Below are 144,179 nucleotides of genomic sequence, written 5' to 3' on the forward strand. Positions count from 1 at the left end.
CTCAGAAATTACTTAGGGACACAAGTGAAATTTAGGATTTCTAAACTGTAATGCCTCAACTATTATGCTGTTTCCAAGCTTTCATATAGGAAACAGGGATTGTATTGCTCTTCATCCTTTGCAGTTTTTGTTGGAAACTTGTCAAACTGCAAAATGCCATGACACACTCTTCCGCTGGTATTTGCTCTATTCAGAAGCCTCTGTAACTGTGATGAGTTAGTTTTGTAATTTTAAACACCATTTTGAGGTCCTGACCTCCCTCTTTTTTCCAAATCCCCAAATTGTGTTGTAGTATGAGTTTGTGTACATGCAGCCACTTCAGATCAGAGACACTCTTTGTCCCCTTGAACACTGCCTTGAACATAGTTGAAATGGGCAAAGTATATAGTTTTCTTAGTTATAAGAGCTTCCCTGGGACTTTAATGCTGGGGGTTTTTTAAGTTCTCTCTTATTCTCCCTCTCTTGAGTGGTTTGTTCTTTAAGCACTACAGTCTGAACAACTGCTGCTCGTCCACTCTTATTTTTTCTTAAAATGAATCTTGAGGCAAAGCAGGAGCAATAAAAATCTGCAAAAGCCTCTGGGCTTGCCTTCCTGAATAAGACTTTAGTTTTGCCTTGCTGTTCTATTGTGCCTTGCCACATAGACAGGTTCTGTCTCTGGCATCTCTTGGGAATGCTGGACTGAAAAGACGAGGTTTCCTTCCTTCAAGTCACCTCCCAGTGTGCGGATGCCTCTGCCGTGGATGTGGCTTCACTGGCTTGTGTTAATAGAAAATAGACTTTGTCTAACTGGAGGCCCCTGGGGCTGGTGTGGGGCTGGAGTTCCTGCCCTGTGGGAGAGGCCAAGGAAGCTGGGCTTGTTAAGCCTGTGAATGTTGGGAGGATCCCCTGTAACCAGCAAGGAGTCCAGTAAAAAGATAAAAATGAGCTCTTTGTTGTGTATGATGAGAGGACAAAAACCCGAATGGTTATAAACTGAAACTCAGACCAGGTGAAAAAGGCAGTGGAAAAGGTTAAAAACTGCTGGAACGGGTTCCCTGTGCAGGTTCTGTCCTAGGAGTTTTTAAGACAGGACTAGGTGTGAACTACTCACAGCTGGCTGCCTTTGAGCAGGGTGTACATCTACTGGACCTTCCTGATGTCCTTTTTTGCTGGACTTACCCTGTGATCCTTTCAGGCCAGAAACCTGAGCAGCAACTCAGGTTGGCACTGAATTTCCAGCCCCTCTGGACACATTGCCTGCCCAACTCCCTGTAAAGGGAAAGGTTTTCTCTGTAATACAGAATGTGATGTGTTCTTGTAAGATTACCTTTCCAGGAGGTGGCTGCATAATTGCAGGGTGGGACAATCAGATGTGTGCTGTCTGTCAAAGTTCACTATTACTGATAATCAATTTTTCAATGTATGCAGCTGACTTCCTCAGAAAGTCACATGGTAGCAAGAACACATCCAAAGGTGACAAGGAGCCAAGCCTGGAATTATCCTTGCAGTGAAAAAAATCTTTGCTTGATATGCATTAGTCTTTCTAGCTAAAATAATGCTGGTTTTTACTTTAATTTTATGTGTTGGAAGTACCTAACTTCCTGGCTGCTTAATTGAGGAATAAAATATGAATCCCTGAAATATTTTATTTAAAAACAGCCTCTTTGTTGCTCTGGACCAATTACTGTGTGTCCTTCCTCTTTTTGCTGGCTGAACACCAGTGTCAAACATGAACTAGACCTCGACTTGATTGCCTGTTAAATAATGGTGGAATAGCAGTGGTCACTCATCAAACTTAGAGATCCCGCGTTTATTCCCACACTAGTTTTTGTTTCTTAAAACCAATGTTGGGATTCTTGTTTGTGTATTCAGTCTCTTCAGCCTATGCACTTAAAACAGCTTCTCTTGAGAAGAGGCCCTTTGGCCAGTTGTTCTCCAGGCTGAAGGACAGCAGGGGCTGGTGAACTTGGGTTATGCCTGAAAACTCTCGAGTCAGCAGCCAACTAAAATTCAAAGGAATAATAATAATAATAACAATAATAATAATAAATAGTTGTTAACAAAAAGCAGGCTTCTGCTTGGTGCTAAGGGAGACATGTCCAAACCAGTGAGGTTCTGGTATTTACGGGGTCTTTGAAATCAGAATATCCATGTGGCATCTCCTTCCACGGGCACACAAACAATTCCAGCTGCATTGGCTCCAGTGCTTGAAAGACTCCTATGTCCTGCCTGACTCCTGGTGCTTTGGTGGGCTTCCACTGAAGTCAACTCCAGTTCCTCTCCCCTGGGAAGTTTAATTCTCCTTTTGGCTTTCTTCCCCCACAGAATCCACGGGCACGTAACAGTTGAGATACATAAAGACCTTTTAAATAGCTCAAACCATGATGAATGTTTATTCTTTTAATCACATTCTGCACTTTTAATAATGTCCAATGTGTCAGTGACTCAGTACCCTCTTGGGATCTTGTGACACCAGAATTCATAACAATCTCTGTTTCAGTTACTGGATTGCACCTGCAAACCAACAAACCCCTGTAAAGAGGAAGTGCATCTTCAGTTTTGTAAGGTGAATCCTTAAAACCTTTGTTTTATAAAATACAGTGTCTTCCAAGGAAATTTCCTTCTGGAAAATTAATTCTTGTCAAGTAAAGGACAGACAACTCATCATGAATTAAGAAACCTCTACTCTAGCTACTGAATGTATGACTCCAGAAAAGAGAAGTATATTATATGGTTTTATTCTAACACTTTTGTTATAGCTCTATTAATAATAAAGTTTTGATGAATGAAATACATGAACCTTGCTAAGATCATTAAAGCATGGAATGTCTACAATGTAGTCAGCTACAACCATTTACTACTTCTTTGAGTAGAGATAAAATTTTGATTTTACATTGAATTTCCAAAGTACACGGAAAAAAAATGAAATAGGAAGAGCATTTACATCCATTTTAATTGGTGGCAGGCATAAATTCATAAAACAAATGGGGAGGAAAGACCATTTAGCAGAAACCTCAAAAAGTGCAGATACAGATTTGTTGAATGACAATCTTTCACGAGATTCTCCAGCAGGCTTGGTCTTTCTTTTAGACATTAGGGTCATTAAACACTGTCACACAGAAGTCCTCAAGGTAAGTGAAGATGAAAGCATAGTGCAGAAACAAACTGGTGCTTCCACACATTTCAATCCGTTGGTGAAGGAGATCTCCTCAGATAATTTACCTTTGTACTGCTTTGCTTCGAGGTAGTCGGTCTCCACCTGTTACAGATTGGTTTGAATTATTACCATAAATCTTTACATGGTGACCTATGCCACAAATTACATAATATATTAACTTTCGTGCACAAAAATAAAATTGGGAAACCATAGTTAAAGAACATAGAAAAATCACAATACTATTAAAGGGGAACATCTGATTCTGATATAAATTTGTACTGCAAGAATTTCATGATGGTCAGATGTGAAACTTCATATTTAGAAAAGAAAAAGTACATCAAACTGAATAATGCTAGTAGTATATAAAGCCAAATCACACAAGATCATTTCAAGATCAATGTAATAAATGCTTATTATTTAGCAGAAAAAAAAAGTCAGGAACAATGTACAAAATAATAGTGCAAGAACAGCTGCAATCTATTTGTTCTCATCAGTTTTGAGATTTTGGTTAAAAACTTTACAGCTGGCGAGAGATGCTGCTGAAAAACTCAGATTCCACTCAGTGGGCTGATTAAGGCACATCTTTATGGACTTCAAATGTTCATTTTCTGTGTTCATGTCTATTGAACTCTGCGGCTCCGAGACTTTCACTTGTAGCGTGCTGTGAGAAAAGAAGTGGGGGGTAGGAGAGGGAAAAAATGAGAAAAAGTTTAGTACACTTTCCTCTTGCCCTGCAACAAGCTGATAAGAGGCAAGATGAGGTGGTGGCAGATCCTGTATTCTGTTGGGGATTTTTGTTGTTGTTTTAATGCACTGTGTTCCAGAACCACAGAGACTAGAAGCTGACTGTGCTGTGCTGTAAAGTGGATTGGGCTTGTCTGTGTGGGGATGGCTGAGGCCTGTCCATGGCAGTGCCCGGCCCAGGTCAGTCTCCTGCTCCCGCTGTTCCTTTGCAGGAGGTGCAGTATCAGCTGGCCTCCAGCTGACTACTGTAAAGCCACAGGGCAGGAACTGGGCAAGAGGTTGGGGCTTGTTTTTATTGCTGACAACATTAATTTAGTGCAGCCATGGAAGGACTCTCATTAGACAGTATTTTGTTTTAAGTCTAAGGAAAAATAATACAAGAAGTTCTTTGTGGGGGTCACTAAGCAGACTAGGACAGATGTGTGGACTGAATCATCAAACAGTTTGGGATGGAAGACACTTACAAAGGTCATCTGCTCCAATCCCCTGCAATAAGCAGGGACATCTTCAACTAGATCAGGTTGCTCAGAGCCCCATCCATCCCTATCCTGAATGTTTCCAGGGATAGGACATCCAGCATCTGTCTGGACAACCTCCTTCCGTGTTTCACCATCCTCATCACCAAAAATGTCTTTCTTAATATATAAAGCACTCAGAAGTGCTTTAAGATACAGAACACACTCAGAAGACAATTTCAATCCTCATTTCAAACCTCTTCATCCCTTTTATTTTACTGCCTACCTCTTGCAGTGATTTGCCCCGGGTGTGATACATTGTTTCTCACCATCCATTTCCTAGTTTTCGAGAAGTTTAAGAATGATACAAAGTTGAAAATATTTCTGAGGTACTAAAAATATTGTACTAAGTACTGTAATTAAGGGTAGGAGGTAATCACCATGATAAAACCTATCTGAACACAGTTGTCTATCAAAGGGGTATTTAAGCAGCAAAAATGGCTTTTACTTGCTGCATTTGAGGAGGAGAGGTTCATCACAGAACTCAGGTGCACATTCTGAAGGACTGGATGTGCTGTAGTGTAGTGCTCACAGGGGTGAGTGGAGTAGCTGAGGACAGTCAGTCAGTGTAGGACTATACCCTAAAACCTTGGCTTGTGTTACTCAAATACCAATGACTGACTTCGATGGAAACATTTCCTAGGTCACAGCAAAAGGGAAAGAGCTTAGGCAACAGCTAAAATGACAATTCACTGTTGTTTGTCACAGAGATCAGAAACAGTTTTAATTCTTTCACATTTTAATATAAGCTCCCCTCAAGGCTGTGTGCCTTTCTGCCATGGCAGTGAAACAGAAATTTCTCATTTACTAACACTAGTTCCCAGCCCTCCAAACTGGTGCACTGCTCCCATGCCCTGCATTTCCTTGTGTCATTATTCAGCCTCTATCTTTTGCCTTGTTTTGCCTTGTACCCTTTCCCTCTGGTTGCTCTGATCTTTTCCTTCCTGCGGGAAAAGGAGTGCAGGTGTAGATGATGGACAGGACTTCAGTTAGCAAAGTTACTTTCTTGAGTTTACAACCTCTTCAGAGTTGGATCTTGGCCCTCAGAAAGTCAAAAGCTTTATGACCATGGGATTAAGTGATGGTGTTAAGGATGACTTCTGCAATGAGCAGATTTCCTCACCCCTACTGATTTTGTGCTTTTCAGGCATGGCCAGGCAGCAAAACATAACTTCCAATAACTACCCAACAGCTAAATGAAGGATAGGGCAGGAATGGTTTGGTTTGGTTTTTTCAAGGGTTGGGGTGGCTTTGGGTTTTGGTTTCAGGTTTTTTTGGTGGCAGTGGTTGCTATCTGAAAGGAACATAAATGCCTTGGGAATCAAGAAATTGCAAACTATGAAATAGTATATCCATGCAAAGTGCTTTAAAATAGTGTATTTAAATATTTTTAAATCAGAGAATGTAATTAAAGGGATGAAGTTAAACTGAAGCACCTGAATTTTTCCAGTCAAATCCATCAATAGATTCTACTTTAAATTTTATTCCACTCTACTTGCACAAGCTCCACAGCATTCCTAGCTAAAGATGTTACACAAAATTCCGATTACAGCCTCATGGGCCCAGAAACCACGAAGCCTGTTTCAGGAGAGCCTGGAAGAATATCCCCACTTTACAGCCCCCTGGAGCTCTGCACTACCAACACTCACACCAGTAAGAAGATGGAGTTCCCTTCAATTTCCTAGACAACAGGTATATACTGACCTTAAATAATGGTCTAAAAAGGTTAAAATTTTCAATTCTGATGCCATGTGTTTACCATTCCAGCAATTATCATCTGTTTTGTTTTTATTCACTTGGGGCTGACTCAGTTAATCAGCTTCCGTGCATGTGATTTGTGGAAGTCAGCTACAGGTGCTTCTGTGACATGGAACATAAACTCCAGCCACGGCATATCCAATAGCTCTGTTTTCACTAGGACATTTGAAGACAGGACAACAGTGCGAAAATTACAGAGGAAAAAAATGAAAATCATCTTCATTTTTTTCACAATTTGCATGAAAAATTAGTGAGATTTCTTGAAAATTCGGTATTTTTTCTTAATCTTTAATTACACTGCCCTCTCCTAGCCCTTTTCTCTAGGTCTTGAAGTGCTGGTAACGTATTTACTGCTTAATTGAAAAAAATTTCTATTTCACCATGTATATATTTCACCATTTCACTGATCCATGTAATTGTTGTCTCTTCTCAGAAAGTAAAGGGCACAAAAGGGGATATGGAAATGTGACTATACATTTTGATCTGAAAAAAGAGCAATTTGAAAAAATGCCTCGGGGAGCCAAATTCAGCATGCCCTGAGCAGGTGCTCAGCCATGGCTCTGTGCAAAGGGCCTGTCCAGTCTCGGAGAGGTTTGACTCTTCCCCAGAGCCATGAGGGGACACAGAGGGGTGGCACTGAGGACACGGGCACAGCTCACTGCGCATGGTGCCTGGACACACTGCTGGGTCAGTGCAAGCTGGGAATGCCCTCACATGCTCTGGGCTTTCCTTGGAAGCTGCCGCATGCCAAACCAGCAGGTCTGGAACAGTCAGTGAGGACATCAGGTTGGTTTTGTGTGTGTTGTTAACTTCCAGTTGCCCTGTCAACATCACTGAACCACCTCTGAATTTACCATCTTTCAACAGTGCTGCAGAAAGGATGGATTGTCTGTGGTTTTCTAACAAATCACCCCAGTGTTATTCCAACTCATCCCAGCAGCCAGATCAGAGTAACATCGATGAACTCTCAGGTCCTCTCTGGTCTCCTTGGCTAAGCAGAGAACCCTGTGTGCAGTTAAGTTTCCAGACCTGCTGAGACCTAAAGGGATCATCTCATCCCCAAAAATCTTCCTCTTATAATTGAATAAAAAGGAATAAATAGAAAGGTTTGAATTCTTACTTCTACTAAAGTAAGCAATGAGTGGCCTCCCCATGTTCCTAAGTGTTAAAGAAAACCTTGTTCTTTTCCACACTTCCTGTTAAAACTGCCTGAATACAACTATTTTTTTTTAAATTCACATCTTTCTCTTTAGTTTTACCCAAATCATCATTTTACTCTTAGAAATACTGATTTTTAATAACAGGATGGGAGAGCAACACCAGAAAAGTTGAGGCTGCCAAGCACAAAAGGAAAATATTCGTTGAGCTGCTTATTTTCTCTGCAGTTTGGAGCCACATTCTCCTGGAAAAACAGGATATTTGACACCTGTTGTTGTATGAAAATGATAAAGTTTAAAAAAATCTGGCTAGCTCAAGTCCATACATTTGCTGAGTTAATCTGTCACAACATGTTGAAAAAAAGTAGGAAAAAGAAAAAGTTGGAATGGGTAAAAATGTCTCTTATCTGTTAGGTCGGTCTTCAGCATTTCCCATCAGAGATTGCCATCAACACTGTGCTCGTGTGCTGTAAAACAGCTATGAGTGTATCACTGCAGAGCTATGTTTCTCTAAGTCCTCTGCAACACCTACAGGTAAAAACACCTCCTTCCCCACTATTTGGGACCAAGGTCAAACTGGCTCTTACCCTCCTGCCTGACAGAAATTCTGCAAACTGCACTTGTTAAACACTGCCAGCAGTGATTGCAGACTGGTAGCTTGGAAAGCATAAGAGCATCTGTGACACACAGCACTGACTCAAGGCTTTTACAGAAAGGTTTCAAAAACACTGAGTATAAATGGTAAAACTTAAGCAGAATTTTAAAAAAAAATGTTCTCTGTACAAATTCCACTCAAACACTTTCTCAAAAAGGGAACCAGTAGAATACACTAGGTTAAAATCGACAATGACTACAGCAGCCTCAGTATGATTTCCAACAGAGACTGATTCGTTAATGTAACATATATTGAAAAGACAGTAAACCAAGCATGTGTAGTCTGACTGACTGTCTCTAAAATTTAAACTCGTTTTTTTTCCACAATGCCAAAACCCAGCAGCAAAGAAATCTACAAAGAAAAAATTTAATGTCTCATTTCCATTTACCAACTGGATTCTCATTGTAATATGAAATAACATATTTCAGCAGTGTGGATGGAATCTCATTTGGGAATCAGAGAGAGAAAGAAATGCCCTGGAAATCAATCAAAGCGAGATGGGGAGATAAACAATATTCAGGGTGTCTTAAAAGTCAGATATAAGAGTCGAGTTTAACACAGCTGGAGTGCTAAGACAAATAAAACAGTACAGAATATCAAGACAGGAGTTGAACTGAATGGAGACAAAAAGACAAGGGGAGAAGTCAGAACCAGCCATAATCCCAGACTGGAATTATGGTGGAAAGTTTATTTTGCTCTTCAGACTAACTCAGAGCTGTTTTCTCGGTTTGAGGGGAAAAAAAAAGGAAATATGAATGAAATACATAAACAATGTATGAGAAAGATAGCTAGAGGAGGCAACTAGGGATTTATCAGCACTCTTGGCCTGTCAGTGAAAGAGCATTACTTACTGGTAGCTTTTTTCTGAATCTTTATATTGAGATACCCACACACTGTTCAAGCCTTCAGTCTAACTTGCACAGAGACAAAATTATGTAGCAGTACTAATCATTAGTACTCCATCTGCAAAGGCCACAGCACAACAGTAACACCGAACAGCAGGTGGTTACATTTTCAGGTAAACATTTGGCAAGTGGAATGGATGGCAACAGATTCAGAGTGAGGTTGGATAAATAATGTAACTTTCTCCCCAAAACCAGTCAGCCTCAGAAAATTACACACAGGAGATCATAGGGAATATAAAAGGTTTAAATTGTAATTTCATTGAAGAATTCAGGAACTAAAATTCTTTTTAAAAATAAATTAATCAGGCTTGCATAGCCATGGAAGTACAGAGCTCCATTCTAATGGCTCCCCAAAATACAGGGCAGACTTGAATATCTGTTGACAAGTTTAAATAGCAACAACATTCCTTCCCCTTTTAAAGTTTTAAATATTTAAAGCAGCCTGACAGAAAGTTATGTAGAACAGTGATCTTTTTGACAAGAATCACCATGTTTTGTGGCATTACAGACTCTTTAGCAGTCCACAGAAGGCACCCGGTTTTCAAGAACGAGGAAATAGAATATTAATGTAAGCTGTCACTGAAGTGGGCATGAAGCAGCCATAAAATTTTAGAGTGTAATTTACTCGTGATCATAGTACATAACCTGTTAAAAAGAAAATCCTATGATCTCAAATTTTTTATAGCATACTGTCTTAAAAGATCTTGGGAACAAAAAGCAGCTAAGATTGTAACAGTTGAAAGGCAGCATCATTAATTTGATGATGAACAATGAATTCTTGGCTTCTAGGCACCACCATGACACAAGCCTTCCTCTGATCATCAGTTCCCTGAAAGAAAACTAGTTATTACTAGAAGTTAGCAGCATGCAAATAAATAAAACCCCTAAACGCCTGTTGTGCAGATGAGCACTGTTGTATTTGACTGACAAACATACTATAATAGAAGAAAAGATTTTGCTTCTTTTTTTTCTACCTAACCATAATTAAAAATGGTTTTGAATGAGGCACAATAAGGTTGGAGGTTCAGAACAATGTGTGCTGCTGGTTCAGGCTGCTCTGAGGAAGCACAGTGCCTCCATCTCAGTGCTGTGATGAATGCAGCTATGGAAGTCCTGTCATTTGAGCTCAAATCTTTAATCCATAATTGTTTTTTGACATTATAAACGCAATTATGTTTCAGAGAGAGATCATCTCAAAAATACGATGAGACAGTCCCTGGGTGGTTTAAAACCCACCAGGCTTCTGAATTAAGGAAGGTCAAACAGCAATTTGCAAATAAGTAATTTCCTTTTCTGAGATTTCTACTACTTAAATGTAATTTAAAACCAGCTGTAAGTAGTAAACTGATAAATAGGAAATGTCAGCAACAAATATGATACACAAGAGAATTTATTCAAATACACATCTCAAGAACTCTAAAGTAGAAAGACAGGTAACAACAACTACCAAATTTTAAGAATTGATACCTTAAGTATAGATCTTAAGTATTTTATTGCATTGTATATAAATTTCTTAAATTTCAAAAATAAACTATTGTTATTGAATGTTTTGAAAATTATGCTATGTGCCCCAAAAAGAACACTGAAGCCTAAATTTAAAGTAGTTTTTTCCCCCCTTAAAATTCACCCTGCATTCAAAATTAAAGTCTGTACACATAGGCAAGAGAGCACCATTCAAGTGAGAATAAGAATTTATTTTTAAAGAAAAATATTTTGAGTTCTTACAGCTTCTAGACAAGATTTTTTTCAGCTAGAGTTCCATTTCATGTACAGGGAAATAATCCATTGTTTGGACCAAGGTTTCAATAGTTTCAAATAAGATAGCTTTGAGGGCAGGCCTGTGTCAGTCATACATCAAGTATAATACCTGAGCGTTTCTGAAATCCACACCTTAGGTAACAGGAACTTGTGACAAGATCCATCTGAAAAGACAGACTTCCCTGAATATCTTAATTTTCATGTATGCATGTATTTTAATATGAAATGTGAAAGCCTCATCATTCAAATACCTAGCAGAATCCTAATTTTGAGATATTCTACCCTGAGATAGAAAATGAAAACAAAGAGTAGGAATACCTAAGACCTGCTTGGAAAAACTTGATTGTAGTCACATTGCCCACTGATGGCTTGACAACTGATATAAAATATCCCAAACCAAGCAGAAATTCAGACTTATGCTGTTGAAAGTATTTTAAGTCCTAAGTTAATTTTAAGGCCATTTCTACTGGTATGCATGAAGTAAGAAAAGTAGGTCGAAAGTTGATCTTAACTGAAGAAAGAGCTGCAGTCAAGTTAAGATACCTGCCCCACTTACAGATCAACCATGATAAAAGACAGAAGCAGATTCCTCTTATGGATGCCCAGAAGTGCAGACAGAACGGAGGATGCAGCAGTAAGTGGAGGATGGAGAGTAGGTGAGAGGCATAGCCACTGAAAGAAAGTGTGAAACTCCTGCCTAAATTTAATTTGTGGTAAGAAACCAATAAAGCTGAAAGCAGACATAAGTCAGGTGAGATTCTGCTGCTGAAAAGACAAATCAAATAGTAACTTCCAGTCAGACTGATGAAATCAAAGAAAAGAATAAAGAAAAGGGCACATTGCCTCCATAAATCATGAAGTTTCTCACTAAAGGTTTACATCCTCTTGACACAGCAAGAGATATTATTATTTGTACTCCAAAGAAATTGAAGAATAATCTAAACAGCCTTTACAGATGTCTGGAACACGAGAGGAATCAGCATCAGAAAATGGTTCCCTTTCAGTTATGAAAAAATGCAGAGAAACAAAACTTGTTTAACCTGTCCCACAAGAACAGTATGTGTAATTTGCCATGAAAACGACAGCAGAAACTGTAACTTGTCCAGAGTTATGAAGCATGCAGAGCTGTTGGCCCAAAAACATGGAGGTAGAAAGATGAAATCTGTTTAAATATCTTGACCTTGGAAAAGACGTATCTTTACATTGTAGGAAAAAAAATTTAATTACCTGGTCTTCAATATGAAAAGAAAAAGGATTAAAAATCTAAAAATGGCTTTTTACAAAAGATTTTCCATAACTGGATTTGAAGAAATCTGTGACAAAAGCTGACTGACATTTTGCTCATGGTATCAAAAATCTCTTGGCAGGTGTATGGACCAGATAGGATGGACCAGCCAAAGTACACAAGAGGAGACATGCAGTAAAAAATCAAAACAGGAATAAAACTGGGCTGCACTTGTCTTCTGCAGAATATCCTTTACCGCTCACAAACACACAGACTGGAATAAAAGGAAAGCTGATGCATGATCTGAGAATCAGTTAGAGTTTGGTACTATAGGAGAGCAAAGTATGAAGGCAGAATGCAGAGAAGTGTGGAATAACCAGAGTGTAATGGCCTGGCTGGTCTGAACTGTGGCTCAGACACGGGTCTGAATAAACAAAATGAGTAACAGTAATGTTGTGAAATGAACAAGAGCTCCGCAGGACCCCAGTGCTGCACCAGTGCAGGACAGGCACCTCTGGGACAAAAGCACAGGCAGCTATCGTGGAGCACAGAGGAAGCACAAGTCAACACTGTGCTGGTGCAACACTACAAATGAGTGTCATAAGATACAAAAAGCAGCAGGACAGCCAACAAAGAAAGAGACTACCAATGGCAAAGGTGCCATTTTCACTACAGGAGCAGAGCTGATATGCAATGACTTGACATCCCAATTGGGCTCATCACCCTCCTTGAAAAAGTGTGTATGAAATGAGAATGAAAAATAAAGTGAGCATTTAGATGAGAAAACAAGTCAGTCTGCTGAAAGCTGGCAATCCAACAATGGGAAAAAAAGAAATAACTGATGGAGGAGATATGAAAACTGTGATTTTCATAGATGTTTTTCAAGATGATACCTCATGCATTGAAAGGAGATGATGGACAGAGATGTATCTCTAGAACAGCACTATTTTGTCAAGTTACACTGCAACCCATCAAAACATTGAGCCCTAACCTGGTTAGGACTGTGGAGTACACATTAATTATTACTCAGTTACAATAATTTCAATCTTTTATTTAACTAGCAGTGAAATAAGATTAACTCTTCTAGCTTTTTATAAAGCACTATTAAAAAACCCCTTGTGAGCAACAAAGTAAAAAATTCCAAATAACTTCCCAATTGGCATCTCAATCAAGGTTCTACTTGCAGTTGTTCAAAGAAATGCTTTTCACTTAAAATCATCCCTTAGAAAGGTTCACAGGTGGCACATATCCCTATATAAATATATTCAGGTACAGGTCGACAGATCACACATTTCTATATAACTGTATTGTGTTAATTAACGGGTTAATTAATTAACCTGTAATTCTGATTTCCAAAATTTTAATCTGATTTCCTTCAAAATAACTTTCTTTAAATAACTACGAAGTAAACACGGGTAATGAAGACTCCATGAACTTGCTTTATCCAGATCACACGCCCAAAACCACCATCATGTTTGACACGACCTTGAACACAGGAAGCCCAACACTCCTCTGACTGCCACCAAGGGCAAACCCGCCAAGCTGTGATGCTGCTCTGGGGTGTGCATGGGAATATTGGCAAAACTCTGCTCTGAAAATATCAGGCTTCTCTTATACAGCAATTTCCTTTCAGATACATCCACCTAATTAGTTGTTGATCACTGCAAAAATATCTGTCTTAATTAGAACCTGAAGGTTCTCAACAGCTTTCAGAAACACACAGCATTCTCAGTGACACCCAAGATTCAAGGACATTTTAGAGAGCCTTTCTTTTCCATGTTTACCACAGGAAACATTGGAGAGAAAAAGACTTTTGATAAGGAAATACTGTCCTTAAAATATGGCTAAAATACAATTTGTATTAAATTAATATCCAGTTACCAAATAAGAAAAAAATATTTCTATTAGTCTCAAAGGTTGTTTAAACAATATCTTCAAGGCACAAAAGTGCAATTACAGCAAAATCAAAGGACACTGCAAGCAAAACTATGACCACTGAATAAATGTGGAATTATACTTAGCTTAAAAAGCTGAAAGATTTCAAACCATCAAGGGTCAGACTAAAACTATCCTTTGATGAGTGAAAGATAAATTAGGAAAGGAAAATCTACTCAACAATATATGCAAACAACAACCCAGTCATCTCACACCATTTTAAATTTCCCCCCTCAATTCTGAAACCAGATCCTGCACTTTTTGAATGTAATTAAATGAAGATTCCAGTATAAGACACTTTACAAAGATGTGGTGAAAGTAAAAAAGCAGCACTAGCTTTAGCATATAAACAATAGAGAAATGCAAAGTATGACACAGTACATGGGACTCTTATGAATTAAAGCATCTCTCTTGAACTATTTTCAACACCAAAATGTGGAACTGTCTCAGCAAAATTAATCTGATCTGGTCATGGTCAGACTACATAAATACTTTACTTACAGGTTACTTTACTTCACAGGTTCTGCTGATTGACTTTCCTCCTTTTCTATCTAACAGCAACAGCCGCTCTGCTTTAAGGCAAGAAACTCTCAACAGAAGAGGGGATTTAAAAAAAGATACGTATTTGTCAGATTTTCAAAAGCACTGTGCAGGCCTCAGGAAACTGCTCTTTTCTCTTCTAGAAAAAGGCTTACAAAGGAAGACAGAAGATTGTCTATATTTATTTAGTATTATAAAGGAGTAGTATTATTTAGTAGTAATATTTAGTTCCCTAAAGAAAGCTGAATAATCTAGCCATTTCCTCAGGACTGAGGACAAATAGGAGAACATGACTATGAGTGTCTCAGTTTTTGCAGAGGTAAAATTAAAAACAGACAGCAAAACAATACTGAATAAAATGATGAAAAAAGCATCCCAGCTTAGGTATAAAACTGGGTACATAAATCCTACACAAAGGTTTAATGACCATGGGACTAAACTAAAGAAAACTACATATCCTAGCACGTAAAGAAATTTTAAGACCTTAGAGACAAGTTCTTTTAAAAAGTCCGTTATTCAAAGAAGCAAGAGTAAAAATCCTTAGCTCAGAACCCTCAAAAGAAGATGAGTAAAGCATACTCTAAGGCAACATGCAAATAACTGCAGTTTAAAACTTAACAGCACCCAAAAGCTACACACCCCACACTAGATCCCATGATGTGAGAAAAACAAAAGGAGAGTATGTAATTTGGCAAGTAGAATTCCAGAGTGTAAAACAAAATGGAGCGTTAGACTGTGGCACGGGAGCTGCTGTTGTTGCATCACGGGGAATGAGGCAGAGACCATTAAGTTCATTAAATGAGTAAGGATTTATTACACATGTACAGTCAACTATATATCAAGTGTACCTTTCTGCTTTTACACTTCTGCATTAAAAATGGCCCACTTACTGAGAACAGTCATTCATTTCACATTCTTCTTATATTTATATTAATGCTCTTACTTCAGTTTATGTCTGCCTGTGAAAAGGTATCTTGTCTAGCAACTTCACGTATGAAAATTTCTACTTACTCTGCATCACAGGTAAAACTTATTTTTGAGCCAAGTAATCCTCTGATAAAAAGCCTTTCTGAAAAGAACCTTCTTAAAATTAACAGATTTAACGACTGTCACACTATGTTTCCTCTGTACTTTTCCTAACCTAATATTTTAAACTTGTCACTCATTATAGGGATATAGAATGTTCAGCTTCATGAAAGCTGAACAACCTGCTAAAACCAATCTTGTTTGTCAGTAGGTCATTCACAGTAGTAGGGAAGGGATCCCCATTTGTAGCTTTATCATTACTGGATTACACTACCACGGGACAAATAAGCAAAAAATTCTGAAATACTAAAGCCATGCTAACACAGACATGTAAAAAAGAATTCACAAAATTTTCCCTTCCAATTTTTAGCAAACTCATAGTAATGGAAGTTTAAGAAAATGTTTGTCTGTAGTATTAATACAGATGTTCTTTTATGTGCACAATGAACAGACCAATTAGACTTGCAACACTAAAGTTTTCATAGTTATAATTCTTCACTCTTGCAGCCAACTTTGAAATGACCACAAAAATCTCAAAATAGCAAATTCTCTTTTCAAGTACTGCACTAACTTGATTTCATTAAGGTAGAATTTAAAAACCACATTCAAATATAATAAAAAATTAAAATTGAAAAGTCATATTCTCTGCTGACAAATCCAATAGATCTGTCCTAAAATTCCAGGCTACTTGAAGAAAAGCCAAAATGTAAGTGTGAAAATTAAGTAGTTCATGTTTGGTGAAAACATGCTAACTTTAAGTGATAGAAATTGATTTTTAAAAGCTTGTGTATGCCAACTCCCATCCTGATATGAAAGGCAAGTGCACAGGTTTGTGATTTCAGCTCTGCCTGCTACTGTAGAAGCTTCACAGTCTCTTTTCCATCTGTATGAAGTCCACACCCTTTGAAGCAGATTTTTAAAATATTCAGTACATGGTAAGATTGTAAAATGGAGTATTTTACATGTCCCAGTTTTATCATTGGATTAGCAGTTTTTTGTATTTTAACTTGGCTTTCTTGAAACCTTTTGCCCAAGTCCAAAGCATGTGAATGAGACCTTCAGTGTTACAAGAGATCTAGTCTTGTGAAAGGGAAACAAATGCTTTCCTAAAAACATGTTTATGTAATTTTCTTTGCACAACAGAGAATAATAGTGCTTCAGTGTTGCTAAAGAAATTAAAGTTGCCAGAAGATGGATTTAGAGTAAAAGGGAACTGGTCCTCAACATATCAAATGCATTGTAGAAGCAACAGTTCAGAAGTAGCAACAAACATCAAATGGACCCATGTATCTACCAGCCACCTTATCTTGAATAGAAGAGGCAATGAGAAAAAAGCAATTAACTCTTTTCTGTTGCTGCAATGAGTGCATGGCTAGTCCTGGTTGCTGGACACTACCTTGTGCTGTAAGAGTTCCATCGTTTATTCCTGCTTGCACATGCAAGTGTACATAGAAATTTGGTAAGAAAACCAAGTACACATAAAAATTTGGGAAGAACATTCTGCCCACCTGCCGCAATGTTTCACAATAAAACAGCATCACAACATCTCCCTCTTTGAATAACATTTGGTACAGACCCCAACATTCATAAAAGTTGAAGAAAAACTTCAAATACTGACCATAGATATGTATATAGCAACATTTCAAGCATGACAAGAACAATGATATAGTTTATGATACCACATAAACAAAAATACAATCCAAAGAACATATGAACGAAACATGATGTTTTCATGTGCATTAAACTTCCAGATGCAGGAATTATGTTTGAAGTCACATGCATGCACAGCTAGAAATCATGTTGCTTCTTTTTAGGGAGTAGCCATATTACACTAAAAATGTTTGTATGATTTCCTTGGCTGGTGCAGAGAGTACACAATGTAGAATCAACACAGCAAAACAAGACATCCTTCCAATATCAGACAATGCTCTGATAGTGCAATAGTACCCCTAAGAAAGATCTGGGGTTACAAGTGTGGAGACAATTCCAGAATAATCACTCTTTGTCTTTTAACATTTCCTGTATCAATGAACTTCCTATCATAGCCTTTCTAAAGACAATGACTGATATGAGAAACCATGAGTAAAAGGGAAAATAACAAAAACTGTAAATGAAGTAATGTAAAATATCAAAATAGTTATCAGATTTCCTGAAGATCCAAAACTAAAGGATGAAAGTTTTCAGGTAGATAAAATTGAGTCCCAATTAAAACTAACATGAGACCATATCACAGTAATAGGTCTTGCATTACCATAGAAACAAAACATTTACAGATAAATATAATTGGAATGTAACATTTTTTCAATGAGTTATGAGAGAGCTCTTTCTTCATTTGCAATATAGAAATGGATATGTGATATCCTTTCTTTTTCTAGTTTTTTTTTTAACAGCAATTTTGTGTCAAAGTTTGAACTTCTTAGAAACAAGTTATGTATGTTGAGCTTGGCCCCAGATCAGTGAATTAAAATACAAAAGAGTAGTAGTCTACAGATAAAAAAAAAATGCTGTACTTTGGAAAAAGTAGGGTTATACTGAATAAGCTTAATATGAAGAATTCTATATATCACATGAAGTACAAAAGAAATACAGCATACAAGAGTCATTATATTGTTTATATTACAACTTAAATTAACTTTTCCATTTATTATCAAAGATCCTTTTCTACAAGATAGAATACAAAGGAGGACCTAAGATTTTGTTCTGATATTTTGAATAAAGTTTTTTTTATTTGAGCAATATATCAGATTAGCTAATACAATATTGTTTCTACAAAGGCAGTCATTTAAATCACATTGCAGGAGTTTTGTTTTACTTGGTGAGGATTTCACACCTTAGTAATTTTGTTGAAATGAGTTGAGGCTTGTGTTTAAGGAGATCTCTTCACCCAACAGAAGAAAAAAATTATACAAATGTGCCATCTCTCTAAGCAGTATAATGGCCTTCTGAGATCACAGTTGTAGTACAATACATTTATAAATGTCTATCTTTAAAAAAATTATTTAATTTCACACTAGCCTAAAAAGATTCTGAGCCAAAGTATTTAGCATAGTAACTGTATATTGTACTTGTCAAAAATAACTTTGCATTTTAAATTGTTGTGTAAGGATTCAATGTGCAAACCCCTTAGAGTCAGCAGATTTCATCTGGCATGGAGAGGATACTAAAATGGGTCTCTGACTGAATAATTTTCAGAAGTACAAAATACTATCTTTTACTGTAAAATTACAAAACTATAGCAGATTTGTAACAGAAATCATTCAATAAGAATTTTTTAAAACCAGCTATGTGTTAACGCACTCAATTTAAGCTTCATTTTATAGCTTACCCCTCCTCACACTATGAGAAACTACACAATGGGATGAAATTCTGTTCCTTTTGAAGTCAATAGCCAGTCAATAGTCAATAGTGACTGACTTCAGAATGACAGAACTTCTTGTCTGTCTGAACTATATTGGTTAGCTTATCAGAGCTGAAAGAATGGTGCAAAACATTATACACATTTTAAAATTGCACTTTCTGAATTATTCTGATGTTATGCAATGTTTAATTAATGACTTTTCTGAAATTAAAATGAGTAACATGCAATAAAAAAAAAAAAGTGCTTAGTTGTTTGACTTCTCCAATTCTTTAGGATTTCAATTTTAAGATGAAGTGGGGAACAGGAACTTACCTACTTGGTACTTTGGGTAATAAGGTGCCATTTGTCCACTACTGCATGATTGTCTCTTATGCCTTTTTCTTAAATTTGTATCAGTGGTCTCCCATTGTGGACTTTTTCTTTTGTTTATTCTAGTAAGACCTTCAGAACTACCAGCAGGATTATCATCCTGGTTTACACCACTACTTAATTTTCTGCTGTGAAACTGGCCATCCAGCTTTTCAGTCACTTTAGAAGAATTAGATTCTCTAGATGTTTCCACTTCATTTTCTTGTTTCTTTAATGTATTTTGTTTAGTAGAATGGGACCTCAAAAGAGGATGTCTTTTTTCTTCCATATAGGCCTGAGTGCTTCTACTGTCAACAGCTTCAGGAGAATAAATGACATTATTTAACTTAAATGAATTGTGCTGCTCAATATGGTTGATTTTCCTCAGAAATATCCTACAGTCTTTAAAGGTTTTGGCTTTCCAAGTATTTTGAAACAGTTTATCTTGGCTTTGTTCTTTTCGAACATTTTGCTGGCAATGAATTGTTCCATTTGCCTCTGAATGTGACTTAAGTATATTTGCTAAACCAGGATGTGGGTTAAAGTCAGAAGATCCCATCATCTGTTGAACAAATGCATCTCTGGCTTCATTTTCAGTTGGCAAGAGGCTATCCTGAGACTCTACCAAAGTCTGAGTGGGCTGGATTTCTACTTTATTTTTCTCCTGGAGCTTGGGTGTTTTAACACTGGTTTCCCCACTTGCACTTTTAAACAACTGGCTTTGACAAAATAACTGCAGATTTTTCTTTTTTGATTTCCAGCCTCCAGGAGCCTGATTATAGAGCTTTTTTGTTTGTCCCCACCTATCATGCTGCAACTTCTTAAATTCATTTCTTCTTAATCTGGCTAAAGTGAAATTACTTTTCATGCTCAAGACTGGAGACCTCACCATGTTATGTAGTATTTGCAATTTCCCTGATGGTTTTGAAGGGGAGGATAGTGCAAACTTTTTAAAGTGCTTTCTGAAAGGGCAAGTACTAGGATCAGACTGTTTAGCTTCCATCGTTACCTCTCTAGTACTAACTACTTCTAAGGGATTGCGAGCATTTGCCTTTCTCACAAGAGCGAGAGACTGCGTTTCTGTAGTTTGCATAAACCAGGTGCAGAGTTCATTCATATTACACTTTTTCTGGAAAAGCATTTTTATAGGTGATGTTTCAAGTTCTACAAGGCAGGAGTCTAAAGGGTCTGACATTTCAGTATTACAGCCTTGCTCAATGGGATCCCTTTTTTCACACACACGTTTGTCAAACTCACTTCCCCCCACTCTCAACCAGGTATTAGTCATCTGTTCAAATCTATTGTTCAGTTCTTCCAACAAGGTGTCACTTGAAGTGGAAGTAGGCCACCACCTGAGAGAGGGATTTGATGAAAAAATGGGATCCAATGATACTTCATTAATGGGCCCAAATTCACCATCCTTAAGATCCTTTTTAGCATTTCCTGAACTTCTCAGTTCTGAGGTATCTTTGGATGCTGTGCTCTGATTTGATTGTGTAAGTTTTTCCTTTCGCTCTTTAGCTTTTTTCAAATGGAGTTTGTAAGATTTATGTAGTAAGGCACTTCTACAAGTAAATGCACTAGAAGATGCTAATGAATGCAAAAAATGCAGTGAAGGTTTTCTGTCCCTAGCAGAGTGTCTCGATGGACTTTCACGTTTTCTTGACACCATTGTAGTAACACTGTGTGATCCATCCTCTCTAGAATCTTTCTGCATGTTCTTTACTTGACCCATACTATTGCACAGTTGATTTTTTCTTTCCTGTGGCATGTTTTTTTCTAACACGTTCTGCTGTTGTAAAGGAGGCAAACCGTTGCTGATGCTCACCTTCCTTTCCTGAGGTGAAAGTCTACTGACAGTCACTGATATGCCAGAAATTTTTACTTTTGCTGGCCTGCCAGGTTTTCGAACGGTGGTTAATGGTTTCTTAATCTGCCGTATAACATTGCTGCAAGGATGTGGTGATGCCAGATTACTTTTGATAGGCCTGACATAGTCATAACCAGAGACCTCCTTTTCAGTAGAAGGATTCTGGAAGGCTTTTACCATTTCAGCCAAAGCATTTCCAGTTTCTGCATTGTGCCTTGCTCTGCTGGGATCACTGGCAAAGTTAGAATCAATATGTTGTGTGGGCAGAATGCTGATGTGATTTAGATTACCTTCAGAAACATGTCTCTTAGTTCTTCTTGACCTTCCAAAAACAACTGTCACAGTAATATTTTTGTTGCTGTTAGCTTCTTCCATCGCTGCTGCATCAGACTTGACACTTTTACCACCAAAGCTAAGTTCAGGTCTAGGTTTTGTGCTTCCACTCATGTCTACTTTTGGTTTAGGAGGCCGTCCAATAGGTCTCTTAACCTGCTTAACTACTTGAGGACCGATTTTCTTTGGTCTACCAGGTTTCCTTTTGAAAACTGATTCACTGCTACTGCTTGATTTCTCCACAACCTCATCATTTTTTTTTGAGTCATTTATGTTAATCTGACCAACTGGACAAGAGCTTGTAACTGCTTCGGCGTAAACACAGCTTGACCCCTCCTTAGTATTATTTTCACTGCAATCACAGACTGCACGAGAAAGGTCACCTGTAGCCTCTTTGTCTAACAAAGTGTTTGCGTGCCCCTGAAACAAACAAAGATCTGTGCTTCCCTTAGAAGATGCAGCTGCAGATGTCAAAGTATATTTGACGCCTTCATGACTGTTAACTTCTGAGACAAACATAAGCTTAATAGGACTAGAGTAGTTTAAGGGAGATGAGATCTCCCCGGCTTCAGATGATACATGCAAGTCCCCATTACTGGAAGCTGAACTGCTTGAATTAAAGGTCAGAGATTTCAAAAGGCCGTCATTAATTTCTTGATCTATAACAGTTTCTTGTGTGTTTGATGCAACACAAATTGCTTTGATTTTACTGCTGCTTGGCATATGTGAATGTGGAAGGAAGCTTTGTCCTGGGCACCCCATTTCACTCAGAGTGAAAGGTAAGCCCCTTCTTGGAGCTGGGTTCATAACCTGTTCATAAGCATTATCTTTTAGTTTTTGGCTTATTTTGTAACTATCCAACAATGAGCTGCTAGTCTTTCTGGCTAAGTTTATTGTATCTTCTAAACGCTCCACAACAACTTGCAGATTTGTGTCTCTCACAATTTTGCTTAGATTTATGTCACTGCATCTTTCAGCATGAACATTTTTATTTATTTTCATTTTTTCCAAACTTTTCAAAGACTTTTTTGTACTGGATGACTTTCTAAACATGATATTGTTTGTTACATACACAGAGTACCACCCAGGAGGCACAATGTTACGTTTAGTTCTACCCAAGATCTCATTACTCTCATCCTTCAGAGGAATCTGACCAGTCTCTTTTAAGGTTGCAAAATCTCCTTGTGTATTTGGGAGTTTTGCCTGGCTGGCTGCAATAGCACTGTTTTCTGAAAGAACTAAAAAGCTGGAGCTGGTCTGAAAATTAGTAAGAGGTAGTTTGAAAGACTCTGTTTGGTGTACTGGAAAACACATTGGTTTGGTTTGGCAATTCACACATGGATTACTTTCAAGATGTTGCAAAGTCTCATCTTCTATCATGGTAAAACTATGTCTTTTATTTGGATGCATTTTTTCTATTTTTTTTGTAGATTTCTTTGCATTTCTCTCAGAAATTGACTTTTTTCTTACAACAGTTTCATCAAGGCTTGCAAGCTCCCTCTTGATTTGCAAAGACTGTCGTCGAATGACTGGTGAATCAGGAGAATTGTATGTTGCAAATAGAGTTTCCTGACGCTTGCGAAATCTTGTCTGGATAATTTTATTTTCCACTTGTTTATCATGTTGGCGAAGTAATTCCATAAAGCTGTAATCACTTGCCTTAGCATTATGCAAAAGAGAAGTTATGAAGTCTCCTAATTTGACATCATTTTCTGGTGCCCTGTCACTGCTAGAAAGTTTTACAAGATTTGTTGCTAGATCTGTAGTGTCTATTGATTTCAACTTCTCATTAATGCGGTCCATTAAATCTTGAAAAATGGCAGAATGTTCACCTTTCTCAGAGTTCATAAAACCATCACTGCTTTCTTGGTCTGCTGATACCAGTGTTCCATCTGAATAATCAATCTCTTTTCCTTTGCATGTTTTGCCCTCATACTCAAATTCTCCCTTGCTTCCTTCAGCTGGCAAAAGAGATGGAGGCTGGTTGATGGATATTTCAAGCTTGTTGCTGTCTAAAGTTGGAAAATCCATAACCATTCCTTCTGACAATTCAAATTCTTTACTGTGTACAGGTGATAATGGAGGTGGCGATGGGCTGCGGGATCTGTTTGAATTTTTAATGCTGCTTAAGAGGTCACAGTCCTTAGCTGAATATGTACATGCTGCTGTGTTCATAGAATGCCTGTTACAATTTTGCAATTGGTCAGCACAATACTTAGGAGAACTACATGCTTTGTTCACCATTGTCTTAATACATCCAATTGCTACAGCTTGGCACGACAAAGAATGGAAATCTTTAATACAAACAGACAGAGGTGGTAAACAAGTGTTTGGCCTTTGATTCTGTAAACAGCACCTTTTTGTCAGCGCGTGTCCATTGCAACTGCAAAATGGAACGTGAACATCCTCTTCAGTAAGGGAACTGGGAGTTTCAGAGTGGGCCAAATGTGTTTGCTTGCAACTGCAAACTATAGGAATATTTTCATCCTGTATTAGGAATTTTAACATAGCCAAAGTCTGTTGCCAGTGATATGAACAAAAAGACTCCAAAACTTTGTTTAATGTTGATTTTCCTTTTTCCAAATTAGCTGTTTCCTCTGAATTTGCATCAGTTGTTGAGCTTGAACTGAAAATGAAAACAAATCAAAACAAAATATAAATTACAGTAAAATACCACATCTAACGTTTGTTATAATGGTTAAAGTCAAGCCTAAAAACCTGACGTTTACAAAATAGTTCTGTTGCATTTGCAGTATTCAATCATTCTGGCAAGTGTCACTAGCCATGATGTGCATCTTATCAGTGATAGCACTAATCTACCATTAAGAAAAATAATCATGAAGAAATTAGAGGCAAAAAGAATAATTTGAAATATAACTTCTTCAACCTAACAGTAATTACAACAACGTTAATCTTCTGGTATTTCAAACGAACTTAACTATTAATTAAAGAAAACCTCACCAAGAACCCAGCAAGCTTGGTATTACCCCAATTTCACTAATTGGAGCACAGAGAAGGTAAATGACTGAGGTTCAAGGTTGTAGCAGAGGAAAGAATGGATCCATCTCTCCTGAATCCCACTCTTAGATATTTAAATACTCAAGTGTATTGAGTGCTCTTCAGGACACACTTAAAGGTATTTTTAAAGACATTTTTATTTCTATATTTATTTTTAAAGAACACTTAAAAAGCTAACAGAAAATGGAAAAAATAGCCTAGTGCTCTTTGCAGGTAAGATTTTTCCTTTCCATTTTTTAAAAAATTGCACTGGTGCATCACAAGCTCTTCATTGCAATATATTAAACACATGTGTGCACACACAGATTCCTTTAACAGAGAGAGAGATAATCACCACTAAAATATGTAATTTCCAAGATAAAAGTTAATATCCTGTAAACAGGGTAGGTCTATATCTAAAGATTGCTGAGCAGTTGTTCTCAAATGTATTAACTAAAAAAAAACCTTATAAAACACTACTTTAACTATTTAATCAATTTCTTAAAAATTATTAAAACTAATGTCACTACTTACCTAATCAATCACTTATACTGAAAAGCTGAAAATTTTCCATGGTAGAAATTAATACAGGTATTTCTTCAATTAAATGCAAAATCCTTACGCTGAATTGTGACTATCAACAGATAGTTAACACCTAGTTCAAATGTTTTATTGAAACCAATTGCATGAGCAAAAATGTTGGAAGAATTCTGTTTTAGAAAAGTATGTATAGTTTAAACATATCACCAAACTCTGAACATGACACTAACTTTTTTTTCCCTACTATTATCCCCTGTAAGTTTTTTGTACTTAAGCCTATACTTCAAAAACTTTTCATTTTGATTTGGTTTACAACTGAATGAACAAATATTTAAAATTTATTGTGCTGTATTTAAATATAGTTACCTATAACTTTCCTTCTCCTGTAACATTCAGCATGAAATGGTATCCATTCAAAATCAGGCATCTAGATGAGACTAACTCTTAAAGGCATAAGATAATTGTGATGGTATTAGTTGAAGTTGCGATTATATTTAATCTGAAACAATTAAGTCTTAAAAAGAAAAAAAACAACCCTCTCTTTGCACTTTGCACTTGCAATCTAAAGCAAAACCCACACTATTCAAAGGAATGTCAGTATCAGGATTTGACTCTTTGAAATGCCGCTATACTGAGAAGAGCCTGACTGTTCCTCCAACAAGTTCAGAAGTCACAAGGTATCAAAATCACTACACTTGTAAAAAGAAAGCTTATTCTAATAATACAATTAAGGATAAAAGGTAATTGCCCTCCCCACCACCATGATTTTAATTAATATTTTGAAAGGATTAAAAAAAAAAATTAACATGCCACTAGGCCTTCATCTTCCGTATTCTGTTTGTAAACTAGCATAAATTTGTTAGGTATTAATTTGCTAAAAAGATAGCTATAGCAGAGTTCTTTTATCAGACTGAATTTCTAAGCAGGTACCTTTCTACCTGTCTAGACTTGCAAGGTGTGTCTCTAGTTTCACTGGAAAGCTTTAACTATAGAGGACCTGTATCCATAACCGCTATTTAAAGTCTGTTCGCTGGTGGAAGAAACTTCTGGAGCCCTACAACCTTCTCAAAGTGAGCAACCAAATCATCTGCAGGCCTCAAAACTGTTTTGAATCTGCTACGTGGACATCAATTTGTTGTATAAAGCAATATTCTGATTATCACAGACATAAGAGACAGTCTTCTAAAACAATTTCTTTCCTGATTATCCACCCTTGTGTGACATTCATAATCTGCTTCCCCTTAATGTGAGTTAGTTTCTAAAGCTGACAGACAACTTCTCACCTACTCTATTGCAATAGTCCCACAGTCCAAATGATCTGAGTTTGTAAAAACACATCGAGCTCTTACTCAGTCTCATCTGGGAACAGAGCTTACTACACAAACAAATTCAAGCATTCAAGCAACATATTCTCCTTGAATTGTCTCCCTGTAGAGATGTCAATACATTTATCCATACTAATTTTTAGTAGCTTTTCAATACAACTATGGAATTACATTTCAGTTTCCTGTAATACCTTCCTTTATCTCTTCAAATTTGTGTTGTCATACTGTAGTTTAGACTATCCTCAGGATAAAAGGCTTAAGCAATGATTTCATGGAAGGAAGACCTATCACTGTGACAAACTGCACACTTGCTCCAAACCACACCAAGAAAAAAAAAAAAAAAAAAGGCTGGAGAGAGTGTGCAGGGAACTGAAGGGTTAAGAGGTGAGAGGATCAATATGTACTGCTACCCTGGTACCTTTTGTATCGCTCAAGACAAAGGTCAAGCATGGAATGATATTTCCCTTCTGGCAGATAGGGGCAGTTAATAATACGGAGTGGGGATTGACTAGAGTCCAAAAATGGCACAAAGGCAGTAATGTGATAAGGTTAATTACCAGACTTTCAGTGTATTAATTTACATATAAAGAAGTCAAACTTTGCCTCCTCCACAAAAACTACCAGCTCTATCAGAGGACTCCCAAAAGAGGTCCTTCCCCTGTCGTCTCAGCCAGAGAGAAGATAGATCACTCCAGCAAGATCTTTACAGACCAGGAACAGAACAAAACCGGAACAGAACATAGTTTCAAGTACTCATACAAACAGCATGGAACTACTATAGAAATATAAATCTGTCTTATGGAAATGTTTGTTTTCTGACTTTATTAAGTAAATAAGTACCTCAAAAAAGCTATATACTGTTTATAATTTTTAGCTGCTAACTAAAGGGGGTGTTAGAAAATTAATTTTCTGATTTTCCTCTCATTAGTAATTAATCAATTCTGAGAAAAGAAACCATCCTTCCTTAAAGCTACTATTCCTGATAAAACTCTCGCAGCAAATTAGTCATTATTACATTAATTTGTACAGTTCTTGGTCTTATGCCACTGTTAATCAACTTGTGCCTCAGGAATAAGTCAAATAAGTCAGTGTACAGGTTTTTGTTTCTTTCTTTTTTTTTACTGAATGAGCAAATCAATCACACATCAGTGTTGTAAATTTATGTGCAAAAGCATTGAAGTGCTTTACTACAAATTACAACGTAGAAACACGTTAACTAAACAATTAAATTCATACAATCAGATTTAGGAATATAACAACACAAAGAAGAAACAGAATTACAGTACATTTACAACACAAGACAAATACATGGAATTCATTAGAAAATATTGTAATAAATAATTCATGAATTATAGTGCAATTGATTTATGCATAAATATAACTAATTGCCTAAAAATCAGTTGTTAACAAAAATCTGTCAAAAATCAAGGCAGCCACAGAGTTTTACTAAATTACTGCGACAATGGAAATACTGCAATTAAAAAACAAATACAAGTATTTGTACTGTAAACAACTAAAAAAATCAGTCTCACTAAAGTTAATATACAATTTAATATAAAATTGTCATTAGCTACCAGAAATGGTTTAAACAACTTTACTGAGCAGTAGTTCTAAAAACAGAGGCACTGTTTTTTAATATAAAATACTTGAGAAACATTCAAATAAGTAGAAAGCATGTAGGGCTTGCTTTCACCTTCATTTAAAATTCTGCTGAAACAGGAATTTTCAGAAATTGTCAATTACTAAGTAGTGACTGGTAACTGAATTTATAAAACAGTTCAAAATGTAGAATTTAAATGACATTAATGAAATACAAAGGGGTTGGGGGAGGAGAATTTACACATTTCCCTGCCTTTCCTTAGTTGTGTAATTAAACGTTAGCCTAATAATTAAAAACAAATAATTCTGTTCTTTAAACACTTACAGGTTGAGTATCATCTATAAACTATCAAAAAATATTTTAATTACTATTTCTGACCAAAAAATAAATACAAGTACTAAAATGTTGAAAATTAATTATAATATTACATACAAAATTACTGAGTAGTGTTAAGTCAATAGTAAAATGATCCCTGATTTTATGTATCCTGTTAAATTTTTGGTCAGGTCATCTTTTAAATGATATAAAAAGAGTACTGTCACTTGCCTTCAATATAAAGTTCTGACTCAAATTTCTAACAAGGTCTGAGGAGTAGAAAACATCAGTATGGTACAAATATTAGGCAATGTATTGAAGCCCCAGATTTTTGCAAGTAAAACTGTATAAAGACAGATGTTGAAACTTTTAAGGTTTTTTCAGCTGCATTTTTCAGTGGGGATATATTCACAAATTAATCCTTCTGGTCCTCACAAAATATGGCTTAATTCTTTTAAAATGAAAGATGACCCTGACATCTGCTGTTCTGCAAACTCCTTATCAGGTACATTTCTGCTTAAAATCATAGAATCACAGACTAAGTTGAGTTGGAAGGGACCCACCAGGATCACTGAGTCCAACTCCTGACCCTGCACAAGACACCCCAAGAATCATCATGTGCCTGAGAGATTCATTCTGTAATATGCAAGTAAACCTTAATGACTGAAGAAGATTCAGTATAGATCTGAGAGACCAAAGAACTGAGATACTGGCTGTGCAGTTTCAAAGGATTATTCTGTTTTAAAATGGAAGTTGTCATTTTTTAGTAGTGTTAATAGATATGGGCTAGATTTTGCCACCAGCAGTGCGGGGTATGCTGTCCACTGAATTTAATGTCAAGTTTATCTATAAATGAAATTACCTGATGTGGCCCATATGTATCTAATGTCCCATTTAATTTCTATAATTAACCCATACACATGCAAATTTTACTAGGGAAAAAAAATGTGTGCATGTGTACCATGTATATAAAAGTTGGAGAAAGTCTTTTTTTACGCCAAAATAGATACATACAGAAAAATTTCATGTTGAGAGGAAAAGGGCATTGATGTTCAGTAGTGAATGTATGAAGCAAGCCCCCATTCATATGTAGACGTATACTTTTGATATTACATAAAAAATTAAGTGTGATAAAAAGTCCAATGTGAATACTTTGAAATTCATGTAAAAACTGCAATATGAAGGTAATTGGTCTCCCTTAAATTCTATTAAAAGTTACATATTTAAAATGAACTGCCTAACTTCTAACTACCAAATTTATAAAGAATTTATATTATTGAAAGTTCAAAACAGCTTCACTGTTTCATATTTGTATTTCTATCAAGACCCTGAACTGCAAATTTGGTTATTAGCAAGATGATAATGTAACTTGGTATTCATTTTGATAAACTGAAAATGTTTTGAAATGTCACAGCAGCAAATACATTACAGTTACAGTGAGGTTTTTCAATAGGAGTGTGACACAATCCTTAAATAAATTTTAAGTAGTCATAACATCAACTAACCAGCACGTTTAAACAAAAAAACAAACAAATCCAAACCATTCTCAAGCTCATTCTGTGCACATTATGAACATGCTCTAAGTTGCATTCCAACTTTCTTTTTAAACCTTACAAGTTACCTTAATTGTCAAACTAAAAAGGAAAATTATGTTAAAGTTTAAATTATTTTATGTTCTTAGTATTCCATCTTATTTCATATTTAATAATTCTATAACTACAGTAATTTCTCAGATTTCATAAGTGTACACTTTGTAAACACCAATTTCTTTCTAAACCAACAACAGAATTTTCTTAAAATGATAAAAAAATGCAGTTTATGCCTGCTAAACACACATTTTTGTAATGAAATGCTTTTCTTACTTGTATTGGATATTTAAATAACGAACTTTCTTTCTTTCACAGAATGTACTATATCCTACTAATACTTCACAAATCCACTTCCTTGTGAGGAACTATCTTTTTTTTTTTTTTTTTTTTAATCCCTTGCTGTGTATAATCTGAGTTACTTACAATTTATTGCAAGTATTCTGTGAACTATAGAAGTCTGCTAACCCTTGGTTGTGTACTTCCATAATAAGATGGATAATTGAATAGGTAAAGTGGTTCTTCACCAATTAAAAATTATGCTTCACATGACAAATACTTGTTTTCCCAAAACATCTTTTTTATGCTAGTGACTACTAAATAAAACCTGAATCTTTTCACCTATTTATACAAGGATTATATTAAATACACACTATCAGAATTAAGTGAGCAACTCTATAATTCTGTCCACAGTGAAAACCCTGAATAAAACTATTTTTCAAAAGGCATGTATGTGGTTTTTGAACTGTATAATTTCATGTCTTCTGTCAGAGTGAGCATATGTATTTCTCACATAGTGTGTGTATACAGACATACATACACACACACAAAACAATTTGCTAACAATTATTCTACACAGGCTTGCTACTATTTTTGCAGCTGCCAGTCCCTGAATCTGTCATATTAAATAAGCCAGTATCTGGTAATCGGAGTTTCTTCTTCGGTGGAGTCTTCAATGTTCCAGATCTTTCTTTTACTTTATATTCTAAAGTGCTGTGAGGTACCCCATAAATTCCTTGTGCTTTGGAAACACTCATTTTCCCACTCATTACCATTGCAATTGCTTCTTCCATTATTTCATGGTCATACTGCCGATAGCGGCCACGTTTTTTCCTTGGTTGCTTATTATCTTTACGATCCAAACTATCTTCAGTATTTTCTGAGGTTCCATCTACTGTCCCATTCTTAGCATTAAGACACAAAGGAGAGAGGTCCCCATGCAGAAAGTAGGAGTCAACACTTGAGTGAGTTACAGGTCCAGAACATTCAATTTTGTTCTGTTTAGGGAGGATATTTTTCAATTTTTGAAGAGCTGATCCTTCTAAGACTGAGGAGGTTTTAGAAACGTGGTACATAACATCCAGAAGACCAGCTGTATCAGACTGTGGTTTGGACACAGAACTTATTCTGAGCTGAGGAATTTTTAATTGTACAGTAGGACTTGAAGTTTCATATTGTAGATTTTCACTTTTTTCTTTAAACTGAGTGACCATTCTCTGTAGAGTTAACTGGTGGAGGTAACTGGAAGCTGTTGGGAATTTTAATTCTGAGGTTTCAAGTAGACTGAGTTTACTTTTTTCTGTGCGCTCTGCTTGAGCTCTTGCCCACAAGGCTACTTTTTGTAGGACTGCACAAGTTTCTTTACTGTCTTTAAATGAATAACTATCATTGAAATCTCGAGTTTTATTTTTAAAAGGTGCAGGCTTTCCTGCTGGTAAGGCTTCTAAGTGGAGAAGTAAAGTTTTTTGAGGTATGCCATAAAGTATGCCTGCTTTATTTATGTCCAGTGCTCCAGACTGAATGTCTTTCAAAGCTTTTGAGAGCAAACCATCTGCAAACTCAGCACTTCTTTCCACATAGTCCTCTCTGTTTCTGTGTAGTCTCCTGGATGGATGGAATGAAACGATGGTAAACTGATGTATGAGAGACTCTCACACAGCTATGGAAGGGAAGGGTCCACTCCTTTATTATACTCCTTGCTTCGGTAACATCACTGCTTCTGATACTTTTTAGCCTTTGAGATGTGGTAGTTAAATGATTATCCTAGCAAAATGTTACAGTTCTGGTAGGACAGTGCGTCAAAAATCATACTGTGGCTTCTACAGCAGCCCTTCCAAGAACTTTATATCCTAGCTCAGTATTTGGTAATAGTCTCATGTGCTTGCTATATTCCCTTGTTCACATGCTTGCAGAGCAACACTTATAATTTTAATTATACAATTAACATTCCATTAAATACCCAAATCCTGAAGGAGTTTTTGTTAGTAGAAACGTGACGTTACCGCTAAACAAGTAATAAAAGAGTCAACCCCCTCATAGAAAATTTGCAGCAGTAAGTACATAACTACACACAAACATCCCAGACTTACACAAAACTAGGCTTTCTACAACAAGGAGATAAAATGCTGTAGTTAACAATCAAGTCCATTTTTCGCAAAATAAGACACACTTTTAAAAACTTCTACTCACTATTTACAGCTCACTAATTACAAAGCCATTCATTTTCAAACTTTGTCATATCAGCAAATTAATAAAATGCACTTTTACATCATTCAACAAATGCTGCTACTGTAGTCCTATTTGTAATAAGTTATTTGTAAGACGTACAGGTGACAAAAAGGGTCCTGCTATGGCTAGTGGATGGGAGGATGCCAAGATCGTAAAATCCAAGAAAACAATGCAATTCACTAATTTTGTGGTAGCCTTCAGCAGATGCAATGAAGTTTTCCTTGCTGAATAAAGAAATTTAACCATTTGCCACCACACACCATAGTCAGAACCATGATGCAAGTATGATGATTAAGAGCTCTCTCTCACACGCTTGATCTCTCTATTAAAGAATATCATAGATAATAGTCATTTAACTTGTTCATGTTAGTTGAAGATTTTACATCTAATTAACATGGTGATTTTTGTCCAAAATTGAAGCTCCCTAAATAAATTCTAAAAGAATTATTTACATTTTCTTCTACTAGTCTCTTCCTTTTAATGTGTTATGTAATCAATTTTCATGTAATTTTTAGTAACATGAACTAAAGTTTGGTGATTGTTCTGATAACTTTTCTTTAAACAGAAAAAAAAAAGAAAAAAGACAAATGAAACATATGATATATACATAGACACACACTTATGAGTGACAAAAATTCTTCTGAAAGAAAAATAGGAACCACATGTGTGTGCCAGTATATACAGGTATGTTATGAACATAAACCCTGGCCAGAGAAGAGAGACCTGGATTGTCTTTTTGAAAAGCCAAAGAGAGTCCTAAACATTGCTTACCCAGACACTGAGTTTTCAGAACACAATGGATCATATTTTGGTTCTTCCAACCTTGCGCTTTTCTTTGTAGAGAGATCTAGCACTCCATCCCCTGCAAAGAATGAGTAGTGATGATAACAGTGGTTTTAAGGAAGATCTCCAGAGATTTTATCAGCAAATGTATTTTCACCTATGCCACAATTTCTAAGCAGATACTTTATCTTGTAAAATTTCTGACGCCTTATTTCATTAACAGTATCAGTCATCAGCAAATGATTTTGAAAATTTGATTTGTAACCAAACTTCTTTAAAATTGAGAAAAAATAAAAAGTAAACATTCAGAAATAATTAACTTTAAAAGAACCTGTATTAACCAAACATGACTTTTTTCTTAAAAATCATGTGTCTATGTTGCACTTTTTACTTTCAAGGCAACTGAAATAATGCATTTGATACTACAATTATTATTCACATTTACATACTGTAAACAAACACACAATTTTGATGCTGAAGTTAAACTTGACATAACTAAATCCTAGGCTTAGAGGAAAATTCAAGCTAATAAGGATCTAAGGAGGCCTCCAGACTAACCCCGTGCTCAGTGCAGGGTCAGCAATGACACCAGACCAGGTTACTGGATGAGCAGGTACCAGTAACTGGGTAACTTCCCAGTAACCAGTAACTTCCCTGTAACTGGCAGCTTGAGTCCAATACAGAGTTCTAACACTTTAACTATACATACTCCTCCTGCTGCCTCCACATACATGCAGTAACATTAGAAATTAGAAAAATGAAAGACCTGAAGTGGGGTGGGACTCTGCTCTATCAAGTCACTGGTAAATGCTAAATTCAAGATCTATATTTGGCTGTTAAAGTCTAAGAAGTATCGAAATAGAAAAACATACTTTTTAAAAATCAGTATTTAAAAACATTAACAGTTGAAATACTCATTTTAATTTTTTTCTTTTTTAAAAAAATCAATTACATTTAAATTATAATTAAATCCCCTAAATATATTTAATTTCATACCTTTCTTCCTTGGTTCTCTGTTTCAAACTTGGGCTGTTTTGTGTGCCTGAGCTCTGCGAATTCAATTTTGAGTTTCAACATGTAGCTCAACATTCAATTTTATAATCACCCTTATACTACCCCTTACTGCATTTACAGTGTCATTTTCATGTTACTGCCTATTATTCTTAAAACATCAATCAATTGCACATATTTTCCCACAGCCTCAGATGCAGACAACGAAGCATTGGTTGAAGGATCCAAATGCCAACAGTCAAATAAGCAGTCAAGAAAATTGTTTGGGCAGCTCTCCTTTATACCAATAATGCAAAGAAATAGTTCCGTGTAATAATCAAATCCTTATTTTTGTTTTTGGACTGCTTTTTGACTGTTCTTCTACATCTATTTTGTACTATTTGAAGGAGGCAAAGAGAGAAAAAGTAACATCATAACTCAGCATTACGGGATGTATATATATAAATATGCCAGCTTGGCAAGGGCGCTCCTTTTCACTCAAATACATTCCTTTCAAAATCTCTCTTAAGAAAGTTAGAGGAAGGACTAATGCTAATCAACCTTCCTGATGCATTGGTATTACAGAAGAAAAAGCCAATCAAAAACACGACAGAAAAATTCTACACGGACCTTTTGGCCTACCCAGGAATACCCAAGCTCAACCCCAAGTCCCTGAGCCCTGTGCAACAGACAGATTTCATCTGTTGTGTTCTGTCAGTGGCACAAATTGTATCTCCCTTGTGTGTTCTTCTCTTGCAACACTTTCTCCATCTTCAGTTGATACTCATAGACATCACAAGAAAGTTTAGAAGACATCACTGGGGAAAAAACTACTTCAAAGTTGCCAACTCATCAAGCAATAAAATGCTAATTGTCTCTCCACCAATTTAGAAAAAAAAAAAAAAAAAAAGGCAAAGCTAGATAGAATTTTTAGTAAAAGCCCCAACAAATACACAAAGTCCAAAGGTTCTCATAAGATTCCATAATGAAAATAATTTTCATTCCCAATCTTTCAGAATTGGCTTTGACCACACCAGGCTAGCAATCAGTCAAAAATAACTAAAGAACACAGTAATGAAAATTCAGTCTCCTGAAACAAAAAACTAGATACATTTTCAGCCTCTAAAGGATATGCAGAACTGAAGTAATCTGAGGTTCAAGACATTTGGTTCTTCCAACACAGCAAATACAAATTCATTAAGTACATGACACCTCCCTGAAGAGAATGCCTTATGGGAAGATGATACTCAGAATAAAAAGAATCATATAAGAAATTTGTTATATATGCAAAATACCACATAGAGATATGAAATAATACTACAGATTTTTTTTTTAATGATTTCATTTGAATTAAAAAACCCCAAAAAAACTCCCAACCAAACAAAAAGCCCCAACAAAACACCCCATCAAAACCAACAAGAAACAACCCTCATAAAAACCCATCTCAACCTGGTAAGAAAATGAGAGCATGTGCTGTAAAGCTCTAAGACAGTGAAATCCTACCTAATGAAATGAATTTTTGTATATATACACAGTCAAGATGTTCACTTTGGTACATTAGGTACAGGACCAAAAAGTATGCCAAGAGGTAGCCTACAGGTGGACTGTGAATCTTGGAAGTTTGTTACTTGCAAGGTAGAAATAGTCTTCTCTAAACTGAACCAGAACTTTCTATTATTTCTTACAAATCAATCAGGACAGATATTACAGCAAGAATTCTGGACAGGAACTGAATTATATCAGGACTAGAAAAACCACTCTGTAAGGTGGTTTTAATAAAGGATATGAAATTACTTCCACTCTTTAGGTGAAGCCATGATTACTAAGAAGTGAATCTTCATTAAAAAACATATGTAACACTGGATAATACAGAAAAATATATCAGATGCTTTTCAAGTTTGCTACTCATGGTCTTCTAATGCAGCTATTTCTATGCAAATTAAATTATTCTCATCTTCAAAGGAATGGTTCAACCTCTGGCCTTTGATTCTCAGCACAAGATCATCAGGTGCACCAATACCAAGATGAAACTAAGTGTGATCAAAGTTCATTTTCAAAATAATCAGGACCACAATCACTTGACACTCCCCCAGACCAGTGATTTTAAGAAAGCAGGGAGGGGAAGGGGAAGCAACAGAAACCAGGTCAGGCTTGAGTTCCTACAACTGGTATTCCTACATTGATTTCTGAACTGAGTTTTCCCCTGGGTTTCCGGAAATCTCTCATTAGCTACTATGAACTGCCTCATTAGATCAGATAACCTACTCTTCTCAGTCCTCAGCCTCCAGGCAGGTGGAGCCCTCCACTCCTAGTGGGGAAGAGCACATCAGCCTGGCTACGACTTGCAGCTCTTTGCTCTCCTGCTCTCCTAGTAGCTACTATCATTTGCTTAGGGATCTAAGCAAAGAGATTTATCTCTGCTTACTCCAGCTTTAGTTTCTGGCCTTGGCTCTGATAGCTGTGAAGTCTAAGGCCCTTTGTGAACCCAATGACCCATGGCCTCCTGTCACAGCAGTTCCAATGTTTAAAAACTGTTGAGCAAAACCTGCCCATTACCTGCTTCTTCCTCTAAGAATTTTCAGAGAGCCCTACCTAGTTTTAATATAGTGAGATTTAGTAAATAACTCTTCCTTTACCTTATCTATCCACAGGATAAGGGGTTTTGTAGTAAAAAACCACAACAGTCTTGTCTTCAGTACTTTTCCTGATGCTGCCTTGCCTTTTGCTGGCTATTTTCTGTGCTTCTGAACACAAAGAGTTTTCAGGAAACTGTCAGTAGGAACACCAAAGCCTTTATTAATTCTTAACTACCACTTTGAGTAGCCCCTTTTGACTTGAAGTGCTATTTTGTAACATGAAAAAATGCCAGATGAAAAGTATATGGCCATACACTGGGTGATCAGGGCACAGTCCGGCCAGTATCTGTGAGGACAGGCCAGGGGCTGCCCAGTGCTGGGCACAGATGGCTGGTTCCCAGACCTACTGCCGGGCACAGTTGATTCCAGCAGCCACTTGGGCAAAAACTCTGGAAAACTGTATTTAAGAAAGGGGGGAAAGTGCCAAATGGACACAAAAAATGGGAACAAAAAGAATGAGAAAATGGCAGAGGTAAGTCCAGCAGCAGAGAGAAACCATTAGGTACACACTGTGAACAGCCCACACCCGATCCCCATGCACTTCAGGGGTGGTGGTGATCAGTGCAAGGGAACCCAGAGTGAACCTGGGAAAGGAGGGAGGAAAGGCAGTGTTTCAGTGACTCTTTTTGTTTCTACTGCCTGAATTAATAATGAAATATTTATATTAATAACCAATAATTAGAATTATTTTCCCAAGCAAAGTCTGTTTAGCCCATGACAGCAAGTGGCATTAATCAATGACCATGTCCTTATCCCGACTCATAAGCTCTCCTTTCTGCTCTTCCCATTTCCTCCCCTGTGCCATGATGAGAGAAGTAAGCCAGCAAGCATCTGACAAGGAGCTTGGCTGTTAGCCACCATGCCAGCCAGGGAAGAAAAAATACCTACTCCACTCAAAAATGTAGCTTTTTAGGGTGACTTTTTCATGCAAAAGTATTAAACTGTTTCTTGAATATATTTACAGCTCATACAATTTATCTTGGGAACACAGCATGTATATCTTCAAAATGCATAGTATTTTCACCAATACATATAAGTAAAAACAGGATCTTAACAAAAAGAAGTTTATTTTCAGTAAAGTTTGGAATTCTTTAAATACACTGCCAGCCATCTTTTGATATCTTCCAGTCTATAATGGCTCAATGAAACATTGAAAAATTTTCCATGAAAATTATGAAAATTTTCTTGCATACTTTGGCTATGTTTAAACACTATCAGTGTGTGGTTCCCGATATTTTGGTTCCAGAAGATACAGGAACATGAATAAGCTTGTGCAGCAAAACCTGCAGATTATATACTTGTACTGCTTCTACTTCTGACTCTTAAAGTCACTTTGCTTAGAAGCTTAAGAATTATCAACCCTCCTGTATCTACCAAGTGAAAGAAGCCTTGGCATCAAACTGTGCTGCTGCTAGGAACATTCCTGAAAGAGCTCAGTCCCATGACTGCACGATGGAGTAAGTTGCTGCAGGATATTCCAACACTGTTCCTTACTCACCATTTCATTCTGCAGGGATGCTGCTTCTTCATTGGCTTAGTTTAGAGGAAAAGTAATATTGCAAAAGCACACAGTAACACCTCACTTTTGTCAGATGCAGTGCATGGTAAACAGGCTTTGTTTTGTTATACAGAGTATTTGTTTTCAAGGCCTGGACAGTCTTAAAAGTTACATGGATTACAAAAAGGTGCAAGATACAGGTATTTTTGGAGACAGTTGCTGCTAATTGACTGACAGTGAAATGATTGCCTGATTACCAGCAAGGTACAAAGGAACTAAAGCATCCTGCTAAATTACCACACTTCTACCTGCAGAGGAAAGTAGAACATGCTCAGGGACTCCATTACCAGTCAGTCCCAGCTGGACATACCTGGATGCCATTGCCTAAATAGTCACACTCAGTACTAAATGCTGCAGTTCCAGAGGTGCAATGGGTTTACCTCAGCCAGTAGCTAGATCTCAACTCAGCCCCTCTACCACTCCCTGTCATCAATGGGGGACAGGAAAAAATAAGATGAAATTATCAAGATAAAAACAGGGAAATCACTTGCCAATTACCATTACAGGCAAAAAAGACTTGGGGAAAATCAATATATTGCAATTTAAAATAGATCTGGATAATGAGAAAAAGATAAAAATTAAAGCACTTCCCCACCCCTACCTTCTCCCAGGCTCTCAACTTCACTCCCAGACCCTCTATTTTCCCCCACCCCCAGATAGCATATAAAAGATTGAGAATGGGGGCTAAAGACAGTACAATTCTTCTTTACAGCTCCTTCTCAACAGGCCACAGATCCTTCAGGAAACACCCAGATGCTCCAATGTGGACTCTTCCATAGGCTGCAGTGTGAATGAGTATGTGCTCCACAGGCTGCAGTGGAACATGTTCCACCACGGTCCTTTCCATGTGCTCCATGGAAATACCTACTCTGGTGCCTGGAGCACCTCCCTTCCCCTTTCCCTCACCTCATTGTTCCCAGTGCTGTTTCTCATTCCTCTGCCTGTCCAGCATTTTTGCACTTTTTTAAACATGCAGCACCACGAGCCTGACTCCTGTGCTCCACTTCAGCCTGGTGCGGGTCTGGGGCAGAGCTGGCTGAGCCTCGCACAGGGAAGCCACAACGGTTTTTCACAGATGCCACTCTACAGCCCTCCCCAACTGATAAAACCTTGCCATGTAAGCCCAAAAATCAGGGCCATCAGGTCTGCAAGTATCAGACCTGAGGATTTTTTGGCTCCAGAGATGGCCTCCAGATACTGGAGGAAAATAAGAAGCTTTCTTTAATGGAGAATTTCAGTGGCAGAATCTCTTTTCAGTGCTGAGCTAGCAATTAGCTGGGATCTGCTCACTGTTTCTAGTAACCTGGAAAATAAAGTTTACTCCTGCCTCTCAAGCCCATGAACCACTCTCACAAAAAAGGAGCAAAATCATCTATTTAACTAGTTAGATAATTAATTTCTAAGATAACTGTTGTAAATACAAAGCAGCTGCCTAATCAGAAAGTGAACCTAAGGAATTTATACTTAGATCATTATCTGCTTAACAGGTTTGAATGAAAGGTTTCAACTTTGAGGATCCATCAAAGCAATGCACAAATTCGAACCTTCTCCTCTGTTACTGCCACTTTATTTGGAAATTGTAACAGGAATTACAAATAGCAAATACCAAAGAGAGTTGCATGACAGCCAAAAAACATTACTAAGAACAGAACCATGGTACAGATTTTACAAGTCTCCAGACCAAAGAGTATACTGTGTTAGGGAATTATACATTTAAAAAATAATCCAATTAGAAAGCCTTCATAATTTCCAACCATAAGCATATGACACTTTATTATAACCAAGCTGTATTCAGGAAAAGTACAAAACTACACAGTCCCTAACAAAAGTTAATTGAAATAATTTTTTCATGAATCTTTGCACTTGGAACACAATGCAAGTAAACAGAGCAGGCTGACATTTTTCATCTTGAACTTATTTGCTTGTGTTGCCATCACTACTGTGAAAAGCTAAAATAGCTCAAAATTAACACATCCATGGAAAACAGAAAGCACAATACAATTTCCCTGGTAGGTAAGATGCTCAAGCCAACTTTTTCCAACTACAGTCTTACTCCACTATTATTTCTCACTTCAGCATCTCCAAATTTCATAGCAAGATGTTACCTTTAATATCTAAAAAGCACTTCAGCAAACACGGCAGTCTAAGTCCTGAGACACTGCAGTGCCTTACACAGTTTCACGCGTAACTTGTACACTGTGTGTGCTGGGAAACTATTTTAGATTTAGATGTTTCACTGAAGGTCCACAATTCTAAACTTGTTTTATAGCCTTACTGTAAGAAAAAATCCAATAATATAAAAAGATTATTTAAATAATTCAATTTCTCTATATTTTAGATTTTTCTTATACAAAAGATCAAGGGATTTTCAGAAAAGGATGGCAGCACAACTTTCTTCCTGTCCCTGCCCACCTTCTGCCTTCCCTTTTCCACAAGGTTTATTTGGGCTCAGCAATGACCAGAACCTGCCTCTGGCGACCTTGCTCCTCTATGAATATTTAAGACTAGTTATTTACAATCAGCTGTTCAAGAAAGCAATATGCTATGGTGCTGATATCAGGAAAGTATTTTTTATTGATCTTGCAAAAGAAATTGCTTAAACCTGGCCAATTATAAACCTCTAAAACCTGTACTTCATCCAGAGAAAAACTACATCCAAGCACAACAGGTATTTCCTCAGGATTTAAACCACTAAGTATTTACTAAGCCCTGGCATGAATTGGTCTGACCATACAGAATAAAAGTAAGAATTCCAGTATTTCTGAATGTTCTTTCTGATAAAGAGAAAGGATGCTTGAAATTTAACCTAGAATAGCTCTATTTATCATGAGGAATCAATCAGAGCTTCCTGCCCCCAAGAATCTCCAATTAAAGACTGCATCATTAGGTATGTGTATACCAAATCTGCTCATGTATATTAAAATAAACAGACAAACAAAACCCCCAAAAAACTTGGTTCTTCTGTCAACTTTTTTAGTCTGGTACATGACATACAGGTCAACTTTCCCCTTGGGTCTGCAGTCTCACAGGATTAACACAGACCCTGGTATCTGTATAAGACAAAAGCAGCTTTTGCCACTGCGTTCAGTTGCACATGACAGTCACAACCCTTCCTGAAAACTGCTGCTAATCCAAATCTAGTTCAAAGTCCAAAACACTATACTATATATGTGATTATATATGTGATTATACTGTTATCAGTTTTGGATACCAATATTCCTTGAGGCAAAGAAATTATTTCCTTTTTGTAAATGATAGTGAGACAGACTTTATTTTTCTAGCTTTACTCTCAGTTAAGAAAGCTGCACTGATCTGTAATGATTAAGGTATGAAGTATGGAAATTTTCTCCCAGAATTATGTTCTTTTCCCATCATTCTAAGCAGCCTGTGTTTAAAGAACCAAAGTGTTCAAGAGCTGTCAGAGACTGAGTGACATTTGTTCTCTGAAATCCCAGTAACTTTTTTCTCAGGCTTTTTGACAGCCCTTTCTTCAACAAAATTTTGAACTACTGTTACCCGTGACAGCACAGGTGAGAGGACTTAGATTCAGTATTCCAAAGCTGAAAAATTCCAGTGCCAGTTATTTAACACAGGTACTCAGAAATCAAAATACTTATCTGCTAATACACAATATAAAAATGTTTGTATTTGACACAGACATTTATTTTTTAAGGGAGTTAGACAGCATAAAATAAATAAATGACAAAAAGCAAAACACAGAGTATCAGATATAGACATTTACCTTGCTGAGTATTCTGTTCTTGAGTTCGATTCACAGTGAGGTCTAGAGGGCTATCCTGTTCTTCCTGAAGGGAGTTTTCCGTTTGGTTCATTTGGATACTTTTACACATCAGACTTGGTTCAAATGATGAACCATTTCTGTTCTCTTGAATTTTGCTACTTTTTGAAATGTACTCAATCGCAAACTGACGGATCATTTTTTTCATTAATTCCTGAGCAACTAGGGGAATGTTAGGATCACAGTTCTGAGGAAGATCTAGAAATAAAAAACACAGGCAACAGACAGATTAAGAACCAAACTTAATTACTTTTCTTATAATAAATACTTCCTATAAGCACACAAGTGTGTTAAATAAGCACATGGGTAAAGAACATACAAATTCAGATGTCTATCAAGTTTGTTTAATGAGCACTCCTAACTGGAAGTCACTTGGAAGAGCATTTTGCACGGATCATTAATTTTTGCCTTACTCCTCTATCATAGCTTGCAAGTAAGAGTATGCGGGGTTGCATTATTTAGAGGATTCGGAATCTGTATTGTGGGCAAATAAGCTGAATTTTCATTTGCAGACTGTTCATTTTCAGTTTTGAAAATCAAAAAATTTTGAAACAAACTATGAAAGTAAAATAAGATACGGATTAATACAGAGAGAAGTTACTTTCAAAGAACAACCACAACAAAAATAATTTTAAAGTGTAGTTCTAAAGATTAGTCCTCTTCATAACATGGAACAGTTGGAATTTTGAGGAATTTATCTTAAAAAGAAAAAAGAGCAAAAAGACATGTGTTCCACCCTGAGATTACAATCTCCATTGTAGGTTCAGGATTGAAATGTCAAAACTGATATGATGCTATTTGAAATGTCCCATACAATTTGTAGTAATACAAGCAATTGAATCCAAACAAACTTTCAAACATTTATTGTAAAATCTTACAGGATTTTCAGAACATTTTCAAAGTGCTAGCAACAAAAACACTTGGAAGAAAAGCTTTATTTCCTATTCTAAACTGAGTATATCCTTTTAGTTTGTTTGTTTGTATATGTAACATTTCAACGGAAAGAAGGATTTCATTTTATAAACAAACGTGATACATATGACTCTATTTTAATGTTATTTATCAGCTAGAAAAAAGCTAAACTTCTTTTTAAAAAGCATAACTGAAACTGAAACTGTGAATCACCAAAAAGAATCCTAACAGAAGCAACAGAAAAAACAAAATGTAAGTGTAACTTAGCATAAGTAATGTAATTAAGAAACTCAAAGTAAGCTGTGCTACTGCACTGATGACTGCAACACACCATTTCACAAGGCAAGTACAATTGACCATACTCAGAGATCCGTGTTTTCCCTTAAACTGGCAGTAGTAGTACTTATTTCACTATCCCATTCTTTCTTCTTTCCTTCAACTCTACACCCCTCCCCACATAGATATCCTTTTCAATATTTTAACCACTGCCCATCCTTGAGTTCACAGGCCATGACTGAAACAGTTTCCAATCAAGAAGGGACAGGGATTTAAAGCAAGTGCAAAAGCAATGAAGAAGAATTAGCTTTTAGGTGAGCCCTGATTGCCTGGAGGAAATACCAAAGGACATGGTTCTGTAGTTACTGGGATAATAAAGTTAATCTGAAACAGATAAAGCAGATGATAAACTGAGGGGTTTTGTCATGGAAGTGAAGAAACTGAAAGGGCTGGGTTGGGTAGATGATTGCATGGAAACATTTCCTAATAGGAAGTTTGGAGGATCATACTTGCTCCAGAATTTTATGCCAATGAAACTTTATCTGCTATCAAGAGAGTGACTGCCAGTACTGATCAATGAATGCTGCTCAGGTTTAGGATGAATGCAATGAAGATCTTTCATTTGTTTGTTTCAGGCTTATTTCAAACATATTCCATTTTGAGTATTCATTTTCACCAACAGAGCGTTGCAAAGAATTACAAACCTGCACCTATGAGATCTGCTGTCTATAGCACACGAGAGGGCAGCTGACTCACTAATCAGATGCTTCCTGTTAAGACCTTTTGGTCAGTCTCTTTGTAGTGCTTGATGAGGTACAATGAAGCGCCAGCATTTTTAAGACATCTTGGCTTCAAGAGAACTTTCTCAAGGCATGACAAAACAAATATATTCATGGTTAAAGCCCTATCTTTCAACAATCTTTCAACCAGATCTCTACCAAAATACCTGAAATTGATAGGTGTTTCTTGAAGAGAGGTGTCAGATAGAATTCTAAATAATGGAAGATACCTACAAAGAGAAAGATCTCTCCCCACCATGTAACCTCCAGGCACAGCAATATAAACAGAGCATACCTATTTCCTGACTCCTGAATAATGAATTCAGTAAATGTTCAACTAGAATTCACCATCCTAGAGACACACTTAAAAGTAAAGAAAAAAAATTCCATAACAGATACTGCAGCAGTAAGGTAACAGGTGTAAAGTACTGATGCATATGCAAAATACAAGAAAAGAACATGGAAAGTTAAGAGATGAAATTAAAATAACTGAATTATCTAGGAACTAAAGTGTTTGTATGACAGGGAAATGTAAGTTACAGACAATGAAATCTACTGAGCAACAGCTTACCCTGAAAACCTAAAAATTTGACTGCCTTTAATCAGAAACTCATACAAAATTATACGAAACACTATCAAGACTGAGTAGGGTCTGGAATGACCCAACTTACACAGAGCAATTAGTTTGTTGCATACACACAAGAAAAACCTCCTTGACAACTTCTGGATAATAGGTGATCGTTAGTGCAAATGGGAGAATCATTTTACTTCCTGGTGTGATCTGTACCTTTAAGAGTACAGGGGACCTACCACTGGCAGGAAAACACAACAGCCTGGAACAGATTTCTCCTTATTAACCACCATCCCCTGCATCAATTATTATAAAACTGTAAGACAAAAATAATTCAGAACTGTCAAGCTTTTATTGCCTTTCTATTCCACTTTGGACTCTTCACACCAGGAATAGCCAAACTTTTAAACACTTGCAGGAGAAGTCAGCTTTTTCCTTAGGAGCAGAGTCATCTTTTACCTAGTTACAATTATAAAGGATTCATTTTTTGTTCTTATACTAATTTTTTGTAATGATTTCCAAATACTCCCTATGAAGAATAAATGCAGCAGAATTTCTCATATATTCAACTGCTACAGTTGGCAGTTTACAGATTTTAAGTTAATTTACTCTAAAAAGGTAATACGATGAGGGGGTGGTGTGTTTGTATGTAAGAGCATATACTCTGAAAGATGTGCTCCCGGGTTGCATCCCAAGTGCTCTTGCTGCTAAATGAATATTCAATCCACAGGGTTAGACTCAGGTAGTCTAAACTTATCTGCCATAAATGCAAATACTGTTGCTATCACACTGACTGTTCTGTAATGTAAATCATTAACTGGTAAATCATGGTGGAAGTACCGTAGGAGGTCTCTAGTAAAAATCTACTTATTCAAAGTAGTCATTTTTGAGGTCAAAGTGAGTTCCTCTGGATTTTACCTAGTTAGGTAAGGAATACTTCCACAAATGGGAGACTCTACAACCTCTGGGTGGCATGTTCTACTGCTTGCCTGTCCTCATTTTTCCTTTAATTAAAAAGAACCTCTCATTTCAACTTGTTTACAATCTGACATTATCCTGATATGTACCATTGTAAAGACTTTGACCCTGTCTTAAAATCATAGAATATCCTGAGTTGAAAGGGACTCACAAGGATCATCAAAGTCCAGCTCCCGGCCCTGCACAGGACAGCTCCAAGAGTCACACCATGCGCCTGAGATTATTGTCCAAATTCTTCTTGGAACTCTGTCAGGCTTGGTGCTGTGACAATTTCCCTGGGGAGTCTGTTCCAGTGGCCAACCACCCTCTGGGAGAAGAATGTTTTCCTAATATCAAACCTAAACTTCCCCTGGCACAGGTTTGGGACTGAAGCTGACCTCACATCTTGTCACTGGTCACTAGGGAGAAGGGATCAATGCCTGTTCTTACACTTTCCTTCAAGACAAAGTTGTAACCACAGTGAGGTCTTCCCTCAGTCTCCTCCAGGCTGAAAAAGGCAAGTGACCAGCCACTCTTTGTATGGCTTCCCCTTAAAACCCCTCAGCCTCTTTGTTGCCATCCTTTGGACACTCTCTAATATTTAATGTCTTTCTTATATCATGGCACCCAAAACTGCCCCCAGGACTTGAGGTGAGGCCTGCCCAGCTCAGAGCAGAGCAGGACAATCCCCTCCCTTGCCTGGCTGGCGATGCTGTCCCTAATGCACCCCAGGACAGGCCTGTCTCTCCTGGCTGCCAAGGCACTGCTGGCTCATGTTCAATTTTCCCCTGACCAGGACCCCCAGTTCCCTTTCTTTAGTGCTGTTCTTCAGTATCTCATTGCCCAGTCTGTTCCACCCAACATGGGGAAGAACTTCACCCACCCTGTGATTCATAGTGGTAATTTTCCATTACACATGAGAAATTTGTAGTTAGTCACATAAAATTTTTAAACCCAATGAAACATATTTTGGGCAAGAAAGGTATTAGAACTCCAGACTTAGTATCACTACCAAAAATTTCTTAATTGTTATCAGCAGATGGCACCAGATATACTTGGTACGATCTGAATAGGTTTTTTTTTTCTAAGATGCTTTATTAGGGATTGTGACTTTAGCTAAAACTTACAAAGTTTTAAATTTACATGCATACATCTGTTTAAACTCATGTTTTTCACAGCTGTTATAAAATACAAGGCAGCTGTATTTACTCCATGGATCATGTATATCCATACATCCTACTTCAGACCCAGCAGAACAGACTCTAAAGGTTTAGAGTAAGTTAGCCCTAATGTTCCTCTAGTTTCTCTCAGATCACTGCAGACCTGATGTTATTAGGATAAAAGACGACTGAATTTGTATGACGTAATCTGATATTTTCTGCTTGTGATTGTCAAGGTAACAGTCTGAATGCAAGAGAAGAGAGTAATAAACATCATGTAATTACGACTAATTGCAATGACTTATTTCAATTCAAAGTTCACGTTTAGGATTAATACTGCCTCAGTTTATGTGCTGCACGAGCCTGTAACTATTCAAATCTTTACTAATTATTCTGCACATTAACATTATGTGTGATCACTAGACTGCAATGTCTACAGTGACAGATTTGACTGTTTGGCAGGACAATGAACCATGAGCTAAAAGCTCCCAAAATAGTGCTCCACAACAGTATTCCATTTATGAAAAACCAGTACTTTTTCATTAAAAAAGTCAACCTAATGATTTGTCTTCTGACACAGTCATTGCCAAAAGGCAGTGAAAATCAGCAGGGAATCACAATCCCCTTTGTATCTGCAATCCAGTTGTGTGAGAAGCAGGACTAAGAACACATGATTGTTTCTCAGTGTGCTTCATAAATTCACTTCATCTCTCCCCTTTTCACAAAAAAAGCCACATTTTCTTTTAACAGCCCCACCTCAATAGCAACCAAACCGTCCCAGTGACATTCTTTGTTTTACCTGTAAAATCATTCAGGTCACTGTCAGGTCATCAGCATGTTAAAACAGGAATACAACTATTCATTCTGAGCCATGTACCATGATTAGTTCAGTTAACCTGACCAATCAACAAACAGAAGGTGTAAGTTCACTCTTCATTCTCATAAACATTCCACCTTTTTTCTTCCTCTACTCAGGCTGCAATTCTCACTACTCTATATTCAGTGATATTTCTATGAGTCCTCGTAAAGGTAGTTGAAATGACCAAGAAATGCAGGGGCAGTGGCAGGTAGGTGGTCAACACAAAAAGCATGCTTTTATCTCCTTAAGAAAGCAAGTGAAACCCAACATTCTTTCCTGATGAAGTTTAAGAGGGACAGCAAAGCTGTTACAGAAGTTTATTGCACAAACTTTGTCAGAGCTCTCAGTGATTAGAGAAAACCTTCCAGATATTGAAAGGACAAATTAAATTTCTTAAGATTATTAATCAAAAGAAACTGCAGGTTTTGGATGAAGTAGTGTGTGCAACTCAAAAACTACATCTCAGAAAGTAACACTTATTTTTAGTCTGAGATAATGTGTGCATGATCACATTGTCATAGGTTTGCTAAATTAAATATACAGTGTCCAAGAAGCGTAACCTGCGTCCAAGAAGCTTAGCTTGTGACAGCTACGCAACTCAAAGAAAACCACAAAAAGAACAGGAGAACTCAAAATTGAATTCAGGTTTATGGTGTGGCGTAAGAAAGCCATATTTATGAATGGAAATATTTTAAAACATAATAGGGATATCTAGAAATAGTAAAGAGCATTAAAAAGCTTACAGGAAAACTACTTTGGGATGGGAAACATGGCATTGAAGACTGTTGACAGAGCAGCCCAGAGAATCTGGAAAGATTCGAGTAATCTCAAACATCCTCTCTATAATTTTGTGCCTAAATTCCTTAATTTCTACAAGAGCTTCTCATGTCTCAGTCGTCTCTTGGTGGATCATCTATCCTGAAGATAGAACCTGATTCACAACTGGTTTTAATTGTTTTTTTTTAAAGAGGTCGCATAAATATTGCATGGAAAAATATGCTTCTAAGAACAGAGATTACACTTGTAGTAATGTCTGTTACTAGAAATACAGAAAATTAATAGTCCATGAACAAAATGTCTGATCAGGCTTTTAAACAACTGTGATTCTGCGATATAACTCTGATCACATGTCACATTCTATAATACTCACAGTAAAAAAGACTTAATATGTGTAACATGTATTTTTTAAAGCACACTGTGTTTTCCCCTTAACAGAACAGTTGAATTTCAGCATTATGAAAGTGGAAAAGCACCACAGTCTGCTTACAACACCAAAAGGGTAAAGAGAGATGTCATATTTGGGAAGAAAGCATTTGGGTTTCAGACACATTGTTTAAAGGCAGCCATTAGTGTTTGATGACAAGAAGGATTTTGGATTTGCTGGCATGTCTGCTGAGCACAGGACTTTCCCACAACCAACTGACTACAAAACCAGTCTTTCACTAATACATAGTGAAGTTGGGCTCCTAATGGGAAGACTTTAGTTGTTTACAGCATTTCAAGAGTTTACCCATTTTAGCAGGAGTTCTATCATCTTTTGTCGCAGATTCTACAGACAAACTGTCATACATAAATGTCTGAAGGCTGTATGCTCCAGACAACAACATGGCTGCATGTTTTGAGATTTTCTGAACAAGTTTCCTGACACAAAAATAAAACCCAAACCCACAACCAAATCCTCTCAAACTAGTCTGCAAATTTAAAAAAACCCATATATTAACTTCTTCAAAATAAGAGATTAATGGGACCAATAAATTAACACTCTAATTTGCTCACTAGTCTTAGAAGTTGTTCATAGAGGCCTAAATTCACTACAATAGCAAGAGAGTAGATCATCTTGAAGAGTTTACAATCCAAACAAGTGTTACTCCATTTTAAAGACAGCCAGCCAAGAATTCTACAGTTTTCTAACAATGAAAGAACATCTTGTTTGGGACCAGGTATAAGAACTATTCCTTAGCTAAACAATTACTGGATTTTTTTTTTATTCCTTTTTTCCTAAGTTGATACTTCAACTCAAAAACCTACAAAAATTCAGAAAGCAGACTTGGGATTTTCTTAGTAAAACTCTTCATCTTCCTCCTAAAATCCAAACCAGTTACTTGAATACCTCATAGGTGGTTTCACATGCCCTTTACTATTTTCTTCCTTTTCACTTCCCGTAATCTGAACAACTTTAAAGACTTTGCTAAAACCTGAACTGAAACAATATTCTTAGTAAATTCTTACCCAAGAATACGGAAGTACTTCAGAGAATCACAAAAACAACTGGTTGTTTTTCAATAGACAAAACCTCTTTAACCCAGCATTACTGATCTGGCAGATCAAACCTAAAGAAGGTGCTAAAAGCCGAATGTTCTTTGTGAAAAACTTCACTTAGAAGTCATTCTCTCCACTAAGGTGAGGTCATGCCATGTTTCACTTCTCCCATGATAGGAGTTCCTCTCAAGGAGTATCAAAAGAGATCATCTGCAGCAGGAGCATAAAGCAGGCAAACACTGAAAAATACTGTACACATCAAGACCAAGAAGAGATCTGACAAAGTAGAAATTTGAAGGAATTAAAATGTCTGCCGAGGGAGATGCCACACAATTGGGCCTGTGATGAGTATATAATAAGACTTTAAGAAGTAATGAGGTGCCAACTTCATTGGACATTTTATTTCAAATGGAAAATAGCCGGTTTGAAAGAAAGCCAAGAGTCCAAAGGATGGACTCAAAATGCTGTCGCACTCCATTTCAAGTTCTTTAAAACGCAAAAAAGCAAAATGTAGAGCGAGTAGGCACAAAGACAGAAAAAGATTCTAAATACCCCAGGTTCAAGGGAATAATAATCTCTCCTGCTACAGCAATCTAAAAGCGAGAAAACTAACCTTGCTTTTTTCTCCCACCTATGTGAAGAAGAGACAGTGTCTAACTCTGTTAAAAGCAAGAGAGAGCTGTCACCCTAGCAAAAAAATAAAAAAGCAAGCAAAGAATATCTGCCACTCAGCTATTTTAACATCCACATCCTAAACCCAAGAAAAATCGATGAAAATTGTAGTTACTGCATTCACAGTAACTTCATTCACATTTCTTCATTTACATGAATTTAAGGAAGAAAATGAATATTTCTGTTTTTGTAGGCAGTGAGTAACCAAGTAACTTTCATTAACTAAGCTGACTTGTCATTCACTCAGTGTACTGCTCTATCTTGGTAAGTGTCAAAAAACAAGAACGGTCAAAGAATTAATGATCTCCTTAAATACTATATTTTAACAAGAAGTTTTAACCTCCAACTTGGATGTATTTGAAGGAGCAGCTTGCATGGAAGAAGATCCCCAATTCTATTTTGCAATCTGCGAAGCACATTCTCTCATCTAAATGTTTTTCCCATTGAAAACCAGAAGTGAGAATTTAGGAACAGAAAATGTTTAAATGCTTAGAATTTCAGAGAATAACACCTGAGGTTGGCATGAAAACTAAGTATCAGCTCGTGGTAAAAAGAAAAATCCAATACAATTTATGAACAGTGATTCAAAAGAATAATACACATAACGCAAGCGGACAAAGAGGAATGGCAAGTGGGAAGGGTTGTACTTCATTTGGTGATTCAAGTAAGAAAAAGATGAAAGAAAACCAAAGGAATAAAAAAGAGAAATAGCAGAAACATCTATTTCAGTACCTAAACTTAAAAAATACTTAGGAAACAAAATCAACTTTGAATAATTTGATTCTTCTAGATTTTTTGTCATATTTCATAAAACGAAAGACATGTTTTTATTACCTTTCTTTCGAAAGAGTGCATTTAGATAATTTTCTGCTTGGCATTCAATCTTATCAGTGTTGGACTGGCCCTGAGATGACAGTTCCTCTGTAGGCGTTGACTGTGAAGAACCGAAAACTGATGCACGATCCTAGAAAACATATAAAGGTCAAAACATCTTCCAGAAGTTAGTCTGCTGGTAGTAAAATATACAATTAAATTACTGAGCTACTGAATGGAATAGAACCACTAAAATCAAACTACCTTGAGTCAAAATGCAGAATTAACTTATTTGCAAAATTCAATTCTCTGACTCTTTCATACCAAGAAATGAGTACTGGGGAGTAATACTTAATGCTTATAATGCTCATACTTACACTGGCTGTTTCTTTGTGTAAATTACAAAAGGAACATTTCTCATCCATAGACCAGTCAGTTAGCTCTTCTGGTTCACAGTCTTAAAGGAAGAAAAGAAAGCTAGATGTTTTAAACAAGTAAACATTGATTTTGAGAACAAAATACACCTCCTAAAATTCTCTTCAATAAATCCCATCACTAATATGACGTGCATTTATTGGTACAATGCATTTAGTCATATTCAATTCTTCAGATATTTTCAAATTATTGTTTGCCTTGTACAGCTCAACCTAAAATTAGCAGAGTGCCTTCCTTAAAAGAAAAGGTAAACTCGTGCAATTCAATTGATTATCCGTCATGATTACTGGAGGCATCTGAATACTGCAAAGGAAGTTCTCAATTGCAGAAATCATTCTTTTCAACTGAAGTGTGAAAACTTGTAATAAATAAGCTAAGAATTAGAATATGGACTCCTCACCATGTGAGCTACATGCATTATACTTACAGCATTTTAACTGATCATCACTACAGGCAAATCCAAGCCTTATACTCACTTGTAGCACATGATTTATCTAGAAAAGTACCTTACATGTTTTATCAGAAAACGTACTTTGGTCTAGAGAGAATACAGGACTTAAACTTACACTGCCTATGTCAAGTCCAGTCTTCTACTGAATGGAGACACAACCTACTTTCTTTAAACAAGTTACTAAGCTCCATTTCAAAAATTAAGAGTTTTCAGCCAGTACCCTTCTCTTCTCAAACACCACTTACTTTAAAACTTTTCCCAAAGCAACTGTGCAAATAGTTAAAATTTAGCTTCTAATTTCTTGTTTAAAATTGCATGTGGCAACTAATTCAAGTTTGCTTTTGTGGCAATTTTATTCTTGTACCCATGAAAAATAGCTAGGTATTTAGCACCTTGATGCATTTAGAGAATACTTTCATTATCCCCTTTACACTTCATTTTGTGACTAATCTAGTCCATCTGGTTATCCTCACAAGATTCAACTCCATCTCTTCTGCTCAAGTCTCACTTGAACACCTGTTTCCTGAACATGGGGACCAGGATCTCAAGATGTCTTTTACTTTTACATCAGACTTCCTCACACTACAGGCAGTAGTTTTCCTACAGTATCCTAGTTATGCAACAGCCTTTATTACAGCTGCGGTGTTTTGGCAGGTGAATCCAAAAATGATTAACAAGGTCTTCTCATTCATGTTCATTTCCACTTCATGTGCTTACAACCTAAACAACTTTTTCACTCCCATTATTAATTACCAGGTATGTTTTCTCCTTTTTTCCATACCACTAAATTACAGTCAGTTCTGTTTAGGGAAGGTCTTGAGATTATCTGCTTCCAACAGCACATGATGGTAGCCTGATCTTGGCTGGCTGCCAACCCCACAATCCACTGATGCTATCACTGCCCCTCTTCAAAAGGGCAGAGGTGAGGAAGCAAGATTGTAGGGGAGAAAATCATGGGGAGAAACTTGTGGGCCAAGATAAAGACAGGGAGATCACTTACCAATTACTGTCACAGGGAAGTCAGACTCAACTTGGGGAGAACCAATTTCATTTATAGCCAGTAAGAACAGATTTGCATAATAAGAAAGGGAAAACACTAAACCACCTTACCACCCCTTCCTTCCCAGACTTCAGCTTCATTCCTTCATTCCTGACACTTCTACCTCCACCTCCTACCCCAAACAGTGTAAGGAGGATGGGAAATGGGCTGCTCTCAGTTCATAACATTCCTCCTCTTTTTTCCCTGGTTCCAGCTTGGGGTCTTTGCCATGGGCTACAGGCCTTCACAAACTGCTCCAGTGTTGTTCCGACCACCACAGCTCTTCATGAACTGCTCTAGCATTCGTCTTTTCCACAGGGCACAGTCTTTCAGGAAGAGACCACTGCACAGACCCACAGCTCCTGCCAGAAAACCTGCTCCTGCATGGGCTCCTCCCTACAGGCTGCAATTCCTCACAGAAGCCTGCGTCAGCATGGGATCTCCACAGGCTGTAGCTTCCTTCAGGGCATCTCCACCTGCTCCAGTGGATCCTCCATGGGCTGCAGTGTGGGTATCTGTTCCGACATGGTCCTCCATGGGCTGCAGGTTCTACGTGCTTCACCATGGTCTTCTCCAAGGGCTGCATGGGAATCTCTGCTCCAGTGACTGGAGCACCTCTCTCCTCTTCCTCCTCTGACCTGGCTGTCTGCAGGGTTGTTTCCCACTGCCCACTGTCCTCCACCCTCTTCCCACAACTGCTGAGCTTTTACTACTTCTCAAAGATATTATAAAAGAGACAAAATCAGAATAAAATTACTCTGAAAAATAAAAGTTCTTCAGCTGAGCACAAACATAATGTAAGTAACCCCATATTAATACTTAAATCTGTCCCAGCCCATTAGAGCTATTCCTTTTGGATGTCCACAGCATAAAAACACCACTATTCCTTCATAACAAGTTCGCTGTTTTCCTTGCAACCATGAAAACTCTATTTATGAACCTTGGGATTCTACACCTAACTCTAGGACAGGTATTGTTATACTTTCAGAGAAGTTCTTCTGCCTTGGAATCCTGAATTTCCACTGGTAAAAGTCAAACTAGAGAGTAATCTTTGTGAATTTCCAAAAAAGCAAACCCTGAGAAACATTAGCTCTACATAACACTAAACTCTTTATTCAAAATTGTGTAAGTCATATACACAACATATTAAGTCTGTCAGTGAGCTAAGCAAAACTGACATCAGATGTGTACAAGATATTTCAAATGCCAGACAGCTAATAGTCTCAGGTCACCACCACAGGAAGCATCCTGAGATCAGTATAAAGGTTTTAACTACATATTACAGGCAGCCATACTCTCAGAAAAATCAGAGGCACAGACAGCACTTTAAGCCAAACAAACTTTCCTCAGCTGCATTGAATTTAGCATGAGGATCATCTTCCCTCCCCATTTTATCTTGCTTTTGGTCAGATGATGAAGAATTTGCAGACAACCTATAATGCTTGCCAGCCCATAAGAAAAAGTTGCTAAGACTGTGCAAACAAGACTTTAATACTAAACACAGCACAGATTATTATTTGAAACCAAAACACTTTAGCACAAAGCTGTTAAACTTACTTCCATTTATTAAGAATAAAATGGTGAACTTTAGACAAAAAGGATTTTTTTTTTTTCATTTCTTAAGAGGCTCACATCTTTGTTTCCCCAAACCCCTTTTCCAAGAAGTAATGCCAAATTAAGTAAATTAATTCAGGCATCTGTAGTACTGAACAGATTTCACGTTTATATCTTAAAATGTGAAATAATTGTCTAGTAAATATAAATAAAAAATAGCTTAAAAAATTCAGCTCTTACTTACCAGTACTTTTTCATTATTATAATAATGTTCCAAAAGATTTTCCAGCTATTTGTGACAATTTTGAACATATCACCCCCTTTATTTTATACAGCATTACTGCTTCCTAATAACTACATTAAAACAGCTGAAATATTTATCAAGTCCTTCATATTTTTAATTTCATAAAAACTCCAATTCTATTAGATTTGTGTTTCTAATATAATTTTTCACTACTATAAATACTCCAAAACAACATAAGGAAAAATAAAAACTTTCATCCTGTGTAAAGATGATATCTTCCTGGCAGAGAAAGAACACTGAGAGCTCCTTTTCTCCAACAAGAGAAAAGCTCTTCCTCAGTGCTTAAGAGAATAGAACCCCAGCACACAATCCCTCCAAAAAGGAAGTACACACATACCACCTGATTAGAGGAAAAGCTTTTTAACAGTTTACCTAACTATCCGTAAGTAGAATATAAAGAATAACAATTTATATGTGAATCTGCTTAGGTGAAAATGGTTATAAGGAAAGGATTAGAAAGCCCTAAAGATTCAACGACATAAGAAGCCTCAGTTCAGAGCTTGAACCAAGGTCAGATGCCAAGATACAGAACTTGACCCCTTTGCAAGCAGACGTTGCAGAATTCAGGCAGTCAGGAAAACAAACTGGTGCTGAATAATGGTGACAAGAACCACTTTAGCAAGTCCAAAGTAAATCCCACATATAAAAGAATTTCAAGACACAAAAAACAGTTCAAAAGGTATTTTCTTGGAAAAGTGTCATAACCTAGTAAAACTGAAGTGCACCTTTTACCGTTTAAATTTGTCATTACAATTTATTATTCATTCAAGTAACTTTAGGATAATATAATACAATATTTTAATCTATAGTTCAAATACTATTGCAAGACAGAACTAAGAGAAAATATATCAATCATATTACATTTTATGCACATTATTGATTTTTTCCATGTCACAATAGAGAAAGCCAACAACATAAAGAGAAAAATGCTATTGTAACTAAGCAGCATATATTTCAGCCAGTTCTCACGTAAGTCTGCACAAGAAAGCCACATAATTTCTTCAGGCATTTTTGAGGAAACACACGTGCTGCTAATGAGCCGTAATATTACATGTTGACTGTCAACTGTCCCCTAGTTTAGTGGTTATGATGAGGAAAATGAACAGCCTAAAAGATGCAGTAATTCAGGCACATTGCTTAAGAGTCTAAAAACATGAGTTCTAATTCTGCCAGCCATATCTTATAACTAAGGCAAATTATTTACTTCGTATCTTAGCTTCATTATCTGTAAAGTGGAAAGTGGTACTTAGGACAGTAGAAAGATTTGTACAAATTTTACTTGAGAGTTCTGTATTAATCTTTACAACAAAATTCAGATTTCAAATCAGAAATAACCCTGCATACTATACTAATGATAAAGCTAACCTCTACTGTGCCAGTATAAGCAATTTCATGTGGCATTATTGAAGTTACAAATACCATATCTATAAAAATGAACCAAATATAGCGTAAGGTAAGGTGGGCATCCCAACCTACCATGCCATCTCTCTTCTGCCATTGGCTCCAGAACTAAAATCAATTTTATAGATGCATCAGACATGGAAATAGGCTTTAATTGTTGAAGAACTCTTGCACATTACTGATGGAATTTTTCAGAAATTGAAAAAAAAATAGCTCTGAAACACTGCATTTTAGATAAACACGAATTTAATTTGCAAGACAAAGTCACAAGGGCATCAAATAGCAAAGATATGCAAGCAATGGAAATATCAGATTTTAAACAGGTAAGAAATCTTCAACAGTGTGAGGCAAGTAAGTTTAAAGTTGAAACTTTACTCCTAAGACAGCCCAAATACCTGCAGACATGAACTCTAAAGGAGCAATATAAACTTTACTGTATAGTGTATCATGCTCCTTTAATTGTGGCTTAGACTTAGGCCACTACCTCATTAATTCAGTACTTTCTGCCTTCTTATCCAAAAAAAAAAAAAAAAAAGAAAAAAAAAAAGAAAAAAAAAGTAAACCCTTTCATACAAAAAAGAAAGCTTTAACTGCTTATCAGTGTAAAGTCCAATACATACAATATATTGGAATTACAACCAGGAAAAAAGAAAAAGAAGAGATACAGCACAGTTATAACAATATCCTGTTTCCTTTTCAAATGTTTCCTTGTGTATCACAGCAGATGAGAATACTAGTCATAAAAACAAGCTTAAATCCAACTGTACATATTTCTTAAATGTTTTTATGTCTTATTAGTGGCAGGCCTAGCTTGAGACAGGAAAAAAATATTCTGAAAGCATCAGCAAAGTAGTATTCCAAGTTCCTCCCCTTCCCCATGAAAATACTGTGTTATGCATATGATACAGGCCAAGGAAATTGCACATTATGAAGGGGACCAAACCACAACCAAGCTAGAGCAATTGCTCCAAAAGTATTCAAAAACAAAGATGTACAGTACATGCTACTCTGCCTCATGCACTAGCGCTAAATAAGTGATGCTTTACAAATTACACTTTCAGACAATGAATCGTAAAGAAATGAGATGGAACGTTTTTAAGGTTTGATAAAAGAAAGAATATTTTTTAAAATCATAAAATGAACTTGGCAAAACAATTCTTTCAACACTCCAAAGCCATTTTTTTGCTGTACAGTCCCCATGTTTTCAAAGACAGATAAATCATTCCACACTTAACTAAGGACTTTTGTGTTATTGACAGCTATTCCAGCAAAACCAAACTCAATTGGATTAATATTAGGTCTTATAAGGGTAATGGAAAAAGAAACATATATATATATACACACACAGTTAAACACACTATTATAACTTTATATATATATATATACACACATATAAAGTACTGTAAAAATTAAAAGCTTGGTGTGTGTATATAGTAAAGATGTAAAAAAGTATGAATATATAAAAAGCGTGAACTTTATAGACCACTACAACACCAAACTAGCATCCAGTACCTTCCTTTCACCAATTAATGTCAATAGGAAGCTGAGCAGCTTGTCTGCTCTTTCCAAAAACTGTTCAGAAACAAAGCAAGAGATGCGCTATTTCAGAAGTGTAAGTCTCATTAGAGCTCCACAGAAAAGCTTAGCTAATCCAAATTCCCCTGTACAGGAACAAAGCCTAGGTATCATTCTACCTCATGTTTTGCTTATGCACAGTATTCACAAGAAAATTAATAAATGCACATTGGAAATAAAAGCATTGGAAGACTTCCTTTTTCAGATTCAAGATATAGACTTGAAACTACCTTTAGCTAAAAGAAAAAAACAGTAAGTTAAGGTCATTGCACTAAAAGCTGGCTCATTTACCTTCAAATAAACTGAGGTCTCTTCGTAGCCTTGGTCCATAAAGCCCTTCTAAAATACTTTCAAAACCTGGAGACAAAAGAAACATTTAAAACAGTAAATCAAAAGTTTCTTAAAGGAAATCAAATTCCAGAGAAGTGGTAACAAGTATTCTCAAATTCTAAGAGCAATTCCAAAAATTGTTACATTTATCAAACAAATATTTACTCCTTCCACAATAGTACTACTCAACAGCATTAGAAGATAAAAATAAGACAAGGCAACTACCATCTGCCCACAATCACCCTATTAAGCCATGCCCCAACAACCTCATTAGACTTAAAATAACTACCACAGAATCCTAAAGGTGAGAGGATTAGCCTCACAGCTCTAAGCAAGTGAAGGAGTTTCTCTCTTGGCCTGAGAATCAGCCATGTACAGAGAGAAGAAAAAATGAAAAAAATCCATGAAAACTTTGAGATTAGGAACTTCTCATGACATCCTACATAATCTGAGCAGCCTAATATTATGACAAATAGAAAAAAAGCAAGCTGCTTTTGGTTCTGATACCATGACAGTGCTCTCTAGTCCTCTGTATCCATACAAAAATGTTTAAAATTGAGGATTAGAGAAATCCAATTATTCTACAAATCTACCAGCTAGTATGTTTAGGTATTTAGTAAAAATTAAATACATCAATAAGAGTGATGAGACACAGAGCAAATCAAATGATTGATAAATAAATTAAAAAAAAATTAAAAATCTCAAACCCACAACAAAAAGCATGACAACTGATGAAATATGGTGACAACTTACAGCATCAATGTAACAGTTTTGTTCAATATAGAAACAGTTTCCAAGTGCCCCCCTTTCTCCTTCCAAATAATAAGCTTATTTGAAAATAAGAGGATAATTCAAAGCAGCATGTGAAGGTTCTCATTCTTTATACTAAAGGGCAGTCCATAGCTATTTTGTTAGACCAGAACTCTGCAAGACTATTTTATCATCACACCACATAAAAATACCAAAATATCCAGGAAACAACTGCCATCAACAAAGAACATTCCGAATCACAGAATTTGCCCATCAAATGATGTCTTTAAAGACAAGACAACATCCTGTTCTCTCACCAGAAGTTGTATTTACTTTTTGGTTTAGATTCTACATACACTAGTATAAGGAAGAATAAATATGTACCATATCTGAAGCAGACAAGGGATACTATCTTAACACACAGGAGCTGTTCAGTTTGACAAGTCAGATTTTGTTAAAATTTGCATTGCAAAGTAATTTTAATATATGGACTATACTGTGAATCAATTACAATCTCTACAAATCTGCTATTTGAGCTATAAATGGATTTATACCTTTATATCTTGAACTATATGGATTTCCATTTCCACTTTTCTTTGTAATAAATATCATACCATGAGACAACAAAAATTAAATGACAAAACCACCAGCCTCTAACCAATATATATATACACATATCTTTTAAACAGCCTACAGGAACTAAAAAGCAAAAAACCCAAAGCCCAGGCACACGCTAATTTACCTTAAAGCACCATCTAGCCACTCTTAGATTCAATATAACATAAATTCACATCATATTAGCATTGTACAAATTCCCTGTTCTTCTGGCTTCAAAGGGTTACAGACAAAAAGGCAAGAGAGATGAAGCCTGAAGTTTAGATAGCCATCTTCCAAACACAACAGAGTGGAAATACAAAACACACATTGCCATTAATGTTACAGACTGTAAGCCATTTTAGGTCAGCAGCTAGTTATGTTCTGCCAAGTTATTGTCCCTGGGTAAAAAAATGAATGAAGCAGCTCTTGGAGACAACTCCACTTATTTCAAAAGAGCAAACAGCAACTCCTGTTTTTCAGGACTTCGTCAATCAAACAACAGGAAGCTTGTTTACCATCCAAGTCAGCACCTCAAACCTTCCTGGTCTTTGGACACATACCACCCTTCCCACTCTGTGGAGGGTGGTACTTATTTCTGCCTTTACTTTTGTCCTTTTCTGTCTGCCCTACTACCTGCTCCTGCCTAGGCAAAACCACAGTGCAGAAACCCCAGCTCTGTAAACAACAGTGTGTCAAGGAAGAATGCAACCTCCACACAGACTTCCATACAGCTTGTATTAAAGATGCCAATTAGCACACTGTGGCAGTCGTTAGGATTCTTTTTGTTGGTGGTGGGGTTTTTTTCCCCTTTTTTCACCCTGAGGAAAGAATATACCAGCCCACTTCTTCACTAATTCACCAAACTTCATTGCATCCGACCCATCCAAAGGACTGCTTCTCTTCCTGAAGTATTACAGAACTTCCCCAAGGAGCCACAACAGACTTAGCCTGCCCAGTCATTTGCTTCCTCACCTCTGGATATTGGAGGCCTTCCTTTAAAAGAACATTTAGTTGTACAACCTAAGAACATCAAGAGAATCTTTTTTCAGACTTTAGGCTAAAAATTTCCCAGAAAGCACCTGTGTTACTTCCATGCTCCACAAACTGCTACTGCCATTCAGCAGAATTGATACAATTTTAGTTTAACCTAAACGTGAAGATACATCTTAGTTTCTAGTACTGATGAATGAATGCTGGCACTGTTTCCTAACATGTAACCATCTGGACACAAGCATTTCAATAAAACTTTGTTTTCTTCTTGAGTCAGTATGCTTAAGCAAACAGTAGCAGCAGCTTTGGAACTCTCTAGAACCTGAAGAGCCTACAGAAACCAGTCAGAAATACAAATTGCTTTTATTTTTTATGATGCACTAATGGAAAAAAATTGCTTCAAAACAGTTTTACAGAATTTGCTGTCTCATGGTGGTTGATCACCTCTGACTCCAAACTGCCTTTCAAAACTGTTACTCGAGATCCGATACTTAAGCTCCAAACTGAAAAGCAACACCTGGCTCAAGTAACTTGAAATACCCCGATTTTTCAAACTCCTTCTTTCTCTAATAAATTTATTATATCTTCACATAGAAAGAATCAGCTTTCTTTATTATCTGACACCCCTTAAAATCCAAGATAGATTCCTCCAACAGTCTTCATAAGGTGAAATTTTTGACAGAGCTAGTCTCTTAACCCAGCTGCAAGTTTCCACAGTTTGTATTTCTGAATAAAGCTGTGAACAGTGGGGTTTTTTTCCCCCTGTATTAACTCTCCCTCCCACTTTTCCCTCACCAACAATACCACTTTCCTCACTCGGGGCTGGGATGGGACAGGAACTCCCACAAGGAAGGAGGCTGAAGCTGTGACCTCAAGCAAGGAAGGGAGCTCTCATTTTCCATCTGTAGCTATTTGGCTACCAAAAAGGCAAAGAGCCCAGGAGCAAGTTCTATCACGTTTGGCATATAAGCCATGGGTCACAGCCAACTTCACCAAAAGGTGACAGTAAGTGCAGACTGCCATGGGGCTTCTGCCCAGCAGCTACACTGGCTGTCTTTGAAGTTCAGCTGTTGCCTCTGGTCCAAACCCACAAGGTTACAGAGAAACTCTTATGGCTCATCTGGCTGTTGAAAATATCATGTTACCCATCTACTTGGCCACCATGATAGTGCCAAAAGCGATCTTCAGCAGACCAGAGCTAACTACAGGAACACAGGTGTCAATGTAATAAATAACAGAGCCCAGGTGTTGATCCAGGGTGAAGGCTTTCCTAGGGCCAACAAATATCCTGTGCGATCAACATCTGACTACACGGCTGCAGGCAGGACTTCAGCTCTTATGACATTACGGTCCTTTGAGAAACCGAGCACTTGAGAAAGACGGGATCTATTTGATAGTGCAAATCTCATCATTGCCAATGGGCTTGCCTCATAATGAGGTCTAAAAACTAGGTTTGTCAGGAAAGTGGAAACTGAAGCCTAAAAAGGAAGATAATGGCAAAAAGGGCAAATGCACACAAGGAAGTCCTTACAGTCCCCCTGAACAAGTGACATAAGCAGGGACACACCTTAAGCAGCTGTATATGAATGCATTCAGCACAGGAAGCAAGCATCAGGGATTATAAACCAGAGCACGTAATGATCTTACTGGTGAGGCAGTTCACACAACTGCAGTGGATGGATACTGGCTTTTATGAAAGGGGAAGTGAGAAAGTCAAGGACAGTGCTTAGAGTTTAACTTAAACAAATGGAGCCTTAGTGGCTCCAGGATGGGCTACAGGACAGTTAAAAATCTACAAGTCAGGATTCAACCAGGTGAACATCATAGTGAACACCTGTTACAGACTGTACAGACTGCCAATCAAAGGTAGGCAGATGAAGTCTTAAAAAACAAAAATACCCCCCAAAACCCATCACCATTACAACAACAACAACAAAAAAAGGCTGCACAATCACGAACACATGCTAGAAATGCAACATGCGAAGTGCACAAGCAACCCAGGGGATGCTGTGCTGTCCAGATGACAAACCTGTCTGAGGTGGTGGACAAGGTCAGTAGTGGAGGGCACTATCTAGCCGCTACTTCTCATTAAGTAAGAGATAATCAGTGATGTGACAGTTAACAATGGTCTTGGCCACAGCAGCCATGAGATGGAATGCAGGATCCCAAGGGAAGTGAGGAACTTGAATAGCTGAGTAATTTTCTGTGGGCTTAGTAGTCATTGATTTACATCCCTCCCCCAAGACAGAGGGAGCACAGTAGAACTAGAAGTAAGATGCTGTACTGTCTTCTCTAAACCAGAGAAATCTCATATGGGCCAAGGGTCTATGGCAAGGTGTTTTTATTGAGTTACACTACTAGCTAATTTATAAAGTCAGAGAAGTTGCAAGGTGAAGAGCAATTACCACTATTGAGCAATTCAAAAAACCCAATACTTTGTGAATTAATTCCATTATGTTATGCATCTCTACAAGTTTACTCAGATTTAAAACAGGATTATTAAGTCCAAAGGAAGTCTTTAGACTGCCTTCACAACTTTTTACTTAAAACCTTAAAGAAAAGCTACCTTTCAGCTGCTCACAAAGCTTAAATCATAAAGTTTTCCATAATATTTTATCACAGTAAACTACTTAGTGTCTGAAACATCTTAAAGCCTATCTATACATTAGAGAGTGCCACACAAGGAACAGTGCAGGCTGTAAAATTCTTTGTCATGAAAAATACAGAGTAATAATGAAATGGATATATTCCATGGAAGCATCCATCACTGTGCAGCTAATACACACTTAGAGGTATTCACGTAATAGACAGAGACTCTTCCTCATGACCAGACAGAGCCTCACTGCATCCTACTCCTCAGCAGCACCTGCATGGCTGTGAATTATAAAAGCCTTCTCCATTCAGAAACTCAGAAGTAGCCCCGGAGTCCCTGTCACTGTGGAAGCCATGGACAGTCTATGCCGCACTAAGCCCAGAGAAAATCACAAGGTGAAGATTTACAGAAATTTTAATGCAAAGTTGGTCTTGGTTAATTTGGGACAGACAGAGTAATTGAACAGTCATTCAATACAAATTGAGGTCAGAGAGGTTTAGCCATACATTGGCTATTGTTTTTCCAAAAGCTTTATCTCCATAATGTTTCTGAGAGGAAACAGTTACTTTAGCTTCACAGTTGAATTCAACACCCATCTCCTCCTCCCCTCCCCACATCCTCTAAGTGAATGAAGACTGAAAGTATGTGTTCAAGAAATTTGAATGACTCAAACTATGCGTTAAAAGAATAGCCTAAGAAAGAATAAATATCATGTAATAAATGGAAGCTGACGTTTGACTACGACTTTCAAATGAACCACTTGGTGGGGCTGAAGATAGGAGTACTTACTCAGTAGTTGGGAAAGGGAACAGCAATATATGCACAGGTTGTATTAAAAAGTTTTTGATAGGTTAAATGCACTCTACATCACATTAATTTCTTGATTCCCCTAATCTTGTATATGGCCATATTAACTCCTGAATTTGTATGTTCTTTTCAAATTAAAGTCCATTTCATAAAAGCAGATGTATCTCCTTTCCTCTTTGACTTTTTGTTTCTTTACTGGTCTTTTTTCTCTTTCCCACTCCACGTTTCTATTTCAGAAGTAATCCAATTCTAGGGCTTTAGCTACAAGGCTTTTTTTTTTTAAAAAAGCCTATGTTTAGGACATTTTACTAAAATGTAACCATTTTTAGTTAAAAAAATTAACAAAGCACTTTGTGTTTGTTCTTTTACTCAGTGCTAAAACACAACAATACTAAATCTCAAGAGATGCCTCACAAAACTTGTACAAACTATAATAACAACAACAGTGACCTCACAGTAAGACACCTAAAAAACCCTTTTGCTTACACTTGCTCTCCTCTCCTGATCTGCTGCAGCTTTTTTCCAGTTTAGGAAAGTATAAGCCTTTTATCAGTTCATCTGCTCAAAGATAAAAGTGCAAACACTTCTAAATAAGTTCACTTCTGGTTTGATATTTTTCTAAGCCATAAAAACTGTTTTATTCGTACCTCTGGATGAATGATGAAGATGAATGATCCTTAGAGGGATAGAAAAAATTTAACTGGGAGATGCTTATCAAGACTGCTCATCTGATTCACAGGAACCGCTCTACTTTTCATCTAATGTGAAAGGTTACCCTTAAGATGAGATCCTTTTGTCCTCTCTCTGTTGCCCTAAGTGTTAAGGAATCTGGAAGATTCTGAGGCATGCAAATTAGCTTCTGCTTCCTCCCTTCTTTTCCAGCATATCATCAGCTAGGCACAGGGTAAGACTGCTGCACACTGCTTTGAAGGACAGGGCATGCATGCGTGTTTTTACTACAATGAAATGAGACTTTAAGCTTTAAGTACTACGGCCCCTGAAGGCATTGTAGGAAAAAAAAAGAACCTTGGGCCCCTGAAGGCATTGTAGGAAAAAAAAAGAACCTTGAGGCTCTGTAAAACACAATTTTGTTAACCCACCTAAGAAAGTTGGCAGCAGTGTATGTTGAAATCTTCACAACTTCTGTGTGCCTAAGAGTTTACTTCCATCACCCTTCACTCTGTAGCTTACTACACCAAGAATCACGTCTGAATTATGGTAATTCAAGTTTTTTATTGAAGTCCAAAACACTTGCTATTTAGCTTCTTACATAAAATCAGGCCTCACCCCTACTCCTATTTAAGATCTTAAGCAACAAGCATCAGACAGGAAGATTCATATACCCTCCTTATTTTTGAAGTTAATATTCTTGGTAGAGAAAAAGTTGAAGAAAAGAAAATTTCACATTTTAAGCAGTGTGGAGTTTAGCCCATTAATTATTGCTTTTTAAATCAAAAGGAATGTGAAAGTAGGCTCAGAACTGCTGATTTCAATTTTTAAAGGGTTACAAATTTTAATAAATGGTCTTCAAAATGTAATTAGGAAAATCCAAAGAATAAGATTACATTTAATGATATTGAACACTGTACTGCCAGACGCAGCATTAAAATTAAACTACCTTCTTTTACTTTTTGGTGTGGTAACAGCTACTGTTACTTTACCCAGTTGTTAAATAGACTTGGCAACAACTAAAGAGTTCAATTTCTGTTTCTGTATTTGCCTCTAAACACTTATCCAGTTGACATATGAATTCTGTTCCCACTCTGAAGTCATAAAACCTATATTTTGAGTTGGTATTTCTTGATCTATGAAGACTATCACATAACTTGTATGAGGAGTCTCAGAATCTAAAATCACATTGGAAAGAAATTATGGCCAAGTAAGGACTGAAAGACAGATTTGGCACACTGGTTTATGCCCCAACCAACAAGCCATTACCTGCCCCCTTCAGCCCATACACACTTTAATTTAAGTAGCAGTAACTTCATGCCACAAACGTGAAGTTCTGAGCTAAAACTCAGTGACACAACCATCAGAAAAATGAATTCACTTTCTCCCCACTATCCTTGTAACTTTGCCCTGTTTCACACACCTGAAAAGTGATTCCTTTTGAAAACAGTATGTAATTCAAAACAGGACTGTATCTAAATAAAAAACTTAAATTCTCCCCACTCTGTACATTCTCATGACTGCATTATTTAGCTTGGCCCAGTACAGGAGTATATCTGGAAGAAGTTTTGTGGTTGGCCTTACAAACACAGCTACCTTGGAATGAAACAACCATACCACAGACAGAATTCAGTTGCATTCGTTTTGTCAAGTATTAGAACTGCCTTTAATTATTTTTTTTAAATGTACCCCAGGCAGAAAAAACACCAGTTGCTGTTTCCCTGAAAGAAAACCTTTCACTTTTCTTCAAATTCTCTCTCAATAGTGCTTTGATATTTACTGATAAATATTATTTATCATTAATACAGGTGCAAGAGTAGGAAGCAGTATTTTGTTTTGGCTTACTTAAAAAAAGTCATCTGCTTTTCTTACAAGTTATCCCTTTCATAGGAAAGGGACTTGGAGCTCATATTCAGTCATCTTTTATCTTCTAATCATGTTAACTTACAGCCTTCTGACGTACACACCTATATTTTCCAGGTGCAGCTTGCACTCTGTTGCCCACCATTTCTTTTGCCACTACAGAAAGGAATTGGTTTACCTGAAAAATTATTATCTGCTCCAAACTTTTGCACCTTTTTTGTCTCCAAATGACAGGAAAAAAAATCATTATATAAGAAACTCAGAGCCCTTAAGAGTATGTGTTCCTTTTATATCGAACCACCCTCAATTATTTCAAAAATATTTTATGAGCTTTCTATAACCCTAGTTCAAAATTTTGAAACAAATTAAATAATTACATCCATTTTTTTTTTATCATACCTAGTTACCTTTATCCCACCATTAGGATATAAGCAGAAATTCCCTTACAACTCGTTAAAGGAGAACACCCTGTAGAGAAGAAAGTTATTTTAATATTTTATGGGAGTGGAGCAGTGTGTTTAACAGAGAAACTTAAATTAAGCATTAACATCTGTGTCTGTTTCTTTTGCCTCTCCCTTCCTTCCACAGGTCAGCAGCTGTCTGCCCACTGCCCCCCCCCCAACCATAGAAGGATTAATAATTCTAGTCTTGTTTATATATTGACATAAATCTCAAAATCACAGGGTTTTTGTTGTTGATGGTGGTTTATTTTAGTTTGGTTCTACTTATATATTTCTTTTTAAATTTACTACTACAACAATCTGGAAAGGATTGACTATAGTATGAAACAACTGAAGCACTGAGATTAAAAAAAGGCAAAAAAACCCTCCCAAAAAGACGAACACACAAACCAGTAATCAAACAATTATTCTTTTACCATTTATACAAATGGCAAGAAAAAACCAAGAAAGTAACTTGTTAGACAGAATACTCAAGACATAAAACATGACAACAGAAGCAACAATTATATCTTTATTGAAACATTTTATTTTTCTTGTTTTTAACGGCACTACAGAATATCTATTCTTAAAATACATTATTTGATAAAGTGTTGGCCAGATTATCAGGTAAAAAGCAATCCATTTTTCTTACAGAAAAATGCTTAAGACTTAATTTAGGACAGATTTTTCATAGGAATGGAGCAGGGAGGGGGCTTCTGTTGAGTACGTTGTCTAGCTTGAATCCATTTCTTGCTTACAGCACTAAAAAGTTCTCTTATAATAGAAAGTTCTAAACATTTAACTTAAAACACTCATTTTCTTTACCATATTGATTCAGTTCCCTGAGCAAACAGGAACCAACATACCAGAGATTCCAAAATGAAAGGGAGGAAATCCTCTATTTAGACTCCAATACAAATTCCAAACCATAGCTAAAAAGATGCTTTTCCTTCTCTGCAAATCACGACTCCAAGAACTAATGCAGCTGAGGACACTGCTGCTGCCAGCAAGACAGGGTGACCAAAACTTGAAATGAGCCTACAGAACCGTCTCAATTCAAACTGCTTGCTTTTCACTTAGGATAAAAATCCTTGGTTTCAACTCTCTGTGCTGTGCTTTATTGTGGGGATGAAGACAGTAATGAAATACAGTTTCAGAAAAAAATATTATGTACATCAAAAACACTAGCTGTAACATGAAGCAGTTACAAACATTAGGCTGAATACAAAGAGGGAGACTGACATTGGCCATACCTCAGAGGCAGAACAAAAAGAGGAAATGTCGTGCCTCCCCCCAATTGTTCACAATTTTAAAGAAAAGGGTGGCAGCCAACAAGGGTGGGAGGGGGAAGTTTTTGTAGGTTAAATAAAGACTGCAATTAGCATCAACTCTGAGTTCAGGTATTTATAAATCACAGCAAGAAAAATGAGGTTCAATAAAAAGGGAAGCAGCTCCATTCTCGAAATGAATCTTCTATGCCAACGTGTCCTTCCAGACTTGTAAACAGGAGAGCCCAACATGACACCTTTTACTGCACCTTCACACATTGCCAAAATTAAAAGTAGATTTAATTTCTAATGCAGCATCCACATATTCTGAGAGACTTGTGTTATTTATAATTTAAAAGGCATAAGGAAGACACTTCAGAAGTGACTATGCTGCTCAGCAGATAGGGAGAGAGAAAATGCTTCCAAGTGACAGTTACTAAGACTTCATTTCTGTTCACTCTAAAAACTCTCTTTGAACAGTAATCTAATCCCAGCTACAGCACTGGGACATTTAAATATGCAATTGGTGTGAATATTGGTGTTCTTCAGACTGAAGCTTATCCTGCCTTTCTTTTTCCAAGACTCTCCATCTACAGCTAGACAGATACCAACTGTCAGCGCTGGCAATAATTTGATCAGTTCATAGTTTGTATCCTTAGAGAAGGAAATTCAGAGGGAGGAAGACACTGTAAAAGATTATTACATCCAGCTTGGAAAAATGCTCACAACTTCCTCATTTGGTATAAATTTAAGTGTTTTACAACATGAGGAGAATAATGCCCAAGAATAAGACATAGAAACAACTGTCACTTTCAGAAAACCATAAGCCTAAAGCATGTGACTGTTTCTTAATTATCATTTTAAGATTTACAAGAGAACTAAAAAGTTTGGCTATTTTATCTAAAAAGTTTAGAATTGTAAGACAAAATATTTTCTTCTACGTGGAGGCCTAGTCAGATGTTCACTAAACCACAGAAAAGTCAAGCCCACAGTCAGTCTGTAACAACCAGTAGGTCACAACATTGTTTTACTACTATGCAGTATCACACATCCAAACAGCATCTGGGAGAGAGTCTAGGAGTCAACTAACAAATACTACCAAGTAAACAGGTCTTGCACACTTACTGGATTATCAGAATCAAAGAACATTTGGCTTTCTGATAAGAAAACCTATTGGAAAAAAACAGGTATCAGAAAACACCAGTTCACTGAGGGGGAAAAAAAAATCAAAACATTCCTAGCCTGATGGGCTTGTGAGAAACTGGAGTCTGTATTACACCATGTGCCTACTGCAAGCTAATGAAGTTATAAGCCTTCAGAGCATTCCATGAAACTAATGCCTGGCACTAAGTTTTACAAGGAAGGGGAGTTTCAGAAGACAATCAGTTTCAAGGGAATTTTCAGCTTTCTTCTCAATTATAATTTCTGTGTCATTCAAACAACCTATTTCCCACAAATAGCTCTGAAATTATGAACTGGAGAAAAGTCATTCATCTCTCCCAGCAGATTCATCTTCCTCCTATTCTGAAACTATTTGTTTTGAGAAACTATTTGTTATTGAGAAATTATTTATTGGTTCCTATTATTTAGAAAGTTTGAAACTGACTGAAATCCAGGAACTAGACTGCATTGAAATCAATTGACACTTTCCTTACCTGCTAAAGCTGCAGAAGGAATGGCTTCTTGTATCACGCTACCAAACTATAACACCATGAGCGAACTATCAGCTCTATGAATCTGTGTCAAATTCTTCAAAATATTTATTTTCAAAGATATCATTAACACAAATCTGAAACCAGATCATTAAAAAACATTTTGGTAATCCTAGAAGTACTGCAATGTTAGCATGAAATGGGTGGAACATACCTTTTTAATAGTGGTTAATTTCTTAAATTTGTCTTAAGTTCACTTTTCTGCATTTTATAATACCTATGCCATGTATTTTCCACCTTTAATTTACAGCTGATTTTTATGTATACCTAGTTTTAAAAAAATAAACCAGCAACACCCATTCAGCCCCTCTAACAGCCATTATTTTTTAATCCAGGCAGAATCTGTTTTTGCAAATTAGACAAAATTTAGAGCCAGCAACATGTTAAAAAGAAACTGACTTATATCTATTCAAAAATTTCACTTCAAATAAAAATCTTTTAACTACGCCTACTTTCTCTAAAACATATTTTCTGGTGCTCAAGGTTAAAACTGCAAGTACCTCAATCTCCTGCTGATTGAAAGAATTCAGCTAAACTGTGATTTCAACCCAGTTCTTAAATATGCTCAGTGAAGAAAAGAAAAGATGACATAGCTCAAGGCACGTAGGCAGTGTATCCCAGCTTACAGGTCATGGACAACCAACTTGGAATCTGCATCATTCAAGTCAACATCTGCTGAACTTGCAGAATACACTGAAATGAACAGACAAAAGTTTTCAACTGTTTAACTTTTGATTAAGAAGCCTGAATCTTTTCATTTCCCCCTGGAGATTAGAAAAGTAGAAATACAGAAAAAAAATTAAACCACAAATTTAAGCTTCACATTGGGCATCTTCATCAGACAAAAGGTGTCACATATAAGAAGAGAACAGGAAAAAAGACTCTGGGATTTGCTTTCAGTATTTGACATAATTCAAAAAATTAAGCAGATATGACTGGGGTTTGGTTTTTTTAGTTTTTGGTCTTTTTTTTTCTTTAGGCAATTAGCATGCATCTGTAAAAACTTTTGATAAACTTCCAAACATTAAATAGCACAACATAAAGAAGAAAATGGTAAGCTTCAAAGTGCGGGACTTGAATTCATCAGCAGTAGAATAGAATTCATACAGCACCCAAATTCAACCATGTAGTAGATATGAGAATTTACTGGGAAATTTTTGTAACAGTTTTGTATTGAATTTCTGATTAGACTCTATAAAATTCACATTACTAACCACTTTCCAACCTAAGCTGGGGAGCAGGGAGAACACCACAAAGGAAAACCAGATACATTTTTTAAGTACCTAGTGGCAAGACTCTGAATACTTGAATCATGTTGGGAACAGACAAGAGCTCTTACACAAGGCAGATGGGTTTAAACAGTAGCTATCCTGTCTCAGAAACACTCTGTTCCTTCTGTATTCCAGCACTGTCTCCTCCTCAGCAAAAGCAAACATCATTTCCACAGACAGTAATTCCCACTTCTAAATTTGTTAGTCTGCTTTAAAAACCAAGAGATACCTCTTTACTTTATACTATGCAAAAAAGGAAGAAAGTGCACGTCCCTATTTTATTCCTGAAAACAAACAACTCAGCACAAATTCTGCAGTAAGATGAAGCAGCTGAAAAAAAAAAAAATATTTGAATCAGTTGTTTCAGGGTTCATTTCTTTTTCTCCAGAAGAACCATAAATTATAAGATAAATAGAAAAGGCAGAATCTTTAGCAGAGTTCATTATTCCACTCACAGTTCAGTGAGTTTCTTTGACCCAAGACAGCCATAACCCAGCTTCCCACAAGTCTCAAGCAAGACAAAACAAGAAACTTCAGTACTTTGAGCAGATCTATAAGTACTTTTCCCTCTTAATGAAACAATTTGGAAAGACAACTGCAGCCACTTAGGGAAGCTAAGTAAACTGCAAGGTCAAAAATACGTGAACAGGATTTCTTAAATGAAAGGTGTGATTACAGTCCGCATTTCCAGCAAGAGGGAAATCTCCGCAGGAATCAGATCAATCTCAGTACCAGACTCTGGAAAACTTAGTATAAAGTTACTTATCTGGTATCAAATTTCTTAAATCAGTCTCATGGGTCAAGATTACTCATATCTCACCCAAAGAGCAAATAAACATTTATTACTTATCAGAAAGGTTGAGAATGAAAGAGGAGAAAATGCCTGATTGTCACTTGAGGTGCTGAATGCATGAAGCCGTCAAGTATCCAGTTTGTAACTACCCTGAAAGCCACTTAATCAGGTCAGTAAAGGGCAGGTGGAGAAGGGCAGCCCCACACAGAGCAAAGGAGAGCTAACAGCTCTTCAAATACACCACCCAAACCACTACCAAGTAACTACTCTCGCACACAACAGTACAAGAGGCTGTTTTGGCTCTTTGTAGTTTATGCTGTTGGTGCCTGAAAGAGGCAGACAAGGCGAAAGATTCCATTCCTCAGTCCGAAAGGATGTCGGGATCTCCTCAGACAATACGAAAGAAATTACTTCAAGTTACATCAAGTAGCAGCTGTCAAACTACTACTGTATGTGAAACCTGGTGTAAAGGTCTTATGAAGTCAGGTGTGGGCACCAAAACCCCCTCCTGAACCACTGGACAAGTATTCTTAAAGTCACCAATTAAGAGACACATGCCAGGAAGTAATATCACAGACTTCAATAACCTTAACTCATCATGCAAGATTTTCCTCAGGTCACACTACAGTGCGTTTTTCTCACAGTTTTTTCTCCTGCAGTGTAACTGCAGAAAGCATTGACTACCTAAATAAGAAATCCATGATACATTAAATTTTCATTTCATTCTTTGAAGGTCTGTGGGACAAGGAATGCTTGCCAGAGATGACAACAGCGATTTAGACATGACTGATTTACAGACAAACACTTGCTCAAAAGCTCTGCTATTTTAAGATTTACTAAGCAGTTTATCTCTAATATGAATCCTCCAGTGAAACTCTGATGTTTTGCAGAGAAGCTGTAGCTTTAAGAAAAAGCTCTGTTCTGTGCAAGCGACATAATTAGGTACTAAGGACCCAGGGCTCAGCTACCATTGCTTCTGAGGGCTGTGCACAAAGTTGATCTAGGGTCAGTGCTGAAGTGCAGTTTTTCACATCAGCACTAAGCTCAGAGCCCTTTGGACACTTCCTGTGTTTCAAGATAAGAACAGACACTGCAAGCTCCAAATGGACCATTTCTTATTAAATCCTATTTCACTAGGGTAGAACCCATTTGTTCAGGAGTCAGCAGACTTCCACAAGGATGCAGATGGGAAATAAAGGTACTTTCCAATATACCCTAACCAGTCTGATGGTCTTGTTGAAGAAATTCTTTCTGAGAAGGTATAATATCTGGCATTTCAAAAGGAAGGCTAATATGAGTTTAAGGGAGGGTTTGTTGATGCTATTTCAAAAGCAGTAAGGTATTAAAGCAAACTGCAGGAAGGCACCCACAAAAAACGAGAAAGGCCAAAAATCAAGAGCCACCTTAAATTTCTGAGGTCTTTAGATAGCTGTGAGAGCTTGGTGACATGGAACAGGAGTGCATGTTTTCAGACACCATTAGAGCAGACTGGTATGAAGTTCTTATGGCATATGCATCAGTTAGAGCGAGGACAGATGTGTTGTCATGGTTTAACCAATCTAAACACCAACTGGCATCTCAAGACAAAACTTTATCAAGCCTGTGGGGAATTGTGCATGTAAAACAGGCACAGAACTGACAAATAATGAGGAAGACGAGAACAAGTAATGCTGAAGGAGATGGTCTAGCCTCAAGAAGACAATTTCTTTAAGAGTAAGTTTTACCTTGCTTAATACATTTAACCAACAATTAAAAGAAGCAAAAAGTACACTGGAAGTTCTCACTCGTTGCATCAGCAGAGAGTATGATGTAGGCCTCAAAGATAAACACATTTCACATCTAATTAAGTGATGTGCAGGAACACACCTGTAATGAAATAATAAGAGATGCACAGTTGAAATTACTTGGACCAAGGGATCTCACTTCCTGATAGATCAGAGGACAACTATAACTGAACAAGATTTAGGCATCAACAGAAAGAGGTGTGGCAGGACTTCAATCAGGAGAGCTTTGAAACTCCAAATATCACAGGAAGATCTCTGACCTCAAAAGCCACAACTGGCTGGAAGACACAACAGGTGGCAAAATTCCCAAGTAAAAAGGGATCATAGAAGAGCTTGGCTTGGAAGGGACTGTGTGGTTTTTATCTTCTTTTCTTCGTGTCAGAGTTGGGATTAATACACAAGAGACGCAGTTTCATGTTTGGACTCAGTGTCCATTAATTCTTATCTATATTACAGTCTCACGAGTTGTGAGCTCTAACAAGGTAGAAAATGGAGATGTCTCTAACTCTTTCCAAGGTTATTTAAGCACAAACTGTCCAATAACAAGAAGAAACCTATATTATTTATACTTTTAACCCAATAATTGACCACACAAGGTCTGCTATGCAGGCATTTTTCACCCAATTAGAAAAAAAACCACCCAAAACCAAGAAGAAGGTGAAGAAGGACTGAGACAACTCCTTAAATCTTCCATATTGCCCCATATATATTACTATACTAAACCCCCAAATTCTAGGTTTTTCACCCTGTGAGATCACACAATACTATACACTAGCTTTTAATTAAGATGATTTGAAGAAGCTGGAAACTGTGGAAGGAGGAAGATAAATACTTAAAATCTGAAATTTTAGCATTTTAAAAATAAACTAGCAACATTTTACAAGAAAACACACTGAAAACCAGTAGTTTTTTCCCACTGAACAGCATTTTGAATATGAATAATCAATCCCCAGGTGCCACAAAAGCTACGGTGTCAAACTGGATACCAGGACTCTACTAGGTTATAGAGAAATTGAAAGCAAGGAACATAGTTAAAGAGGTCACAAATTCAGTGAGCCTTCATTTACCAACAAACTTAAAAAAAAATTAAAAACAGGGAAAAAATTATATCTAGTGACATTCACCCAACTCACACTCTTGCAATATAACACATGGTGCTATGGAGATAAAAGTCTGAATGGATGTTGATAACCAAACACAAGACCAGTAACTGAGATGCTAGAAGAACTTCGCCAAGAATAGGATGTTTATCTAAGAAGGGGTTAATCCAGCTTCTCAAGATACTACACAGGAACCTGGACTGTGCCAGAAGTGAAAACAAAAAAAACTCCTGACACGTGGCTCTTTGATCTGCAGAGTGACATGCTCCTGAACACACCCCATAAAAAGGAATTCAGCCTCAACAGCTCAATGCATTTCTGGATATTCAGAGTTCTCTGCTCTCTGCAGAGCCCTTCTGTGCCCTTACAGGCTCAAACAGATGAGCCACTACCATCCATCTTCCCTACTGTCTCCTCACTTCTTCCTGACTTCTTTATGCCTCTAGTGAGCAGAAGGATAAAGTGATAGATTAGCAGTGGAAAAAGAAGACATGTATCACATAACTTTATACCCCCAAACAAGGTTGTATTTGATTTCAGTTTTGTTCGGTTTCATGCTCTGTGGATTTTTTCCTAATGTATGGTTGGCCAAATTTAGAATGTCATCTAACTTTTCAGAAGTTTGATACTATACATGTGAACCACTCCAATTCAGTTCTGTTCCAACCTCTATTAATGTTCCAACTTATCAAAGTTCCCACCAAGCACACTGAAGAGAGCAAGGTTCAAGAATAACATAAAAGACAGTAGTTCTAACTGGGATGAAGAATTTTAAGTTAGGGAAGTCCATAAAGCTCTGCCTGACCTCTACACTTTACATAAACACACTGAAGTCTAAAGGTTAGAACAATACTTTGTTTGAAGCCCTGATACTTGAGTCATATTCAAGGAAAAGGGATCCATTGTAATCTTCCACTCAAAACAACCATATAATGTAGCTGAAAAATAAAAGGCAAGGGTCGAAAAGGGAAAGAGGTACTAATTTTTCCCATTTTAGCTGTAGGCAGTACAAGCCCCAGCTATTTGATAGTAGCTGGAATACTACTCAACAGCATACACTGATCTGATAAACTGATCAGCATTAACACATACCTATTATTCTCCTTACATAGCAAGGCAGTTCAGGAGACTCAACTAACAGAAAACCAACCCAGAGCAACAACAACAAAATTTACAGTAGGTCTCCCAGACTAACTTAAAACAGAAGGGCAGTTCACTGTTATACCACACAAGTTCTACTACAAAGGGAGAACAAGTGGAAAGATCTTATTGTTAGTGGTACTGTATTCTCTCTCATCAAGAGTCTTGTTGGTGAGGACACTCTCCAGCCAACTTACACACTTCAAACATCCAAAAATGTTGTTAAAATAAGCAGTTGCTAAAAATCAGAAGCCTTGTTCTCCCCAGTAAAGCTACTTACACTTGACTCAGGGGAAAAAACAGGTACACTGTAATACCGATTGGAAAACTGATCCAAGTTAAACTAGATCTGACCTTTTCTTTCCTCTTCTTCCTCCTGCCACGTTTCCCCTCCTGTTTTCTAGGTTAGTGATAAGCTAGATTAGTTTTATAGTCTAGTTTATTGAGCTGTTTAATAAATGAATGCTCGTACCAGTCAACATAAGTCTTGAAGGTAGGTAGTGAGTTCAGAAAGAAAAACAACAATACTGTGTTATGCATTAAAAAAAAGTCCCCTTAAAAGTTACCAACCTCAAGCATTAGAGTACACATTTACTAAATGCCAAATCAAGGGAATAACTAGGAGGGAGGTGCAGTGACTTTATTTGCACTGCTTCGGTTTACACAAGTTTCAGCTTAGGAAATTCTCAGAGCCTATAATGTAGAAAGACTATCAGAGTTTAATTTTCTCAGCTCTCTATCAGCACATAAAAAGTAAACAGCTACCATATAAGAACATACAATAAGAAAGTTCAAGCTATGCCTAGAAACACTGACAAAGATTACAGTAGTTCCTGGGACACTTAAAAATTGAACTGCTTCCACATACCAGTATCTGGACATAGGGAGCACCAAAAATAATCACAGGTTTTATCAACACTACTGAAGATATGTGTATCTGCCTGCATGTCCAGCAACACATTGTGTTCCATGTGCAAAGAATTCAAACCAAACACTGCATGCACGCCACACAATCCATGGATTAGTCTATGTAGCAGATACAGTTTCATCTTTCATAAAAATTACGCTCCACAGATCCTTACAATTGCAGGTTCTCAAGGCATCAGTGAACTAGCACTGCATCTACAGCTAAATACACAACTTCCTCCTTCTGTCTTTTCAACTAAATCACTGGGTGTCATTAATCTAACTTTTCTTACAGTGTTTTCACCACATAGAGATTTCTCTCAAGAGTTAATCATAACATAGCCCTTCAAAAACATATGAAAGCAGTGGGCAATTACTTCTTTCTGAGAGAAAAGCTGATGAGTTGAAGTGGATTGTGAGAGGATATGTAAAAGAAGCTAATTTAACACTACATATTTGAAACAAAGGTAGCCCAACACAAAATAAACCCCATGGGTTTTCTCTTACTTCAGTCTAAAGACAGTTAACGCAATCCAATACACCACAGCAACTTCCAATGACCTATATACACTCACTGACCATTTTTCCCGCTTTTGTTAACCTGATTTGTTCAGGACTAATTGGGATGGTACGTTTAGGACTGTGCTCCATTCCTGTCAGCTAAACCAATCCACTGGTTCCTTTCTGCTGTTACCCATGCTGCTTCTGCTGCAAATGCCCATTCCTATCCTTGTGCTAGCAGCAGGAGCCATCAGATTGTTTTTTCCTGCAAATCAGCCACCAGATTTTTTTCTGCAAATCCCTAACTCAGCAACAGCCAGTTGACCAGACAGTGAGTTAAAGCATATCAGATAGGTGTCCAGGCATCCTAGAAGCACGAACATGAAGTCAGAATTGCAATTACTCCATTCTAGTAACAGTTCCATGGGACTTAGCAATGCAAAACAGCATTTTACTGCATTCTTAAACAGTGGTTCACAGTAAGTGTTCAATGCTAACGCCCACTTGTACACCTGACTCTGTACTACTACTTTGAGCTACTCCCTTACATGATACCATCTTCCCTCATTGCATCAAAAACTGCCTGTGAACCTGTGCTGTGATTGAGATCTAGATTTAATTCCTGTTTTTCTTCCAACATTTGCAGTAACACAGAGATTACTTCCTTGATCTGCTTCTCACTGGAATTACACCAAGGGTTTCACACCACAGCTCAAAGCACAACAGATCCACAGGAACATCTTACACCAAGTGTTACTGTCCATCATATTGGATGATGGCACTATGGCCATAGCAGGCTTGTTGGTGTTGAAAGATGCTGGAGTGCCAAGGAAGCAAAAGAGTTCGAAGCAGGTATCATACTGAAGTCACTACTGCACGCAGTCTGTTAGTGGTCTGACAGGTGACAGAGCACTGAGCCAGCACAACAATCATTAGTAGATACAAGAACATTACAGATATGTAATAAAATAACTGGTTCTCCCACTAGTACAATAGCAACCATAGAAAATCACCCAAAGCCATAGTGATATTACAAAAAGAAAGTGACACTAACCGGCTGCACCATACTTACAGCCACATGGAAAGAGAGAACACTGCTGCAGATTGTAAAAATTAAGATATGAGGTATTTAATGCAGGAGTGTTGCAAGTGTGGAGATACAACCAAATGAAACAGCTATAAATCTTTTGTTTGGGGGGAATTCCTCTTCTTGGAATGTGCACTTTTGAGACAGCTTGTTCAAAAATAGTAAGTGGGAGAAGAAGTTCAAATACTAAAAAAAAAAGAAAAATTGAAAGTCCAGATCTATCAAAACAGAATTAGATGCACTAATGTATCCTAGTTTCGAAGGAAAAAAGTCTAAAAAAATCTAACAAGAGCAAAGGAGCATTTGTATTCTAGATTTCACAAGCATACAAAAATGGATTTTCACTTTGATCCAATTTCAGTTCTCATAAGAAAGCAATACCAAGGCTATTTCCTGTCAAATGTGTGCCCTTGAGCTGCAGCAGAGGAACAGTGGAACTTCTGCCCTTCCCCCAAACAGCAATGTATTTTCTGTAGAAAAAGCAGCACTAATATTTTAATCTTTCACTGAAAATGAAAAAAAAAATTACTTAGACACTGTTATATCTTCACCACACACTGCAGGGTCCTAGCAAGATTCCAACATCCATGGTTGGAATTACCTGGCACTTCCCATTAAAAAGCCTCATATTACTGCTCCAAACCTCACCCACAGGCTACTGTGGTAACACAGCAAAAAGCCCAACCCTGCGCTTGAAGCTTTCTTGCATCCCAGCCATTACCTGGTCTCTCCTCTGTGCCTATTCATGAAAGTAAGGGGAACTCAACATACTTGCCAACACTCTACCAATGAGGTTCAAACGAAATTGGGCAGTGGGATCAACTACTGCTTGAAAAGACCTGCATCAATCAAGGGTTTTTTTAAGGCTGATCACAAAGCTAGACTTACAGCTCCATACTGCCAAAGCTTCTCAATCCAATGGAACAAAATTTATCAGTTCACGTTACAAAGTTCTAATAAAAAGCACCAGAGAGCACTTTTAAATCCTTCTGACATTCACCTCTATAAAATACCTTGCAATTTAAACCACTACCGAACTCAGTTACTGGCCAACTCAGGTACTTCAATTCTCAGCTTTCTGGCACTCTTCTATGAATGCACAATTTAGAATTAGGGTATTTTGTGTTAATTATGCCACAAAGACTGCACCTAGGACAAAGCATCCCAGTGAGCACTGCTGGATGTACTTGTTAGCATGTACTATACAGCTGTAAGGACACCAACAGAACTGACATCTCCAGGTGCTTTTTAAGAGCATCTAGTTTTGAACTCTGATCGAGTCATGCAAGAGTTAGGAACAGCCAATAAGCACAAGTCTAAGCATCTCAGGAATGTCAGTGCTCAACATAACACACACAAGGATTTCCAGCTGAACAGACATTTTGTACAGAACACCTATTTCAAATTTCTGTTAATATATTCCATTCATTTACCATGTGAAGTCTTTTGTACCTTCAAGTATGTTTAGATACCAAATAAACAGATTTTCAGTCATGTCAGTGAAATTTTATCATTGTTTTTCTTTTCAAATTCTTCAAGTGTTTGAACATTTTGACATGAGACTTTAAATTATATTCTGCAGGTCACAAATTAACGTATTAGGCTGGCAAACCCCAAGATTTTACAAATATGCACGGCTTTAGAGTTAAGTCTGCAACCAGGCTTTGATCGACCAAGAATTCAGCAACTGAGCCCTTCAAGCAGAAGTCCCTAACCATCACTAGCCCTCCACTGAATATTATTTCAGTGCCACTGTTGTAAATACGAGCAGTGCTCACTGTGACCCTCAACCACTGCCTTGGAGGTGTTATCTCTGGCTCAGTTTACCACTTCTATAAGGAAAGTAGATGAGGAATCTTTGACAGACCAATGATTTCAAAGTAGTATAAATTAAATGATTAATTATACTACAGAAGTGCAGATATCGAATTTAGTATCAATACAGTAAATGACACAAGACATCAAAATAAAATTGTTCATCCAAAAAGTTCAAGAATTGAGGGACTACTGCCTTACCACATTGTTATTTTTCACTTTACTACAAACCTACGATTCTTGAGAAGACTGCCAAATCCATCATACTCACCACTCCTTGCTCCACCATGTTGCCATTTCAGCCATCAACCCAGCCATTCAGACCTTTCAGTTAACACTAACTTTGTTACTCTCCAAATCCTTAGGAATACTTCAGCAAGCAAGAACAACAAACCATTCTTGCTTTAGAAGTTATTTTTAGCTATCGTAGGAGGTTATTTTACAGAATTTTATGCAACAGAATTTCAAAGGAGTAAAGGGGAAAAAAAAACCCACAAGCAAAAATCCCCAGCCCAAACCTGCTAAGTGTACTCTACCTTCATTATCCTGACTACTCACTTTCTTGCCACTTTGTTTACACTCTCTCTCTGATAAGAGCAGCTCAACAGGCCTGCCAGGTAACAGTTCTTAACCGAGATAGCTCTTGACTAACTATTAAACCATAACCTATGTCCTTTCTCCTTAGCAGTTGCTAATAATTTCAGGGCTCCTTTCTATTGTCATGAATATACAAAGAAATCATACCCTTAACTTTTATTCTAAATAAGACAAAGCTGAATGTGAAGCACCACCACAGTGCAACCCGTGTAAAATGTAAGTAATTACATGACAGTTTTGCACTTTGCAATTCTCAGTGAAAGGCCAACCTAAAAAGCAACTCTGAAGAAGTTCCCTAAACCCACGAGATCTGCCCAGCAGAGGATTCAACTTATTGTATTTCTTTACACTCCTTCTCAGTGTGGGTTGTGCTGTGCAACTGTTTCTCAAACACATCCGACAGTATACAATTATTGCGGAAGGTTCCACCAGTCACCTACTGACAAACAGACTTCTGGGACTTTAGTTTAAACCTTTAAGTGAAATGCCATGAAATAACGGGCAACCACAGAAAGTGCCACTTGTGAGAGATACCCATCCTCAGATTTAACACCTTATCACAGCATCTATGCCAATAAACTGGCTCTCCAATATATTCTAATTAAACTGCTTTCTTTCTATTAGAAGCGTTATAGTGTAGTAGTGCTCAGAAAACACTATTTTCTAAACAATACTATAACTTGGAGGAATAAAAAAACACTGCAAGCATACACAGGCATGCTAACATACACACAGGTGTTATAACAGGTGTTTACAAGTGGTATTGGGGCAACCCGGCAAGATCAAGAAGCTTGCTCCTATGAAGCAGTTCCCAGGTTACTGAAAAATGTAAAAAATCCGCGAACTCGGCGAGCGCTAATTGCCTGTGAATACAGGTACACCAGCTTGCTAGGTATTCACTTCTTTGCTCTTGTCTCAAGCGCCCGCAGAAACACTGAATGAAGCGCCGCTCACCCGCCCAGCCACACTAGACGTGTTTCCCCGCTCAGCCATCGGGGAGGATCGGCACTGACTCTAACACTCGACTTGAAGATCAAGGATTCTATTTCCCCAAGAAAGAAAACGTCTGTTGAAACAATAGAGATAAGCAGTTCCTGGCCTCAGTGTACACACCCCACCTTCCCAAAACAAACAAACAAACAAAACCCCGAAGCGCCCGCCGCCCCGAGGCGGCACACGTGCCGAATGCCAGCGCTTACAGGGACGGGGGCCGGGGCCGAGAGGGGAGGCTGTCTTTGCCTGGGCGGAGCGCAGCGGGAGCAGCCCCGGTCCCGGGGCTCCTCCAGGCGGGAACGCCGCCGGTGCCCGCGCGCTCCCGCCAGCCGGACACGCGCGGGGGATTCACGTGACCTGGGAAACCTCCCGGCACGAGAGCCACCGGGGCAGCCCCGGGATCGGGAAGGGGGGGGGGGGGGGGGAAGAGCTGCCGTCGCCATGACAACTTCCAGGGGGAGGGAAAACTTCAAATCCCAACCGTCAGTGCAGGAGCGGCTCCCTCTTAAAGGCGCACGCACACACAGACACATACACAGAGGCGGGCTCCCTTCCCCCCTCCGCCCCCCAGGCAGTGGCGATGGAGGAGGAGAGGAGGGGGGCAGCCACCGGCGCTCACCGCGCGAACGACGAGGAGCCGAGACAAAAGGACCCGAGCCGAGAAAGGGTCTCGGTGGGCGGTGACGGGAGGGACCCAGCGGCCCCAGGCAAAGCCGTAACACCCACCCTCTGCTGCCCGGAGGCGGCTTAGGACCTTCGCTTTCCCCTACAGACCCCGTCTCCGCTCCCGCCCTCCAAGAAAGCCGCTAGAGCCGCTCCTCCATCCCCGTCCCCCCCCTCCGCCCACCCGACAGACCTGGGCTCGGAGAGCCTCGCCCGCCCCGCTGCCCATTCCCCTCTCAGACCCCACTCGCCGCCCCGTCCGTCGCCCCTCGGTCCCCCCCGCTGCAAGCCGGGACACGCCGCCGCCCCCTCTCTTACCCACACAGTGCATGAGCCGGTGCCGCCAGGAGTCGAGTTCTCGGCGGACTCCCCTACGCTCCGCCGTGCAGCGGGGGCTCCGGCACTGGGAGGCGGCGGCAGGAGGAGCGGGAGCCGCGGCGGCCATTCCTTCTGTTCCCTTTTCCATCTGCCTCTGACCTCACGCCCGCTCATTTACATACGAGCGCGCGCTCCCCCGGCTCCTCTCCCTCCCCCCCACCCCCCTTTGCCTCGTCGAGCGCGCGCCCGAGGCCCCCCTTCCCCCCCCGCAGCATCCGGCGCGGGGAGCGCGCGCGCCGCCTGGCGGGGTAACTGACGCGCGTCCCCACTCCCCGCTGTTCCCCCGCCCCTCCGCGCCCGGGCCCCGGTTCTCCCTCACAGACCGCGGGCCGGGCCGAGAACCGGGCCGAGAACCGACAACCCTTCCCTGCCCGCCGCTGCCCCGCTGCCCATCGATTTCCCCCGGCCTACAGCTCCCGCAGGGCAGCGCGCCACCTGCTCTGGCCCGGCCAGGACAGGCGGCAGCAAGGCACGCCGGGAGCTGTAGTTCCTGAGGGAGGGGAGCGGCACCACCCCCGAGGTTTCTTCTGGGGTGGGCAGCGCAGCGGGCCCTACCAGCGGCCCCAGTGCCCCGCGTTTCACAGTGCCGGGCTCAGAGCTCCTCAAAAACCGCCGCGGGTCTCGCCTTCATCCCACCATCTGTCCTGGGCGCTGGTTGGAGCGGGGCTCCTGGCTCAGGTGCCTCGCCGGCTTTTGCAGCCCCTCGCCCGCACCTGCCCCGGGGAGGCCGCCAGCTCGGCCCCCTCAGCCGCTGCCACCGCCGCGCGGGCGCGGCTGTCACACAGCGCTGCGCCTTCCGAGCCAGCTCGACAGGCTCACTCCGTAGGGAGATTTTCAGAGTTTTCTGAACTAATGCCCAGTTCACCAGCAGCAGTTTTCAACGGCTTCGCTTTCAGTCCAGTTTTAATGGGGCTGTTGGTCATGGAGAGCCGGACAGGGAGGTATGCTGGGGACTGGCGTCACACAGTGTTATCTCCCACCACCCTTTTGGAAAAGGCTAGCGTGAAAACTAGGAGCCAAATCAGTTCAGTATCTGGAAGCACGCCTGAGAAGGCTTACTATCAACCTACAAACTGAAGTCAGATTAAGGTAACTGCAAGAAAGTTAACACACAAACGTCAGATTGGATTACTTGGAGCATTTGACAACCACTTGGACGGGCGGTTGCGCTGCTCTGCACAGTCACCCTCGTGTTGTGCCTCCAGCACAAGACACATACCCCTCCGCACCAGTCTAATGTGGCAATCGCTGTCCGTGTCTTGCAAGAGAGCAATTAGCAATCTTTAATTCCCTAGACAGAAGAATCAAGATCTGCAGTTTTCTCAGATCCTGGTGTGTCTTGGACTGCCTTCTCCTCCCCCATGCTCTCCTTCTCATCTTTGTAAGCAGTGTCACTTCAGCAAGAAATTACATTTTTTGTGCTTATTTGGAGGTTGTAATAGAAAACAGGATTTAATAAAGCCATAGAAAAGACAGGGCACCATTGCTTCTCCCCTTACTCCCCTATATGGGTTGAAGGTGCAAGGCTGGAAGAACCAAATCACTCTATCCATACCCAGTTTCTTGTTCCAGAGTATGAGCAGAGTAACAGCAGCAACAGTGTGTCAAAACTGCAGATCTTCAAGTCTGAACAATGAAGGGGAAGTTATTCCCCACTCATTCATCCCTCTGCGTATCTGTATAGACTGTCAGAAGCAAGGCAATGTAGGAGTTTGAGCCCTTACCACCTTTTTAGTGGAGCCTTTCAGGAGAACGGTAAGACTGGAAGTGCAGGTGTAAAGGCAGCCTGTTGCTTCCTCTAACTTTCATCATGATAGCCAGCAATAAATAAGCAGCAACTTATCAGTCTCCTTCTTCACCCCACATCTGTTGCAGGTACCTTGGGTCACATACTGGCCTTCCAAACAGCAACAGAAATTTTCAGTCTTACCTCACAGAAATGGCAAAACCCAAGGTAACTCAGAGAAGGCAAACCCCACACAAATTAAAATGTAACCTTATTTGGATAATGCATCAGTTTCAAACTCATAGTACCTTTCTTGTATTTTTTGTTTTTGCCATAAGACTGGTTAAAAAAAAAATCTGTAGTGAATTTGCTTCTACTGCAAACCTTACCTGATGGATATTTCCTTCTGAACTTCATAAAGATGTTCTTTTTTTATGGGTGAAGGACACATTCAGGGATTGCTTGTAGAGGTCCATGAAGTTCAGTTCTGTTTCCACTGGAACAAACAAAACTTTGAAAACAGATGGCAGATCACATAATTTTTTTGTAAAGAAATTTCATAAAAATAAACTTTGTTACTTCTGTAAAACAGCTAATTGAGCTTACTGAATTCAGAACAGAAGAATTTTAAATGAATGGTGTTTAACTGAATCCCTGAGCTTATGTAACGTAAATCAGTTTCATTAGGACAAATGTCCCACATCTGAAGAGTTTTATTTTCAGGTTTCTATGATTAAATAAAGAGTATGGAAGGAACTACACCCCCCTCTCATTTTGTGAAATTAACATAATTTTTGTTGCAGTTTCAAGGTTTCTCCAGTTTGAGAGATTTCTCCAGGCATGAAAAGAAAAAGCAACAAAACTAAAAATCTTGGTGGACAGATTTCAGAGAGAAGGAGAATAAAAAGACAGCATTTTCAACTGAATTTTTATAGTTGTCTAGGTTTTGAACTCTTAGTTCTTCTGAAAATACTGTCTAGAAATCAGATATACTGTAGAGATTAGTTTTGCACCACTCCCTGCCTTGGAGATGTTTTATTTTTCCAAACAAAACTGAACCAGGTAAGCCAAGGATCCTCCTTCATCAAACCTTCAGGGATGATATTTTTACAGTAATGGCACAGGTTTTTCTTCTCCATGAAAATGACTTTCCAGCCAAGAGATTACTTCTTATGTGGATTTGTACTTGATTTTATAGAAACATTTTCAGTTTTCCGAACAAGGGTTGGATCAAAACTCCAAGGCTGATTGAGGGCAGAAGCTGAAGCAGTGAGGGGTAGTTTCAATTTGGTTAATTTTAGCTGCCTGTCCTAGCTAATTTTTATGGGATCAGAGTGCCAGTTACCTAGAAATGGCTCTGGAGACAAATTCTGGTACAATATTTTTGAAGTTACAAGAACTATTACGGCTGTTCTTCCTGTATGTTTTATCTCATATTAATTTGGGGGTAAAGAGAAATTAGAACACTCAGAGATGCTTACAGTTTGATACCAAAACCCCATCAAAATCTGACATTTTGAATTATTTTTTTAACACATTGGGGAGATTTAACTATCTTACTGAAACATTGCAAAATTGTTCATCACCAGAACCTCTTTATAATTAGTCCCCAAAGGTGAATTTCACTCCTGTACAGACAGCTTTGCATGGGTCTTTGTCACATAAGTGCTGCTTTATGGAAACTGGGGGCAATGATGAAGTGTAATTAAAACAGTCTAACCTGAACAGTCAAAACCTTGTAGCAAGCCTCCTGCAGATGCAATCAGTGGTGAGCTACTCTCTCACATGAATACAATTTGTAAACCTTGAAATTTTCAGCATCTTGGTAAAACGAAGGGTTAAATGATGAATTGTGTGATAGTTTTATGAATTAATACTGCACGTAATCATTGATACTTGAAAGATATACTGCAACAGAACATAGAAGGGTGGAAATAATGACACTAGAGGATATTTCACCATAAACACTAACATGATCATTCTTTTTTCTTCAGCAGAGGCAGCTGGCCCACCAGCTGTAGAGCAGTACAGAAAGGATGCTGTGAGAGAGGCCATTATCTATCACTTCCGTGTCTGTGGTGGCAAGCAGCACGGCCCAGGTAAAAAGATTATCACTAATCTAGTAGTTTAGACTTGGAATTTGACTTCAACCTCAACCAGTGTGAAGATTAAAAAAAAATGTTCATAATCCAGATGTTGCTGATATTTGGGTTAGGGGCCCTGTGAGTCTTGAAAGTTAAACTCTAGACATTTCCTTGCATTATCATCAGTTCTAAATGAAAAAGAAGGGAAATGAAGGGAAAGTGAAAGAACAAACTCTAATAGGAGCAATTGGAAAAGTTTCCATTTCACATGCAAGTGGAAGAATGAGTTTTTTAACAAAGCAGAAAAGTCAGGCAACTATGGGTCTTCTCCTCATTAACTTTTGGATCACCAGGAAGAAGTATGATTTGTAAGCATTCCAGGTTGACATCTTTTATATCTCTGTGGTCATATAAAATTCAAAATAGTTTACAAATGATGATGGGTGGAGAGACTATAATTCAATATCAAGTATCTTACAGATGAAGAAAGAAATTATCTGTTTATGTCTGAAATTTCAGGGTATGTAGAATATTGTGTGTTGGAAGGGATCCATATGGATCATTGTGTCCAACTCTCGGCCCTGCACAGGAAGACCCCCAAAATCACATCACACATATCAGTTATATCTCAGGATACATATTTAGTGTTCAATGATGGTGCATTTCAGTAGGGTATACGATTAAAAATACTGCTGTCTCCTAATTATAAGGTCTGCTTTTGTGATTCTCATTGGCATTAGCTGATTCCACTGCCTGTATTTCTATTCTTGTTATTGACCTAATTCTAAGTACATGAAACATGATTGTTTCAGGCAGATGACCATTTTTTACAAACATTTTTGTGCTTTGTATAGGAAGGTAAAAATAGGAATATGATTCTTATGTTCTAGCAGTAGGGCTCTTCAATCTGTGAGCATCTGACTAGGTGAAACAAAGTTTGTATCTGAGCAGATGTACTCTTATCACATCATCTAATTAGTTTAGGGAAAAGCACTAAGCTTTTCAAGAACACCAATATTCTTCCTGTCCTGTCTACTTATATCAGCTAGTTTAGTTAAATAGAGATGTCACTTCCATGTATCAAACTAGCCTTGTTTGTAGCAAGCAGGCATTATAATGAAACTCTACAGGAAATGTTTATAAAATAGATGCACTTGGTTTTATGTGGATAACTAAAACATGAATAGAGCTCTCCATTAGGTACCATTTTAGAATATACAGTGAAATTTTCATAGGTTATTTTCAGGTCTTTGTTTATTGTTACTGGTTGGAGACTAATGATCTTGTGATACAGGGGCCAAAGGGCCATGATCTCATCATATGCATGTACTGCTGCACAAGAGAACAGAGCTATGGAGGCTGCATTGTATTTAGACAAACTCTTAGAGCTAGAAAAACAATCCCACAACTTTTATGGCAAGCTGAGAACACTTGATCATAGTAAAATCATGTTACTTTATAAAATCCTTCCTCATAGCAGAGCCATGTTTCAGTAAGGTTGGAAAAATTGGGACTTTAAACAACACAGGCTTGTAAGGTGAAAAAAAATATTAATGTGCAACTATATGAAAGACTCCATGGTGTTATAGTATAAATAACAAGTAGAAGAGAAACTTTTGTTTGGTACTAATTTAAAACATTTATTATTCTCAAAGTGTTCTTATGAGGATGATGTATCTTGTTTCAGTACTAGTCTGGCAGAAAAAGGTGTGTTAGTGAAAGCAGTCAGCTTGAAATGCCAGAAAATAACAAATTACTGTAGATTAGACTGCTGTTTTAACATGTCATTATTTGACTATTAAAGTAAATTTTGGAGGGAAGGTAAAATCTGATATATACTTCTAAGTGATGTCTCTATAGCACTATCTATCAAATATGGCTGTTTTGCCTTCCATTTAAACCGTTATCCTATGTTCCACACAGCCGAGTAATGTCACTCACTCTCTCTAAAGTTTCCCATGTGGCCAAGTAATTTAAGTGTGCCATCACCAGAGCAACTCTGCAGCTGAAAATATACTGCTATTAAACCCAGAGAGAATAGATCACTAATTGCAGCTTAATATTAGAGATGGACATGAAATACTGAGCCAGCCATCAGAGAATGCACTGGTAATCCAAACTTGTGTTATAATTGAAAAGACAACTGTTTATGTCTTCATGAATGACTTTTTCAATTACAGTAGCTAAGAACTTGCTAAAGCTAAGAAAGACAAGGATTGCTACTTCTGTTGCAGTCTACAGGTTTATTATTATTTAAGCTAAGAAATAAGTTTTTTCCCCAAAACCTACCCTTCCTTGCATGTAATGTCACACTGGGTATGTTTCCCTGTGTGAAAGTTGAACCAACAGAGCATGTGACAAGATACAGCTTGTGTGGAGCATCACAGGTGGTGATGGAATCCCTGGAGGATTGCAATATAAATGAAGGATTGTATAAGCAACACCCAGTTCTCAAGCTGGCTTCTCCGTAAGGGCCATTGCCCAGGAAGCAGAGCATAGGGTATCACCTCCTATATCTCTACCATCTCCCCAGGGGTGTGAGTCAGTGATGAGGAAGGTGTATGCATGTAGCAGGTTTTTGGGTTTGCTGCAGAAATTCATGTTTTGGAGTCCTTTGCACCTCCTTCTAGCTGAAGTTTCCAGAATAGGCTGCAATTTTATAATCAACCTAACCAACATCCACCATGAGTGGTAGTCACTTGGGTAAGGCAGTTTATTTCCTGTAACATCACTTACAGAATTATTGCCTCTTGAAGTAGAACTATTCATGATTTGACTTAGAACAACTATTTTTATTACATCTTTAGGCTTCATCTTATCAATTTTATATATAACCTTTCTTTTAGCTCAATTGCATGTGGTTTAGGTTATGTTCTGAATCCCCCACTGATCTCCCCTTTCCCTCTTTTTCTACCAATTCTGTATCTTCATTTTCAAGCTGAACTCCTTGAATTTAAAAAAAAGTAAAAGAAAAAGAAGGAATATTGTGTATGAAATTCACTATCCTTTTAGCAAAACAGGGAGAGTAGAATGATTTCTCAAACTCAAAATAAGCTAAAAAAAAAGGACCTGGTTATTACTGAAATGCACCTCTTTCAGTAGCTAGATCAGTCTTGTGGTGTTTAGTTTGCTGTGACCTTAGATTTCTTCACATAATTGCATTCTTGAAATATTTGGATTTTTGTCTGCTGGTTCTCAATAAGTATCTTTTCATGTTGTTATAATCAGTCACAGTAGTGTTGCAGATGTACTGAAAATAACATTTCTATTTTGTAAAGGCAGTTAATTCAACATAACCAAGATGTTCTCTTATTTTCCCTTTTTTCATACTGAGATTTTAAAATCAAACATGGATTTGTTTTTGCTTGTGTTACTTCTCAAGGGGTTTGTTTTTTAAAATTTATTATTTTCTTACTTCTTACATTTACCATTTTCACATTAATTTTAAAGACTGTTTTTGTATTATGCTAATTCAAACAAAGTAACAGAACAACTATAGATTCATATTAAGTATTCCTTTTTAGGACTACATTAAATAATCCCCTCAGCTAATAACAAATGAAGTCACAGTAGGCTGAGTATGACAAACTGAACAGCTCCTCATTGGATTCCTGCTGAGAAAAGTAGACAGCAGAGATGATCTACTGCAGATCATCATGAGAAAAAGTGATATTTCTGTTGTCCTTTCCCATAATTTGATCATCCTTGAAAAAACCTATTTCAAGTATTCATGGATTGAGATGCAAAGAGAAGTAACCCTTTCCTTCTCTATCTTAGGCAAGGCAACTTCCCCATAAACATTTTGAGGGTTTCTTCCCTTTCCTCCTCTTGTTTAAAATTTAGGTGTTTAATTTCCCACCATTTGCCATGAAGGATGTTTTCACAGCTAGATATCTATATTCCCTGGCAATACTTCTCCACAGTGCAGAGCAAGCTTGCTGAGAAGCTGGTGTGCGGCACTTCAAGGCAATGCTGGGATCCCTCTCCTTCAAGTTTGGGCCCATTGCCACAGTGATTCAGATCTGTTCCTTCTCCATCCATTCTCTATAGTGTATTACATTCCATTTTGCATTTTCTTCTTGCCTTTCTGCTTAGGGTTGAATCAAGGTATGTTTTCAACATTTTCTGCACTTAAATGTTTACAGTTTCTTTCAAAAGAAAGCCAAGAGGCCCCTGTTTTCTGGTTCTAGAGTCTTGGGCTTGAAGAAATAACAGAATTTGTAATGCTAGTGTTACAGCTGACAATGTTTTGTTCTTTAGGCAGAAACTCTATCCTAACTGTAGTGCTTTACTGTTAAAAATTAACCACTTAAATATTACGCAAATATATTTACAAGGCTGTACCATCACTTCATTAGATTTGGCTGACAAGGTTTCAAGTGAGTATTTCTCATACCCTTGTAATAAGCCTTTTTAGATTACTTCTCATATTCTTAGCCTTTTATGCATTCTCACAATCAGCTTTTTCTCAGCATTTATCAGTCAGGTTTCACTGCCTTAATACAGCTTCCAGTGAGATACTCCATGAGACTGGAGAGTCAAAGTAAGTGCTCAGAATGTCTTAAGCCAACGGCATTTGTTGCTGATAATTTAAGTGGACTCTGGTCTTTCATTATTACATCTACAAGTGTATGAAACTGGAAGAGATTTAACAGAAAACTCATTGTAGAAATTGCATAAGCTTTTAAAATCTAAAGCAATTTTGATCTCAAATTCTGTGCCCAGTGAAAGGATAACAGTAACAAGTTTCCTACCTCTGTGCAGTTAGGAAGTGTTTCTTAAACAGGCCAATTCTCATCCTGCTGTTTCTTATCTCTGCAGAACTGAATACAATCATAGCATCCTGAGTTTTTTGGGTTTTTTTTTTTTTTTTTTTTTTTTTGTGTTTTGTTTTGTTTTTGGGGTTTTTTTTGGTTTGGGGTTTTTTTTTTTTTTTTTTGTTTTTTTTTTTTTTTTCCCCCCCCCCAGGACAACACTCTCCGGTTATTTTCAGCTTCACAAAGCAGTTGATTAGAACAGCCATACTTTCTCTTGTTAAAGATATCTAAGAGGACTGTGATTAATGTTTAAAGAGCTCCATGTGTACCCAATTATGAAACCAATTAATTTAGTCAAAGACTAGATTAACTGCCATCTGTGGCCTGATTGTTTCTTAAATTTGAGTACTTCTGATCAAAGTTGTCATAAACAGTCTTACACAGCATGTGACAGATCAATGTCATCCAAGGATGTCTCGATATGAAGAGAGTTCATCATTAAGTGTTCAATGTTATTACACAAATTCTATCACCATTCTTTACGGCATATATTGTTTGGGATACATTTTATTTGTTTCACTAGAAGTGAAACCTTGGAGCTTACTAATAAAATAATGCTGCTGTTGCTTATGTTATAGATAATACAAGAACCATGTCAAGGATGAGATGATAAACATACACACAATAGAGGACAAAAACCAAGGGGAAGGCATGAAAGAAAGCAATCTGGTGAAGAAAATGAAGCAGAAACTTAGATTGGCCCTCATGATAAGACCTTGCATGGATATACAGCTGGTCACCAAACAGGCCACGCACCTATACAGCTATTTGATTTTGCTTTTCTCCTTTACTCTTCACAGTGACCCTTCATACAGTATATGATGTTTAGCTGTTCTGTCCAACTTGGGAATTGGCTATACCATCCACATCTAGAATTTACTCTGGGAAGCACATCTGTGCTCTAACTAGAGCTGAGAAAATGAGGTAGTAGGTTTATCTAAAGATAGAAACTTAAAAAGTGGTAGAGATTGTAGACATGGGAAGATGGTCGCCCTTTTGATCATCTGGGTAGATATTTCCTCTTAGTTAGAGTTATTCAGCCAAGCAATAACATGCCATGGAGCAGAGAAATGCATGTAAAACAAATCCTTCCGAACCGGTATGCTTCCTTTTAATGCCAGCTTGCAACACTGAAAACAACAAAAATACCTTAAAGGTGAAGAAAAAATACAATTCCGTGTAGAATCCAGCTCACCTACACACAGACTTTTCTCTCTCAGAAACAAAGCCACATATATATATATATATATATATATATATATACACCACACACACACAAATATCCCTATGTACACATACAAAACCCAGTAGCAATTCCTTGTCATGAAAGCAAATCTCAGGATGAAAATTGAAGTCAAAAGAAAGAAATATTTAAATATATTCTTACATATTTTTCTTCCTTCAAATAACATAGACAAAAATTAGACGAGAATAAGTGGGGTTATACCAGTGCAGCAAAAGTATGCAAAGAAAAGGGTCATTATGACAGTTTCTCCTGCTGCCTATTGAGAAGAAATACAGCTTCTTTGTATAAGTGATAGGCAAGAGTAGCTAGAGAAAGAGGTTGTAAGGAAATCCTCTTGGTACAATACAAACCTCTAAGCTCCATAAGCTTCTTGAAGTTTCATTTTGGAGAGCTTTCTTTTAATTTTGGTATAGCTTGCTTAAGAAATGATGACTTAGAAATCTTCTTTTCTCAAAATATTAAGTGATCTGGTAGTCCCTCTTGCATCTTCCGCTGAGGAGGAGTGGGGATCCTGGAGTTTATGGAAAGGTTGTTTGAAGATCTGCTCACTTGCCTCTAACATAACTAATGCTCCTATCTCCAGCACATACTGTGGGCTTTTAGACAGTATCAGCAGATTTATTATTAAAAGAACCTCCAACAAACAACAAAACAATGAAGCAAACCCAAAACAGAATAAAAAGCTCCCACTATAATATACCATCTTCAGAAGAATCAGAGCTAAAAATTACCTCCAATGAAACCAACACATCTCTAATCAAAATCTCTTTCCTTTTCTTTCCTTTCTTCTAAAAAAGATGCATTTCAGATTAGAAAATAGAACACTGAGGCTATTTTTATCTAACCCGATTACCCAAGCTTAGAGCTATAACCAGGCCTAATATGATAGTCAATTGAACTTTTTGTACATAGCTTACTCTGTGTCATGCTTTGTTAATAAATCTATAACTGGGTACAGAAAGAACAGCTACCTCTCTCTGCTGCTCTGGGTCTTGCACTCTGCTCAGGTGAAGTCCATAGGCAGAAGGGGCAAATTCCTCTGGGACCAGTTAACAACATTCACCTGGAAGAAGGTACCAGTGTGAAATAATAGGATTATTGCAATAAGTGATTTCTTTGCTACTTGATGAGAAATACTCTTGCCTTTTTGGGAGGGTGAGAAAGAATCTGAGGAAGAGGACATGGAATTTCTGCAGGAAATCAATTTGTAGAAGAGTTTGGGTTAAGTTGCAGTAGCATTAATACTCAAATAGTGAAGCCTTAGAAGGAATAGAAAGAATTTTTCTTTGTTGAAGCATTAGTACTTAGTTTGGGGAATTTCTGAGTAAGAAAAATTAACTTCAAGGGAAGTTGTAGCCTCTAGGGGCTTAGCAGATAGGAGAGATTTGTTCTCAGACTAATTTTTAAAGTTTCAATATTTCTGGATTTGTACTTGTTGCAGATACAGTTTGTTCTACTTTTTAGGGATTATAAATCTTTCATATCTTTGGGTGACTTTATCTTTAAGAAAAGGGGAAACTGAGCTAATGTCAAGCTTCCGGCTGAAATTGGGGGGTTTTTTTGTATAACTTAAAGACTTGGTCCTGCCAGAATGTTGATGTGGACAAGTGTTTGCTCTTCCAATAATTCCATCCTAACTTACTTGACTGCAGGTAAAAAAATAATTATCTTTGTGTTCTTATTTCGTTGCTTAGCTCTATATCTGCAAAATAATTCTTTATTTTGTCATCCTTTAACAATTTTTGTCATTTTTACCAAAGTGAATGTTTAGGAAAGCTTTGTTTAAACTATACAAGACTGAAGCTACATATGGTATCTTTTCTTCTGGAGAAAAGCGTGATAATAAACTTGAAATATAACAGGCACAGGGATAGCTCCCTACCCCTGAAATGAAATGCAGTGAGTACTTAACAACCTGAACAACAACTTTTAGAGAGCAAAGATCAAACTATGGATTAATAGGTGCCCTTGCTGATGCTGTAACTGTTGTAACTATATCTGTCTCAGTTCTGGTGTGAGCAGAACAAACTACATTTATGGAAACTTGGGAGTTTTTCAGAACAGCTAACAATGTTGTTTCTACTTTTTATGATGTTTTGGAGAATGTTTAGTAAACACAAATGTGTGGAAGTGTTTTTGTATGAATTTAGCAAATATAAAGCATTCCATGCTGAATGATCATTTTCAGAAATAAATGTCCGGTTATTTACAATGAGCAGTAGGATTTTAGGAATGCTAGCTCATGTTTTCGTATTTATTGTGGTTTTTAAAATATGCTGTTATAATATCAACTGTATGCATTTACAGTTCTTTAAAAAATAACATTTTAATTAAACTGCACTGAAATCATGTCATTCTAAATATTTACTCAGAAAGCTTCTCACTGGGGTGAGGGACAGGAAACATATAAATTGGACAATTATTGTTGGAATTACTGCAAACCTAACAACCATATCTGTTTAGCAATAGAGGTAAGAAATGGTGCAAATTGTTATAATATGAAGGAAAACAAAAAGCAAAAGGGAAATGAAATTTTTTTGTATAAATAGGCTATTGCTTAGAAACATATCAAGCTCAAATGACAAAAATCAAACAGATTTCTAAATAAAGTTCAAACTGGTGTGACAGCATTGAAAAAAGCTAACAAAATTAGCATGAATAGAATTTACTCAGCTGCATTTCACTTCCCTTAACCTGAATACTTTATTTCCATGCTTCTGTGTAGAATTATAAAATGGAGTCTATGTAAAGATATAGTTATCAGTTATACCAGAGTATGGCTCTAATTCAGGAAAGCACTTAAGTAGGTGATTAACTTCAAGCATCCACTTACCCACTTTCCTAATTATGAACTTAAGTGCATACCAAAAGTTCTTTCCTGCACTGGTTTCATGCTATGCCTGCTGACCGCAGAGAGCTCAGCGCTATCTGAGCCATTCTGAAAGGACCGTGCCCAGGGGCTGGAAATGGTCTGTAAGCACAGCTGGGTGAGTTCACTGACTGGCTTCCAGCGCTCAAGCTGTCTTGGTAAAGCCTAATGTGTTATGCAGCTTGCAGTATATATGCTTCTTCCTGTTCATCTCCTCTATTTTTCCAATACACTGCTATTCTTTTTGGAGGGAGAGTACTACTAGACCTCAAAATTACTTGACTTCCTTTGCTTCTTTTCCTTTTAATGAGTATGTGTGTCCAGACACTTGTTTTTGTGCATGTCCTGTTTGGAGTTTTCCTATGTTCTGCCTTAGTCTGGCAGCAATCTGGGAACCATTTCTTTACCAAATCCTCTAAGCAGCTTCATCTGGGAGGTATTCTCAGACCATACCTAATACTTACTACAGGATTAGGCCCCTGACAAAATGCAGTTGTGATGTTTTCTAAATCAGTGTTAGGAATCACTTTCTGTAATGGCAGCTACAACAACTTGCAGACTTGTTTTTGAGTATTCCTGTCTTTAACAGAAATGTCTCAATCAATAAGTTAAATTTGGGCACTCTCTTTCCCATCCAATTTATGACAAATTCCTTTCTGCATGATGTCACAGTGTCCGTAGTATAGAGTGGTTCTATACTCATTCTCCCCCAAATCAACCAGAGGTTCATGGTTACAGATTTTTTTTTGAGAGAGAGAGGTTTAAATCCCTGCATATGGAACCAAGGGTGGAGTCTGGATCACCTTGTTGAGTTTTTTATTTAAGAGGTGAAGATGCATTGTCAAGAAGCATTTGTCAGAGGTAACCTGGAAGCTTAAGTTTCAAGGATAGTTTATCACTAGATATTTTCAGAAACCCATAGGTGAATCATTGGCAAGGGACCACTTGGTGTTCCACTAAATTATTATATACCTCATAAGAGGAGAGAAACTTCCTGCCATCTCTTTCATTCACCACAGTTTTTATAACTTCTCTTAAAAATCTTGGGTTTAAATGATTTGTACATTTAAACATTAAGACTCCTATAACATTTTTCTGGACTGAAGGACTATGTTTGTATCAACAAGAGGTTTTCCTCATTGAACCTGTAGCATTTTGTACTGGTGATTGTGGCTTATGTTCCTGTTATTTATATTTTTTGAGGTTTTCTTTGGACTTGCAGTAATCTGTCCCATGGCCTAGATGTCCAGCCAGGAGTGGACACTATTACACATGCTTCTGGTATATACCTTTTACTTCAGTTTTATATGAAAGGAATTTTGTACTCTAAACCAGCTCCATGATGTGTAGTGGAGCATAGTAGATGGCAATGAGTGAGAAACATGCTTGAGAACAGTAATCTTTGAACTAAAAGGCTAATGTATATTCCTTTAGTAAAGATAATGATCCAATTTATTAATAGCAATACCTTGCTGATAGTGTTGAAACATGAGCATTATTTTACGACTTTGATATAGATGGAAGAACTATGGAGAGTAAATACATGGCAGTACCTCCATAGTGTCTCAGAACAAATAATGAATTCAATGACTGAGGCAATAAGGTTTTTTTGCTAAATGGGTGATTATTTTCTAAGTGAGGAGATGATCTTTTAGTGTCTTTCAGCATATAAACACATATAAATATTTAGTAGATATTCCTGCAATAAAAAATCCCATAAAGTTTTTAAAAAATCTTTTCAAGGTCTTGCATCTGGTTTTTAACAGCACTTTTGCTCTGCTGGCCATGCTGCTTTTGTTGCAGCCCAAGTTGCTCTTGACTTTCTGGGCTGTGAGTGGACATTGCTGGGTCATGCTGAGCTTCTCATTAGCAAACATCCCCAAGTCTTCTGCCTCAGGCTGCTCTCAGTCCTTTCTCCTGCCAGCCTGTATTTGTTTTTGGGATTGCCCTTACCCAGGTGCAGGACCTTGAACTTCATCTCATTGAATTTCATGGTCTTATAACATATTGAAAAGTGGTTCAATAATAGATGAAAATAAGACCAGGCGTGATCTGCTCCTGGCTATAAATGCAAACACAGGTTTTGTGAGCTTAATTTTAACCATGTTTTTTTTTTGTCTCTAATTTCTTGGTTCCATATCTTTGCAAGTTTCACTGAAGTTAACAGGATATTTGCTCAGATATCCTGTTGGTGCAAACCCTACGGCTTTTAAACCCCACACCTACTGTTTGGAATTGTAATTAACTCATTGAAATTGTTTTAAAGACATATAAAAATGAAGATATGATTTGAACAGAAAAAGACTCAAGTCTGCAGAGAAGCCTGATGTGTGGACACTATGTCAGCATTAAATGCCAGCTGGGTTATTGAACGTTTTGATCATATAATTGTGATTGTTTCAGTGAATTTTATTGTAGTAAGTACACTAGGGCACTCTCAAGTCAATATGAATCATCGGAAAGATATAAAGTAAATAAGTACTCACCTAAGTGAAGCAATAACTCAGAAGAGACAGGTAATTGTATACATAAAAGTAACATCCTTTCTGCAAATTTGTCCCCTGGTTGTATCTCCATTATCTCTCTCTCTCCAGGTTCTCACTAAAGTTACAATGGACCTTAATTTTGCACACAGTGCTCAGTAATACTACCATCTTCATCACTTATATCAGACAATTGACTTGATTTAGAGGATTTTTTTCTGTATTCTGCGTAAGAAACAGAAAGAACTTCACTTGCTATATTCTTGCTGTCAAATTGACACAAACATACTATAGTGCTGTTTAGAGTAGCTTTCTGACTTCTAGTTTCTGTTCTGGTTCTCTACTGATGGTTTGTTTTTCCACACAAACTATAAAGTCTTCCCACACATCTTGCATGGACCTTAGTCACTCAGTAGCTCAATATATTTTTAGTAAAAACATACATAATTACATTTAAAACTTGTGGAGTATTACCTCGGTGTTACAGAGATGCATTTCTTTTAAAACTGTATCAGGAAAATACAGGCAATCTTTTGAAATTTAAATGATTAATCTCATACACTAGCTAAATTTGAAGTTAAGATAAAAAGAAATAACTATTTTGCCCTTAAAAGGTGAGCATATGAGTTGAGGATTTCATTTGAGCTTTTGGGGTATCAGTGGTAAGTATAAATGAAACATTAGGTGTATATTAAAACATTGATTCATGCAATTTGCGTCTTTAGAGCCATTCTCTCACATGTGTAAGTTAAGTGGCAAGTTACGCCTGGTTTTCCGGTGTGGCTGTAGTGCAATTTAATACAGTGTTGTGTAGAAGGCAGCATATGAGAGGTTAGGGACCAGGAGCAAGCTGGAGATTGCCAGTGCACAGTACCCCCCCTCCCTGAGTATCCTGACTTCCCTTTCTATCCCTGATGAGATTACACATTTTTCTAGCAGTGTTGGTAGAGACAGAGGGGCTAGACTGGAGGGCTGTGTCGAGCTGATTTTTTTGGCTCTGTGGTTCCCATAAACTCTCCTATGCAGTCCTAGCACATACAGGAAGCTTCTAAACTATTTGCAAAACAGGGCTGAAAACAACAAGACAGGGTAATGGCTGTTTGTTATGTAAATTAATCTTATTCTTAAGGATTCTTGCCCATTGTTATAAACTAATTCACAACATTTTATTTTACATATGTCATTCTCATTGTTTAACCCATTAAATGATTAATGTTTTTAGAAATGAAGTCTAATCTGAAAGTCATCCATTTTATGTTCTGTCATGAACTATTATTTTGTGGCAAGTAAAATAATTTTTAAAGATGTACAGTGTTTCACAGCTATTGTGAAAGAAGAATCAGAAGAAATTATTCACTTTATTCTTAAAAATATTTGTGTGATATTATGCTGTGAAAATTCACCAAAAATTAAGCTTTGTAGATAGGATTTTTTTATGCAACATTCTTTGATAGCTACTTTTAAAAAAGGAAAATAAAATACAAATCAATGTGATATTTTGAGCTCCACAGTTTCTCATTATATGCTAATAACATTTTAAAATTTTAAAGATGAAAACTGACATAAGATATAAGCTGTTAAGCACTTTAATTTTATCTGCATTTTTTGTGTCAAAAATAATTTTAATATTAAAGGACAACTGTAGACTCCTAATGACTTGAATACAGTTTGACTGTTTTCATGAAGTGCTCTGTGGGATGTCAGAATATTTAATTCAGGATGTTAAAAACATCCCAAAATGTCACAATAATTATATCACAGCAGGCAATTAAAACACTGGAAAATGCCAACTGACTAAGTGTGTTCTCTGTTATTTAGGAACCTAATGAGTGAGTGACACATAAGGCAGAAAATACAAATTATAGCCACAAAATCCAATATACATTATAATTAATTTTAATATAAATGTGTATTAAAAAAAAGCAACCTGTGTTAACAAAAACAAAGAAATATTTATTTAAAGCTGCTATTTCAGCTCTAAGCTCTGTAATTCCCCAGGCATTAGAAACTGTTTGTTTCCCCTTCATTATTTTGTTAATTAGTTATATATTTGTGTTATGACACTGTAATATGGGCTTGCTTGTGAAACCCGTACTAACTACAGTGGCTCCATTCACTGCACTGCAATAGTCTCTGCCAAATTCTCCATGTGTCTTCAAATTAGTCTAAGGGCAGTTAAGGGAGATCTGTGTGCTTGTGGGGTGGAAAATACAACTCCCTTCACAGCAGGTCAGAGAAACTGTAAAATCTGTATGGACTTGGGGAAGTTACAGCACAAGGAAGGCTGCTGATTCCCAGACAGAAAGGAATAGAGGCTTGGAGGTCTTCTAGCACAGTTCCTGCATTTGAAGGCAATGGGTTAATTGAAGTGGCAATTCAATAAGAGAGATGCTTTTGATTTAATTTGTACAGGGATTTAATCCATAATTATTAAACCAACATCCTATGTTAGCAGACACTATGGAATTAAACTCATCCTATTCAACTTACGGGAAAGAAGTACTGTAAGAAGCAGAACTATTCAAAAACAAAGAAAAAGGAGGGATTTAAGAAAGTTGACAATAGGCAATTATTCTCTTTAGTTAATGATGCTCAAGAAGCTATTATTACTTCAGCTGAATTGCTTAAATAACAGAAAAATATATGAAGTGCAGGCAGAAAAAGAAACTCTGAGAGCGAACTGAGGAATCACTGTCATTGCTCCTCTGCAAGGCTACAGTAGGCAACAGTCCCTTTGCTCCATTTTTAGGGTTTCCCCATTACCTGGAAGTCCAACAGCAGTCAGCAGAGTTTCAGTTGTTTATTCTTGCCCCTTCCCTTGAGCAGACCTGAACATTCATCAAACTGCGAGCTGAATTAGATCTGGCAATGATCTGGTTAAAAACGAAACTCCTAACTATAATTTTTGTGGACATGAGATCTAGGTTTGTTGCACTATGTGTTTTCCTGAGTACTAGTGCTAGCACCAGGGAAAGAACAGCAAAAGGGGAAGACAGGCTCAACACCCTCAGCAGTAGTGTGGATTTATACTGAATTAAACTAATTGGGGAATCCTGACATAAAGCATTGTGTTATACTCATAATTGCAAAAGTTCAGACAGAATGAATTATTGCTACATTGACTTGAGCACTGGAAATTCAGCATTTAGCACTCTTTTAAAATTACTACTCTGTTCAGTTCCTTCCAGTTCCTTGACATGAAATAATCCTCAGATTTCTGTAACAGAGCTGAATGCTCTGAATGCCTCAAAGGCATCTAGGAAAAAGAGGAACAGTTACTCTGGTGTTATGTTACTACATTTTGGGAAGGTTTTTTTCTGGTTTTTTTTGTTTGTTTGTTTGTTTGGGGTTTGTTTGTGTTTGTTTGTTTGTTTGTTTTCTCTTTATTTTAGATCCCATTGCTTGTATTTTAAACTTGAGCAGTATTTTACACTTCTTTGGTTGTTTTCACATGTACAGAGTTTTAGCTCTGCTTGTGGATGGTCCATTTGTTGCTGAATTTCCTTTCGTATCTGGCATCATGCAGTGGTCAGTAATTACTCAGCCCTTACAATGCTTGCATTTTGTCTTATTTTGAGGTGTATTATCTTGCTTCTGGATCTATATTTGTGTTATTCTTTGGTCAGGTTGTTGAAGCTGATATCTGGCTTATTACACAGCCTTTGAGCACTACTTTTTGCTGGTAGACCTTAAAAAGAAAGAATTTTGGGTCAACTGATTACCTATGTTACTGTTTCTGGGGGAAAAGAACTGCAAAAGCCCTACTCTTCTTCTGTGTAGTTTTGAGTCAGACTGAAGGAAAGACATTGAAATCTTTCCTCATTTGGTTGTTGTTGAATAACTGTGCTTGTCATACTCATCTGACGGGTGACTCCTATTCTCAGAGAAGTCCAACTTAGTGCCATGAGAGAGACCCTGGTATCCTGGGGATCTAAAGTCTGAGTAGATGAGAAAATTATGTTCTTCCACATCTTGACACACTTTCAGTCCACTTTGCAACAATGCCAGCTGCTCCTTTCAAGCAGGTTTATTTTTTTCTCATTTGCTAGGACAGGATGAACCTTGCAGAGTACCTGTAAACAAGAGAGTTAGAGAAAACAGTTTAATAAGTAGAAATTACCAAATTACAATTTCCTTGAAAATCTAGACAAAGATTATACTCATTTCTAGGAAGCTCTTGTCAGTCATAAAGGCATTAGAAAAGATATTTATAGCTGACCTTTGAAGATTCATAATTCCTTTCAGGAGAGAATTATAGAATTTTGTACTAAATATTCCATTATATTCTTAGAAAAAGTATCTGTCATTTTAAGCTATTAAATAAGAAGACCATTGAAGCAATATCACAGTATATGAAAAATTTCTGTTGTTTAAAAAGGTCCTCTGATAGTATTTTTAGTCCATATAAGGTAGAAGGTAAAATATTATAAATAAATAAATGTCTCTCATATATTTCTGAGCTTGAACTATGTACTTTTACATGAAAAATTTCTTCCTGTTACCCTGAGGGAAGTAATTTTTTCCATTTCTTTCAAAAGGATGGCTTTAAAGGTTTGAAACAAGGATGGAAGCAGAAAACTATTAAATAATCATTGTTTCTGAATAACAGCAAAACCAAAATCTTCCTTGGTTTAAAAAACACTGTGAAAGACTCCTTTATCGAAGGTGAACTTTCTTTCTATTATGTGTGTTTCATCTTCTTCCCTATTTGAACCTGCTTTTCTGAAAGCACCACGTTGCAGGCTGCTATTCTGCAAATACTTATGAACAACTGTGCTCACAGTAACTAACCCCCTTTTAGTACAAGCTGGTTACTCAACATAGACAAAATTTAACTTATGAGGCTATGTAATAATTTTTTTAATATCCCACATACATTTGCCTCACAGTCTAAGTTAAAAAAAAAAAAAAGAAAAAGCCCACAAATACTACATTAGATTTACTAGATACCTTGGGAAGTTTCACTGTCTTAATGATTGGTATATTACTATCTTTTTATAGTACAGTAAACTTCTATGGTATAAAGAAATAATATTTAAAAGCATTAAAACTTTTGTAGTAACGTGTTCACTTCTCGGTAATTATTTTAATGTTACCAAAACTATTTCCAGATATTTTAACTATATTTTCTGACAAAATATCTATCACAGAGAAAATGCACAAACAATCACTCCAGCTCTTGAAAGAAATGCACTTCCTTAGCAGGCCTGAAACTGAAAGTTGCAGTGAATTCACCAGCCCCTTTCCTGTTCTCTGTGTGGCCAGAACACTGCAGAATACAGCATCTGTATTTAAAAGTTGCCAATTAAATACAAAAATTGCGTGTCTGGATCTTTCATTTTATGAAGTATTATTAATTTTAAGTTTGTGATTGTGAAATTGTGAAGCCTAGCATATTTAATCTAGCTGAAGATGCAGCAGACCATAGAGCCTTAACCTTCTTTTTTATCATCCGAGGTTGGCTGAAAATTCATCTTCATCATAGTATTTTCCAAATGAAAATAAATTCTTTCATTGAAATAAGTAGCTTTTTCTTCTACAAATTTATTTACTTTTTTGAAGAGATTTTGTTTGCTTGTTTGTTTTTGGTTTTGTTTTTCTAAAGAATTTTAAAAGGAATATAACAAATGAGAGAATGACATTTTGGAAACATTTTTCATTTCCAATATTAATGGTTTTCTGAAAGGGAAATTTGAAGGCAAGAACAAACAAGTAAAAATTAAATTCTGTGAAATTATAAAAATGATAATACAGATACTGTTATTTTGTGGTAGTGAGGAGCACACAGCTCTACTAGAAAACAGGTAAGAGGCTAAAGCTTGGGACTGTTGGTCCAAACTTGCCCTGTATGTTTCTGTGGTCATAACTGAAAACCACAAAATCCAGTTAGCTCTTTAATGCTGAGAAACAATCACATATTCTTTAAAACAGGATTACAGCAGTGTATACACAATGTGGGACTGGGAAGACATCATGTTCTTTGAGAGACTTGACGCTCCTGCCACTTTTATATCTCTTTCAGTCCAGATACAGTTTTTAATGATGAATAAACTGTTCATCTCAAAAAGGCAATTAATCCTATAGGTAATGTGTTTATTAGAAGCAAGTATGAAAAGGCATGATAGTTACCTTTAGGCACTGTATCCGTGGATCAATGCAGCTGGTGGCCTGTTTTACAGTTGGGCCAAGGTCAGAAGATGCAGATCCTCAGGATCAAGGCCTTGTTACTGGTGTCAGGTATCTCTCTTTGAACCTTCCTAAAACCTGAAGTTTACCTACTAAATATCTTTCATGCTGCTTTTACCACCGGTTTATTAACATTTCATTAGGAGTGTGCAAATAATGATTACTTCATTTTGGGAGCTATAGTGAAAAATTTGACGGGGAAAAAAGTCACAGGGGTGGTACGAGTGGAAACAAAGCTTTCAACCTATCAGTGTCTTAATTTTCTCTCTCTCATCTCACAGAATGTGCTGATGTGCTATTACTCCAGTCCTCTCCCCCTCTTTTTCTTCTAACTCCTAAATCACTTCCATGTTTGCCTGGGCATGTAGCAGCTCATGCAGAGGCTGGCTTAGTCCATGTATACACTGCTTGTAAAACAGTAAACTGCTGGAGTTACACTGTCTTGCTTTAAATAGGGGCATGCAATTTAGTCTGCCCTCTTCAAACAGCTCTCAATTAGCAGACTCCTTTGTAGAAAATCCTATCTTTAAATTTGTATTTTAATGTAGTCATGGGATGAAAAGCAGCTATCCGAAGACCTAGAGTACAGATGTCAATTGACAGTACTGTTACCTAAACCTAATTTACTTAGAAAATCTGAGTAAAATCAATGTGCGAGGACTCAGGTTAGAAATTGGGACATATGAGAAGTTTCTTAGGGTAAAAAGTGCAAAATTCAATTAGCTTGAAAAGCATTTTTTTAATGTTGTTCAGGTCAAGTGAAATAGTTGAATTGAAACAAAATGTATGATTTCTGGGTTTATAAGATGGTTTCACATCCTATAACTGGTTGTGTTTCAAAGCAAATATGTAGTTGTTAAACAAAAATAACAATAGTTCTTGTAACAAGTGTCTGAAATACTCAATTTCCCTGCTAATTTCTGACATTTTTTTTTTCTAGCAGATCTACTATTTATTTAATTTCCTTGTTTAACTTCTTGTACCATTTAGATTTGAAATATAAGTGGTATAATAATTTCAGGCATGACATTATGCTGGCATAGATCATTTACATGAACAGTTTTTGGTGATTTATGACACATACTATATTTGTGATAATAATGTCTTTTGACTTCATCCTAATAAGAATAATTGTCTGCTTATTTTGGGAGTAGGTCTCTGAAATCTTCCAGTCTCTTGCTTGTAATGATTTGTCTTGATCTGTCCTCTTAACCCAACCTGCCTCTTCTGTTCTTCCACTGCTCATCTATCCGTTGGCAGAGACAGAGATATGAAAGGCAAGAAGATCGAATTAGCCATGACCATGGAAAGTAGGTCAGAAAGCAGTGATAGATTTCTAGTGTTTTTTGGTCTGAAAGTTATCCGACTGTAAAAGACCTTTTAATATTAGTTTTTGGGCTAATTATTTTTTTTAGTCAAAAATCAACCTCCTAGTTTAATTACTGACTCTTTCACATTTTGATTTTCATTTGTTTCCTTTGATTTGGAGAAATCATTAAAGCTGTATGTAAACAGGGAAAAATACATATAGCTGGGATTTCCCCTCCTGTGCACCAATGACGTTATTCCCAATGATTGTTGTGAGTTCTTTACCTGTTAAACCAAATCCCTTTCTGTCTTTTCTCCTTAAGCGATTTTTAATATAAAAAAGTAATATATTTTTTTCTGTTCCTGAACTTCTGTTACAGTAGATGATTATACAGAATTGAAAAGCACTCATTTAATGTGGAAAGGTGAAGATATTAATCTATTCTTGAGTGGTTTCAATAACCCTTTTCTTTCTTAATGTCCTCTCCTTTTGCACTGTAAGACTTCAGCCAGTTTCGATAGTCCCATACTTATGCATGATCTTCCAGTAGGGAATTAGCAGGGTTGCTTAGGAAAACAGCACAAATAAATAACTCTCACAGTTGGAAGATGAGTAGCACACAGGGAATAATCATTAGGAAAAAAATCTAGCATCAAGTTAATAACTGCTAGGAGCAAAGACACTTTAATCCATAATTCCTGATTATTCGAAAGGACTGGTATCCCAAACTTTCCAGCAAATCTGTTTAGTACTGGGCATCTAAAACTTTAATCAAGCACTGAAATAAATTCCATGATTTTCAGTGTTGGAAGAAGTAGCTCAGGTTTTCTGTGTTGAATTACCTGTTCAGGCTTGATTTGTTTCCACAGTCACAAGCAATATTTCCTTGGCACTACAAACTGTAAAACGGGTAAATTGCTGTCATTAAGTAATTGTACTCCCCTGGTGACCAAGGCAGCCGGTTTCTAACCTGCTCCACTCCTGTGCCCACTCCCAGCTCTGTGTGACCTGCCCTGCCAGGTTCAGTGATGGGAGATTTGTCTGCTAGAATTTGAAAGAAAACACATCACTTGCTTTGCTCAAGATAAATAAATAATCATTGATCTGCCCTGGATTCAAAAGAAGAGTGCACACACACAGCAATTTCTGCCTCTTTCAAGCTGCGTTTTGAGACAGCTTGTGAGATATTTTAAAGTGACAGAGCAGCAAAAAAGTGGAAAGGATACTGGGTTGTTCCTGACAAGTTTGTGCCCTGTTCCAGAGTCTGTGTCCTCATTACCCAGGGAATGAAGGCACAAGAGATCTCTGCCGGCCACCTGCTTGGACTGTAAGGTTGTTAGCAGAATTTTGGGTGCTTTCTTTTGCAGTCATTGAAAAGTTCCATTATGTATTTATTTCTTTATTTATTTTTAATTTTTGGAAGTGACGAAATTATTCTCCTTTGAAACAGTTTATATTTGAAGAGTATTTTTTAGAGTGTAGTTGGAGAAGATGGGCATGTACTTTGGATTGGGGCAGTGACTGCAAATGCTCTAAAGCACACCAAATCTTTCCCAAATGCTGCAAAAAATTTAAATCGAAATGCAAAAATAGCAATGTAGAAGTAACAGCAGTCTTTAATCCACCTGTTCTTGTGGAATGTACAGAAATGTTCCTTATATTTACAATCTTATATGAAGCTTTGAGAAAAAGCAGTAGTCTCTGTTGTAGGGAGGGTTTTGTAGGGCTGGCTCTGTGTCACTGAGTGCCCTTTTCTTGTGGCACTCGCTCTGCAGCCATTATTAATATTTACAGAAGGCGGCACCTACAACGTTCAGACTTTATAGGAGGCAAAGTCTTTGTCTCAAATTTATGAGCCACCTCAGAGGAATTCACCAGTACCACACATAATCTAATAGTGTAACTAAGATTTTCAGCTGTTTCAGCTTTTTCCAGGTTTGTTAATTTGTAGCACTAGGTAGCACTTTTGTCTTTTTAGTTTGTGAAACAATAGTATTTTATCAATGTAATAAACAACAGAATATATATACTGGAATTAACACAGTGGATCAAACCCACAGCCAGATATTTGTCAACAGCCAGTGACAGGTAGCATAGACGGAAGAACACAGTTCCAAAAACTTGAACAAGCAGCTGCAGTAAATTTTTGTTTTTCCCACACGTTAAATGCCAGGCTAACTTTTTATGAACAGGAAGTGGTTTGACCCAAAAGTTTAGTTTTTTGCCTATATCTTTCACTTAAGTGCTTGGATTATCTTTAGTTGATATATGTCAGAAACACTACCCCTCATTATCTAATCTTTTTTTCGATTTTGTTAAGTTGTACCTGGTATTGTAATAAGCTCCATGGAAGTGTCTGACAGTATCCTGTCAGTTCTGGTTTGGTCATTTTTCTCATCAAGAAATCCCCTGTTAATTTTGTGACTTTTATTTCTTCTTGGAGTAGGGGTGGTGGGGAGAGAAAGAAAAAAAGCACTTAACCTGTAAATCTGAAGTGCTTTGTGAAAGACAGAAACCATGGTTCATTATAACAGAGGAAGACAGTGTGTGACAGTTAGAAATTTGCTTGCCTGCTCTGACCCAAGAAATCCCTACAAATTCAACAGCACAGTTTGGCTGTTTATGTTCTGCCTTACTAGATCATCCTGTTCTCTCTGTTCTGAAATGCAAGGCTTCAAAATAGATTAAAAAGATTATCTCTAAAAATGCTTGTTTTGATTATATGACTGATGACTCTCTAGCTGGGAGGTTTATTGCAAATGCTTTAAAAGTTTTGGGGGAGACTGGAATCCTCGTAGTCTAAAATAATAATCTGCAAGTTTCCAGTCATGCTCTTTTACAAGACAGTGTGTTTAGAACAGATTGACATAGCAGTGAATCTTTCCATACCTGACGTAAAATATTTTGAAACTGATTTTTCTGATACCTAAAAAAAGTGTAGGATAAAGGAGGAATTTACATATGTTTATATATGTATATGAAGCTGTGAAAAGCCTCACACAGATACAGAACAGTGAATAAACTAGGTGAATGACAAACAGGCTCCAAATCTGAAAATGTAATAAAGTATGTTTTTCCAACAGATAGCATAAAAATTTGTGCCTGTATGTATGTGGATAGGAAAGGGTGAGAAAGGAGAGGAATAAAGATTTTATTGACACTAAGAATGAGTTGCGTAACTTCTTTGTGAGGAACACACTCTTCCCAGAATCATGGTTATAAAACCTTTTATTATTACTTGTCCTGTACCTGTTTGATGGTCTTTTCATGCCACTCTTTAGTTGCATAAAATAGAAACAGGTGGATGCAAAATAGGATGATGTAACTGTTATACAAGTTAATAGTTATACACTAGTTATACAAGCTCTAGAATAATAGTTTTATATAATTCATTGCTGGACCCTGATTTGGCTTTCAAGAAAAGTCAGTCTCAAATCATCCTACAAAATCCCTTCAGAAGAGCAACTGACAACTTGCCAGCTTAGTTGAAGAGCGAAGAACTCAAATCAACTTTGGCCAATACTTTTCAAAGGAATTTGAATGGACAAGGAAGTCCCCCATATGCCTCATCCTACAGAGCTAGTCTTTGGAAAATGAGTTTGGGGCTTCCCAAAAATCAAAAATACTTGGTTGATTTCAAGTTGGGCTCCTGAAGATAAAGTACAATCAACCAGCTTTTGAACTTGTTTTTTTTCTGAATTTTCTTTTAGTTTTCTAAGCTTCTAAGATTTGCCCTGTTTGCTCTACCTATTGCCTTTTAGGCAGGATGAAAAAGGTGTGTGTTCTACAAGTGTCAAAGCTGTTATTTTGCACTAGTGGATTCCACATCACTGAGGAAAAGGATTAATCAGTATTCCAAATATCTATCAACATTTTGACTTTGAATTGCCATATGTTTAAGGTGTTGATTGTTAGTTTATAGAAAGTATAGATTATAAGGTATCTGATGTTCATTCTGGATTTCCAAATACTCTTCCCTGCTCTGAACACAGTTTTGGGGAAGACACTATGCTTCAGAAGGGTATAAGAACATTTAACAGAAGCATGAACTTGGAATGACTATAAAAGTCTTTCTGGTTCAGTGTTTACAGAATAACAAAAGTTCTCTGAGAGGTCATTGTACTATTCAAGGTGTTGTAAAGTCTTACTACAGACAACAAGAAGCCAAAAAGTGAGATGTTTATTATGGAATGTAGTAGTTACAACTTTTCTTCTATCCTCTTTTTCTATGAACAAAACAACAGCCAGACATTTCCACCTGGCCCAAACTTTATAGAAATAAATCATAGAACCGGTACTGAGTTAGGTCTGCAAGGTTATGCAGACTGGGTCTGAAAAGGTGTGATTCAGCAACATCTGGGCAGGGTAGGAGTTTCAGCGTAAATGCTTCACACAGGGAACATCTGTGCTGAATCCAGATGATCTGGGTTACTGAACTAGGGACTCTAACCTTTCATGAGTTTGTAACACTTCTGGTGTCAGATTAAGGGTATGAAAGGTGTGATTCCTGTACCTCAGTGCACAATTAGATGAGGTGCCTTTAGTGTTCTGTTGGGGTTTAGCATATTGGACTCACAGATGTTCTCTTCTGTTACTGCCACTCTCTGGGACTCATTGGAGGGTTGTTCTGCTGAACTTATCACACAGTGTGTTCAGTTTCCAGTGACCATGGGAAAAGTTACCAGTCTGTGCTTATGTGTTCATTTTGTGCCTGGCCTAAAAGTGTTTGCATGAACACAGGTTGTGAGCAAAAGTGTTATCCCAAACATTGGAAGGCATATTTCCCTTAACCTGCTTCCAGAAAACTTCTATTTTCCTGTAGAAGAAAGTAATAGAAAAGCCATAATTCTAATTCAGTTTGAGAAGATGTAATCTGTAAGGACCAAATATGGGCAGGCTAGGAATTTAAGCAACGACTTCTGTGTTTTCATAATGTGCTGATCAACATGAAGTAACATTTTCTGTGAGTTGTTTGCCGTACCTTATTCTTCTTAAGAACCTTTACAGGTATACAGACCAAGTGTACCACCTAAAATTAAGATGTACCATCTAATATCTAAATATACATTAAGAAACTATGAAGAGAAACTAAACATCTACATAAAGCAGTACACCACTTTTGAACATAAAAATTTGGACCATTAGCAGCTGGAATTTGCATAGAACCTTTGAAGTCTAGAACCACTTTTGCTGCACTCAGAAACTGGCAATTTATCATGGTGGAACACAGGATCAGGCTACATTTAGTACTGTATGACAGGTGTAAAAACAAAATTTTACATGAAAGAGAAGGGGCTTTTTCTTGATACCGTAGCCTGAAATTTTTGGTTTTTCCTGAAGTGAAATGCTTGCAAATTTGTCTTTTGACTAGTAAATATTTCACAAGTAGAGAAGGCCTGGGGTGCTCCAGAGCTCAAGTTTTGCCTACAGGTTTTTAACTATGCTGTTACTAAAGTTCAAAAGTTCTGCATTAACAAAAGCATTAAATGGCCCTTGTAAGTATAACAGAAGAAACAAAGCAAATTTTAAAAATTATAACTTTAAAAAAATGTGGTAGCATGGCTTAAATGTATAATTCAGTAGCTGAATACTGTGGAAAATCCATTTAATAAAAAAAGAGTAGGTATGGAATAGTTTATCTTCTTTACCTGGGACAAAATCCTAACTTATAGCAGACTTGAATGAAATGTAGTGGTTCCTTCTAGACACTGGACTTGGTGGGCTTAGTCTGAACAGTAAGGAATTCGTTATTTTAGGGCTGGAGCTGGATCAAACTCCTATTAAGAATTCAGACCAAAGTTTTATCTAGTAAGGGACAGAAAAAGGTGTTCAGGTATATGACATCGGCACTAGGGTAGGCAGGTCTGTTAGATAAGTGGACTACATTTTGGTTTCTAAACCCACAAGGTGTGGCCAAGTCATGTATTCAAGAATATGCTTGCAGCTATGACACCCTGAAATCCTTTTTTAGATTACATGAAAGATCCAAGTCTCATTTCATGACATCAGTTTGAGAGCTAAGGCCTTACAAAATCCTTTTGTTCTAAAAGTTTGCAATTTGTGGTAAAATTGGCTGTGAGATTGTCAGCAATTAGGCTCCTGTGCAAGCAGTGTGTTGTAATTTGTTAGTGGTGGGGTGACAGGGTTTTTTCATCTGTTTTTTCAGATAGTTTTGAATAGAGTTCTTCAGCTGAGAGGGAAAACTGCTAGCCTGAGAAGTAGTACCTCTTAATTTCTTGGGAACTAGTGGCCATTTGCAATGTACAGGTTTGGCCACTCTATTGACTGTGAGAACTGTGAAAAATAAAGATTTCAACCCCCCAAAACATGCAATGTAGAACATTAAGATTTTTCTTATAGAAATTCCATGTGTTTGGTGAAGGATGGGTGAGTACCCTGACCTGCAAGGTGCTGCAGGGCTCATGGGCTCTTCCAGAGGGTACTTCTCACTGTCCCAGGGTCTGCCTTGAATCCTAACTTTCATAGGAGCCAGATTTGCTCAACCTTGCCCAGCCACAAAGACTGACTGAAGCAGCTTCTGGGTCACCCCCTGGGTTTCTTAATTAAGGCTGTACAGCCACTGAAAAGCACTGAGTGCTCTGCTGCTTAATCATCACCACCATCAGTGTCTGTTGTCCAGCAACTTGAATCAAACTTACACTTCTCTTTCACTGATGTCTAATCAGTTCCTTAAACAAAACCCTATATGCTCTAATTTTCACCATGTTCCTTTAAAAATGGTTAATTAATTTATTAACATGCAAAACATGTACACAAAATGTAGTCATTAGTAGCACCACATGTTCAGTACAAGCTATATATGTTTGAGAGCTATTTCTGGCATTTTCCAGGCTGCATGCACACAGTGCCACAAGCAGACTTTCACTTGTCCTTCAACATACTATGGACATCTTTCCTGACAGTCCTTCAGTTGCATAGCCATGATAATTAGACTTTGAATTTTTCATATCTTCATATCATTGTGTTTATGACCTTTGCCCTGTATCACTTGAGTATTGATCTGGTCAACATGACTCTTTTTCTGTGTTGGATGTGGGCTGGAGGAGATAGGCACCTTTTGTTATTTATGTGTATGGTGCTTAGTATAGTCTTCATGCTGGAGCCACCAGAACTCTACTCCCAAAGTGTTTCAGAGCGTCTGAAACTGGCAGCAGAATTTAACACTCCCACTTTGTATCCAGTTGGCATTATCAATCTGTTTCAATATGTGCCTGAGTGCTGTTTAAAGATCTGTAGTAATCAACAAATTTCTATCATTAGAGAGCTGAGACTGTGGCATTTAATTTCAAAATAGTAGCACGAACACACAATTGAAACAGGAATCACTTAGAAATAAGAACATGGTCTCTGATTCCTTTTCTAGAATATGCTCACTATTATGATTTGCATTAAAAATAAATTATTTGTAAGATGTGGATTCTTTAAATTATAACACGTTGCTGTCATGTATTCACTGTGTGCAATTAAAAGTTAGAGTGATGTAACATCACCAGAAATAAACACTAGAAATAAATAAAAAGTGTGGTTTTACACAAAAAATTACTCAGTCCTGCACTGCAAGTCACACAACACCTCACTTTTGCGAATTCAGCATTTCTGTGTCTGTACATCGCAGTGAAAATCAGGTGCTAATGACAACTAATTATTATTGTATGTACTGTGATTAAATTATAGACAGCTTCCATTTTCTACTTGACTGTCACTGCACATGGGAATAGAGATGTATTTAATAATTCAAGCATCAATTTTTGAAAAATGTGTGCCCTGCTCCTCGTTTTTTTCTATTATTGCAAAAAGAGCTCAGGTCACAAAATGATCTGTAGTTAAAAAAAAAAAAAGACAAAGCAGAAAAAAGTCAAAGACAATGCATATGGCTGAATAAAGATGCCTCTAATAACATATCTGGAAAGAGGGTAATTTATGATGTACATATGGGAGGAAAAAGGAGAGAAAAACAGAAAAAAATATACTATAGCAATGAATTGCAGCATTTAAAGACAGTCCTGATTACTAAAATATCTTACAAACTTGACGGTATTCAGGACATGGGAACGAACTCTGCAGTGATTTAAAAAGGCAGTATTTTTAAGAAAGATACATTTACTGGCCCAACCACAGTATGATAGAAAGAAGAGAGCCTTCAGGTGCCTATTTTTCTATAAGACTATCAACACCTTTCTCTGTTTCAAAGCATTATTTTCCAAAAGAGTTAAATCTTTTCCATCATTTTGTCAACATATTCCAGAAAGCAAATGATTTGACTTTTTGAAGAGCTATGTTTTTGTCAGAAAATCAAGTTCTATTACTAACTTTCAATTGACAATTGGATTTCATTTGAATCAGCTTATATCACAAGAATATAAAAAATATACAAATCATAGAATCATGGACTATTCTGAGTTGGAAGAGACCTACAAGGTTCATCAAAGTCCAGCTCAGCCCTGCACAGGACAGCTCCAAGAATCACACCATGTGCATTGCCCAAGTGCTTCTTGAAGTCTTGTCAGGATTGGTGCTGTGACCACTTCCCTGGGGAGCCTGTTCCAGCCACCCTCTGGGTGAAAAATTTCTTAATATCTCACTTAAACATTTCCCAGGTCAGCTCCATGCCATTCCCTTTGGTTGTGTTACCACAACGAAGAGATCAGTGTCAGCCCCTCCTCTTCCCCTTATGAAAAAGTTGCAAACTGTAATGAGGTCTCCCCTCTGTCTCCTCCTCCCGGCTTGGAACAAACCAAGAGCATTTTATTATCTCCAAAGGTAAAACAAGAGTCTTTCCTTATGACAGACAATGTTCTTTCATATTTAAATTTAGTCATTGTCCTGGGTTGAAGTATATTCTATCACCATCTTCATGAACTGTTGAAACCAGGTGAGGCAGTGCTCCCTGCCTCCTCCACTCTGGCTTATCTTCTGCCCATCAGCACCTTTGCTACACAGCTCACAGATAACCCCCTCCTGGGCTACCTCCTGTTAATGGGCCCATCAGGCCTTATCACATGACTCATCATCCCATTGTGAGATGCTCCGCCCAGAGGGAGGAACCAAGCATTCCAGCCTGGATATAAGCTGAGACTCTGAACACCAGAGGGGCGCTTACCCACTGGATTCCCAGAGGACCCGAGCTACCAGACCTTTCTACAGGATCACTGCTTCAAGAAGACCACCTCATCTGGACTGCTTCCATCACTACGCTCAGGTTGTATTCTGACTCTGTCAGTGGTCTTTTGTATTATTGCATCTATTCTAGTTTACTTTCTTTCCTTTTTTTTCTATTAAATTGTATCTCTGACTTGGAGCCTCTCATTTGTTTTGCCTTCAAACTACTACAGTCATGTTTTTGAACGAAACTCTGTGTTGGGTTTGCTATGTCTCTGCAAGGAGGATGCAACCCATCCAATCTGTCTACAACAGGCTCATAGCAGACCACAGTTGAGTCCCTTAGCCACGAACAGGGATCCTCTAGATAAACACATTTAGAAAGATTGGGTGGTTGTTTAAATTTTTGTCTCTGTTTCTTAAACCAAGTCTGTTTTAATTGGTGTTAAAATAAATTAATTTTTCCCAAGTCGAGTCCTTTTTTGCCCATGTTGCAAACTGTTAAGCACTGTCCCTGTCTTTCTGCTAGAACAGGAATACTTCTGTCTTATTTTCAACCTGGAGTGTTGGAAAGAGGAGTGACAGAGCTGCTGGGTGGGAGTTTGATCTGTGGCCAAGGGTATTCCACTACAAAAACATTTATTTTCCTGAAGATAAGTGCACTGTAATTCAATTTTCCAGAAAATAGAATACAAGTGTACATATAATTCCTAATTTTCTGGTTTTTTAAATTTTGCCTTTCAGTAAGAGAAATCCATCATAAGGTATATTGTTATTGTATTTTATGTTTTCTTCTAGAGTAGAAGCTCAGAAAGAGCTGAGCATGTCTTCATTGTCTTCACATTGAGTCATCCAGCTCTTAAAAATGGATTTTTCCTAGTCCTGTTTTTTTTCTATTTGCTGCGCTGCAGAGTTCAGTTTCTGTACGTAAAACAGAATATTTGGTCTACCTTTTTTATTTACTATCTATCATTATTTTATTAACATTCTGTTTTTCAAAGAATCAAACTAGTAATAACAGAAAAAACAAAAACAAACCAAACCAAAACAAAACCAAAAAAACCCAAAAACAACAACAACAATGAAACCAAACCCAAAAAGACAAAACTGTATTCCGAGGATTGCAAACATCTGCAAGATGGGACAGCTATTTTCTGAGGAGCAATTAGCCAGTATCAATGACGTATCGTCAGTGCAAGAAGATACCTTCCTTGCTTCTTAATTGCCGAAAGTCTTTAAAAGGCTTTCCCTTTCCACCTTTTTCATTATTATAACCACTACTAAATGTGATTACTTGAAATAAAGACGTGGCTCCTCAGCAGCATTTTGAATAGGAGCATAGGCGGATCCAGTGCCCGGTGCAGGCTCCGTCCCCTGCCTGCCGCAGGCTGTGGAGAGAGAAGCACGTCCAGTGTGCATCGCTCTCTAAAACTCTGCTTGGCTGCTTTCCCAGAGCGCCCTCCATTCACTTCTGAGTTCTGAATGGTTTTCAATTAATGTAACAGGACTAATTAACTGTATAAGAGTAGGGGTTTTCATAGCATTACTGACAATGCATCTATTTCCTAGTACCGTAGAAATTCAGTACTTCTTATTCTAAAAGAAAAGTACACAAAGCTAGTGGGTTACCAGGGGTCAAAATAAGGAACATGAATTTCTTTCTTTGCCCCTGAATCTGAGCAAAGTACAAAGTTACTAGAAAAAAGTAGTCTAATCAGAATGAGACACCTTTTTAATTGATTCTCCAACAGTCTTACCAGACAGCCTCTGCTGAAAGTCGGGTCATGCAGCTTTGCTGTTTTAATTCCATAGCTGAAGATTATCCCTGTATTTGTACCTAGCACTCAAGAATAACTGTTAAAAGTATTCATCATGTATAAAAACCCACTACCCCCTAAGCTCTTTTTCCTTGCAGTGTAATATCTTTGTGATCAAGTTTCAATACCAGGCAGTGTTAATGAAAATTTCCTGTATCATTTTACCTAAACTCTGTTTTGGGGTAGGACCCTGTATGTTCAGAGATCATTTAAGCCTCTGTCACTCAAGCCTTATGTTGAGGTTGTCACCCACTGTGCCAGGTAATGTCTCTCTTTTTTGTGTTGGGGGGACACATCACTTGCAGCAAGAAAGTGAAGTGTGATCTGGATTATATGAGCTATTAAACACTATCGGATGGAAACAATATTGTAACAATATTTGGTATTGTAATGTGTATGTGATCCAATTCATGATTTCTTAATATCATATTTATGCATGCTGCTGGCTTAGAAGAGACTTATTTTTATTATGACAGCTGATTGCTAATAAGTGAGCTGAGCTTCAGTGATTTTTTTGTCTATTGTAGGAATGCTTATTATTTTTTTAATACAAAACTAGAATGCAGTAGTAAAAGAAGGAATGAGAAGATGAAAGAAAACAGTAACACTTGTTTGTTTCCTCTTATTGAATATTAAACATCAACATCTTGAAGGGAACCACTTTACCAGGAAGAAAATTTATTAATATGGAACAGTATGTGTCTTATAAAAAATATTAGTCTTAACTGTAGCACTAATGTGTTATACTACTATTTTATGGTGGAAGAATTCTACTTAATACCTGAGCATTTTCAGTCTGCAAACCAAGAATGATACCCAAATTATAAGTATCCCCTACGGTCCAGACTTTTTTAAGTGTGAGAAGGGAAATTCTACCAGGAATCTGGACATATACAAGCTACAGTCCTTCCCGTAGGTTTTTTGTTTTGGGTTTTGATTTTTTTTCAGTTGAGCTGAATCTTAGATTTTGTGGTCAGCAGCTAAGAAGTAAAGTGTGGCAATGGTATTTTCAATTGTTTCTTTGTTATTATGCAGTCTCCTCTTGACAGTTTACTACTTTTCAAAAACAGCATTAGAAGTCACTAGGGAGTCACTTCAGCCTCTTAGAAGAGAAAGATGTCTTTGACTCTAATATAAAACCAGGGCTATTCAGGATCTGATCTGAAGTTTATGAAATTAAATAGAAAGATTCCCTTGGTTTTTACTGAGGTTTGAGTCAGACCTTTAAGTGGTGCTTTGCAATCCCATGTGTTTTTAGTGGTATTTATCTGAAGGAAAAGGCCCTGACTGTTTCTTGATGGGAATGATAGGTACAAATCAAGCACAGAACATTACTGTTCTGGTTCTTCTCTTTGTGCTGAAGTAAATATTCTGCAAGATCCAAGGCAATGAAATGCTGAACAAAAATAGGATCAGACATAGTTTGAGGACAATAAACTGGCCAGTATCTACCAAAGGGCAGAGCTCCTATTGATAATCAATATTCAGTCAAAGCCAGTCAATAAATCACCTCAGAAGTGTAGCAAATAGCTCATTAGGAGCCACTTACTGAAACCGGTTATCTGATTAAAGATGTGTATGTAATATATTGTATCTAGAACAAGGCTGTTAGCAATGCTTCTTTCACAAACAATATATGAAAACTTCAATTTCCTTTCAAAGAAACTCATAGAAAAAACTTTATTTATTTCTGACTTATGTAATTCTTTTTTTATTTTTGTTTTAGAAAATCAGTTAGACAAATATCAACAAATGTATTTTGCAATCTGTTACTATAAGTTAAAAAACATTGGCACAGGAGCCAAAAATTAGAAAAGTAGTAACAGCAGCTTTTCTGTAACTGCCTTCAAAAACACAGCAAGCCATCAACAGCACAAGGGAATGACAGTTTAGGGATAAGAATGGAAAATATGAACAAAATAATGATAAATATTTATGCTCTTGTCTTTTTAAAACCATTCCATTTTTCATATCACTCTTGTCTGTGTACTTGTTTTCTATCTTTCTCCCATATAAAATGAAATCCTTCCAACTCTAGCTTCAAATTTTGCTTAATTTTCCAAATCCATATGATGTAAAATCCTATAATTACCAAACCTGTTTTTAGGACATTTGATCTACTTAATACCAATGCTATGGTTACTATTATACCTTCCTTCCTTCCTTCTTTCCTTCCTTCCTTCCTTCCTTCCTTCCTTCCTTCCTTCCTTCCTTCCTCCCTCCCTCCCTCCCTCCCTCCCTCCCTTCCCTCTTTTTATACCCTCAAAGTCACTTATACTTAAAGATCTCAAATACTATATTTATTAAATAAATATTTAGAAAAATACTTAATGTGTGAAACAGCATGTACTTCCTTACACGAACCACAGACTTTTTCTAGATCTCTCAGTAATATGCATTTGGGCAGTTTCCCAGTCATTACACACGTCAGAGACTCTTGGAGTCACAGAAGAGCAGAAATTGGGAAGAACTTCTGGAGATCTAATGCAACTCCCTTCCTCAGAGCAGATTGCCCCACTCTGAGGCCAATCAAGTTTTGAATATCTCCAAGAATGGAAACCCTGCAGCCTCTCTGGGCAACCTGTTCCCCAATTCAATCACCCTCACAGTAAAAATGTGTTTTCTTATATTCATTATTCATTATTTATCCTGCTTAGCTAAGACCTGCCTTACTTCAGTGTTTGCACAGCTTCCAAACACAGAAGGGATCTTCAAGAGTAAAAGCAATAGAACAAATCTGCTGAGAAGTTCAAGACAGATGTACATAATAAAGATCACTGAAGGTTACTAGTAAAAAGTAGTCTTCTTTAAACATAAATAAATTTCTATATTTAAAGAGAAATTTAACCTCTCAAGTATTTAAGTAACATATCAAATATTTCAGACTAAGAAAAAAAAGCAAGATCAAGCCATTAGCATAAAACATATTGGTTTTGTATTTAGTGTTTATTGCATGAAGTGTGGAGGAAATGCTGTACAAAATATTTCTGGTATATTCTTATTAAAGCATTTCCATTATAGTTACACAAAGATATTGGCACATAAGTCTTACTGGCCTTGTTTTTGTTTGCTAACATTATGCCTCAAGTGGGTAGCTGCTTTCTTTGTAACTACCATGCAACAAAACTCTAGAAAGGAATCATCCTTGCAAGCGACAGTTCATAATTCCAAATTCCTGTCCCAATAACAGTGACTGCATTTCTTTTGTTAAGATTCCAGGTTTACCCTGAAGATCTCTCTGACTTGAGAACAAACTCATCCTTTCATCACATCATGATTTAAATCATACCCTGTCTTAGTTATTTTGCTTGATTTCCTGTGAGACTTTGCTTGTTTTATGTTTTGTTTTCTTTTGTTGGTTGAGGAGAAAATTTGAAAATTTTTAACTCCAAATTTGAGAGGTTTGTATTCCATTTTAGACCCCCTCACACTTTTGCTTACTGACACAAACACATGAATGCTCTCAAAAGGGTTACTAAGGAAACCAGAAACTATGGTAACCTAGACTAGAAGCACTCTTATTTGTCCAAGGAGATGGAAAGGAAAATTCAGGCAATGCACACTGCAATCACTTTGAAGGTCCTGATCTTTCTTTTTCTCTTCAGCTGCTGCAGACCTTCTGTTTCTCATATTTCCCTTCCAGCAAGACTATCAAACCAGAATTTTGGCTTAGATAATACAAGAGAAAAATCACTACAGTAATGTAGATAAGTGTAAATGGAGGTAAATGGATTTAGGCAGTATTACTACACCAAACTGGAAATGTATTTTGTTTTTCCTTTTACCATTAGGTCAAAAATCCCTCTAACGTCAATCCTTCTTGTATTATTAACATAACAGCTTGGTCAGCAGTGCACCACGTTGCCTGCCTTTGCTCTGAGGAGCAAGGTGTTGTGTTAGCAATACTCTTCACATAACCTCTTGTCAAAGCTGTCACTCTGCAGGTGCTTATATTCACTTTTAGTTCTGCTGTCATAAATAGTCTCATGGAGTATGAGCTACTGAGGGCTAGCAAATGCTCTATGATTGCTAAGTAATGGTGCTTCATTAGAAGTGAAAGGAGTTTAGAAGCTCATGGAACTGGTCTGGAGATATTTCCTTTGTGCCTTGTAAAAACAATCCTTTTTTACTGGTGAACTAAACAACAAAAATTCTCTAATTGTAGGGCATGCAACAAAAATTAGTAATGGATAATGGAAAAATAACAGATGTCATTATAAAGAGATTCATCTTGAGCATGTTCATTCCTTTAAAGTTTTGAGGACAGTAAGTGCTGTTTATACTGCAGGATATGCCCATTTATTTAGAAACAGGGAAATGCAAGTTGCCAAGGCTGAATACATTTGTCTGTCTTTGCTAATGATCTGATTCAGTGAGCTGACAGGATATTGAAACAGCACAAACACAAATAGATTTACTGAAATTAGTGATATTATTCCTGTGAAGCAATTTGAATTAGGGTTACAGGACTGGACCAAGATTGAACCCTGTGTTAGCAAAAAGTATAAATTCTGTCCGAAAAAATTTGCTACAATGTTCAACATAAATGCTTAATGTATTGGTCCAAGAGATTGCTAGTGACAAGTATTTTTCTAAGTGAAGCATCCAGAGAAGAACGTGGCTTTCTTATTTAAACAAGAACAGCAAGTAGATTTGTAAATGTTCATGCTCTTTATATATTTATTAAGAATGTCTGTCTATACCATACATCATGAAACAGACTAATTATGTTATTGACATGTATGACAACATGCAAAATGGTTGCTGAAAAACACCTGAGCAGAACTGTGACATTTTATGCATGTGAGCTAGAAAGACAAGAGATGATGTGAAATCTCTCCCTTTTAGCATATCCACTTCAGAGGTAGCCAGGATTTTGTTGCCATGAGAGAGGGAGGAAGCCGACCTGTGCTGGCTGAATGGTACACAGAGCTTTTTAGTCACACAAGCAAAAACACGGAGCTAGGGAAAAAAAAAGTCTGATATTAATAGTTTAAAGGAGTTAATTAAATGGAGACGTCACATCATAAAATGGCACGAAGTCCTCCTTGCTATCTGCATGAGTTATGACCTGAGGCTGGTAGTACATATTTTGTTAGATTAGCAAATATTTACAAAGTAAACTATGATTTAGGGGACATGAAATGCGTAAATTAAATATTAAAAACACACCTGAAATTTTACTGCTATTGTTTCCTAATTAATACTTTAATAAAAAGGTTGACCATATCATATGTGAAACTATTTTCCATAATCACAATTTAGATGAATGGTATTTTTTTTCTTTGACAAATACTTTGTTTTCAGAAAAGAAAAAGAAAAAGGAAAAGGAAAAGGAAAAGAAAAAGAAAAAGAAAAAGAGAAAAAGAAAAAAAAAGGGTAATGTATATAGTGGCTAGGACAAGTGATTTTATGCTAGGTCTATTTGTATTACATATGGTATGCTAATATGGACCATTTGAATCAACAAGATCACCCTGTTTGCATTCACAGGTAAAAACTCCTATTTATGCAACTCTGAGGCATAGATTACAAAGATATTGCTCGGTCTTTGGGATGGTAGCACTACAGAAACCCCACAGAAACACCACAAAGCACATGGGTCTTCTTGGAAGCAACATTAAAGGCAGAGAGCAGAAGTGGAGAAAGAAAATTAAAAGGAGGGGCAATTATCTTCTTCAGAATCCAAATATACTAAAGAAGGAAGGAAGTCTCTTTTGAGAGTGCCAGAGGGATAGAACACCTCCTTTGCCATGCAGTAAATCTGACAGGGAGAGATCAGGAATGAAAGCACAAGAGGAAATAAAGTGTCATTTCCCTACCTGCTTACAAACCCTCAGACAACACTGTGGAAAAGTGGCTAATAGTCTGCTTGGTGACTTGTCAGGCTGGACTTACTTATCTGTCCTCTTCCTTGTAAGTGGAAGGGAAGAAACAAGATACAGATACAGATACATGGGTTTCTTTATGTCTTCCTTCTTTATTGACCCCCTACACTGTTATACTCTACATCTTCTGCAGCAGCATGACAGGACTTGCAAGTTTTTTGGCCTTAGTTTTTTTACTGATTATGACTAATGTTAACTAAACCTCCTGGTTCTGTTGCTCTCAGAGTTTATCCTACTGTGCTTTTGCTCTGTCATATGTAAAAGTTGTATTTCTCAGGGCAATTTGTTAGAGTAGCTAATCAGAAAAACAGAGGGATCATAACTTACTGCTGGAGGGTTCCTTTTGTTGCCTTGTGACTAACTCTGTACTCTCAGCTTTCAGGAGCATTGGAAAATTGGGACACATTATATCCTTGGAAAGAAAGGCATTGCTCTTTTGGTCTAATCCAGCCTATTATTATGGCATCACCATATTTTCACAAAACAATTTTGTCTCTATGAGCAGAAATAAATCCATGCCAAGAACCCTCCCAAAATGTTTGATTTCTCGTTTTGACTGTATCAGTCCAGTTTAATTCCATGTCCTTTGATGTCTGGTTGATTTATATCAATATTTTAAACCAGGTCTATTCCCCAACTAATTGAATTTAGGCAGCCCATTGCAGTTATTCAATGCATGGATTTAATCTTCTAAATTTAGCCTTTTGATTTTCAATACGAAACTCCAAACTAAGGGAAATAGAAACTGATGTTGAGGATGTTTACAGCTTTTCTATTTCTAGCATAAAGAAAATCTTATCTCTTTCCTGACAAAGAACTAGGAAGATTTAAAAGCACAAACAGTTTATGACTGTTAAAAGGACTTTTGATAACTATTGATATTCATGTGTCCAAACATATTTTTAATTTTAAATTCTCTTTTGCTTCTGGCTACAACTACAGTATACCAGCCAGTTAAGTGTGGATAACTCCAATTTCTACAGCGTCTAAAATTTTTACCTATTTTCAGGCAGATTAATTCTTCTTAATATGCTTACGTATACAAAATAAAGCTTATCTGTTGAATTAGATTATCTCTTGAATATCTGCTGCTAGTGATCTAGTGGTCTGTGAAATTCATTCTAGGAACACTCATTCTTCATCTGAGCTCAGGAATCCATCCCAGCTGGGTCAAGTCTGTGTCTGTTCCTGTAAGCAGAAAATATGCAAGTCAGAGTGTTTAGCAGATCTGCTTGCCAAAGAATTCCATTTAATCAACTAGTGTGACCTTCTGTATGTCAAAGGTTGTTGTGTCACATACTTATCTCCCCTATAATCCAAATACTTCAGTTAGTGAAAATCATTCCAAATGTTGGGAGACTAATCAGTGGCATGTGGGTTGTCCTGACTGATCTGTTGCAAACAGTAACAGAAGTTTACACTTCCCAAATCTAGTGATACAGTTATAATCCTTTGAGCTGAATTCTTTCATATTTGGTAAGAAAATGGGCTGTTCAGCAGCCAAGAAAGCTGATTGACCTGTCCTGTTGACCTCTCTAGGTAAATTTCTCTGTTGACCAATATCCTAAATCCCAAGAAAAGTCTCTCCTGAATGCATCTTTCAGCTCTGTATTGCTGAGAAAAAGAAGGGATTTTTTCCTAATGTATTTAAGGAACTCACTAAATCCCTGAAACATGAGTTTTGATAAATTAAATTCTACATGAGTGCCAGAACAGCATTACTGCTCTCCAGTCCTTTTTAAAATTGTCTGGTGGTGATTTACCAGGGGCTAAAGTGGCTCCAACCATTAATTCAGGTCATCTCCCTCGTGATTGTTCTCATCACAAGTCTATGCACAATGCCTTGAGGGGCAGTCCGTACTGCCAACCCCTACTCACACATTCCTGAAAATGGGAACTATTGTACAGCTGGGCATGGGAGCCCTTCTGTGCCACAGGGGATGAATGGCAGCCTGCAATCCCTGATTCACTCTTTAGCTTGCTCATGTCTGACTTTAGAAGAGTGTCCTAGTCCTTAGAATAACCCTAGACTATCCCAATGAGCTTTTCATCTAGTTGCTGTGGGGATCTTGGATATAAGATGTTCAGCTTTAACCATAATCATTAATTTTAGCAAATTCTCCTTCATATCTTTCTTTGTCAACAAATGGTAAATTTTACTGCATCCTTAACATCATACGGGATGAAACATCTTCTGCTTGATAATAAATACAGAATAGAAATAAATAGTGATAGTTTTGGCAAATATGCATCACTACTTGTAACTTTAATATATATATTTAGCAACAAACATAGTAATGGACTTTGCTTTTTTTGCAATTTGGCCATTGTCAGCTCTGGATTATTCTGGAAAATTGTGGCTAGGAAGTTCTAGGCTAATGTAAAAATCTCAATGTTGTGAATGTTATGAATCTGTCTAGCAAGGAAAATTTTTTTCGTAGTTACTTGGAACATACTTTGGGCTCTATAAATCTTGTTAAACTCCAAAAGTCAACAATGGCTTTTCCAGGTACTTTGGATGTTTTTTGATCATATCCCTGGGTAGCTGGGCTTAAACCTGCTCACATCCTGCCATTCACATGCTGCTATCTAAAGAGCCCATGCTATCTAAAGAGTCCAGGGGAGCCCATCTAAAGCTCTCCTGGAACTGGGGTGCTTCAAAATGCAATCCTGAGGCACTGAGATTATTCTCCAGGAGCAAAATAGGGCTGCTGAGTTTACAGCCTTAGTCTTTGTATCACATGAAAGAAGTTGTATTGTTTCTGGAAGAGTTTTCATGGGATCAGTGTATCTCTATTTTGTTGTTTCTGAGTTTAAGCCAGCTAGCAAGCAATTTCTGCATCAATAGCAAGAACAATTCACAGTCTGTATAAATGTCAGCTGACTGTGTTCTTAAATAAGTAGTTCCATGAATAGGGGAACTATAGAAGTCTGGTTTGTTATGCGTTTGTATCTTGCAGTTAATTAATATTTTAACCATATTTTACTAAACCACAGCATGAAGCTCACCCTTCTCTAACATCAAATGACATAAGTAGAATTTGTATAATAATTATTACAATGTGAAGTGCAGAAGTTTATAATTGTTGGTAATTCTCAGTATGAAGTCAGCCTTTTTCAACAGCTGCAATCTTTATTATGCTTACAAGGATCTGTAATCAAAGGCTGAGAAAATGTCCAGAATATGACAACAAAACTAATCTTTCTTGTCACCCACATCCTCATAGCAATAGAGTTTGGAATGGGAATGATTAAAAGAGTTTGCAGATGGAGGAAAGCACACCATAATTAAGCTTAGATTTTGTTTCCCTGATTGCCTGGTGTGAGAGGAGAAGACATGCCATTTATTTATAAATCTAAATAACTAATTGAAATAAAATAAGTCTGCAAGAGCACAGAAGCATTAGAACAAGATCATACAGTTTAATTGTGTGTTACACTTGCCAAAGTCATGCTGTTTCTTTGAGATCTAATTGATAGCTGGAATCAAGCAGGTGAAAACAAACACGTGTGGGGCCTTCACCATACTTTCTATTAGGTCATTCAGTTTTTATTAAACATGTAAGAATAAAACTGTGTACAATGTCCACTTTTATTAAAAGAAAAATAATAATTGACTTTACATGAGATTATAATTTTTGGCATAGGCCAACAGGTAAAGAAAGAATAAAAGTCTGTACTGTCCTGCAAATGATGAACAAGTTTTTACCTTAGTAGGAGCTCTCAGAAAGATGCCTTAAAAATTGAAACGAGAAATAAAATTATAATGAACATCAGTATATTCTGGTTTTGTAGAAGATCTGTTTATAGAGTGTCTAAGTCTCCTTATACTTTTGTAAATTAATTTTACAGCCTGTGAAGTGACACCAAACTTTTTTTCTAGCTTTTCTCTGGCTAAGAGGGAACATAGTTCTTGTGAGTTACTATTTGGCACAAATTTTGTTCTTTAAGTTGTATTTAAAATTAATGAAAAATAACCATTGGATAGATGCAAGCTGTGATAAACTCCCTCAACTGTACTAAAAATGTATTTTAAAATATGAAACAACTATCTCCACTCCACAGATATAAGGAAGGGGCATTACCCAACTAAAGCCATATTTACCTCTTTTCTCGATACAGATATTTTTCCCTTAAAATTTCTTCAGCACTCCATAGAAGTGAATTCTCCCTCCATTAAGGAACAGAAATCATTACAGCTGAGGTCAAAACCTGCCAAAGTCAATGCTTTTGGGAAGGATGTGAGACCATGTGTGGGATGATGTGGGATTTTCAGTCCATCAAAATGATGAATTTGAATTTTCACTTGGAAAACAACATGAAATATTTACAAGCCCATGTCAAATTTTAGAGCCTTGAAGTGAATGTCTTAATAATGCTCTCTTAAAAATTTTAATATAACATTTAAAAAAAATAAACATAACCCATATTCAGACACCTGAAAAAATAAACCCCTCTGTTACTGATCAGTGCCTTCAAGAAAATCATCTCATTGCTGTGTGGATTATTTTACATCCCTTATTCTGATGCTGAATTTTAGTCATCCATGTCTGAAAGCTGTGCTATCATAACAGAACTTTTAGTAATAGACACTTTTGAGAATGTCTACTGAGTTTAGCACCCAACCTCTTTTCCTCTCCTTTCCACTTGAATTACTGCTTGAATTCACATAAGCCACTGTTGTACCTCTAGCACAGTGCAGAGAACTCCATGTTAGCACTAACAAATACAGGCACAAAAGGGAATCAAAGATCATTTAACAAAAATGGAAAACATCTGACTATAAAGTGTGTAGGGGAAAAACTATAATTATTTGTTAAAACAAATGTAAGAGAATATGTGGAGCAAGAAACTCTAAGCACTGATAGAGGTTTTAAAATCAAATGCAATAGCATGAATTCATCATGGAACAACAATATTTTGAACATTAATATAGTGGATAAATTACTGAACTTGAAGTTTAATAATTTGGCTTCTTTAATGAAAGAATTGTTCAAAAATAAGGATTTAGATTAAATCCAGAGAATTATCAGAAAATCTTCAGCGTTTTGATTCTGTATCAGGTAAGGGACTTCTTTTCTTAGAAGTTCACCCTTTATCAGTGATGCAATGGAGATAACAGAAATAGAGAAAACAGTCTGTGAAATCCAAGAAAAGCAAAGAAGAGAGAAAAATGAGCTTCAATCTTCGGCACAGAAAATTCTTACTAAAATAGGAATTGCAGAAAAGCCATGTCTGCCAGTAAAAAGGCTAATAGAAATTTAGTTTTTTCAAAATTACATTGGGAACAGAGGAGATTCTACTAATGGGATGGGCCATTATGAAATTGGAGATAGCTAAAATGAAGATAATGTCTCAGGAAATGTTCAATAGCAATTCCTATCCCCTTAGAAAGGCTGATGTACAGGAGTTACATAAAAACTAAGAAGAACTTTCTAGCCTGCTCATAGAAAAAGAGCTGATACCACTGCTGATGTCAATAACTGGAGTACAGAGTTCGAATAGAGCTGGCTAAGATACCTGGTCTACTAGTGTTGAACTTATTAAACATTTGAATACTAGGGATGTTCTACAGAGTTGAAAACCAACCCCATTTCTATCAGGAATTCAAAAGGATAAAAGATGTTTCAGCTATCCTGAAAACAAAAGTGAAATAATGTAAAAAGTGCTATCTGATAAAACCATTGAAAAATAAGAATGCACTTTATCATTATTAGTATGACTTAAAGGAAATAGATAATTTCAAACAGGCCTGACAGATATGAGGTCCTTGCCAATGGTGAATCTTCATGACATGGTGGGTTTCCTAGCGAGGTACTGCTCAGATTTGTATTAGGCTCAATATTTTTTCAGCATTTCATCAATGATGTGAGGAAGCAAATATGGAATCTGAGATGATAAATTTTGCAGATGGAAATGTAAATAATCCTGGAGGTTTGGTCATCATTTATAGAAATCTGGATTGTGTGATTAGCTGGAACTATTCAAGGAATGGCCCTATTCAGGTGTACTGTTTGGAATAATGTTCATCAGTGAACTGAGACTTTAGGCAGGACTTTAGGAGACTTAAGCCTATAAGTGGTGAATATAGGTGATAATTTCAGTCTTATGTCTTTGGCTGAGTTTTGACCCTAATACAGTCTACATTTACATATTAATAAGTCCAGCCCAATGATTTTTGTCCTTTTCATAGATGTTCACATCTTTTGGCCATGCTGTCCTTTCACTTTCATGCACGCAAATACTTCTTGTGAGGATCTTAGAAACATCTGTATGATGAAATGTACATGCATGCACACACATGTGTCTCTTAAAATTTGAATGTGCTGACCGTGGAATGTAACGGGAATAGCAGTGTAAGAGTCACCCAAAAGGTGAATTGAACATACACAGGTGTACATGGTATTTTTTGAAAGGTGGCTATGAGCTTAATATGCAATGTATTTCTTACATTAGGAAAAATTAACCTTATTCTTCTCTCAGAAAATATCCCAGATTTGCATATTTTATATTCAACATAAACATGGCATTATTTGGTCTTTGATTCCCAAAGTGATGAACCTCTTCCAGTACTCATCCTTTCACTTGGAAGAAGGTGAAAATTTGGTCTCCATTACCTGTATTCGATAATATGATGAGAAAAAGATCCACATAGAAAGTCACCTCAAACTGTTCCTCAGTTGTTTTAGCTTCCTTTTCCTTCAATAAATATACTTGTTAATTTCAATATATACAAATAGATACTTTTCCCTGAAGTACTGCTGCAAATTCCATCTTTTTCAATTTATTTTCTCTTGGATTAAGTTCACATTTTTTGCTAATCTGGACTGTATTTTTATTACCCTAAATGATATCAATAAAAATTTTAAATCATGAGGGGTTTTGTTTTGTTTTGTTTTTGTTGGTGTTTTTTTTTTTTTTTTTTTTTTTTGTAATGACATAACTGCTTTTGACACCACACTGCCAAGACAGTAATTGAGAACCAACACATGTTTTGGAGCAAGGCTCTTTGTGTTTGCTCCTGCAGTTCTGTGCCTTGTGCCTATTAAGCAATTTTTGAGTTATGGGGTTTTCTTCGCTTTGCCTCTGCTGCCTTGCATATTCTTTCTAGTATTGGATCATGATTAGTTTTGTATTGTTTTGATGCAGTAGCTTTAGTGCAGCACTTTAAGTCTCATTTGCAGTGCCTGTCTGCTTCCATGTTCATTGCTTGCAGAAAATTGTGTTCTCCATAACATAAGGATATAATCTAGCTTTCATAAACCTTATTTTGGTTCAGGTGACTTTGATTGGCAAGTTCTAATTACTATTTTAGGATACCTCTCATTCCACTGATTTTACTTCCCAGATAACAATTATGATATTTTTTTTTTTTTACTTTAGCAGAAGCTCAATCTCCCACAATTGCAATAGTAGATTTTCAGGCTTATATCAGTAATAAAAAGAAAAGTTACCTTATTCTTTGAACTATTACATAAAACATACAAATTGTATTTTATTTTTAATTTGATAGTGCAGAACTTCTCACATTTCAAAACCACAACTTCATAGTTATCCTCCTCTGCCTCAATTTACTGAAATCTGTTAAAAACAAGTACATCAGGAAAATGGCTCATCAAATTACAGCTGCTCCCAATTATTCCTGTTAGCTGGTCATTGTCTAATATTTTTAGAAGTTTTTGGAAAAACACTATGTTAGTTTAAGACATGCTCAGAAGGCAATTGAAGTTATTTCCTTAGAATTCTGTAGCAGAAAATGTGAACTTCAAGAGGTGTGACCTTTATAAATATCATATATGTGCAAGTAAAGGCAAATTAAAAAAAACCAACAGTGGACAATTCAAATATTGAAAGATGAATGACTCAGTTTTTTCGAATGTTTAATGGCAGGAGCAATTTACCATGAGATCCATGCTCATAAAGACAAACTTTTTATCAGGTTAGAGAAAACAATGTTTGCATAGATTTATAATAAACACACAATCTCAGTTTTAATTGAAAAGCAATCAGTGTTTTTTAAAGCTTGGGTTTTTTTTTTTAGCTGCAGTAGTAGATGTAATAGAAGATACATCCTTGCCTGACTTCAGTTGACCACATCCTCCATATTGGCTATTTATAGCATTTCCATGTTGGAAGATACTGTGGCAGAAGCTGGCACTGAGACATTGTGCAGATCTTGAGAGACGAGTGGATGTTATAGGCTGGGGCAGGGTAGGGCAGAGTAGTGTTGGGCTCCCAGTGGTTTCCCTTTGTCTTGGTTTAGATAGACAGGTATCTGCCAGGGAGGGTTGGAGTTTTCCTTAAAATGTAAGCCCCTCCCCCCCTTTTCCCAATTATCATAAATTTGCAATTAAAAGAATGTCAGGCAAAGATTTTGGGAATAAGTATAGCAGTTCTTTACTAAGGATATAAAAATAGAGATGTTGTAGTACAGAAGAATAAGCAAACAAATAAACAAACAAGAAATCCTAGAAAACCCTGACAGAGTCAGAAATAAAACCTGACACCCTGTTGGTCAGGGTGTTGGAAGCAGTCCAAAGTAAGCCCTCCTGGAGCGGCAGATGTGGTTCTGTTGGAGTAGAGATGGTCCTGTTGAAGAAAAAGGGTCCAGTAATGGTGAGATGGGTCCGGTCTTCCTCCAGGGATCCGGTGGGAAAACTGGATACCCAGTGGCACTGTGGCTCCTTTTTATCTAGGTTAAGATGGTTTGGCTCCTCCTCCCTGTGTGGAGCAGCTTACAATAGTGCAGTGTAATGTGTAATGTCATTGATGAGCTCTTAATTGTCCATTAGCAGAAGACATTCCCATGGAAGTAGTGAAACAATGAAGAGAGATAAGTAGCACTCCACCATCTGATAAGTGACACTGACCCATTTGGACTAAGATAATCAATTCTGCTCCACCCAGATGGAATAGAATAATATGCTCTTTACAAAACCCATGACACCCTTCTTGCTGCAAGGGATTCTCAGCTGCAGGAAGGATGGTTAGTGAGGGTATGCATCTCTGCAGAATTCCCCACATGGGCCTAAAGCCTTGATAATGTCCAGTGAGGGAGGACAACCTGGAAATAATAGCATAGATACAGTAGGGTGGCTTTTAGCTTCTGTGGTGTTTTTAGATGACTGAAAAGCAAGACATTGCTCTGCTACAGATTATATATACAATCAATATTATTAATTGTTCACAGTCTCTGGGGATTCAGTGCAGATGAACTTGTGTGTTCCACCTTGAAATACTGCCAGATTCATCTCTGAGTTCACAGTAATTGTAATGTTGCCCAAGGCTCATATGGGAATGTGATCTGTGTGTCAGGCTATCTAATTAGTGGTCTTATCACTTCAGTAAGTCTTTGTGTGGGTGGTGTTCCACAAACTACGAGGTGGAGGTAAAAAATGGAAAGAATTCATGAATATCTGTGATGAGACTGACCTGATCCTGCATTGAAGCTGTGGAGAAAATTCAAAGACTTCATGTTGAGGACATTGTCTGATGCATTTTAAAAAACAGTAGCTGCAGAACTCAGGGAATGAAGGATACTGCCTAATGTTTCTTTATGATCCTGGGATGGAAAAGTTAGAGAATATTAATTTACTCTCTGCCATTTATGAAAAATATTTTCTGACAATTTCAGATTCATAAGATGGAGACAAAAAAGTTTTTCAGCTCCAAACATTACGTCTTAGTTTGCAATACAACTGCAAGCATGTGCCTGTAACCCCTCACCACAGACTTCAGATAATTAGGAAAATCTGCTCAAATAATTATTCAGAGCTGTGCATCTCTGGTGTCTAAACTAATCTGAATTAATTGTCTAAAGTCAGAAAAGGTGGTACAAAACACTTTCTGATACATATTTTTGTTAGGAAGAGTTCAAAATCTACTGCCACGTTAGTTAACTTATGGACTTATCAGTGGAAAAAATCTAAAAATAATTAGGTCAAGGTGGGCATAATGATGAGAGACCAGCACACAACTGCCTCGTGATGAATGGTAAAAGTGATGATTTCTTTGGATCTGTAGTATAGTACTTAATGACTAATTTTATTTTAAACTGTGCTTGTGGTAAAAATGAGTAGGCAAAGGTGTGAAGAGATATGTAATTTCTGTAAAAGACAAGTAAGAGGAGAAAGAAAAAAAATTATATGGAACTTAACAGAGAGAGTGAGAGAATGTAATTAGACAGTGATGTTTTCTGAAATTAGTAAGTTTGTTCAAAGCTTTTATAATCATTAAAAGAAAATTCCCAGAAATTAATTTTCCACCTGAAACAGGACAGTTGGTTGGTTTAATTTGTTGCTATATATAAATGTCTGCAGAAATAATGGCCTTTGTGAACACTTGACTAACAAGAATGTGACTGTTTCAGGGTTCTTTGGAAATCAGCTTTGTGTGGAGGACTTTCAAGGTATTGACTTTAGAAGGATTTGGCTTAAAAGTTAAAAAAAAAAGGAAAAAAAATTATTATATTAGATGTTTTTACAGTTGCATTTTAAGGAATTTTAATACTAAACTATTGAGTGTCTATATCATGAGACATACTATATCAAAAGTCATTTGCAAATGAAGATTTCTGGAACTATACAGTTATTGCTGTCATTTCACTTAGAAAGAATGGATTGCTCTGTTCTCAAGGATTACACAAATTTATCCAGAGAACTTTCCCCTTTAAAGGCACTATAAGTTTTATGATATATGCTTACACTTATTTTTCCCCTCATTTATTTTATGCTATAACTGAGTCAAACATGAAACTTGAAGTTACAAATTCCACATATTTCTGTCAAAAGTACTTCCTTTAGGGATGACATGAATTATTTGCAAAGATATTTCATAGGTAAGAAGCAATTTCCATCTTTAAGGAATCTAATAATACTGTTTATACTAGAAACTTACCATGGTGATAGAAATCTTTGGGAATACACCAAACCAAATATCCTGCCTGACATTGATAACATTTCCTCTAGTAATGCACATACACCTTTTACTAGTTTCTGATCAGCACTCTAACTGTATTTCCTACACTTTCAAAGCATGGAGTTCACACAAATTTGGGCTGAGGGGTCAAAAAAGATGGAACCTCTCTGGCAGGGTGTTCTCTCTAGGATGTAGCACAAGCTTTCTTTGTGTAGAGGTAGTACATACTTTTTTCATTTGGTGGATTGAAGAGATTGTGTGGCTGGAAGAAGTGCTACATCACCAAAGGCTTCCCTGGAATGTCATAACATTTTTTCTTATACTTGCATATTCTGTAAAAAAGCCTTGCCAAGTTATCCTGTACTGGACAGAATACTATCAGTTCCCATCTGTATTTAGGGAAGATTTTACAAAATGAAAAAGAATTAGAAATGAATTGTTAAAATACAATTTGACCAGTAGTTTTGTGTTTTGCTAAGAATTAGGGGAAAGAGCTACGTATGTAGCAAGTAAAGATATTTCACACATTTATACATGCGATATATGTGTATATATAATGTATATATATATATATACATAATATATATATACAGAATATTTATGTGTGTATATACACATATATATGTTACATTTATATACATGCTATTTTAAATAGATTTTTTTTTCATTTCCAGAAGATTGAAAATCTGAAAAAAACAGAGGACATAATTGAATAGAGTTCAGGATATAGAAACTCCAGTAGGTCTTGAATTCCAAGGCTGAGTTTTAATTGTTTAAGTAAATTCTTTCTTTCTTTCTTTCTTTCTTTCTTTCTTTCTTTCTTTCTTTCTTTCTTTCTTTCTTTCTTTCTTTCTTTCTTTCTTTCTTTCTTTCTTTCTTTCTTTCTTTCTTTCTTTCTTTCTTTCTTTCTTTCTTTCTTTCTTTCTTTCTTTCTTTCTTTCTTTCTTTCTTTCTTTCTTTCTTTCTTTCTTTCTTTCTTTCTTTCTTTCCATTAATCCACCAGATTAGTGATTGGTTTGCCATGATCAACTAAAGATTTATAGATCAGTACCTAAACGAGTGCTACAGGCTTTTATCGTGCAACAAGCATATTCTCACTAGAGTATGTAGCTCTCACTAAAGTAAATTAACCATAGTTTATATTCATACACAAAGTAAAGCTTTCTTTGAAGTCTGTAATTATTAATATGTTTGAGGTTAAGCAGTTATTTATATAAATTGCTGGATAAGGGCTAGCCTGTTCAACATTTTGGAGAATCAAATTTGAATGTCCTGAATCAATTGTTACTGATTCAATTTTCATGGCTGTGAAATCTATCCCAGTGGACTGTAGGAAAAAGAAAAAAAAAAAAAAAAAGAAGCAGCAGCTCTGATTGTAGTAATGGAGACCTCCTTCACTGATGAATGCCTTAGCCCTAAAACTGAGTACTGTGTGAGGATCCACCTCTTCCACAAAAGTAAGACATGTGAGAAGGTACAGAACAGAAGAGAAAGTGCACAAGAATATAGGTCTGGAAATAGTCTCCTGCATCATCAGATCTAATTATTTTTAATTCTCAGCAATCACACCAAGTTTGAAGGCTCCACAGTATCATCTGTGCCACACACTATTTATACATCTCATGGGGCATGAAATATTTCTGCATTCCATTAAAAACATAAGCTCTGTAATAGAAGTCTTAGCTAAAATTTTCCACAGGAAGAGATCAAAAGACACTGTGGCCATTGTCAGTGCACTAGCAGGATGTTTATTAAATAACTTTTCCAGATCATCCCAGAAAAAAACACTCTATATGAAGAAATATCCCAGTGACTCTTGACTCTCTGATGAAAGAAAACTCTTTCTCAGTACTACTTCCAGTGATCTTTCTAAGATTTATAATTACTATAAATGCTGCATTTGTTATTTTGAATTAACTTCCAAAGTGGATTCAAGGCAGCTTGCAGTATCACAAATGCATTGGTGGATGTATTTTTTATCTCTGCAAGGCTGTTGTTTTGCATCAGGTAATGCTTATCCTTACTTAGCATCTTCATTAGCATGTTCACAAGCCAAATACAATAATCATCAGAAGGCTGGGGTCCACTGAGGTACTCACACAGGTGGTATATGTACTAGTCAATTGTGCTTCTAAGCCTTGGCATATTGCATTTACTTCAGGAAGCTGCATCCTTTCAGAAAGAACTAGCAGATCAATTGTTTCCAGAGCTGTGGAGCAGCAAGGTCAGGCCTTTTTCTCAGCATTTGTGTTTAAAAAAATAGTTATTATAACCTCTGTTGACTGAAGAATACTCAAAGCATAAAAATAGTATTCTTTATAATTGATTTTGCAAAGTAGTCATACAAAGAAACTGGAGAGCTTTACAGGGTGTAGGCAGAACAATGAGAGTCAGGGAAAGCTGAACTGTTCAAAACAGTGCAGCACAATGGAGCTTCCTAGAGTGTTTTGGTAGTCCTTCACCTGGCCAAGGAGACAGAGCTACAAGATTTTTCTCTAAAATATTGATTTTCATTTAGAATAGAAAGAAAAATTTTCTGGTGTAATTTTTGGACTGTGAAATTGTTTTATGCAAGAAAGGAATGAAATATGAAAATCTCAGAGTCTTCACAACCAAAAATAAGGAAAATAGTCAACTCAAGTCAATGGAAATGCTTTATTTAATATCTTCAAATATTTCTTCTCTATTTAATTGTGGGGTTTTTTTAAAAAACATTTTATTTTGTTATTACCTAAACTTATTTTTAGTTCAGGAAAACTAATTTTAAAATTTCAAAGCACCAAGATGAAATGTTCTGGTATTTTCTGAACTCTTTGCATGTCATTTTACAGGTTTTCCAAGGTCAGTTCTTTCCTGATTCAAATGAATAGGCATTTTCTGATGAAATATATATTACTGAAAGATTACAGTTGCTACTTTTTTAAGGCTCTTTTTACAAGGCCAAAACTATAACTATTTGATACATATATTGCTTGTATTCTACTATCTGTAAATAAAGCAGAGTATTTTTGTCATCAGTTGAATTTTGGGACCTTCTAAAAAATATACTTTGTTTCTTGAAAAGCTTCATTTTGTTATCATGTTTCTAGAGGGGTTTAGTGTAGGTTGTCTGTGTTTTCTGCAGAGCCCTAATGCAACCACTGGCTATGAATTTAGTGTCTATAGTGTTTTCAATATAGAATAAAAGAAACATATAAGAAAAAATCCTTCAAACTGCTTAGGCAGTGGTCTGTTATTAAAGTGTTTCAGAGCCACTGTTGCTGATACTTGCTGATACTTGTGTTCTTTTATTCTTAGGAAGGAGCCACAGTTTAGTAGCAGGCAGGCTGAGAGTAAATTATTCCATCATTTAAGTGTTTTAGGCATTACAGCGGCTAAATGGATCCCACTGCTGCTCTGGCATCCTGAAGCAGTTCTGCTGTGACTCACAGAGTTACTAACAAGATTATCTGGGTGCTTTGCTCATGAGTGACTGTCCCTGCGATTCACTGCCAGTTCCTGCTGCAGGACCCCAGCCCTGCAGCTTCCAGGGTGATATCCAGCTGAGACAGGGCAGCTGGGGACAATACAGATGTGAGCCAGCGCTTGCTGCACAGTGCCTTCAGGTTTACCTTCCTGTGTCTAAGAACAGGTTTTGGCTCAGACTCCCCAGGATAATATATTAGGGTGACAGATGAGGGCAGAGCAAAAGCGAAATGCCAGCAGAACTTGCAGAGCACTGAGACTTAGGCCTGGGTGCCTCGCTGCACATTCAGTGATGTGCGTGGGAATATGTGATCAGAAGAGAGGGGGGAATTGGCAATGAAATACAACAGGAACAGTAAGGTAGCTCTATTTTTTATATTCTCAGTTAATAAAGAGAATTAATGTAGCAAAGAGAAAGAATTTATTTTAAGTGAAAACAACGCAAATTCACATCTCAGAGAGTTGTGATGGTGTCTTACTATATGAAAGCTCTTAGTAAGATATGAGAAAATTCTTCATTTTGAAACTCAATGAATCCTTCTGGTGAAGAAAGTCCTATTTGATTAAAAGAAACACAGCCTGAAAGAGTGCAAATATTATCATCCCTAAAAATTTTTTTAATGCTCAAGTCAGCTAACAGATCTTGGTGGGATTTTTCCTGTAGCAAAGGATGAGTTCTGGTAATAATCATATCATGCCCTCAAACTGAGGCTGTATTCTCAATGGGTTTAAGTACAGCTAGTTGGCATGGTGCTGAACATGGCTTGTCCTTTGCTATATCAGCTGCAGAATCAGCATTATATTTGCAACTCTTAAAAATGGAATAGGATGAAAATGTTCTGTGTATGCAGGACTCTTGAGCAACAGTGTAAATAAAGAGCTTTTATTACTACTTTACTGTACTCTCACACATAATGGAAAAACGCTTACAATATCCATATTTAGCTTACATTTCTAAAACAATTTTGAAAAATCATGTGAGAGATGTTAACAATTCTGCTTTTTGCTTTGCTCTTGAATGAAGGAATATATCATAAAATGACAAAAAAAATTATAACCCCTTGGTCCATTTCTTAAGAAATTTTCTGTCAGATTTTCCTGTCCCGCCCATACAGACTCAAAGAGCAAACACATTCATAGGGCTGAGTCTTTCGTATTCACACTTTGCTAACTTCTACATTAAAAAAGTAGCTTCCTCCTTCTTTGTGAATATTTAGTAACAACCACTATACAGCAGTTAAATTTTAGATTGTGAAGAAATAAACTGAGCAAGAAAAACATTTTAGAGGTCATTTAATGAAAGAATATTAAGGAGCTAACTATGAACCCAAACAAATCTATGGGTTTTTTTCCTCTAAATGCTAATGAAATGGTTTGGGAAATATTTATGTAATTTTTGGTTTAAGTTGGTTCCAGTACACTGAGCAATGGAAATTCATTAATAGAAGTGAGATCTCCTCCAAATAAAATTGAACAACACTCATTTTAATCTATGATAACATATCATAGAATCCATAAAAATGAATATGCAGACTTGGTTTTTAAAAGTACTTAGTAAGTTTTAGTGACCCAATTTCTAATGACATCAGAAAAGCCCATCAGGAAGTACTTGCTTTGCAAGATCAGAATAAACATTTCAGTCCACTAAAATCTGTTCAAGACTATAGGAATCACAGTATTAACACCATAATCAGAAAGCTGGCTCAGGAATTTTTCCCTTTTCTTTCTCTCACACTCTTTAAGTTCCAGCTGTCTTTACTTTTCCTCCTCTTCTCCTCCTCCTCCCAAAGGGTAGAACCACAGCTGCTCATTCCTTCTTATATGTGAAGACCTTCATACTGCTCCGTCATCTCTCAGCAGCATTTTTGTCTTTTTGTTTTCTTCTCCCAGTCTCAAAATAGGACCGGTCTAACTCTTCTAGTGCTGCTCTCAGTATTGAGGTAACTCTACATATGAGGTTTTTTTACATCTCAGCTCAAGAATTTGTTTTTTTTGGTCCTTGTTTGATCTTCCAGTCCTCTATTTGTGGTCTTTGTTTAGGCCTTGAATAGATGCAAATAGCTGGTTATAGTTGCTCATGCTTCAAAAGCAGAGCAGCATCACAAAAGCAGCTAATTTGCCTGTATACATCATTACTGAAACCCCCTATCTTGTGCTTTAACCTAGAGAGGTGGTATCTTAGTGTATTCTACGAGTTTCTGCTCCTCAAGCTGCTATTCAGGCTGTCTCTGTGAAGTTCTTTTTTTTTTAGGGAGATGTCAGGGTATTTTACATGTGTGGTGGGATTAGCTGTGGCTGTGTGGATGTCCCACCTGATAGACACTTTTCCATGTTCCAGGGAAGAAGCATCTGTCAGAGGTCATATATGGTAGGCTTCTTCCTCAGCCAGGGAGCACAGCAGGGATAACCCATGTAGAGCCTTGCAGACTGTAACAACAAAGAAATGTGCTACTGCAGTACTCGATGTTTTGATGTTAAAGCAGTTGATCCTGCCAGTTCCCCTGAGGAGTTTAGTGCCTCATTCCCCCTCCTGGGGCCAACCTCTTCTGTAGTGCTCCTGTCAGGCACTGATGCCCTAGGCACTGCCTGGTCCCTCTCATCACTTCCCCTGGAATTTGCCAACTTACTCACATTGTCTGTGTTCATACGGGCAGTCATATCCAGTCACTTTGAAGCCCTTAGGTACAATTTGACTCCCCTGATGTGCTGTGATGACCCTCTTTTCTCTATCAGCATAACTCTTCTATGTCTCCACAAATGTAAACAGTGTGCTGCTGCTTCACCTTCCCCCTACCCCTCCCCCCCAGCTTCCACAAAGCACCCTGAAAATCTGCAGACAGTGAGATCTCCAAGTCAGAATAAGCATTGGGTGTTCTGAGTCTGTACTCTGTGACACACTTTTAAACATAACAGCAGGTATTCACAAGCAGGAGGAGGAAAGTTCAGAAGGAAGGTACCTGAAGCTTAGTCAGGCTGTCTGCCCCTGCTAATATGCAAAAGCAGGGCTTAAACTGAAAGGTCCAAGGGTTGCGACTTTTCTTGTTCCAGGGTGTTATCCTTGTTCAAAACAAGACCTGAAAGTAAATTTAACCCTATTTCACAGGAGTCTGTACTCCAGATAGTTCCTGGTATTCAGGAGTGAGCCTTATCTAGGTGTGTGTGAACACAAAGGAGATTTTGTGTCACTCCTCTACATCAAATCATCTTTGAGGCTCTGTTCTTCCCTTACACTCAGCATTGTGACTAAAAGTCTTCCCAGCTTCAGCCTAATAATTCATAAAGCTTTTAGGGTTTCTTTTTCCTCTTTGGGATCATCTGCCAATAAGAGCGGATCTATCAAAGCTTAGCTAAGCAATAGGGTTGAGCTAGGCTAAACTCAAGTGGGAGAGTGAGCACCCTTCAAAACTACACTGCTTCTTAAGCTTCATCTATCTTTAGCAGCCCCTCATCAGAACTAAGACAACTCCAAAAAAAGCAAGGAAGGATTTCAGATGTGTTCTTGTATCTCTAACTTTTGATGAGGCTGATCCAGTGATTTTTTGAGAGGATGATGCTCAGATGCTGTGAGATGGATGTGACAGGGTCTGCAGAATTCAGGAGATACAGTATAAGGGTATGTGGGTAGGTGCTGGGTGTAAGGCAAGCTCCTGGTCAGAGGCATATCTGCTTTCCTAGGTGCCCAGCAATAGTGAGCTCTGAATGTGTTAATCATCAGTCAAGTGAAAATCCTTTTATAGATGGTGTTTTTCTTGACCCTGAGAGACACCAAAGGCCTGTAATCTGGTAGTGAGAGTGTGTGTGTCTTTTGCCAGGTTTGCCCCTCCCAAGTATGGACTCAAGAAAATTAGCATCCCTGTGTAATTAGCATCCCTACTATGACCGACAGAAATGATGGGAAACTTTAGTTCCCTTGTTGGACCTGAGGAAAGGAAGGGTATAGCAGCTCTCTACTTCTGAGCATAATGTGGTGCAGCATGAATCTTCATGTTTAGGACTAGTTTGACTCCCTGGAGAAGTTGATTTGGGCTCAAAAAGAAGAATAATAAAGAAGATGAGGAGCAAGAACAGTGAATGACTACTCTGATTCCTTCATTTAGCTCATATCCACTGCTGTTTCCAGTCCTCTGCCTGCACAGGTGCAATTGATTGTGAGAACTGGGTCACACAATGGCTTTAAGGCTCTGCAAGTCTGTGCTTTGCTATTCTGGTTTAAAGCTTAGCAATAAATAATTAATTTTATTGATTAATTTAGGTAATTAATAAATCTATTTAATTCATCTTACTATATATTTCTTAAGTATTGCTGGTTTGAAGTGACATTTCTTAACCCTATACCTGAATCATAAACTATATCCTTTATAAGGACTGCCCCAAAATTTTGCTTTAAGTCTCCATTTGCATATGTATTTTCAGAATTAGAAGGTAGGAATAATTTTAAGTTTGTTTTAAAAAATATAATTGTACTTAACTAATTTCAAAATAATTTATAAGGTACTTCTGAATTTAATTTTGTCTCCCTTTTAAAACATTTATCTTGAAAAAAATCATAGTATTCTCTTTAAGGTGGTTTTGTTGTTGTTGTTTTACTTGGTGTGTGGGTGATTGACAGAGACAACATTAGAAGTATCTTAACAGTTCTATTGACTGGGATCCCTGTCAGTGTATGCCCCTATATTGAGTGTTTCACTTCAGAACATTAATAACTTGTGTTTTCAAGAATTAAACATCATATTCAGACTTCATTTCATTCTTTTCTTATTGGTTTCCTTTGGACAAAGGAACTGTTGTAATGGTCCAAGCTCAGAGTGATAGAGACCAGAGGACGTTATTTTCCCTCTTTGGATTGCTTTTTGACAGCCTTTCTGTTTTTTTTCAGATTGTTCAATATATCATTTTCCTCACATGAGAGAAAGCAGTTATTAAGTTTTACTTGCCAATGGTGCAGAAAATGACACAGATGTTTTGCTTACTGAGCTTTCTTAAAGTTCTTCCCAAGCATTAGGCATCCATAAAAACAGAATATTACTTTTGATTAACACCAAGAGGTTTTGTTTTTTTTTTTTTTTTTCCATTAAAATGCATCTATTTCGGGTACAAATAATTTAGATCAGTGTCATTAGTAAAATAGATGAGAGACACTATTGATCAGAGAATCACATGCATTAAGCATTCTGGTGACACTAGGAGCCTAAGCTTGTTGCAGAGTCTTGTTGGCAAGCTCATTTTCAAAAAGTCATTATTACAAATTGCTTCAACTAGTCAGATCATACAAAATCTACTCATACTGTAATATTCCAGATGCTTGATTACTGTTCTTCATTGTAGTGAGTTGCCAATTTCTTCCTCCTGAGAATGTGTGACAGATTGCAGTACAATCTGTTGATGGTCTTGATTGTAGCTGAAGTACATCATTGTCATCCATGCTAAAAATCTGGTACATTTACTGTAAATATAGTATTTTGGGAAATGTATGCTAGTGTTTTGTGTTCCAGTAATTGCAAATGGTACATGACAATGTACTTGATCTGGTGAGGGGAAAATCAGACGCAGAGGGAAAAAAGCAGATAATTAGAACAGCAAAATATAGTGGGTACACTAATTCTATGAACAATATAGGTTGAATTGTCTTTGGTGTGTGTGCTGGTATTTGGGTGTTTGGGGAAAAGGGGAGAAAAAGAAAGAGGAAACGGTACTTGTGTCTGTCCTACTCTCCATTTTCTGCTCTGAAAAGTTTAGCACAACAGCCATACCAGCACAAGGTTGTAAACGGTGAATGTTACAGCCAACTCAATGACTGGCAATAAATCAGGAAATACGGATTGTTTATTCCCACTTTTCCCCTGTGGCGAAACATCAGGGATAGAAAGGCTTTTTTGTTTTGTTTTGTTTTTATTCTGCCAACATCACAATATCTTTCTGCATCTTGCTCTCTCAACTTCCTTTCCCAGCATAGCCTTTCTTCTTTGAAATTCACAAAGGTTGCAGCTCAGGGAAGCATTTAAAAGTTAGGTGCATTCCCACTCAGCAAATGGCCTAGGTACTGAAAACACAGATGACTTAGCCTGGTTCTCTCACCCTCTCATAACTGTGTGTGTTGTTGTTTCTTCTCCAAGCACTTAGGTCATGAGGCTGGAGACCTAAACCTGTCCCAGCTTTGGGTACTGCCACATACCTGGTAGCTCTTATATCTTAGCATAGGTTTCACATCCGAAGGGACTGGCTCTGAAAGCAGCAGTCCCTCTCCCCTGCCTGTCTTTGGCCCCTTCCCCTTGACTGGAAATTGCTGTTACGCAGCTGCAGGTTCAGTTGGCTTCAGCTCATACATCAGAACACTGTCCTGCAAAATCATGTCTTATTTTGATTGGCTCCATAACATGTGGCTGCACAGTCAAGATCCAAGAAAATTTTTAGGAACATACCCCTTCAGACAGACAGGTGTTTTGGGTGTGGGACTGCTTACTCCAGGATTGCCAGTTCAGATAGACTCCACGGAGCTGCAAAACAAAATTGTGCCATCAGATTTCCCAAGGGAGATAGTGATACTTCCTTCCTGCACAGGGTCCTTCTGTGTTCATGGATACAACATGACCCAAAGCCATGAGACACTGATACAGTTAGTGAAGCCATTCAGTGGGAAGAAGATCAACCTTTAGGTAATCATGTTGCTCAGGTCATGTTCTCCTATCTTCTCTTGTGCTAAATAATACCAGCTGTTAGGAAGCCAAGCATTTCCATGTTGTGAAATAAGTAAAACCAGTAACTGAAAGGTGGCAAAATTGGTAGGTTACTGTACTGGAAAATATTATTTACAAGATATTTTCAGTCTTAGGAGGACTGGGAGTGCTTTTAGTTTTAGGAGGATGAGTATAGCTTCCTGGTTAGTATTCTAGAATAATACATAGTTAAATTGGTGATTAAAAATATTACCTATATTTCAGTAAATAGATGTTTATTTACCACCAGCAAATATTGAAATACATCAATAAATTCACCAGCTTATGGGATTTCTCCTTTTTGAACAGGACCTGACTATGAACAAGTCCTATTGGTGCAGAAAGTGTTCGCTGCATATGAAAATTGGAAAAAGTACAGATATATGATTTACTTTTTCTGGTACCAGATGGTGCTGAAAGAAGTTCAGAGGGGTCATTATAGGAAACTGTGGAGATCAAGAAACAGATTTATGTTTAAAAAAAAGTAGTGTTCAGTAACATAGACTCTTGCTTTAAGGTGACATATTGACAATAGTTTAAATATTATCTAGTTAATATTTTGTGGTGACCAA

General features: G+C 37.3%; 1 protein-coding gene across 15 annotated transcripts; it reads right to left on the reverse strand.

Annotated features, from left to right (window-relative positions):
• Nucleotides 1–2,046: 2,046 nt before the first annotated feature.
• On the reverse strand, nucleotides 2,047–93,848 carry LCORL (ligand dependent nuclear receptor corepressor like). 15 transcript variants are annotated; one of them, XM_066185523.1, is made up of 10 exons: nucleotides 93,812–93,848; nucleotides 93,191–93,351; nucleotides 85,083–85,189; nucleotides 58,212–58,277; nucleotides 51,539–51,618; nucleotides 51,183–51,312; nucleotides 41,847–42,101; nucleotides 32,909–32,999; nucleotides 19,032–23,892; nucleotides 3,648–3,800 (listed from the first exon to the last, which is right to left on the reverse strand). In XM_066185523.1, the coding sequence occupies exons 3-10, from the start codon at nucleotides 85,108–85,110 to the stop codon at nucleotides 3,741–3,743; spliced, it is 5,571 nt and encodes a 1,856-aa protein (XP_066041620.1). In that variant the 5' UTR covers nucleotides 85,111–85,189; nucleotides 93,191–93,351; nucleotides 93,812–93,848; the 3' UTR covers nucleotides 3,648–3,740. The 15 variants fall into 15 exon arrangements, 12 of the variants coding, with proteins under 12 accessions (XP_066041625.1, XP_066041617.1, XP_066041624.1 ...); XM_066185522.1 differs by lacking the exons at nucleotides 93,191–93,351; nucleotides 93,812–93,848 and adding an exon at nucleotides 85,300–85,360; XM_066185528.1 differs by lacking the exons at nucleotides 19,032–23,892; nucleotides 85,083–85,189; nucleotides 93,191–93,351; nucleotides 93,812–93,848 and adding exons at nucleotides 2,047–3,241; nucleotides 82,908–83,114 and having other exon boundaries at nucleotides 3,661–3,800.
• Between the last annotated feature and the right edge of the window lie 50,331 nt (nucleotides 93,849–144,179).

The sequence above is a fragment of the Chamaea fasciata genome, unplaced genomic scaffold (genome assembly GCF_029207755.1).
Source record: "Chamaea fasciata isolate MVZ Bird 193981 ecotype frontalis unplaced genomic scaffold, bChaFas1.0.hap1 SCAF_6, whole genome shotgun sequence".
Classification (NCBI taxonomy): domain Eukaryota; kingdom Metazoa; phylum Chordata; class Aves; order Passeriformes; family Sylviidae; genus Chamaea; species Chamaea fasciata.

What these genes read in the sequence shown, in the direction of transcription:
- LCORL (XM_066185518.1), bottom strand. Translation starts at nt 83,055, where the DNA reads ATGGAAAAGGGAACAGAAGGAATGGCCGCCGCGGCTCCCGCTCCTCCT. An exon ending in AGACCTCAGTTTATTTGAAG is followed by an intron (nt 51,619 to 58,211) that starts GTAAATGAGCCA and finishes TCTTCCTTTAAG; the next exon opens with ACTGTGAACCAGAAGAGCTA. An exon ending in TCTGAAAACTCAGTGTCTGG is followed by an intron (nt 23,893 to 32,908) that starts GTAAGCAATGTT and finishes TTTCATTTTCAG; the next exon opens with TTCAAGCTCAACAACTGATG.